This window comes from Acomys minous (assembly GCF_964271855.1).
Source record: "Acomys minous genome assembly, chromosome: 8".
Taxonomy (NCBI): domain Eukaryota; kingdom Metazoa; phylum Chordata; class Mammalia; order Rodentia; family Muridae; genus Acomys; species Acomys minous.
In genome coordinates, this window is record NC_140489.1 from 7,136,626 (window position 1) to 7,274,560 (window position 137,935).

Here is a 137,935-nt window from a genome sequence, read left to right on the forward strand (position 1 = left end):
CCCCCCGCCCCCGTTTGGAACCCTCTGCAGCCACCGCATTGTGGTTCCAGGAGCGTGCTAAAGATCCTCACACACTCCTGCTGTTGGGTGCGTATGGTGCCGGCCAATCAGGAGCAGGCTTATGTCACCTAGTCTTCAGTGTCCTGTTGCTGTGCTCATGAGCACAGCTCAGAGCTCCAGATCTGGTCTTGCTGAGGGTACCCAGGGTGGCCTCTAGGTTTTGTGAGGGTGGGTACATACCTGCCCCCACCCACCCACCCCCACCCCCACCCCGAGCTCGCCTTATTCCTAACCGGGATATTTCTGAGTTGTCAGCTGGCTGCTGAAGTTTTCCTACTCAGGGCCACATGGCGTTGTGCAGTGGGCGGCCCCTACCCGTCACCCTTGTCTGCTGGGCTCTGTCGGGGGCATCATGCACAGACTCCTGTACCCCATACCATATCAAAGCTCTGGCTCATTGTAGAAAGAGCCCTTCCTTACCCAGAGCCTCATGCTCCATTGTCTATAAGTGACCTCCTGACACACCTGGCCCAAGTTTACAGGTTTTTGGTTTTTTGGCAGTTCTTTAAGTTTATTTGACATTCAGCAGTTTATTTTCATCCGCATTGACCATCTGTAGATTTTTTTTTTTCCTTTTAGAGACAGGGTTTCTCTGTGTACAGCCCTGGCTGTCCTGGACTCACTTTGTAGACCAGGCTGGCCTTGAACTCACATCGATCTGTCTGCCTCTGCCTCCCCAGTGCTAGGACTAAAGGCGTGCGCCACCACGCCTGGCTCCATCTGTAGATTCTTGAATGTGGTAACAGGCACATAAATTACCAGTGTGTAGAGCTTGTGTGGTGAATCCTCATCTTCATTGCGCTTTCTGGACAAATGTACACGGATGTTTATTCCTTGGACCAGACAGCTCTATTGAGCCTGGTATCTATGCACACATCTGAAGTCCCCGTCTCCTTTACAGCAAATTTCCGAATTTCTTTCAGTGCCCGAGGAGCATGCTTCCTGAAGCCCACGCCATGGAGGAGCTTGTGAATGTTGACGGTGTGTTCTCGGGTCACCACCTCGTGGATGGCGGAACGGCCTTTCTTCTCGCCACCCTACTTTGCGGGAACCAGTCTGCTAGGCTAAAACTGGAAAGGACGGCGGGAGGGACTGTGGGCCGTTCACAGTTCTTAAGGCTGGGTGGGCAACATGAACAGCCACTTTGTGGTGGTCAGTACTCAGCTGCAGGCATTCTCCACAGAATCCTCTCTCTCACCGCGATACCAGACATCAACAGAGGGAAATCACTTGATATTGTCTCTGTTACTTAATATCCATGAAGCTGGAAAGAGGCGGGGGATGGAACATTAAAAAAAAAAAAAAAGTAAAGAAAAAGAAAAAAGAAAAAAAAAACTGGGCAGGGGCTGGGTACAGTGACCCATGCTTTAATCCCAGAATTTAGGAGGAAAAAGCCGGTATCTCCATGAGTTTGAGGTCAGCCTGGTTTACATAGTGAACTCCAGGATAGCCAGGACTGCACAGAGACTTCTGTATCAAATAAACAAACAAAAAAAGTAGGGGGGAAATGCACCCTATTTGTAGAAGATCCAATTGTGCAATCATAGCCACGCATGATAGTGCACGCCTTTAATCCCAGAGCTCAGGGAGGCAGAGGCAGGTGGATCTCTCTGTTCAAGGCCAGCCTGGTGTACAAAGTGAGTCTAGGACATCCAGGGCTACACAGAGAAACTCTGTCTGGGGTGGGTGGGTGTCAACAATTATGCAATCACTCTTTGCAGAAGATCCAGTTAAATCCCTGCAAAGTGCAAGAAAAATTGAGATTCTATTACAAATAGGATCTCAGTTCTGTGCCCGGACAAGAGCAACATAATCATTAATACACACACACACACACACACACACACACACAAGGATTCAGCAGCAAGAACAACAATACAAAAATGACCCTGCTTATCACAGCAAAAAGGGAAAAAAAATCCCAAGTTCAGGTCCCTAGCACCTACATAAAAAAAGGCAGCTGCAGTTACACACTTTTCTAGCCCTACAACAGTGTGTTGTGAGTGGATAGGTACCAAAGTTTGCTGGCCAGTTGGTGAATGCCAGGTACACTTGGTGTTGACCTTTCTCCCTCTCTCTCTCTCTCTCTCTCTCTCTCTCTCTCTCTCTCTCTCTCTCTCTCTCACACACACACACACACACACACACACACACAGAGAGAGAGAGAGAGAGGGTGGGGACTATGAAAAAGAAAAAGAAAAAATAAAGACATAAATTGAGGAGGAAAAAAGATAAAAAGAGAAATAATGCACCGATCAAGATCCTAAAAGCTTATTGAAGTCTCAGGAGAAATAAATGGCAGCATGCAAGGCACAGAGGAAACAAACAGCTGAGACCGTGAACTGTAGGTGCCACTTTAGAAACAAGTACACACAGACAAGTTTGAAGACCTGGGCGAAATATGCAGAGTCACAGAAAACTAAAAGCACTGAGCTTGGAGCCAGGCATGGTGGTACACACCTATAACACTGGCACTTGCGAAACTGAGGCGAGAAGATTGCCTTGAGTTTAAGGCCAGCTTTGGCTACGCAGTGACTGACTTCAAGGCTACATTATAAAACCCCATCTTAAATTCTGGGTAAAAAATTATGCCAAATTTAGGATAAGAAGTCTAAATATACAGACTTTTTTTTTTTTTTTTTGACAAGGTTTCTCTGTGTAACAGTTCTGGCTGACCTGGACTCACTTTTTGTAGACCAGGCTGGCCTCGAACTCACAGCAATCCACCTGCCTCTGCCTCCCGAGTGCTGGGATTAAAGGCGTGCACCACCAGGCCCAGCTTTAAATACACAGACTTTAACAATCGTTTAAGAAGTGAGCTCCAGCTGGGTGGTGGAGGCACAAGCCTTTAATCCTAGCACTCAGGAGGCAGAGGCAGGCTGATCTCTGTGAGTTCAAGGCCAACCTGGTCTACAGATTGAGTTCTAAGACAGCTGGGCTACACAGAGAAACCTTTTCTTGGAAAAAAAAAAAAAGAAGTAAAATAAGTAAATAAATCCCAAAATTGGGCTGGAGAGATAGCTCAGCTGTTAAGAACGCTGGGTTGGTTTCCGAGCACTCATGTCAGGTGCTTCACAGCTGTCTGTAGCTCCATGTCCAGAGGCCAAGACAACTCTGGTCTCCACCAGTCCCTGAGCCCATGTGCACATCCCCCACTCAGATGCATACACATAATTTGAAAAATATATAAAAGCAAATGCTAAATGCCAACATAACAGGTTCAAGAAGAAAAGTAACAAAAATATTACATCAATGCAGAATAAAGTGTGTGATGACACACAGTCCATATGCAAGACTTTGAAAGGGGCTTTAGAGAGGAAGAAATGGAGAGAATGCTCCCGGGGGACAAACTTGGGCCAGCATCACAGGGTGTAGATGGATGCTTGTACTTAGTGTTTAGGATCATCCTGGACGGCCTGGCCAATGCAACAAGACAAGAAAAAGAAATCAGGGGTTTAGGAATCAGAGGAAGGAAAACAAAGGTGTACTCTGTTTTTAATGACCTGTTAGTTGATGCATTAGCTCCAACAGGAAGCCCCTAGCAACCAAGAGCTTGTTAGTCCACGATAGTCAGCAAGGTTGTCCAACTAAACAAAAGTCAATAACACTTCAATGCACTAAAATACACATGCCACTAAAACACACACAAGTGATACTATTTTCAGAAAGAACAAATTGTGCAAAACATTAAAGAATTAAAGTTAAAACCCAGACCACCTTACTGTCAAACCAAAACAGACAACCAAAAATCTCTGTCTAGGCCCACAGCAGAGGCTGGGACAGACAGCACCTTTCTGCCTCCTGGGTAGATGGGGCCAGGTTGCCGGGTGCACTCCAGGCTATGACTGCCTTAGCCAAGTGTGCTGGCTTCTCTGCCCAAATTCCTGTGGCTTTGGAGTCCTGGAAGAAGCACTGAGCAGCAGGCTTGGGGACAAGAAAACCACTGGCCCGGTGGGTCGGCCTTTGACCCAAGATTCCTCATTAGAGAGCTCTGTCCTAGTGCCTGGTGCTTCTGTGGGCTGGGCTCAGTCCCTTTCCACCTGAGGTGCTTGGACCTGACCACTCCCAGGTTGTTCCCAGGCTGCCCCAGCCATGTGGCCTTGCGACCAATCCAACAACATGCCCTGGCCCCTTCTGTGAGCACTAGGTCACAGGCCAATGGGCTATGCTGGAGCCTCTGTCCAACCCTCTGTGACCTGAGTTCCTGAGCCATCAGGTGGTGAGCAGGCCTACCCGAGTTCTTCCCAGCCCAGCAGGCAGGAATTCAAGGCATGCTGGAGCATGCCATTTGCTTGGTTCAGACAAGGTGCTCAGCTTTGTGCGCATGTATGCGTGTGTGTGTGTGTGTGTGTGTGTGTGTGTGTGTGTGTGTGTGTGTGTGTGTAGGGGAGACAGTCAGTAAGAGCCAGCTCTTTTCTGAGCAGGAAAGGAGTGGCCTGTCTTAGCTTCCAGAGGATTCCTTCTTTTCATTGAGCCATTTGGCCCTGTGTGATATGCTGTGTGACACCATGCTGTGGGACACCTCTCTGGGTGTGCTGCGTCCCAGTCACAGGCCACAGATCTCATTCTGTAGGCTTTCAGCTAGGGGCCCTCCTGCCGTATTTCGGGGACATAGAGGATTTTTATTGAGCTTGAAGACGGAATGCAGAGATGGAATGTAAAGATGGTGATGAGTCAGAGAGCCAGGGGAAGACAAAGAGGAAGGGCTGCTTTAACCCACCTGGGCAGGATGTGGAGCCGGAGCATGGGGTTTGCAGGCACATGGGGGCACTTGGAGGACGGTGAATGTCACACAGGGTGCAGAGTCTTATGTCTGAATTCCAGGGTGAGTCAGAACCAGGGTGAGCAGTGTGGTGTGGGATGGAGCCAATGCTCCAGTGAGGCTGAGCACTCACAGCCAGGTGCAGGCGTAAGTGGGAGCCTAGAGTCTATAGGGGAGGTGGTGGTGGGGGGTGTGACGGGTAGGATGTGTGCTCAGTGCACAAATGTCTAGGAGGCTGAGGTGATGGGAGAGAGAGGACAGGCAACTCTTGCCTGGGGTCTGGGAGGGGTGCCTCAGATGGGGAGCACTGGAGGGATGTGGGGGTGAGAGGCATCCAGGGAGAGTCTGAGGCCAACTGGAAAAATCACCAGTGGCAGGGCTGGTGATAAAGGTGTGAGCGCTGTTAGCACCAAGGTAGGGACCAGCCCCGAGACCTAGCAGGGTGGCTAGGGGAGGTGGCTCAGGAGAGAAGCTGAAGAAAAGGATGGTCTGGGAGCGGAAGGTAAGGAAGACTCCATGGAGTCCAGCAGGTCACAGAGACACGGATGAGGACTGTGCCCACGGAGGGCCAGCTGGGTGGAGAGGGGCCCAATGTAGGTGCAGTGGGCAGAGAGACAGCTCTGGTGTCCCCAAAACTCTCTAAGCAGCTAGCTCCCTTGCCCCAAATGCTACCACAGACCCGGCACAGCCAGTGAAGGCCAGAGCCAGGCCACACCTGTCCTGCCTTCCACTTTGATTACAGGGTCCACATCTGTTTAAATCCATGCTGGCGACTGGACACGGGAGGAAGATTAGGCAAGAGTCAGGCGGAAAGACACGTGAGAACTCAGCTCCCTGTGTTCACAGGAGAGCCTAACATGGACCAGAGCCACTGAGGCCCAGGGCGACTGTCCGAACACTGAACACCAGCTGGAATACACACAGCAAATATGTCTGTGGGCAGATGCGGTAAAGGGTAGCCTGTTTGCCGGAGGGTTGCAACAACTGCCACGTCTACTATGCGGTACTGACAACACAGGCTTTCCGGGGCCATGGAAGGTCCCAGAGCCATGTTCAGGAGAAAGCAGCTCCAACTGCAGAGGTCTGAGGCCCTGGGCCCTTCCTTCCTGAATTGTCACCCACACAGTGTCCACAGAGGAGACAGCAGTCCTCTGCTTCCTCAGGGTCTGGGCTCTGAGCTGTTGCTCTTCTTGTAGGTGAGACCCTATACAGCTGCTGCCTGCATGGGTGCACACAGCTGACCAGTGTCACACTCAGTACTCAGCAGGGCAGCTTGCTTGTCAGAACAGAAGCAAAGTCACAGAGAAGCACAGAGGGCGGGGGGGGGGGTGCTCATTGTTTTTCCAGTAAATTCAAGTTTAAAAAAAATAAAAGCATAATTATAAAAGTCAGACAGCCAACCAAGAGGGTATCTGTAATGGCTGTGTGTGTGTATGCACTCGCACGCGCGTGCACGTGCATGAATGTGTGTGCATGAATGCGTATGTGTGTGTTTGTATGAATGTGTGCACGCGTGTGTATGTGTATGAGTGTGTGTGTGTGTGTGCATGCATGAGTGTGTGAATGTGTGTGAAAGTTCACCTTCCACCAGCATCAGCAGATGCCCTGCAAGAGACTGTACAGCTGGGAACAGTGCTGCAGGCCCATAGTCCCAGCACTCAGGAGATGGAAGCCAGGGGCCAGGAGCCCACAGTCGGTCCTGAAATCATGATGAGTTTGAAGCCAGCCTGGGCTGCCTTGGAAGCAAACAACCCTTATTCTCGAGCCTAGCGTCCGAGGCTTGGTGTGCAGTGAACAGTGAGCCTTACGCCAGAGCATTGTAGAGATCTGGAAACATCTACCATGCAGTAGTAGAGGGCCACTCTCGTAGACAGGGATCCACCCTGAAGCCCATGCGCGAGTGCCGGTCAGGGCGGTCATTCCAAACCTAAGATCTGACCTCGCTCCTCTGTTCAGGCATTACCCAAGGCTCCCTACTGCCTGCGGATGATGCTGGAGCCCAGGCCCCACCCTGCACCCCACTTTCCACCTGAGGATTCCATACATTTTTTTCCTGGCCCACCCTTGTTCCTCTCTATTCTCTGCCTTGGATCCCAGCCTTTTAACTCCACACAGAGGCCACACCCTATCTGTACTTCCTGCCTCTCCCTCCCCTGTACCCTACTATACCCAAGCTGCCACCCATTCTTCCTGTTAAAGGGTCCCTCTGAGGAGTATTGATCTGTCCAGTGCTAACAGTGCAGGCAGATGGGTGGTCATGCAGCAGTCAGCTTGTGGGAAAGAGAGGACAGCTGTGAGCCCGGCCATCGGCTTGCCTACAGCTGAGCCCTCAAGCCCATTGAAGCAGGAAGGGTCTGTTTACCACAGGTCACAGCAGGGTCAGTACAACTGAGTGGACGATGGAGCCTCCAGAAGGGTTTGTGATCACATGAGGGATGAAACCAGACTCCCGAAATACGCTTCCCCAACCACCAAGCTTCCTAGGTGCTCCCAACACCTGCTCTTCTGGCTTCTCTCCCCGCAGCCTGTGCCCCCCCCCCCCAGCAGGAACCCTCTGGGCTGCCTACAGCTCCTCTTCCAGCCCGAAGGCAGAGAAGCTCCGCTAAATTCTCTTTACTCAGCAGTGACCTCAGTTGGCCAATTGGTTGCCTTCTACAGCCACAAGCTGCAGTGGCCATCTGGCTCTAGACACCTCATGCGTTTAGGGACCAATCCCCCGAAGCCTTGTCCATAAACTAGCCTGGCCACTTTTCTGAGGGCTTGTCAATCCATTGCATCATGATAGGTAGCTATTCCTGTGTTAGCCAGGAACTGAAGCACGAATTCGGCCGTCGGAGTGATTCCTGGCAGGATCCAGTCCTTGCTGAAGGGATCCTCTACTTCTCTAACCTGCAAGGGCGCACGCAGCACAGGCCTGAGACAGCCCACGAACCCCGCCCAACAGCACCCCAGCCTCGCCAGGTATGCACTGGGCCGGGGGCGGACTCTGGAGCGCGGTCGGCTGGGCCCGCCAGAACAAGCTCAAAAACCGCGCGCACAAAGGCGCATTCCGCCGCACCCCTCCTCCCTGCTCCACGCCGTCCGTCCGTGTCCCGCCTGTCTCCTTGGGTCCCTCCCCGTCTTCATCGGGGGCGTGTCGCGATCAGGGTCCTCTCCTCCCCGCCCTGCCTCCAACTCGGGCGCCCTACCGAGCGGGCGGCGCGCAGGCGCGGGCTTGTCTGACCCCTGCTCTGGAATCTGCCTGCGGCCCTGTCCCACCGCCACCCCCCACCCCCCACTCCATCCTGTCCCGAGGGAGTCAGCGGCCATGCGGGACCTGGATGGTTCAGATGTCCCACCACACCGTCTTTCCATTCCTGCATCCAGTAGACCCTTTTAAGCCCCCTTCTCCCTGACTATAACCTTCTTGTGCCCTTAACACCCTCAACTTGGGAGCAGAAGGACCCTGCAGAGTTCCTGTCCTGAGTTTTCACCAAAGACTCTCTGTTGTGAACGGATATCGCAAGATTCTAGCACTTAGTGGCCAGGCAAAAATTGGCAGTAATGACGACCAGGAGCGACAGGCACCCACCCGCGGCAGGTAGCCCACAGAAGAAGCAAGGCCCTCCAAGGCTCTAGGCAATGCCGGGTGGCTTTGTGGCTTGGCTGGAAAAGCGGAGTCAGGTCTCTCGGAAGGATGGAGCAAGTGCTAGGTCCACTCCAAGCACAAGAGCGGAAATAAGATGTTCATGGCCCTCATTCTATCCAGCAAGTGGGAAAACTGAGGCAAATGAGCGCTCCAGATGGTCGCGCATCTCAGGAGCTCCCATAACCTCAGGAGATACCCTATGTGGATTCCGAAACTAGGCCCATCCACTAGGGCCCTGAGACATTATCCTTGCCTTCCTGGGCTTAGAGGGTGTCTTTCCTTCCGGCTAGTCGACCCCCAGGATTGGTTGTTGAGAGGGAACAGAGCGAACTGGCAAACTGCCAGCTCACTGGGGCCACGCAAGGCACCTGGCTAGAAGAGTCTCAAATCCATTTATCCAGCTGCAGCTCTGCCTGGCACCAGGCTGCACACTCAGCATTAAGGGTTCGCTCACTGCTGGTGATAGAACCCTTGGGTAGAACCAGAACCTGCACCATTGGAGTTCAAGAGCCCGGGGAGTGGAGTCTAGCCCCGCCCCCTGCGCCTGGGCGGGGCTGGCAGGGTTTGGGCGTGGCTGAAGTTGGCTGGGATCAAAGGGCGGAAAGCGGGCCTCCGCCCTCGCCCACTGAGACAGGAATCCGTGGCCCCGGGCGACAGAATCTTCAGCCACATTCCGGGTGCCCCAGGCCCAGCAAGGCAAGGGTGGGGCGGAGCTGGAGTGCCAAGATTGGCATCACGGAGCGTGGGAACGACCGTGCTACCAGTGCTCAGCCACAGCTGCCGGGGAGGCAGGCGGCAGCCTTTTGCCAGGCCTAGGCAGTGGCCTTGTCCCCTCTGGCTGCCCTTGATGGCATTAGGCAGGAGGGCTAAAGGGGTCCACACTGCCAGGCCACTGTAGGAGAGCTTGGCCCTCTGCAGCTTAAAGAGACAGGCATTCCTGATTGCTGTACAGGGCTGGCAGGGCCACAGTAGGGAGAGGACGTTGTTGGGTGGGCATTCTACAGCTGCATAGGACACAAGATCCTGGCACAATAGGGCCTGCTTAGAAGCGCATTGTTGCCGCACTGAGGCAACTTCATGAAGCAGCTTCCTTACAGCTCCCCAGAGCACCTCAGAGGGTCTTCAAGTTTTGCAACCTGCCCCCCCCCCCATAGGCACCTCCCTGAAGGCAACAGCCTTGAAGCCCCTGTGCTGGCTGGGGATGGCTCCCTGGTCCCAGGGCCCAATTGTGGTTTCTTACCACCACGCTGAGGTCAAGTGACATTCCTAGAGTCACATAGCAAACTGAAGAAAACAGCAGGTGGACTTGGAAAAATTCTTAGAGGCTCCAGATTTTCACTCCCAAGTGTCAGGGCAGTCATGTCCCTTTCTCTGGCACGTGTCCTCAGTGGGAGACCGGAGTCACTACCTCCCTGAGCTGTCATGTGGGGAGCCTTCTCTGGCACCAGGGACACGGTCTCCAGCCTTGACTCTGGAGGTGGGCTCCCCCTTGTGGCCACAGTGTTGACTTAGGTTTTTAGGCTAGCTTTCCCAGGCTATACCTATGTAGCAGAGGAGCTCATGGGGGCTCAACTAGGGGAATGGGGTCAGTTTCACCTTCCATGACCACGCTCAGGGAGGTGTGGGTCGCCCTTGCGGTCTTTGGTCCTAGAGACTTCACTGGCCATGCCACAGATGTTGGGAAACCCGGGCTGACCTGGCACAGGGCTTCTGAGATGGGACATCTTTAGCTGTGGTTTGCGACATGAGTCAATGGGTAAGGCTATGTTGAATGAATGCATGAGTGTGTGCATGCATGCCCACGTGGGCTCAGTTTTTCTTAACAATTATACTTTATTATGAACTCACCAACGGAGCGCACCTCACTTACAACCTGACTAACCCAAACAAAAGCAAAAGCAGATTAAAGAACACAATAATGAAACCTTAAGGATATCAGTTCCGAGGAACGATTCTCCTGGCATAGTCAGCAGGATCTCAGCAAACCTGCAATTCAACCAAGGTTGCTGCTGGAACCTGGAACAGCAGCTGAGGCCCAGAGCCTCAGCCGGAGCTCAAAGCCTTGAAGCCTTCCCTGGAGCAGTTCTCTCTAGGAGGGTCTCTCAAAGTGCAGGAATGAACAGCCAAAACAATCCCAAGTCCTCTCTCTAGTCTCTTCTTTTGGGATATATATATATCTCCCCTCTCAGAGTCTCTATAGAGGTTTTCAGCTGGCAACATGCAAGCTCCCCCACAAAGTGGTTAGACTTCTAAGTGGATAAACATCCTGCTCTCTCACTAGTCTGTTCCCCATCCCACACTTGGGATCAACACAAAAACATGTTTGTCTTTCCCACATGCCCAGGTCTGTCCACACTCTCAGCTGGACAGTCTCCTGCTCTCAGAGCCCAGAGAGCGTCATGATGAAGCAACCGTGCAGGTGCTGAGAGGGTGAAGAAAGGTGACTTCGGTGGCCCCTGTGGGCTTTAGGTTTGCTCCCAGAACCTGTGACTGTGACTCATTATCAGGCACTGTTCCGGGTACCGGAACCACCCTGACGTGCACAGATAGGTAGACACAAACCTTTTGGTAAAGTGTTCAAGGTGGCTGTGATCCAAGCCCCAGGCTTTGAGGTAGGAGCTGGGCTGAACCTGCTCCCATGGCTTGCTTGCTTGCTTTCTTTTCTTTTCTTCTCTTTTCTTTCTCGAGACAGGGTTTCTCTGTGTAGACCTGGCTGTCCTGGATTCGCTTTGTAGACCATGCTGGCCTCGAACTCATAGAGATCCACCTGCCTCTGCATTCCCCAGTGCTCTGGCGCCTTGGCTCTGGACTTCCCAGGGCTTTCTGTGGAGTGAGGTTTAGTAACCTCCTCTCTGTGGCTGGCCCAGGAGAAAGGAAGAGGTTTATGCGCATGTCCTCAGGAGAGCCCATCTCTTCCTAATTTTACCCTCCCTAGGCCAGTAGGCCCAGGGCAGGAGTTGCAGAGGCCACAACTGGGCACCCTAAGAATTCAAGAGGCCCCTGCTCAACGTGCCCCAAGCCTTCCTATGAGCGAGCTTCACAGGAAGAGCTGGGTTCCCGGCAGAGAAGGAGATGGGCCTGCTCCCTGCGCCTAGGAAGTGGTTAGGCATAGGGGACTCAGGCGTATTCTTCACTCCCCCAGAGCCCCTTATGAGGCTCTCCTTTCCCAGGGAGGGAGCGGGCAGTAGTCAATCTGGGATCTCCCTTCTTCTTGGTCTTGCCCCGCCCTCCCCTTGCCACAGACGGTGCGACTGGCCTCACAAAGTCTCCAGGGTCACGAATAACTCTTTTGTGCAAAACTCTATGCTGGGGTGAGAACGTGCCACACCTGGATTTCCAAATCTGCAAAGTGGGAACAATAGCAGTCCGTACTTCACCAAACGGGTGCAAATAACAGCACAGGCGAAGGCTTTATGCGCTGGCTCGTGGCAATACCAGGCTGTGGTCAGCCAGACGCGAGCGCGTGCGGGGAGCCGCAGGAAGCCAGAGCAGGTCACGCAGGTTCGCTCCAGACAGTGAAGGCGGAGACGAAGCTCTGCCTCTACCTGCTGAGGCTCGCTCCAAGGTTGCGGACTCCCCCGCTGCCGCCCCGGCAGGCCCGGGCTCGCTCCACTCCCCGCAGGGTGTGGGTGGGAGCGAGCCCTGGCCCCAGGCTGCCCGACCGCCAAGAGCTTACCCAGGAGGCGGGGAAATAACAAGCCCAAGGACCAGATGCTTGTGGAGCAGGGAGAGTCGTGGAGTGGACTGTGACATTCCCAGTGAGAGGGGACTGGATTGTAAACTACAGCTCAGAGGGCCGCGTAGGGGTGAGGGTTAAGGGTTAAAGACACTCTGGATCCGGGTCTTCTAAGGGACAGCGAGTTTCAGGATCCCACATGGGAAGGAAAGTCTCCCGGACCGCGAAGGCTGGAGAAGTCATTTTATCTGCAGGAAAAATCGCTATCCATATCTGCGAATGGGGGCGCAGTGCTGTGTGGACTTTCAGATGTTGAGATACCACCGAAGAGTTGGTAGGGGAGGGCTGACAGGACTGGGAATAGAAGCAAGCCTTGGAAGCTGGCTGAGCAGGTCCGGGCGGGGGCACAAGGCTGCTTCCAGCCAGCACTAAGAGCTCCTAACCGCTCATCCTTGAACGCGGATACAGGCTTGGGAAACTAGTTTGGAGCGGGGTAGTCTGTGGGCAAGTGTAAGGATTATCATAGCCACTAGGTGGCAGGCTGGCAGGTCACTGTTGGAAACCTAAACAGATCACGTCTTAGATGCGTTGTTTCTTTTGCACTGCACCACCCCTTCCGGGTAGCAGCCTCGGGGCATTACAATTGAGGACATCCGAGGGTCCTCTGGCGAATGAGCTTTCCGGAGTTGATAAGGCCATGTGGCTGGCTAGGAGAGCAGCTAAATGTTGTGGTCGTGAGTCTGGACTGGGCTGGAAAGACCTTCCTCTTTCAGTGCCCCGAGTTCAGAGTTTATTCAGAGTGTTTCCATCCGTGGCTTCAACGCTGAGCTCAGAGTGCCGTCGTTGGCGGGGGTGGGGGTGGGGGGTGTCTCTTGGAATCACCTTGCAAGTGTGTGATGTCGGGGCGGGGTGGGGGTGGGGGCAAGAGAAGCTGAGACCCCTGTGGCAGTCCTACACCCACCAGACAAACTCGTGTTGATGATGGTCGACTCAAAGACAGAGCGGCTCAAGGAGGCTGAGGTGAAGAAGCTACACGGAATCAGCAGAGCTTCCAGGAGTGCTGGCGCTGGCCATCACGCAGGCCCTGGTGAAGAAGCAGCTGTGAGTCCAGGAGCTGGTCACTGCCATGCTCACTCGTGTACAGGGCTGCGGCGGAGCTGTGGATGCCTGGAACTTCAGCCTGACCCCAGCCCCTGTGAGGCATGAGCCTCCAGAGGGTGAAGGCGAGAAGAGTTGGTGACCCCGGGCTGCCCCTCCGTACCTACACACACGGAGAGGCTGGCAGGGTCTGTGGCCTCTCAGGCAGCACAAGAGCTGGACCTGCCGCCTAAAAGAACCAAGGACTGTGGTTTTCTGTTTGGGTGTCACACCAGGGACAGGAGAGGTGTCTTCATGGCGTGTTATCGCCCCCTCTAGGGAAGTGGGAGCCACTGGACAGGAGATGTAAATTCAAGTGCTCGCTCTTCTTTCACCCTAATCTTCCTTGTCCTTCTCTGGTGTTTTATTTGGATTATCCCACCCCCCTCACACACACAAGACTTGGTGAAGGAGTTGCTCAGAAGCCAGGCATGGTGGCTCACAGGCAGAGGCAAGAGGATCTCTGTGAGTTCGAGGCCAGCCTGGTGTACGAAGCAAGTCCAGGACAGCCAGGGCTACACAATGAGACCCTGTCTTGAAGAAGAAGGAGGGGGAGGAGGAGGAGGAGGAGGAGGAGGAGGAGGAGGAGGAGGAGAATTAAGAGGAGGAGGAGGAGGAGAAGCAGGAGAAGCAGCTGTTGTTATTCACAGGATCCATTTGGGGTAAATGGGAAACATCTCTTTCTCCACTGTGTGTGTGTGTGTGTGTGTGTGTGTGTGTGTGTGTGTGTAGACGTTTTCCTGTAAGTTATTAGAGTTGGACGATTCTAGCTCTTAAAACAACACTTGAAGGCCGGGCGTGGTGGCGCATGCCTTTAATCCCAGCACTCGGGAGGCAGAGGTAGGCGGATCGCTGTGAGTTTGAGGCCAGCCTGGTCTACAAAGTGAGTCCAGGATGGCCAAGGCTACACAGAGAAACCCTGTCTCGAAAAACCAAAAAAACCAACCAACCAAACAAACAAAAAAAAAAAAACCCAACACTTAAGCATATGAGCAGGGTGGTGAGTGTTCCCAGGTTGCCTGCCTCCTTGTTCCCACAATAAGGTGGCATCTGAAGAAGCTGGCAGGCCTAGACCAAAGAAGAGCTGGCCCATGGTTGGCTCCAGGAGGAGGTGGCATGGGAACAGAGCTCCTGATCTGAGTAGACCTTCTGGGTACCTCAGCCAGTCAAGGGTCTTGGGGGATTAAGGAGATGAGGCTAGTAGCTGGCAGCCCCTGCTGGTGGGGGACGCCTACTCTGGATGCAGGCGTCTTTGGCCGGTGCCTGTTGCTGAACCTTGGAGACCAGCGTAAAGGAGGAGGCAGTGGGTACATTGGTTTGCCTTCTTCTCCCCAGTAAGCAGCAAATAGCCTGGGGCAGGTCTGAGGAGGGAGCATCTGTTTGCTTTCTTGTTTGAGAGAGCGCCTTGCTATGCAGCCCAGGCTGGCTTTGAACCCACAATTTTTCTGCTTCCCCTTCCTAGATGCTGGCATTAAAGACATATGCTGCCATGTAAGGCTAGGATAGTTTCTTGATACAGACACCAGAGACCTCAGCCAGAAAAAAATCTCTCAGGCCACAGTGACAAAAATTCTTCCAAACCCAAGCTGGGGTGTTCTAGGCCCCTGGGGCTTGTCAGGGCTCCTCGCTTGTGTGTCCCACAAGGACAGGAAGACAGGTAGACATGACTGAATATACCTGTTCAAACCTTTGTTTCACTAGTACAGGAATTTAGTCACTGTGTCCTAGGCCTCCTGCTCCATCCATCCACTCCCCTGCTAAGCCCTAGTGTCTGAACAAGGAGGAACAGCCCATCCATGGGCGCGACCATCTGGTGTGGTTGTTGGAGCATGCTCAGTGGGATCTTGAAGCTACCAAGTCCTGCTGGGGCACGTGTACCCAGTGCCTCTTCCTTCACGCTGGGCTCCAAGGTTTAGCAGCAAGCAGGCACTAGCCAAAGCGGCCTGCATCCAGAGTGGACTTCTCCCACCCATAGGTGCTGCCAGCTACTTGCCTCACTTTCTTCAACCTGGCAGCACCCTTTAAACCTAACCCACTGTTTGCTCAGAAGCACAAAGTCCCCCACAGATGAATGCACTCAGCCTTTCGGGCCCTGGGCACAGCCAGTGCACAGCAGTGTGATCCTGCTGTTGTTCTGGGGGGGGGGGGGGTAGTTCGGGGCAAAGTGTGTGGGAAACAAGACTCAGAGTCTGGAAGATTGAGCAGCTGTGGAGATTTGGGGGAAGGTCAAGGCTGTGTCCTTAGGAAACCTCCAGCTTCCTCCTGACCCAGCCCTGCTTGCTAGAGGAAAGGCAGAGTGAGAAAAGAGGCCTCGTGTGGCTCCAGAATCTGGGGTTGCCCTAGGGTTTAATAACAATAGATGGCCAGGTGTAGGTCGGTGGATGGCGTGAAGGAATGGTGGCTGGACAGGTGGACAGGTGGACAGAGGGATGGATGGGCAGCTGAAGACTGGCTGAAGGGCAGCAATGGTAAATGGGTAAGTTCAGAACACCAGAGGCAGGAGCATACGGCCACACTGTACGATCCTTTTAACATTGTTTCATGTTTGAAGACACAGAGCACACGACTGAACACCTCATGAGCTAAAGCAGAGGTCATAATAAATGTAAAGAACACACACACACACACACATACACACACACACACACACACACACACACACACACACACGAACTGCTACAAATATACTGCACGTCCAGACGTGCGGCCTCGGCAAGGCGAGAAGGAGCATTGGGAAACAGCTCCAAACTAATGATCCGTAAGTGTGAGGTCCCTGTCACTAGGGATGACGCAGGGGTAGGGGTGGCAAGTGAACGCATGCCTGAGCGCATTTATTCGCCACTGGATGCCTGAAAGAGCTGAACTGCACTGTTTAAGTTTATACTTCAATTTTTTAAAAAAATCACATATAGGGCAAAGAAGTAGAGTAAGTCCCAAGAACATTGAAAAACAAAGATAAAAATCAACAGTTTAAAAAAACAACTCCATGAAATAGGATATAGTAGAGATTGGTACTGTGATCAAAGATCTGAAAGATAAAAAGCCACAGACTGACAGAGAAGGAACCATTTATCAGTGTTATTCTGAATACATAAAGACCTCTCAGAACTCAACAGCAAAGGAATAAATAACCCAATTTTAAAATAGGCTAAAGATCTGAAGAAGCACGGCGCCAAAGAGGGTGCATGGGTGACAAGTGACAGGAAGCCACACATCATTGCTTACTGTCAGGCCAAAGTAGATGGAAACCCCAGGCATTACAAGCGCACACTGTAATCAGGATGGCGATGCTATTGCCGAACAAGCAGACATCACATACAGACAAAAGCTCATCAAGAAGAGTGCTCAGATATTGCTGGGGAGACTATAGGGGGGTCTGTCCATCTCTGTGAAAGAGCACGTGATACTTGTCACCCCTTGACTGCCCAGAGACTGTGCTGAAAACGTTCAGCAGTTAATTGATTCAAACTGGAAACTGCCTTTTCAACTGGCCAGTAGCTGTAGGCCCATAGTCCATCCAGAAAATAAAGTACCGCTTAGTGGGGGTTGCGGGGGTATGCTAGGAATTGTCACCCATGGGCAGATCTCCAGTGCAACTCTCTTACACAAGAAGCCAGAACCAACAGGCTTCTGGGAAGGCAAAACCAGAGAGGAGAAGAAAATCACTGGGTCTAGGAAGGGACCGAGAACATGAAACAATTTGGGGGCTCTGTGGAGCTCTCATGACTGTGGTAAGGGATGCACAGCCTTGGCACTGTCAAATCTATAGACAAATGAGCCTTGGAGGGTGAGTTTTCTCTAAGCGAACTAAATAATGCAGAATAAGTGGCCAGTGAGGTGGCTTAGTGCACTACGGCATTGGATGCCAAACCTGAGCATGTGATTGGGAGAAGACAGCCGACCCCTGCAAGCTGTCCTCCGTGGCATGGGTACACTCTCATTAAAATACACAAACAAACAAAATGCATTCTTCAAAACAAAAAGAAATCCCAAAGAAAGACATGCTAGCGTATACATCTGTGTTGTCCACATTGTGGGAAGCAGGTGAAACGGACCAAGCACTAGGGACGTAGGGCCCGCAGAAGACCAGAAAGCCTTAGCAGCAGTTCTCTAGCAAACAGACTGAAGTGATAGTTCCGAGATTCCGAGGGCCCAGTCTGGGGGCTGGAAGGACCTGTTCTGCAAGCGGAAGGTTTAGCAGACAGTAACCCACAACTTCACAGTATGCTGGCCTCAGGACCCACTGCAGCCCTCCCTCCGGCAAGGTGGTGGTTCGGTTCGGCTGGAGAGACGGTACCTGGGGTTGTAGATGGGAGCAGCACCCGCAACCTGCTCAGCTGAGCACCCACTCATTCTGTCCCCAGGGAGCCAGCCCAGGGAAACAAGACAGTCTGATGTCACTGGGCAGTAAGGGCAGCTCAGGCTGTGTCCTGAGCACTGGACACACTCGTGGCTGGCCTGGAGACACGTGAGGCTCCTGCAGCTGTGTGTGCTGTGAGTGTGAGCAAACAGGTGGCCATCTGGTTATACTCATTGTGAATTCCTCACCATCTTGATCTTGTGGGCAAGTGAGGAAGCCGCTGAGAACCTAACAGGAGTCAGGGAGGAAGGTGTGCCTCTGGGGTGTGCCTCTGGGGTGCGTGACTTACCCACCACTCCGGAAGATGGGGGGTGGGGTGGGGTGGGGTGGGGGGATGGGGAAGCAGGAAGTAGAGCTGGCTCGCCTGATCAGATTCTGTCTTTGATGGGAGGTGTGCCCTTTGCTGCCTGTGTGTTCCCATGGTAGGGACTGCTTCATAAGCATATGGTGCAAGGGGCTTAGGGGGAGGTCTGCCCGTGCGACTAGGAGGGTGCCTGTTGGGCAGAGAGCCCATCAGCTCCAGAAGCTGCAGTGTTTGGGGTACTTGGTGACTTCAGCCCAAACCTTTCTTGCTAGTTTCAGATGAGGGGAGTCCCCCCCCAGAAGACAGCAGTCAGCAACATGGTGGGATCCCCAGTTTTTGGGAACTGCCGTGGCTACAGCCCCAACAGTCTGTTCCTGAAGGGTACAGAGTGCTGACATCAGCGAGGTGCTTTCCTCTGTGGGTTCCCAGTATCATGCATGTCCGCGCTGGAGGCGTGCGTGGGTGGGTGGGTGGGTGAGTGGGTGCGTGCATGTGTGTGTGTGTGTGTTATGGAGAAGAGACCAAACCACAGTACTACAGTGGGGTAACCCTGGCCTTTAGTTCCCCCACCAGTCCCTTCTGCTTTCAGTTGCAAGGGGAGAGGGAAGAAAGCCGCCCCGCGCACTCTGTGTGCTCCTATGGCTGTTCTGGCCTGGTTTTGTGGATTCCCCTGGCTGGGTGTGGCAAGGGGGCAGGGAATGATGCAAGAACCTCCCCGGCCTCATTATCCTACCTGGGGCCATCACTGGAGTCTGCTCAGAAGCTGGTCAGCTTTGCATCCAGTGCGGTGGACTTCTGGGGTGCTCGAGGGGCTTCCCATGTGTATCCTGGGCGAAGGGCTGGGTGGCTTTGGTTCAGGGGAGAGGAAGGGAAGTTCCCTGGGCATGGAGAGAGACCAGCCGAGGAAGGCCTGGCCACCCGTGCCTTCAGTTTATTTCTAGTCTGCCCTCAGGCCTCTGACATCCAGATGTCACGGAAATGCAATCTGCAAGTCTGGAGTGTAGCCAGATCACTCCCTGACAGAAGAATGATGGAAACTCTCTCGCTGTGTGTGTGCTTATCTCCAGGCAGCTTGGGATTGGGTGGACAAGACGGGTTGATGCTCCGGTGTGCACTTCTGCATTTCTGCACAGGCTCCAGGCTGACTCATGGGAAAGACCCTTAGAACAGATAGTCCCAACCTCTCGGGGTGGCCTTTCTTGCTGGGGTTCTTCCTGCCTCAGGAGACCTTTAAAGCAAAAATTACCAGTTCCTGGAAGCTGCTGAGAATGGATCTGGGGGCTGAGAGCATCCAGAAGGGCTGTGGGGCTAGAGCACAGTGACCAGAGAGATGGGCTGTGGTGGAGAGGGCAGTGGTCTTTCCTGTGTCTTGCTTGGCCTGGCACATAGTAGGGGGCTGGTCATTAACAAGATATCTGCCTCACTCCTCCTTGAGTCCTGGGGGCTGGTCTTGCAAGGTACCCACTAGCTGCAAATAGCTCTCAGTCTCAGGCCAGGTTGCCGCAGGAGAGCCACGGGGGGGGGGGTCATGGAGGTCACAGGGTGCTGCAGAGTGTCACAGGGGGCCATAGGGTGCTGTGGAGGGCCACAGGGTGCCGTAGAGGGCCACAGGGTGACACAGAGGGCCACAGAGTGCTGTAGGGTGCCACAGGGTGCCACAGGGGAGCCACAGGGTGCCATGGGGGGACCACAGGGTGCTGCAGGAGGCCACAGGGTGCCATGGGGGGGCACATGGTGCTACAGGGGACCACAGAATACTGCAGAGGGCCACAGGTGCTGCAGGGGGCCACAGGGGGCTATGGGGGTCACAGGGGCCACAAGGACTGTCTACAGGAGCACCCCTGCTGCTGTTGCCTCAGAGAGCATCAAGGATGACCAGGGGTACTCAAGAGATGGAATTAGGGACAGAAAAGATGCCTGGAGAAAATGGAGAGGACCCAATGGAGGTGGGCACAGCCTGCGCTCTCCTCCTAAAGGAGACTTAGGTTTCTCACACCATCCCTATTGCCTCTAGGGACTTGTATCTAACGGATGGGGCTCTGAGATCCAGAGCTATGGGCTCTGGGGCATACCTGCCTATTCCTCCTGTTCTCAGGGATAGGATGACACCATTACAAAGCAGAAGACAAGAACAGAGCCCAAGAGAGGCACAGACATGGGGTTTCCTCAGGTGAGGTGACCAGCAGATGCCCGAGGTCAAGTCTGATGGGAATGCACAGAGAGGAAGAGAAGGTGCCACGGAGAGCCAGAGCTGTCCTTCCTGTCCCAGCTAAGGGCCCCGCTGTATCCCAGCCTCCAGGGTTGCTCATAGCCAGCACTGCTAGCTTGGCAGGTGTGTGGGTAGGCTCTGGACCCTAACTGAGCCAGCACGGACTCTTCCTAGGTTATTTCCAGAGGTAGCGATGGAATGTTCCATGTTTCCACACTAAGGAGGGCAGCTGGTCAAGACACTGCCCCTAAGGTTCCTCAAGGCAGGTTCCCACACCAGCCCCGGCTGCCCTGAATCCTTCTGAGTGCCCCAGGCTCTCCGGCCTGCCCCACTCAGACTGCCACCCTGGGAGACTGTGCTTGGACACAGGCAGCAGGCTTCCTGTAGCTCTCTGGCTTTGCAGTAGTGACTCCATGCCCTATCCGCTGATGCTCTCAACTACTCAGCTGAGGAGGCAGCAGAGGAGCTGCTCCGGGAGATTCTGGTAACTCCAGGCAGAGGGGCCTCACCCATCCTCCCCTCCCTCCATCCCTCCCTCCCTGACACGTGGAAAAACAAACTTCAAGGCCAAACTCAAGCAGCTGCCTTTGATCGTGAGATAAAGATCTAGGACTGGTTTCTGAAAGTTTGAAGCTACCAGGTCAGCTAACCCCATGGGTTAGGTGTGGTTGCCACCTTTTCTAGGGTTAGAGCAGCCTGGGCCCAGCTGGGACGCAAAGAAATGCTGTTGAAAGTAGTGACTCGTGATCCATACTTGGACTGCACCCCTGTCAAAGGAACCAGGGTTCTGAGAATTAGCAAGCCCTTGGGTTGACATATCTCAAAAGCTGATTTCCTTCTCCTTCCTCTTCTGTTGTGGGCGGGGCCTGTTGACACTTCCTTTGCTAGGAAGCCTCTTGCCCTTTTGTGTATGACAGGGCCCACTCCATAGAAACCTCCATTTCCCTTCTCCCCTCGACACCGGTAAGGCCCAAAGGTGGGAAAAGCAAGAACAGAACCCTTCTCTGAGGGACAGATGATGCCGAGAGGAAGGCGCAGTGCCTGATGGGCCCCTGATAGCCCCCATCTCTGCTGTGGGATCAGGTATCCTGCTAACCCACAGTGAACCCACTAGACAGGCAGCTAGGTGTTTGGAAACAGATGAACATCACGACAGACCGTGCGATCATCAGCACAGAGGCAGCTTGTCAAATGTGGGGCAACTTCACTGTCACCAAGAACAATGACTCCTGGGCCCGGAGTGATGGCTCAGCAGTTAACAGCACCAGCTGCTCTTGCAGAGGTCCTGGGTTCAATTCCCAGCATCCACACTGTGGCTCACAGCCTTCTGAATGCCAGTTCCAGGGGGATCCAATGCCCTCTTCTGGCTCCTGTGGGTACCATGACAGACGTACATAAAAGCAAACACCCACACACATTAGAAGAGGAAGAAGAGGAAGAGGAAGGAGGAGGAGGACTGGTTGACAAGCATATATCAAAGACGTAGAAATCCATAAATCTTACACTCCTGTTAACAGGCTGTCCTGGCTAGTTCTGTGTCAACTTGACACAGACTAGAGTCATCTGAAAGGAGAGAACTTTAATTGAGTAAATGTCTCCATAAGATGCAGCTGTTAGGTATTTTTCTTAATTAGTGAAGGCCCAGCCCATGGTGAGTGGTACCATCCCCGGGGCTGGCAGTCCTGGCTCTATAAGAAAGCAAACTGAAGCTGGGCATGGTGGCGCAGGCCTTTAATTCCAGCACTTGGGAGGTAGAGGCAGGCGGATCACTGTGAGTTCTTGTAGCCTGGTCTACAAGAGTCCAGAACAGCCAAGGCTACACAGAGAAACTGTGTCTCGAAAAACCAAAAAAAAAAAAAAAAAAAAGAGAGAGAGAGAGAGAGAAAAGAAAGAAAGAAAAAAACAGCCTGAATAAGCTATGAGAGCAAGCCAGTAAGCAGCACCCCTCCATGGCCTCTGCATCAGCTCCTGCCTCCAGGTTCCTGTCCTCCTTGAGGTCCTGTCCCGACTTTCTTCAATGATGGACTATGATGTAGAAGTGTAAGCCCAACAAATCTCCTCTACCTGCTTTTTTGTCATGGTGTTTTGTCACAGCATAGTAGCCCCTAAGACAGAGGTCTGGGGGCGGGGGTGGGCGAAGCGGTCCACGTGTCCATCCATGGAGGACATGTGTCTATCTACAGACAATAGATACGCAGCGTCCGTTCATCTTACAGAGGAATGCTATCCAGACGTGAGGAAGAACCATTCAGATGCCCCGGCTGAATCCAGAGGACACTGTGCTGAACAGTGTGAGCAAGCCATGCAGGACAAACAGTGTTTGATGCTACTGACACTGAGGCTGGCCGCCTTTGTAGAGTCAGAAGGTTGGATAATGGCGGCGGCAGCTGCATGGGGTGGTGTTACTGAAGGCCGACTTTTAGCTTGACAAGGTGAGAAGGCTCTGGAGACAACAGTGGATACTGTTATTGAAAGGAAGTACTTTTGAAAGAGTGTGGCCTGGCTGGTGAGACCTACGTGGTTTGCCATGCTGTGGCCTCCGGGGCAGGCACACAAGAAGAACTAATAAACCTGAGAAGGACTCTAACCATCACCTATATGTTGGGGGATGGTCTGATGTATTTTGATGCTAATTACTGCTTGCTGTCTGTGTGACCCACCCTTTTGCTTAATAAAAGGGCCATCCCACCTGGGCAGGGCAAAGGAGATAGCTGGGGCTAGGAGAGAGAGGAATTCTGGGAAAAAGAAAGACCACCAGGAGGAGAAAGGAGAGAGACCTGAAGTGAAGAAAGGAAGGCTGCCATGGGTTAGATGGAGGAGAAGCACATGGCCGGCATGGATGGAGATTCAGCCCAGAGAAAAAACATGAGCAAGTATATGGTCTTGTGGATGAGAGGTAACTTAATAGAAGCTATTAGAGGGCTGGAGAGATGGCTCAGAGGTTAAGAGCACTGACTGCTATTCCAGAGGTCCTGAGTTCAATTCCCAGCAACCACATGGTGGCTCATAACCATCTATAATGTGAGCTGGTGCCCTCTTCTGGCCTGCAGGTGTATGTGCAGCCAGAGCACTGTATACACAATTAAAAATAAATAAATCTTTTTTTAAAAAAGAAATTATTATAAACAGATGGCATGAGATTGAGACAGGGATCCCATGCCTGCCCCATTATGGGAGGTAGTTTAGAGGATTGATATCTGCCCTGCCCCAGGTTAACTAAGGCTATTTTAAAATATAAAAAGTGTCTGTGTCTTGATTGATCGCTAGCCGGGCCTACAGGTAATACAGATGAATTAAAAAAAACAATACCTACAGATTCAAAAGACAGCTGCTTCTCCTTGTGGTAAGTAGAAGGTGGAGCTCCCGAGGAGGCTGATCAGGTTGTAGGAGGCTTTGTCCTCTTGTCCCGTGTGGGAGGCACAGTGGCATCGTGGTGGACCAGGGGGGAGGACCTTGCTTGTGCCCTAGATCCCTTGAAGGCACGGCCCATGAACAGCTGCTTTCAGAAAGTTAAGATGAATTCTGTCTTCAGGCCCACGTGTCAGCTGCCTGCCACACCCTGAGGGCCAGGTTTCTAGGGACTGTGCTGCCACCCATATAAATATGTAAATGTCTGTTAGGGGTGGTATGAGAGAGAAAGAGGCCTCCAGCTCCGCAGCCTTGAAGTCTGGCATGGCTCTCAGTGAGGGGAAGTAAAAAAAAGGACTCCTGTCCTTGGACTTACCCAGGGATGTTCTGCCTGGGTCATGACCTTTCAAGCGGCCCTGTGAAGCTCTGCTTCTCCAGAGAGCTCTTCTGAAGGTGCCCCTGGACTTTCTTCCAGAGCCTTCACTACTAGAAGAGCCAAGACTGAGCTGGAGGCAGAGGGGGATGACGGGGATGGAGCCAGTCGCCCCAAAGCCTGAGCCAGCCTTGGGGCTGAGGGTGGTTGTTAGTGGTAGGAACAGCAGTACCCATTTGGCATTTTCCAGAGAAAATGGGCTCCGTTTGCATGTAAGGCGTATGAGCCCAGAGCCACAGGAGGCCCTCAGTGTGGGAGGCTGCTCCAGCAATGCCGCCTGCTTTCTCTCTAGGGTTCATGGGCGTCTTCACGAGGAAAAGCGTTTGCACCCATTGGGTGAGGGCTTTGTTCTGAAATAAAGGGTGGTTTCTCAAACAGAGCCGGGGTGGAGGTGTACCCCTGCAGGGCTCTGCCCCCCAGAAAGGATCAGCTGGGATGGTAGGATGCATGCAAGGCACCAGGTAGGTGTTCCAACCAGGAGCAGTGTGCCCCACCTGTGCCCTCCTGACTCAGGAGCTTCCCATGCCAAGGCCAAGGTGAAAAGAGCTGGATGTGTGACCTGCCCATCTGCCTGGGAGCAGGTGGGGACCAGTCCGTATGGAACTGCCGGGCAGGGCCACACCGGCCACCATCTCTCAGCTCTCAGTTCCTGAACAAAGGCGAAGCCTTGGCCATGGATAGCATCAGAGCAATGTCAAGCATGTCTGGAGCTGTTTCCTGTCATTCCGACCCATTGTCATCACAGTGATGTAACCCTTACGCTCAGCCTGCATGCAGGGTTGTGGTTAGGGGAGTTTCAGAGTGAGCATGCTCAGATCCCCGCCACTTCCTGAGAGGTCGCAGTTGTGCCTGCAGAGGGGTGCTCACTCAGTGCTGCCTCAGGACGGACAGGCTTGGGTAAGTCAGTGGATCCTAGATCTGGGAGTGGGCCTCGGGGGCAGGGGACAGACCCTCCACAGTGGTGTCTGAGATAAATGTGATTTGGTGGTACAATAGTGGGGCTTGACACTAAGTGTTTAACCAAGGCCTGTCCCTAAGAGGAAACCCAGGGAGACAATGGCATACATGATACTGCCGATGCGCCAACCTACCTGGACTCTTCTGGAAGAGCCTTCCCCCAATTGTAGGTATAGCTGAGGGATCGGACTTCCTCTTACAGGGAACAGGGGGGCCACAGAGGCCTTAGGGAAATCCTGGACGCCATGGTTGGTGGGGTGAGGGCTCCTTTTTTCTTATTTCTTTTCTTTTCTTTTTCTTTTTTCTTTTTGGTTTGTGTGTGTGTGTGTGGTTTTTCAAGGCAGGGTTTCTCTGTGTAGCCTTGGCTGTTTTAGACTCCCTTTGTAGACCAGGCTGGCCTTGAACTCACAGTGGTCTGCCTGCCTCTGCCTCCCCGAGTGCTGGGATTAAAGGCGTGCACCACCACGCCCAGCGAGGGCTCCTCTTTCTAAGAATTGCCTAGGGGCAGAGGCAGGTTTCTGAGGAGGGATGAATGGGACAGTGGAGGCTGTCTGGCCAGGAGGCCAGATCCTGAGGCTGGCCACTAACTAACTTCTGAGTCCAGGCATTTGGAGTGCTGGGCGAGGAGATTGTGTAACGTCTGCCGGATTGGTGAGGCTAGCCGGACAGGCACATGCAGTGTGCAGGTTAGCCACGGCGAACTGCAGAGTGAGGTGAGCAGTTGGTATGGTCTTTCTGATGAGGGCACAGGGCACGATGTCTTAGGGGATTAACACAAAGAGGATGAGGACAGAGATGCCTGGGGGAGGATGTGACCTGCAAGAGCGGCTGGCACAAAGGCTCAGCTTAGACATCAGTCAAACTGAAATATGCATTAAAACTCAGCCTTGAGAGCGTGGTGTGGGGGTGGGGGGTGGGCCTCAGATCCACATGATTCATGTATGGTTGACATTAGTAACATAATAGTTCCTGTGCAAAGGGCTCTCTGAATCTGAGAATGGAAATGAGGTTGAAGACACATTTTTGCCTTTTCTTTGCATGTGCGTGCGTGCGTGCATGAGTGTGTGTGTGTGTTTCCACGTGTGTGGACATATATATGTGTACACACGTGTGAATGGAGGCCTGAGACTAATGTCCCAATCATCCTCAATTGCCCTCCTCCCTCTTCCCTGAGGCAGGGTCTGCAGACAGAGCTGGTCTTCTGCCACCTCCACCAGGCATTTCTGTGCATTCTGGGGATTCAAATATAGGTCTTCATATTTGTGTGATAAGCACTGAGCTGTCTCCCCAGCTCTCCACCCCTCAGGAGTCTTGTGGGAGGGTGGAAAAGTGAAAGACCCAAACAACCAGAGATTCCTGTGGTGTAGCGATGGGGCCCAGCATGCTGGTGACTTGACTGGACAGTCTAGCCACCCAGGGCTACAATCTACCTCTCCAGGCCCAAGGGAAACGAGCAGGTAGATCCAGCAAGTGGCAGAGACACCAGCAAGTGGCGGAGGCAAGCTATGTCCTTCCTGTACTTTCCTGAGGAAAGCTCCACAGTCAAAAGGTGGCAAACAGTTCAGAAGACTGGCAGTGCAGTCGTCAGTGTAAGCAGAGAACAGGGCTCCGGTGTCGCAGGTGTCGCAGGTGGCCTCGGGGATTCCAAGCGCCTTTCTCCTCAGAAGCTGGGTCCACTGTGTGGCGTGGGGATGGCTCCAGAGGAGCCTGGAGACAGCAAAGTGGAAGTGGGAAGGTTGGTGAGAGCTGGGTGACCAGGAGGAAGGTGTGGTTTGAAGGCAGGCTGGGTAACAACAACATGACAGTGACGGCTGATGGACAAGGGGAAGTAGGGGTGTGGCCGGAACTCAGGGCAGGTAGAGGCGACATCTGGGTGACAAAAGCCAGTTCGCCTCATAACTTGGAGGCTACAGCAATACAAGTGGCGTGCCAAGGCCATGTGCCATGATGCCAGTGGTGTCACCCTTTGTCCAAGAGATCCCTTGCTGGGGTTGATGGCGTTCAGATGAGATGCAACCCTAAAAATGGCTCAGGACGCCAAGGGGGAAAAAAATCACTGCTTGACAGCCGGGCGCGACCCCCACAGCAAGCAGAGAGGGCAGGGCCTCCCTGGTGAAGAGGACAGACACTGATCCTTCCCTTCTCTCTGCCCTTTCTACCTCAGCACTTAGCTTAGGCATTCATTAAGACGGCCTAGTCCAGTTACACTCTCTGAGAAAAGCCAAGCCCCTTCCTACGCAAGAAATGGCTCAGTTGTCGCAAGAGGTCTACAACAACTGATCTGGCCGGGTTAGGGACCCTCGGAGCTTAGACAGGAAAAGGGCCCTGAGTGTACTGAGCAAGACCCTTTAGAACAGAGAAGACTGACACCAGAGAGGGAAGGGGCAGGTAACCTGGCAGGCTGGGAAAGGGACAAGCCTAAGGCATGTCGTGTTCTGAGAGCAAAAGGCAACGTTTAGAATACAAGATCAATAGCTGTGTCAGGGCTGGGGGCCACCCAAGACCAGCCACGGTGAGGGGCCACATCGTAGTGTGGGGATTCAAGGGAACCCCGCTGGTGTCCCAGAGCAGGCTGTTCCTGCCTGAGCCTCATGGCTGACCTCCTTTGATGTGGGGGTTGATGCCCTGAGGTTTTGAGACAAGACCCAGATATGGCTATCACAGTCTTGTGTTGCCCTATCTAGGCTGAGCAGTCAGCCCTAACCGCCCACTCTGCCCCCGTGGCCAAGCTGTGTCCACGGGTGACAGGCGCTTCATCTGCGGCCGGGGTGGTTTCCACTAGTACGCTCTCGTCACAGAAGGGAAGTGCGCATCATGTTTTCTGTTGAGTCCTTGCTTCCTCTGACTTCTGCAGAGTGGCTGAACACTAGGCACCCTGCCCCATCCCCCTCATACTCAGGGCTGCCTGGTGCTCAGGATGAACATGGTGCAGTCCCTGCTGGCTGGCTCTGAGGGTTCTCCGGAACGTTAACTCTGGTTGCAGGAAGGTAGGCGCAGGCCTCTCACTGCTCTGACTGTGGCTCCAGGCCCCGTCCATGCGGTCCTCTGCTTGGCTCATTAGCTAGAAGGAGGGTCAAGGTTAGTAGTATTTTGAATTTGGAAGGAGAGGAAGCTTTCTCGGATGTAGAGCAGAGAGTGGCCAGGAAGCCTTTAAGGCCCACAGCCCGCTCAGGCCTGAGACCCAGAGGGACAGACAGACACCTGTCCCGGTGTTCAGCCGGTCGATGCGTGATGGGGTGACGGAAGGAGCCTGATGAAGGATGATGCCTGGCAACGGCTCTTCTTGATCTTCCTGGCTTTGCTTCTTGCGTGTACCGAGGTATTACTTTAAATGTCTCCAGAGGTCAGTGAACTTCTGTAACCACAGGTGAATGGTTTGGCTTCCTGTTATTTCTGGCTTTCAGAAACACTTGAGAAGGAAGCCAGGAAGCCTGGTATTGATGTCTGTGTGCTCAACTCTGATTGGACTAGCTTCCATGGAATTCCACTGGCCACCCCCCAAGGCTGAAGCACTTTGGACAGGTTCTACAGCTATCTGCCTGGCTGAGCGACAGCCCTGCGTGTGGGGAGCAGGGGGTCTGGATCCAGTGAGGAGCCCCCTGAGGCCCAGTGCCGGCCTTCGTCTGCAGGCCTGGGAAACACATGGGTCCTTGGGCTTTGGGGACTGTGACTGAGGGTCCTCCAACACTGAGGACGCACTGACCTCTTCACCTAGGTGACATGAAGCCTCCCGTCACACAGAGGGGAGGGATCCTCCGGTTTCTGCAGTCCACAGCTCCATGTGCCGATGGCACCTTCCTCAGAGGGCCCTTGTCCCCTTCACATTGCTGATGTACTAACATATTGCTTTTGGGTCACACACACTTAACTTTTTAGGTCATTGTTTAATCAGGAAAAAAAATTTAGGAGGAATTTTAGCAAGCTGAAAGTTAAACTTTCTTAACGTTGTTGGAAGCTGTCTGGAGAATTGAGCTCTGAGATATTTGCATCTACTAACTGTCATGTAGCTTCAGGGTACCATGTCTTCAGTCTCTAACACGCTCCCCTGGTGGCTTTTACCAACTTGATAGGCAGAAAAACAAAACAAACAACAACAAAGCCAAGAACCTGTTCTTCAGGCTTATTTTGCGTTTCCTGGCCTTGGGAGCTTTTCTTCTGTGGAAGCTCCTGCACCGGCAGCTTTGCCAACTCTAACTGACAAGCAGCCGCTTTAACTATGGTACCCAGGGGATTCTCAGAAGCTCTTTGGCTCCCCCGGTGCCTGGTTCTCTCAACCGGGTTACCTCTTACTGACTGGGGGAAGCTCTAGGATCTTTGTTGAATGAGTCAATCCGTGTGATTTAATCTGAAATGCTGGGATTGCAGGCATGCGACACCACACTCCACACTTGCCTGGCTGGCTGGCTGACTGGTTGGTTTATTCTTATTGGGTTTTTGTTGTTGTGGTTGGGTTTTTGTTTTATTATTATTATTATTATTATTATTTTTTTTTTTTTTTTTTTTTTTTTTTTTTTTGCGTTTTCACCTAAATCCATTTCAACTTGTTCTCTCTCCAGGTCATTTTAAGCTGTCAGTTCCACCTTTACAGGGCGTTCACACATCTCATATTGGAGCCACCATGAGATCGGAACCCACCAACGCACCAGGTGAGAGTCTCATTCGACTTAGACACTCAGGAGGGCCCACAAGAATCCCTATATGGTAAACTTTGTCTCATCACTTAAAAACTAACATGTAGATTCCTCTGACTCAGAGATGCTCTATCAAGAGCTCAAGATGCAATGGTCTGGGGATGTGGCCCAGCTGATTAGAGCTCTTCTTGAGCACAAAGTCATGGGTTCAATTCCCACCGTTACCCAAAACCATGTCTAGTAAGTGGCACATGTTAATTGGTGCATCTGAAACCCTCCTGGCCCAGAGACTGTCTTAATCAACCAACCAACCAACCAACCAATCAATCAATAGAACTCAAGACATACTCACTTCATAATTGTTTTGACAAGTGCTTGAGAAAACCAGGCACAGAAGTGAGGAGATATTTAGCATTCCGGATGTACACTTCCTGTGAAAGTGACAAGTGGTGAGTCACGAGCCACTGGTATCCCAAGAGGGCCGTCAGGAGGTCCCAAGACCAGTTGGCCGGGAGTTTCCCATGGCTTTCCCTGGGCCACCCCTCACTCTTCTTTTCACCTCAGAGGCTCCTCTTTATGCCAAGAAGGAGCTTCCCAGGTGCTCTGAGGGGCTGTGGGGCTGTGAGGGCTACACTCATCCTCAGATAGTGTGTGTGGCAGAACCTAGGGTCCTCAGTGAAGACCCAAAGGCTTATGTGGGCCTGAGCACATGACAAGGGACAGAGCCACACCAGGAAATCTGTGTCTGGATAGTGTAGTGTTGGGAAAGGCCAGGCCCCAGCTTGGTCCCAGATCGTGTTTCTTGCAGTGTTCAGTAAAACTTCATAGTGTATAGGTGGGGTGGGGTGGGGGACAGAAGTGGAGTGTCTGAACAGGGATCCAGTGGTGAAATGGAGACAGGACAGAAGGACAGGGCTTGTCTGCACCAGGTGGTGGGGACAGGCTCCCATGCCCACCTGAAGGTGCTTTCACAATGGGAAGATAGCCACCCAGGTAAGGAGAGGTCTAAAGGCCTGTAGCTGCCTATGGCTCACCCTTCACTGCCTGCTGGCTTCACACATACCCAAGACATACTCACTTCATAATTGTTTTGACGAGTGCTTGAGAAAACCAGGCACAGAAGTGAGGAGACATTTAGCACTCTGGATGTACACTTCCTGTGACGCTGACGCTAATGGTCTCCAAGGCAGCTCACCACTTCAGGAACCTCAATTTCACTATCTCTAGATATGCTAACAGCATTGACTCTGAGTGGTGAGCAAGGGTACCCAGATTGTGGGAGGGTGGCACTCCACACCAACTGCCAAAAAGGTAGAAAAAAGCCAAGCAGAAGCTGGCTAGCCCTGAGTACCGTGGGAAGGGTTGCAAAGCAGAGCAGGCACTGTGGAAAGTAGCACAGGCATCCTCAAGAGTAAACACAGTAGCCACATGACCCAGCAAGCTCGCTTTTGGGTGTACTCAAAACGGAGACAGCAGGGACAGAAGTCAGAGTCCACCAATGCTCACAGAAGCATTGTCCATAATAGTCCAATGGTGGCGAGCGGCCTAGAGTCCGTGCACACACGACACATAGTAAAGTGTATGTATGTTCACTGTGGAATGTCTCCCTGCATGCAGTGTCCTGACGGGATGCTATTCTGTCTTAAAAAGACAAGATATGGGTGCTGGAGAGATGGCTCCAAGGTTAAGAGCACTGACTGCTCTTCCAAAGGACCTGGGTTCAATTCCCAGCACCCACACGGCAGCTCACAACTGTCTATAACTCCAAGATCTGACACCCTCACACAGACATACATGCAGGCAAAACACCAATGCACATAAAATAAAAATAAATAAATAATTTAAAAAAAAAAGACGAGACATTCTGGCACATCCTTCAATGTGGATGAACCTTGAGGACACTACGCTCAAGAGAATAAATCTGCGATGATGATGTGTCCATTTGTGTGAGGTCCCGCTACAGAGGCAGGGAGAATGGGAGGGAGGGAAGCTGGGAGGTCAGCATTTCTAGAAGAGCCTTGGTCTGCAGAAGAAGAAGCTGGAGACTGGTAGTGGTTGGGCTCAGTGCAGAGGATGTACTTAGAGAGACAGTCAACTGCATGCTGGGTAATGACTCGGATGAAACATTTCGTGTCATGGTTTTCATCAGAATCTTAAAAACAGAGGCCTGGAAAATCTATCAGTTGCATAAGAAGGTTTCAGGCTCTGTGGCTGGGGACAGGCCATCTTCCTGACAAGAAGCCCTCACCTGGGGAGCAGCGGGGTTCTCACCCGAAATCCCGTCACCTACTCACATGGCCGGAGTCATCCTGATGGAACCCATCCAGGCTAAGGATGATGACATGGGCAGCTGAGTCCCAGGGAGTCTGGGAAAACTGGCTGGGACACCCAGAGCCACGCCAGCTTGGGGGACACATTGTTTTTCTGGACAGTTGGGATGTCTGTGTAGATAGGTCAAGAAATCCTCAGGCCCTGGAGTCCTGAGGGAGACCAAGGACCAGACACTAACCTGGGACCCCAAAATCTGATCCATCAGATGGCCACTGTGGCCAGAGAAAGAGGGCGTGGGGAAGAACTTAACGTTCCCCCCCTCACACACACACACCAGCATCAAGGCCTGGGGTTGATGTCGGCCACAACAAGTCTCTGGTCCCACTGGTGTCCTCAATCTGGAGTCTTTTGAACTGATGTATTTAGCCTGGCATCTGTGAGGCTTCTCTCTTATTTAAAACTTTTATTTATTGCCGGGCGGTGGTGGCTCATGCCTTTAATCCCAGCAGGCAGAGGCAGGTGGATGCCTGTGAGTTTGAGGCTAGCCTGGTCTACAATGGGAGTCCAGGACAGCCAAGGCTACATAGAGAAACCCTGTCTCGAAAATCAAAACAAAACAAAAAAAGTATTTATTAATTGTGTGTGTGTGTGTGTGTGTTGCATTTGCCACAGTGCACATGGGAAAATCAGAGAGTACCTTTCAGGAGTTGGCTCTTTCCTTCTGCTGTGGGATCCTGGGATCAAACTCATGGATCAGGCTTTGCAGCAAGTAGATTTTACCTGCTGAGCCGTCTCTCCGCCTCACCACCATCCAGCTCCCTACCTTTTCTTGGTTACCGGAACTCTCCCTGGGTTCCCTGGAGGGGGGGGGGAGGCTTTCCCATAAACACCTACTCACCCTGTTGTTTCTGTCCCACAGGAAACACCACCTGTCCTGAGACATACCCCCCACTCTATGAGGAGAGCAGAGTACTCCTGGTGGTGGTATACAGTGCAGTGTGCATGCTGGGCCTCCCGGCCAACTGCCTGACTGCATGGTTGACACTGCTGCAGGTGCTGCAGAGAAACGTGCTGGCCGTCTACCTGTTCTGCCTGTCGCTCTGTGAGCTGCTCTACATCGGCACGCTGCCACTGTGGATCATCTACATCCAGAACCAGCACAGATGGACCCTGGGTTCACAGGCCTGCAGAGTGACGGCTTACGTCTTCTTCTGCAACATCTACATCAGCATCCTTTTGCTGTGCTGCATTTCCTGCGACCGCTACCTGGCAGTGGTCTACGCACTGGAGAGCCGAGGCCACCGCCACCAGAAGACCGCCATCAGCGTCTCCGCATGCGTGTTTATTCTGGTCGGACTTGTTAACTATCCGGTGTTTGAGATGAAGGTGGAGGAAAGCTCCTGCTTTGAGCCCCTGGTGATGGATGCGAGAATAGCCAGCTACCATTACCTCCGTTTCACCTTTGGTTTTGCTGTCCCTCTCGGCATCCTCGCGTTCACCAATCACCAGGTTTTCAGGAGCATCAAACAGAGCCTGAGCCTGAGTGCTGCACAGAAAGACAAGGTGAAACACTCAGCCATCGCAGTTGTCACCATCTTCCTGGTCTGCTTCGCTCCCTATCATGTGGTGCTCCTCATCAAAGCGGCCAGCTTTTCCTTCTACCGAGGTGCTGTGTGTGACTTTGAAGGCCGACTGTACACAGTCTCGGTGGTGTTTCTGTGCCTGTCCACCGTCAACAGCGTGGCTGACCCCATCATCTACGTGCTAGCTACAGACCACTCTCGGCAGGAAGTGTCCAGAATCCACACAGGGTGGAAAAAGTGGTCCACAAAGACAGATGTTACATACTTAAAGGACTCTGATGAGGTGCACTCACCCACAGCACTTAGAAGCTCATACACCTTCCCCAAACCTGTGCACCTTCAAGGAGCGCAGCCAACTGAGCTCGGCCTATTGTGCTCACCCGAGAGACTGCCTGAGGAATTCTGCTGAGCCCACTCTTTCTTAGGGGAGGATGTTCAGCCTCAAAACCAGCACGAGTCATATATTCCTGGTCCTTTGAGCCATCATCTGGGGTGTCCACAGCACGGGAGAGGCCTTTCTGGAAAATACGCTGCTGTTTTTCCCTTCCTAAGGCCGCTGACACTGTAAACATCTGTTCCTTGGATGCCCAGGACCTCCAGGCTCCCCTGAGGAGAAAGTGACAATATGCTAGGTGGCATATCCCTAGCCTGCCAGGGACTCAGTATGCTAGGGGGCATCTCCCTAGCCTGCCAGGGACTCAGGGAGCACATGGCTGGCAGGAGAGCACCTCAGCAGCAGCTTGCTCAGCAGGGCCCCCAGCAGCCATCAGCAGGATACTCAGCAGAGCGCGTGGCATATGACCTGATAGGCTACGCTTTCCAGCATTGTCCAGTGGCTGTCCCAGTGCATCTTGGGGCCTTCCACAGAGGTGGACATGAACTGCATTCAAGGTCACCATCATGGTACCTAGGGGCTATACACAGCCAAAGAGCCATGGGGGACAGGAGTCCAGCCGTGAGGGTACCCACTGGGGCCTGGTTCTGAGTAGACACAGTTGTCTTCTAGGGGAGCCATGGGGCATGGTGACCAGTTGCTCCAGATCCTAGTAGCCCCATACAGCCTCCCCAGGACCCCCTCAACCATTTATATTAGAAAGTGCCAGTGGTCACCCCAAGAAGAGATTGGTATAGCTGCTACCAGATAAGGGGATCTGGCATGTGTTGATGCTTGTTTTTAAACTCTATTTATTTGGGGTGTTGAAGTCTCTACCTCTCTTCCACCAGCACCCTAAAACTGGGTAAGAGAGAAAGAAGGTTAATGGAGGGGGGTGCAGACCCCTTTACTTCTCCCAGCTGCTTAGGGTCAATTGGGTTCACGTGCAACAATACCAGTCTCTGTCAACAGCAAATGCAGCAAGCAGTCTCCTCCGAGCCTCTGAGTTGAAACGTTTCTCTCCATCTCTGGTCTCTCCAAACTGCTACAGGCCTCAAGCCACCACCGGATGCCACCTCTCTCTGGGCTCTTGGACTTATCTTCCTTAGAGACCTAGCCCACGCCCTCTCCGTGCCTGGGGCAGGCAGTTACTGGCTGGCAAAGACCACGACCTGAAGGAGGCAATTATCAGCTGTGGACAAAGTAAAGGCCAAAGTAAAATCCCACACTTGGGATTAAAAACAAAAACATATTTACACAACATAACTGAGTTTACAAAGAACCCAGAAATTCCATTACAGGCATGCCTTTCTTTGCCTTGCAATTTCTGGCCTTGGCATCACAGTGGAAGTAGGCTGGGGTTCCTGAAAGGGCAAGTCAAGAGCAAGTCCCACTCTGCCCCATCTTCTCCAGTGTTGAGTTAAATCCCAGCTCTGCCATAAAAGCTTTGTCTAGGCAGAGTCATAGCCATGCTTTTGTTAGCTACCTCACTGGGTCACTCACTGCAGAGACTGACTGAGCGCGCGCGCGTGCGCGCGCGCACACACACACACACACACACACACACACACACACTCATTCACACACACATACTCATACACATACACACACACACACACTCATTCACACACACATACTCATACACATACACACACACACACACACACACACACACACACACACGAGATTCCCAACAGAGCCAGGTGTGGTGGCAAAACCTCTAATCCCAGCACTCAGGAGACAGAGGCAGGCGGATCAGTGTGAGTTCAAGGCCAGCCTGGTCTACGAAGTAAGTCCAGGACAGCCAGGGCTACACAGAGAAACCCTGTCTGGAAAAAACTAAAAGAGAGAGAGAGAGAGAGAGAGAGAGAGAGAGAGAGAGAGAGAGAGAGATTCCCAGTACACTTGGAGAGCAAGGGCCTCGGAGCTGACTCCCCTGAAGCTCACACATCACAGAAGCTGCACAGAGGCTGAGATAAACAACATCCGAGGTTCACATTTGTTCTTCCTTGCAAGAAGTATTAAGAATAAAAACACAAACATAGAAATTGATCCTAACTTCTCTTTGCTATTGTTGCTTAATTTTTTATTTCTTTGAGACAAGGTTTCCTGGAGCTCAGACTGCTCTTAAACGCACTAAGTAACAGAGGGTGCCCTGCTGTCTCACGATTCTCTTGTCTCCACCTCCCAAGGGTGGGATTACAAGCTTGTACCACCAGCTCCTGAGTGGCTCTCTGGTGGGTTTTGTTTGTTTGACTGACTGGTTTTGGTTTTTTTATGTGTGTGTGTGTGTGTGTGTGTGTGTGTGCAAATACTCTCTCACTCAAGAGTGTGTGGGTGTGAACCACATGTATGAAGACCAAAAGTTAACTCCTGATATCTTCCTTGATTGCGTTCCACTTTGTTTTCTGAGGTGGGGCTCACATTGAACCCAGACCTCTCCAATTTGGCTAGATTAGGTGGCCTGCTTACAGAAAGGCATTCTTACCCTCATGCCTCAGCTTTTTTGCTTTTTGTTGTTGTTGTTGTTGTTGTTGTTTTTGGAGACAGGGTTTCTCTGTGGAGCTTTGGCTGTCCTGGACTCACTTTGCAGATCAGGCTGGCCTCGAACTCACAGCAATCTGCCTGTGCCTGCCTTTAATCCCAGGCGGAGGCAGAGGCAGAGGCAGAGGCAGAGGCAGAGACAGGCAGATCTCTGTGAGTTTAAGGCCAGCCTGGTTTACAAAGTGAGTCCAGGACAGCCAGGAATACAAAAGAAATCTTGACTTGAAAAACCATACACACACACACACACACACTCATACACACTCATGCGTGTGTCACCATGCCTGGCCTCAGCCTTTTGTTTAGTTTTGTTCGAGGCAGGGTTTTTCTGTGTAGCCCTGGCTGCGTAGACTGACCTGGAACTCACCGACCTCCTGCTGCTCTGTCTCTCACACACAGGGATTAAAGGCATGCGCTGCCACTCCCAGGCCTGGGCCTCAGATTTTATGTGGGTGTTGGGATCCAAACTCTGGTCCTCATCTGTGCAGCAAACACTTGATGAACTGACCCATCTTTGCAGCCTCTCTGGTTCCTTTTTTTGGTTTGGTTTGGTTTGGTTTGGTTTTTCCAGACGGGGTTTCTCTGTATAGCCTTGGCTGTCTTGGACTTGCTTTGTACACAGCCTGGCTTCAAACTCACAGCGATCTGCCTGCCTCTGCCTCCCAAGTGCTGGAATTAAAGGTGGATGTCACCACACCCAGCTCTAGTTCCTTCTTAAAATAAGACATTTTTTAGCTCCACAAGTACACGTTCTTTCCTCTTGGAGGGCCAAACGTAAAGACAAGAAGGTGAGCCCTTGGAACATGGGGACCAGGACTGATGTAATGTGGCATTGGTGAAGGGCAGGCAGGTGGAGCAAGCTGTGGGTCCTCCAGGGATTGCATTGCCCTTGGCATTCCCATACCCAAACACCAAGTGCAGCACTGAGGGGTGGATGGCCTGTTTTCTCTGAAGCACTGATCTGCCCCCACTCGAGGGCCTCTATCCTTCCTCCACAGGCCCCAGATGCCCTCTCCAGCAGCTTCTACCTGCCTTAGCCTCTCTCCTCCCTTCAGCCTTAGGCTCTGACATCACTCCTGGGCCAGCACCCCAGAAACACAGAATCACTGGAATCCTGTGTGGACCATGTGGGCTGGCCTGACAGTCTCTGTGGGGACCGCAGGGACCAGGAAGGGGAATCCTGTTGATTCTGGAGCGGCTCCAACCCTTGTGGGTCCTCCTCATGATAAACCCAAGGTCAGGAAAATTACACATGGTGGAAAGGGGCTAAGTGAAGGAAACGCGATGGAGTTTATTTTACTTATAACAAAAGCACGCATTCTTGAACAACTAAGGAAGACAAAAGATCCCAGAAAATGTTCTAATTGGTGACACCACAGCTACCAACTACGTAGGTAATTGCCCCTGTACGCCACCATAGGGATTTCCAACCAGGCTGGAATTCCCCACTTTTGCATGTATGAGCACATGTGTGTGCGTGTGTGTATGTGTGTGTGTGTGTGTGTGTGTGTGTGTGTGTGTGCATGCGCGCACGACCAAACACAGACATTTCTATTTTTTACCACTGAGCTAACTCCCCACCTGGGAATCCCCACTTTGATGCGCTGTCTATCCAGGAAACAACTGAAATCCACAGTCAGGGAGGCTGGAGACAGATCTGAAGGGGCCGGCGTGGGTGTGTCTCTGAAGGTTCCTGGAAGCAATGCATGGGGCAGGTAGGTGAGGCTAGAAAATGTGTGCTTAAGGCGACTCATCGGACCCTGGAGCTCCATGACAAAGCATGGCCTTTAGCAGGAAGAGTGGAACTCACCCAAGGGCGCAGCAGCCTACACAACCTCCCACCTTCTGTGGGCCAGGTCCGCACAGGAATGCACCAGGCTGCTAGCCAGGTGCCTGCGGCATGCTAAGCTGTGGAGTGCCTGGCCTGTCTTCTCAACAGCAGAGAGGCCTGTCCCTGCTGGGTGAGGAGTGGATAGCTGATGAGGTGATGGGAGGGGTTGGGGGGGAGGTAAGAGCTCAGCCCCATCCACCTGCCTTTAGGCTACTGTTAATTTCTCTCGAATTAGCAAAGGTCACGTCAGGGTTTTGTCATCACTGACCACAACCCTTCAAACACCGGTCCACTGTGGAAACTTCCTGGATTAGCCTAGGGTTAATAAGAGCCTGGTGAGCGGGCCAGACACTCACTTCCTCCACCCCTGCAGCGGCGTTCATTCCTCACTCACTCGGTCACTCAGGCACTTCCTCACCCATTCACGCCTCGCTCCCCCACAAACACGTTCATTTGCTCACTGGTTGGTTCACTTACTTCCTCTTAGCGTACTCTCTCCCCAGTCCTCCCTTTTTGCCCACTCTCTCTCTTGTCCATCACTCCCGCCATCTCTGGAACACTTCTACTTTCTCTCCTCCCCTTTCTCCCTTCCTCTTGAGCCTATCCGCCCCACAAAGTGCTCCCGCAATCCAGCAGTGAGGGAGGTTGTTCTGGGGTTCCTGGAGGAGCAGTGGAGAATGGCGAGTATCTTAGGGCTGCTGTAATAACACCACCATGGCCACAAGCAGGTTGGGGAGGAAAGGGCTTATTTCAGCTGACATGTCCCAGTCACAGCCCATCATGGAGGAGAGTCAGGGCGGGAACTCAAGGCAGGAGCCTAGAAGTAGAGCCAGCAGTAAGCTGTTTATTGGCCTGCTCTATGTGACTTGTTCAGCCTCCTTCTCTCTCTCTCTCTCTCTCTCTCTCTCTCTCTCTCTCTCTGTCTCTCTCTTTCACCCTCCCCTCCCTCCCTTCACCCATCCACCCACCCATCCATCCATCCATCCATCCATCCATCTATCCATCTGTCTGTCTGTCCGTCCATCTATCTATCCATCTATCCACCCATCCATCTATCTATCTGCCCGTCTATCTATCTATCTATCTATCTATCTATCATCTATCTGTCTGTCTATATATCTATCTATCTATCGGTTTTTCAAAAACAGGGTTTCTCTGGGTAGCCTTGGCTGTCCTGAAACTTGCTTTCTAACCTGCCTGCCTCTCTCTGCCTCCCAAGTGCTGAGATTAAAGGCGTGCGCCACCATACCCAGCTACTCAGCCTGCTTTCTAATAGCATCCAAGACTGCTAGTTCAGTGTGACAAGCCTATGTCAGGATAGGCCCTCCCACATCAATCACTAACTAAGAAAATGCACTGCAGACACCTACAGCCCAATCCTGTGAACACGTCTTCTTGACCGAGGTCCCTCTTCCCGAATGGGTCTAGTTTGTGTCACGTTGACATAAAACTAGCCAGCACAAGGAGGACACTGACAGTTCTCTGAGGCCACTCCAGTGCCTTGAGCCCCTTACAGACTCTTCTCACAGGGCTATGTCACACCAGCACCTGAGAGAGGGGACACCCTCAGCATCTGCCACTCTGTGTCCTCAGTGCCTGCTCAGGGTCCTCACTGAGGCACTCAGCAGCCACGTGTGCATGGCTTCCCACTCTCACAAGTGCTTCGCACACCTTCCACCCGTCTGGGCCCATCGGGCTTCCTGATGTTTTCATCACCTGCACGTGCCCAGATATTCAGAAGCTGTCAGCCAGGCTCCGGTGAAGCTCAGCGCGAGTGCGTGTTTAGTGGGTACAAAGCCTGCCTCACTGACACTGAAAAGAATGCACCTGGCCTTGGTGACGGGCAGGGTTAGAAAACAGAACAGGGGGCTGGAACGTGCCAGGCTGAAGAGGCCTGCGCAGGCTCTCCTGTCCTGTCCTGTCCTGTCCTGGACGTTATCGCTCCACCTCTCACTGTGGCCGCATCTGGCTACACCAAGGGGGTCCTTAGTGGACAACCCAGGGAGAAGCTGCATAGGCCTGGGCAGGAATTCTGGACTTTGTTCCTAGCCCAGAGGCCCGCTGAGGCTGGAGAACAGATTGTAGGGGTCAGCCCCAAAGGCCTGGCTCCAGAGTGCTAAACACACGAGGAAGAGCTCACTGACAGAAGGCCAAAGCCACAGTGGGGAGATAGTCACCTCCCTGGACATAGTCCTGAGAGCCCAGGAAGTCTCCCAGACTCCTGAGGGGCAGCTCACTCTGAAAAGGTTATCTCTACTCTCTCTGCCTCAGTTTCCTCGCCATAGTTTGACAGTGGTGTCCATTACTGTCCTTAGGTTCCTGGGGCTTTGGTTGAGATATGTATATCCCACAGGTAAGCTGAACCTCGTGTAGAGCAGGGATATTTGCGCCAGCTTCCTCACCCCAAAATGAAGGCTGCTGGCGGGGGTTGGGGGGGAACAGAATTCATGTAGGAGAAGGTGGCCTGTCTCCAGTAATGGGCCTCTCCACCAGTGGCCGGCGTTCCATGGAAACCGAGCGCGTAGATTTCTCATGACTCCACCTGTGTTGGCTAGTTTTATGTTATACAAGCTAGACTCATCCTGGAAGACGGGATCTCAGCTGAGACAATGTCTCCATCTAGTTGGCCAGCTGGCAAACTGTGGGCAGGGCCACCCCTGGGCTGGAGGGCCTGGGTGCCATAAGAAAGCCAGCTGAGCCAGCCCCGAGGAGCAAACCAGTAAGCACTGCTCCTCTGTGGCCTCTGCTTCAAGTGTGCACTCCAGGCTTCTTCCTTGATTTCCTGCCCTGACTTTTCTGAATGATAAACTACAACGTGCAAATTAAAATAAACCCCCTTCTCCCCCAAACTGCTTTTCCTTTTTTTTTTTTCACGGAGTTTTTCTCAATGCAATAGAAACCTCAACCAAGACAGAAATTGGTACCAGGTTGTGAGGTATTACTTGATGGCCCTGCAGTCATTTTAACCTTGAGCTGGAAAAGCCACTGAGGAGTCAGAACTCAGGCCTGTTGTGTGCGGTCTTAGAAGTCAGGGACGTTGAGAGCCACTCATACGACGGCGGCCTGGCTCTCAACCAGGAGGAAGTTTGATGTCTTTCCAAGACTGGCAGGGTCATGTCTATGACAATTTTGAGTTAAGAACAACTAAAGTGAAACCTTTGTTTTTCTGGGACATTTGGTGCTGGTCATCTGGGACTGAAGAATCAGCTGTGATTAAGAAAAGATAAGCCAGGTGTGGTGGCACACGTCTTTAATCCCAGCACTCAGGAGGCAGAGGCAGGTGAATCCCTGTGAGTTCGAGGCCAGCCTGGTCTACAATGCAAGTCTAGGCTACACAGAGAGATCCTGTCTCAGAAAAACAAAACAAACAAACAACAATGAAAGAAAGAAAGAAAGGAAGGAAGGAAGAAAGAAAGAAAGAAAAGAAAAGAAAAGACAAAGTGAGAAAAAAATTCTTCTGGGTGTGTTTCTGTCATCTCACAGAAGCTGGCCCAAGGCTGTGCCTTGTCATGTGGAAATCCCCAAGGCGGCACTGACTTTGAAGACAGAAAAAACGTCATGGAGAGCAAGTGAGGCTGGGGTCTCTGAAGAGAGGCCTGGAGAGGCTATTGGTGAAGATGCAGGCCAGGTGCAGAAGAAACCCCAACACTTTGGAGATGTCAGTCCCATGGGATGACCCCCAAGGACAGCAGCAGATGTGGACTGAGCCTGGATTTGTGACCTGTGGCAAGCCCTTTGGATCACAGAAGATTGTGAGTCCCAGAAGTTTCATGCTGACCTTTATATGTTGGACTTTGGTTTTGTTTTTATTTGACTGTAACTGTGTCCTGGTTTTTCCTTCTTTGAGAAAGAATTTCTTCTTCATCTTCTTCTCCTCCTCCTCTTCCTCCTCCTCCTCCTTCTCTCCTTTCCCCTTCCTCTCATTACCACCACCATCATCATCATCACCACCACCACCACTGTCATTTTGAGGCAGGGTTTCTCTGTGTAGCCCTGGCTGTCCTGAAAGTCTCTCTGTAAGCCAGGCTGGCCTTGAACTCAGAGACCCACCTGCCTCCGCCCTGCAGTTTTGGGATTACAGGTGTGCATCACCAGGTCCAGCTACTTAACTTTTTATTTTCAGGAGCCCACAGTTGAGAGACTTTGAACTTTTAAAGAGACTTTAGAATTTTACAGAAACCTTGGAGTTTTAGAACAACTGGATATTTTAGAGAGGCTTAAACTTTGAGGTAGATTTAAAATTTTTTTAATTTATGTGCATTGGTGTGAGGGTGTCAGATCTTGGAGTTACAGACAGTTGTAAGCTGCCATGTAGGTGCTGGGAATTGAACCCGGGTCCTTTGGAAGAGCAGGCAGTGCTCTTAACCACTGAACCATCTCTCCAGCCCCTTGAGATAGATTTTGGCTGTTTAAAGAGATTGAACTTTTTTTTTTCAAGACAGAGTTTCTCTGTGTAGCCTTGGCTATTCTGGACTTGCTTTGTAGACCAGGCTGGCCTCGAACTCACATTGATCCACCTACCTCTGCTTCCCAAGTGCTGGGATTAAAGGCGTGCGCTACTACCGCCTGGCTCAAACTAGAATGACTTTGAAGAGGAAACCTCAAATGGGAAAATTCCCCTTTAATTTGGTTGTGGAGAAGCCTGAGGTGCATTTTCTTGATTGATGACTGATGTAGAAGCCCAGCTCATGGTGGGCAGTGTCATTCCCAGGCTGGTGGTCCTGGATGCTACTAAGAAAGCAAGCTGGGGGCTGGAGAGATGGCTCAGCGGTTAAGAGCACTGATTGTTCTTCCAGAGGACCCGGGTTCAATTCCCAGCACCCACATGGCAGCTCACAACTGTCTGTAATTCCAGTTCCAGGAGATCCAACTTCCTCACACCTGTGTACCTAAATAATAAATAACTAATTTGGGCTGGAGAGATGGCTCAGCGGTTAAGAGCACTGATTGTTGTTCCAGAGGTCATGAGTTCAGTTCCCAGCAACCACATGGTGGCTCACAGCCATCTATAATGTGATCTTATGCCCCTTTCAATATTGTATGCATAATAATAAATAAATATTTTAAATAAATAAATAAATAAATAAATTTAAAAAGCAAGCTGATTTGATATGAGGGTGTGCCTAGTCTTATTGTAACTTGTCACGCCATGTTTGACTAATATCCCTGGGAGGCCTGCTCTTTTCTGAAGGGAAACGGAGGAAGTGGATCTTGGGAAGATGGTGGGGAGGGACTGGGAGGAGAGGAGGGAAGGGAAACTGTGCTTGGGATGTAATGTATGAGAGAAGAATAAATAGAAAAGGAAAAAGAAAAGAAAGAAAGCTGAGCAGGCCAGTAAACAGTGTTCCTCCTTGGCCTTCGTTTCAGATCCTGTCTCCAGGTTCCTGCCCTAATTTTCCTGGATGGTGGACTACAAGCTGTAAGGAAAATAAACCGTTTCCTTCCCAAGTTGCTTTTGGTCACGTGGCTTTTTCAAGGCAATAGAAACCCTAAGACACCAGTCTTGCCATGGCCACTAGGGGGCAGCATCACCAAGACAGAGCAAGAGCTGTTAGTGCCAAGGGTACCTGACCTACCCCAAAAGCCGACTTCTCTCATTCTTTAAGACATTTTCTTTTTCTTTTCTTTTTTAAATCTTTCTTTCTTTCTTCCTTCCTCCCTTCCTTCCTTCCTTCCTTTCTTTCTTTCCTTTTTTTTGTTTTTTTAAAAATATTTTTATTTAATTTAGTTTTAATTTATCTGCATTGGTGTGAGGGTGTCAGATCTTGGAGTTACAGACAGTTGTGAGCTGCCATGTGGGTGCTGGGAATTGAACCTGGGACCTTTGGAAGAGCAGACAGTGCTCTTAACCACTGAGCCAACTCTCCAGCCCTCTTTCTTTCCTTTTTTACTTCTTGGTTTTTTGAGACAAGGTTTCTCTGTGTAGCCTTGCCTGTCTTGGACTAACTCTGTAGACCAGGCTAGCCTCGAACTTACAGCGATCCACCTGCCTCTGCTTCCCAAGTGCTGGGATTAAAGGCCTGCGCCACCACCTCCCTGCTCAGATATTTTCTAAACAGCTATCTGCCTATAGGCACTGTGGAATCATGGAGTCTTGTTTTACATGTGTTTATTTGATTTCCTTTGATTATTCTTTTTCCCTCCTTTTTTTATTTTTCCTTTTCTTTTCTTTCCCTTCAGCATAGCATGGAACTTCTGGTCTCTGAGTTCAAGGCCAGCCAGGTCTACATAGCAAATTCCAGGACAGCCAGAGCTACACTGAGAAAGCCTGTCTCAGAAAGGAGAGGGAGGGAAAAGGAGGGGAAGAGGGGGGAGGAAAAGGGGGAAATAGAGGGAGGGGGAGAGGGAGAGGGGGAGGGAGAGGGAGAGGAGGAGAGAAATTAGAAAGTCAACTGATGCTCAAAAGCTGCTGCAGTCAACCTTATTATTCAGGAAGCAAGGATTTTGCCAAGCCCACACAGTCCTTAGAGCTCTTGCCAGTGTCTCCAACCAGGGCGCCCCCTACGAGCTATAGGCTTCCATACATGTCTACTCCATGTCTGTACCTAACCTGACTTGCTTGGGGTTCTGGCTTCTGTGCTTTCAGCTGGGGGCTGTGTTTCTCTACTGGTCTAATGTGAGCACCCGCTCCTTACTGCATACAGTGTTTTCTCAGCTGTAACCTGGGTGCTTAGTTCTTCTCAGAAGCACGGGCCTTTAAATAAGTGGAGACCTAGATCTGGGTTTACTGAGGAGTTTGATTTCTTTAAAAATTCAGTTATGTAACCAGGCAACGGTGCTGCACGCCTTTAATCCCAGCACTCGGGAGGCAGAAGCAGGCAGATCTCTGTGAGTTCAAGACCAGCCTGGTCTACATAGCAGGAATATGTTTTAGTTTTAATCATAGCTGTGGAACACTGGGCTGTTTCAGATTGACTACAGCAGCTAACGATGATTTTTCTTGTGTTCTAGCTGGGGTGCGATTTTGCCAGATGAAGATATTGGAATTCTGGGGTCTCTTCAGAGAGTATAAATGCCACACAGCCCCAGAGGAGCTCTGGCTGCGGCTGTTCGTCTCTGCTGCTGCTTTTGCTAGCCGCCGGATGGCTGGCTGCTGGATGAAGGTGTCTTGATGACAAAGACTGGACTTGACCCAAGGAACTGGATGTCTCCAATCAGTAGGAAGTAGTCTAAAAAGATCTCTACTCCTTTTCCCTAGTGTTGTGGGGTTGGAAGGGATTGGGTGGAGAAGGATGGTAGGTAAGAGAACCCAACAAAATACACACACACACACACACACACACACACACACACACACACACACACACACACAATCCAGCCACATCTGGGCTCTAGGCTGCTCCTTCTCCCAAGGGAGTGCCATTTCCATAGCAGGAATATACTTACGTACATGTCTACATCTTTCCTTTTGTTTTGTTTTGAGATAGGGTTTCTCTGGTTAGTCCTGGCTGTTCTGGAACTTGCTCTGTAGACCAGGCTGGCCTCAAACTCAGAGATCTGCCCACCTCTGCCTCCTGAGTGCTGGGATTAAGGTGTGTACCATCACACTGCCCGGCTTCTATATTTTGCTATATCCAAACTGAGACTTTGTTCTGGTATCTCCAACCTCAGTGTAACAACGCAAACAGGAGTCAACCTATTCCGTTTCCTGGTCTTTGACTATGTGGTGGTTTGAATGGGAATGGGTCTCCATAGGCTCCTGTGTTTAAATGCTTAGTGACCGGGGAGTGGCATTATTTGCAAGGATTAGGAGGTGTGGCTTTGTTAGAGGAAGTGCATCTATCACTGGGAGCCAGTTTTAAGGTTTCGAAAGCTGACACCAAGCCCAGTGTCTCAGCCTGTAGACCCAGATGTGACTCTCAGCTACTATTCCAACACTATGAGTGTGGTCATGCACCTGATGTGACAGTGGGCTAAGCCTCTGAAAGTGTAAGCAAGCCCCAATTAAATGCTTTCTTTATAAGAGTTGCCTTGGTCATGGTGTCTCTTTACAGTGATGGAACAGTAGCCAAGGGAGAAGCTGGCACCAGGAGTGGGGTCTTGCCCTGAGGCCAGTGCTCCCTTTATTCCTCTTACCATCAGGCTTTCCTTTAAACTTCTTTGTCTCCTTAAGCACTAGACTTAGCTCCATTACAATTCCTCGTCATCCTTTTTTTCCTCAAACTGTGTATGTTGTATTTCCTTTTGTCCAGTGAGCTCTTTTTCATCATAGAGCTGCATAAGAGTGGTTGCTAGCAGCCACTGTGTTTGTACAGATTTGTGTTCTCTTTCCTCAGTCCCTTTATTTTGTGATGTGATATCAATTAGGAGAACATCAGTTCTTATATCTAAGTTTGAGATACTGAAAGACTATCCCTCAAGGGACATTACCATCTATTCTAAATTTATAATGCGTGTACTATTGTGTTGGGGACGGCTATATCATGTTAGGCATAATTATTACCTGTTTGTTGTTTTCACTTGGAAATTAAGCCTAACATGGATTTATGATTGCAATGGTCCTTGTGATGGCTATTTTTGGTTAGCAACTTGACTACATCTGGGATTAACTAAAACTCAAATGTCTGGGCTCATCTATGAGTGATACTTTTCCTTAACGCAATAATTTAAAAATGAGAAGACCCAATTCTAATCCAGTATTTGAGGGGAAGAGACATGCCTTTAACCCAAATCTTCGAGGTGGAAAGACCCACCTTTAATCTGGGCCACATTGTCTTCTGGCAGCCTGTAGAAGGACATGGGAGAAGGAGCTGGCTCTCTTTGCCTGCTTGCTCTTGTTCCCTCTGGAAAGTCAACTCCTCCACTGGCCTTAGAGCCCATTTCAGGATTCCACTATGGACTGAAGATCAGCTGAGCATCCAGCCTTGTGGACTATTGGATTCCTGGACCTTCCATTCATGGTTGGATCAGCTGGACCACAACCTGTAAGCCATTCTAATACATTCTAAGTATATGTTCTGTAAGTCCTGTTCCTCAACCTTCCTAATGCTGCAACCCTTTGATACGGCTCCCCATGTTGTGGTGACCCCCAACCATAAAATTACTTTAGTTGCTACTTCATAAACCTCCATAAAGGGTCATGACCTGTTATTTTTTTAGTTATCAGTATGGGCCTAATAATGCTTATTATCAGGCCTATAGCTATTATTATTTCAGTATAACCCACTAGTGGTTTTTAATTATCTATATTATCAGTAGGCCCGGGTAGCAATCAACCAAGACACAGACACTTGTTATATTTTAAAATAGCCTTAGTAATGGGATCCCTGCCCCAATCCCATGACATCTGTTTCTAATAATGTCTATCAAGCTACCTCCCACCCATAATCCCAAATACTTGCTAATGTTCTTCATCTGGGCCAAATCTCCATCCATGCTGGTCACGGGCTTCTCTTCCATCTAACCCGTGGTGGCCTTCTTCTCTTCCTCTCGGGGCCCTGTCCTTTGGTTTCTCTTCTCCTTCCCAGGATTCTCCTGTTTCTCTCTAAGCCCTGGAACCTTAGCCACACCTCTATCTCCTTTCTCCTTCCTAGATGGGATGGCTTTTTATCAATTAGCATCAAAATACATCAGACCAACCTCCAACAATGACCCACAGGTTGAGAACCACTGCTCTAGACTGCCCTAGTCCAGACTCCCTGCTTTAACAGTGCGGGTACTCAGACACCTCTCCCATGACGTATGTTTATCTGCCCAACAAGTCCCGCCTCCCCCAAACTCCCATCTGTATCTGGGCTGACAGCTGGTCCTTGTGACGTTTATTGAGCTCATAGTTAGGAAGTTCAAGGGCATGGTTCTGGCATTGGCTTGGCTGTGGTGAGGGTCTCTGAACAGATGGCATCACAGTAAGATGGTCACATGTCAAAACAGGAAGCTAGAATGTACGGAGGGCTCATTTTGCTTCTTCTCAACTTTCTTTCTTTTTTTTTCTTTTTTTTCTTTTTTTTAAAGATTTATTTATTTTATTTATTGCATATGAGTACTTTATCTGCAGAAGAGGGTATCAGATTACATTATAGATGGTTGTGAGCCACCATGTGGTTGCTAGGAATTGAACTCAGGACCTCTGGAAGAGCAGGTGGCGCTCTTAACCACTGAGCCATCTCTCCAGCCCTCAACTTTCTTTCTTTCTTCCTTCCTTTCTTTCTTTCTTTCTTTTTTTTTTTTTTTGGTTTTTCAAGACAGGGTCTCTCTATATTATCTTGGCTGTCCTGGACTCAAGCTGTAGACCAGGCTGGCCTCGAACTCACAGCGATCTGCCTGCCTCTGCCTCCCGAGTGTTGGAAATAAGTATGTGCCGCTATGCTAAGGGGCTCCATCTGGTGCAGGCATGGTGAGTTGGCAATGCAAGTGCCAAGGCAGCTCTGAAGAGCCAGAGGCCACTGCGGAGGCAACATCAGAGGAGACGCCAGAAGCGGGAAAGGAAAGAGGAGTTGTGCAAGACTGATAATCTTTCTTTTTAAAAGAATTTATTGATTATTTATTTTATGAGTGCTCTGTGTTTATGCACACCAGAAGAAGGAATCAGATTCATTTATAGATGGTTGTGAGCCACTATGTGGTTGCTGGGAATTGAACTCAGGACCTCTGGAAGAGCAGCCAGTGCTCCTAATCGCTGAGCCATCTCTCCAAGTTGCCTTTTTAATTTTTGAATGTTTTATAAAAACAACAAGAAAAAAAACCAAGAGAGTTGGCATACAGAATATTGGTTTTCATTTTATATATATGTATATATATTAATTATTATTATTATTATTTTTACATTTATTTGTTTGGGAATTGGCTAGTGCATTTCATAGCATGCCTGTGGAGGTCAGAGGACAGCCCGTGAGAATTACTTCTGTCCTTTCAGCATATGGTTCCAGGTCTCAAACTCGGTTCATCCAGTGCAGGGAACCACGGAGCGGCCTGGCGTAGCTGCCGTGAGAGGCATACATCATAGGCTTTTCAGATGCCTTCCGGTTCCTGAGCAGCCAGGGCACCTCCCGGGCAGTGAAGCATTCGGGCCGCTTTGTGTTTCTCCCTTGCAAGTCAAGGAAGCATGGAACCCTGTCGGGACAGTTCATCTCAGACGTTAATCTTGGGTGCCCTGTATAACTTTTGCAAATGTCATTGTGTCCTGGCAATGGCCATTATATTCTGTTTCTGATAAGGGTATAAAAAGTCTGGTGCTCTCAATAAATTGTCATGACCTTGGTCTTGCTCTGACCCCTCCAAGAGGTTTAATTTCTCACCGGCCATATCAGGTCACCTTTGGGCACTTAAAATGAAGCTTGGTGGCCAGCACTTCTAGCAGCTGAGCTGCCCTCACCAGCCCTCACTATGACATTGCCACGTGTGAATATGATTATACTTTGCTTTTATTCACTCCTCTCTCATTAACCTTAAGCCTCCTACTGGCCCCTCCCTCCCCAAAATGCTCCTTTTCTACTTTCATGTAATTACATAGAATACTTTATTTATTTGTTTGTTATTTATTTATTTATGGTTTTTTGAGACAGGGTTTCTCTGTGTAACATCCCTGGCTGTCCTGGATTTGCTTTGTTGACCAGGCTGGCCTAGAACTCACAAAGATCCGTCTGTCTCTGCCTCCCTGAGTGCTGGGGCTAAAGGCATGTGTGCCACCACACCCAGCATAAAATATTTTAAAACTCAGTGTTTAAATCTAGATCCTGCGAGACAGAAAACATGCCTCTTCTCAGGCTGGCTTCCTCCGCAAATGACACAGTTTCACTCTTCCTCGCACCTGAGCCTGACTACGGTTCCAATCTGTGATCGATTGCATCTTCCTAGTTTCTCTGCCAGCTCGGTGGGTAGGAAGGAGCGTCTGTCACGGGCCTGTTTGCCTTGCCTATTCTCACAAGGTAAGCGTCTCCCGGGCCTGCTGCTTTGGCGTGTTTCTGTTTCGCCACCCCATCCATCTGTACAGGACAACTGTGACTTAAGAACTCGATCTTGAGCTGGGCGTGGTGGCGCACGCCTTTAATCCCAGCACTAGGGAGGCAGAGGCAGGTGGATCGCTGTGAGTTCGAGGCCAGCCTGGTCTACAAAGTGAGTCCAGGACAGCCAAGGCTACACAGAGAAACCCAAAAAGAACTCGATCTTCCATGTACTGCCACTGATTTGGTATTTTACATGCCCGGGTGTAGATTTTCACGTAGTCATCTTCAGCAAGCCTCTTGTGGTTTTCGCCTACTCTGTTGGCGCTGTCAACTCTGCTGTCTCCAAGTGGATTCTGGTTCTCTCCAGGAATGAAGTGGGAAGACAGAAAAGGATGAACAAATGAGGATTTATTTATATGTGAGTAACAACACAAACAGGATAGAGGGGCACCAAGGAGGAGCAACAAGCCAAAGAGGGCAAATAGAAGGTCAGTCTTCTTGGTGAGGGTGGACACCGACTGAGGAGTTGCCGGCAAGAGATACAACTCCAGGCTCTCGGGCAGGCTCAGAACGGCAGCGGTTCTTCCTGGACCGAGTCCATGAAGAGAGCAGATCTCAGAATCAGTGGGCCTTCAAGGGCAGAGCACAGGAGGTCAGTCCCCAGAGTAAGAATGAGCTTCCATCTGCGGCTGGATCATAATCTTGGAGCGGCCTGTCTTGGTTCTTAAAAGCAAGAGCAGTCCTTATCCTTATTTTCTCTGAGAAGCAGTCCAGTGACTCTACAGAGAGGCTGTGTTCCGGGTTATACAGACCCAGGTGGGTCCCGACTGGCTGAGCATATACATGCAAATGACGTGTAGAGTGAGGACAAATTAAGAGACAGCTGTCAAACGCGGAGGAGAGGGAGAGCGTCAGGCCCAGCAGAAGCGTCCATTCCGGTGTGGGCTCTATTTTGTCTTCTTGCCACAGCAGGGACAGGGAGGCGGACAGGCTATGAGAAGAGCAGCAACACCTTGTGCCTGGGTGCTTGGACCAGTTTCCGGCTGCTGCTACGTTCTTCAGATTGCTGCTGTACTGGGGGCTTGTGGGGGCCCGCTCTGGAAACCCTGGGTATTTCATGCCGCCTCTGTGAGACCAAAACAGACAAACAAAAGTAACTTTCTGCTCAAGGGTTCTACCTGCAGTTACGACAGTTAAGAGGAACTGTTTGTCCTGTGTTGGCTTGACCCATCTGTACCCGATGTGCTTTATCACCTGTGGGCAGGAAATGTGCCAGGATGTATGCTTGCCCCTGATTGGATGTGGATGACAGGTACACAGGCTCAGGATGTATGCTTGCCCCTGATTGGCAGGGAATGAGCCAACCCCTGGAAAAGCCCCAGGGGAACCCCAGGTATTGTTTTCCTTCTTTGAACTTGGTTTTGCCTTGTGCACATTATGGCTTTGCTTTGTATCTTCCCCTTTGAAATAAAAAGGTACTTTTTTGGTTGTTTTGTTTTGTTTAAGTAAAAAGGTACTTTATTTTTTATATTTCAGGAACACAAAATTAAGAAATTTTTAAACTTTTTAAGGAAACATTTCAGAAAATTTATATGAAAAAAATGGATTATATTTTGTTTTGTTTTTTCGAGACAGGGTCTCCCTGTGTAGCCCTGTCTGTCCTGGACTCGCTTTGCAGACCAGGCTAGCCTCAAACTCACAGAGAACTGCCTGCCTCTGCCTCCCATGTGCAAAATTGGATATTTTTAAAGGAACAGCTTTCTAAAAAATATTTAAGGTAATAAAGCTATGGCACATTTTAAATTTATGTTATTTTACTATGATGTCTGTAATCTTAATAAGTAGATAAATTAAAAGTTCAAAATTAGGGCCACAGCCATGAGCACCAAACATTAAATACCAGAAACTGGGGTTTTCCTATCTTGTAATGCAGCAAGAAAATGACCCAAGCAAAGAGCCCCTCCTTATCTAAAGTCTAGTCATGCTAACAGAGACTGGTTTAAGAATTTAAGTCTAAGCCGGGCGTGGTGGCACCCGCCTTTAATCCCAGCACTCCGGAGGCAGAGGCAGGCGGATCGCTGTGAGTTCGAGGCCAGCCTGATCTACAAAGCAAGTCCAGGACAGCTAAGGCTACACAGAGGAACCCTGTCTTTAAAAACCAGAAGAAGGAGGAGGAGGAGGAGGAGGAGGAGGAGGAGGAGGAGGAGGAGGAGGAGGATCACTGTGAGTTTGAGGCTAGCCTTGGCTACAAGTGGAGTCCAGGACAGCCAAGGCTGTTACACACAGAAACTCTGTCTTGAATCCTCCCAAAATGGGGGAGTAGGGGGACCTAAGATGAAATAAATGGCTGGTGCGCCATCCATTTCCAGGCTTCTCCTAGACAGCAGCCCTGATGTCAGCCATCACAGGGCTGTTGACCTGTTTCCTGTCGTCTGGGCACCAGTAAACTGATGACAACTAGATCCCAATGTAAACAGGGACCTATCACAGAGTCAACGATTTAACTCAGGATACATGTCAAGGCGGGGAACGTGAGACCAAAACAGGGAAAGCACCCCCTGCAGGTTAAGGGTTCTGTCTGCAGTTAGGAAGGTTCGGTTTGTCTTGTTTCTTTAACTCATCAACACCGGATGTGCTTGACCACATGTGTGACAGAGGTGAGCAGGAACTACATCAGGACACACAGTTACTCCCTGACATGGGCGGCGGGGGTGACTGGGCAGGAAATAGTTCAGGATGTTTGCTTGCCCCTAACTTGGCATGACGGGAAAAGCAATGAATTACAGGTTTTGCCTCTTTAAGCCCCTGCAAAACTCAATTTGTGGCCATTTTCTGGGAACCTAGAGATGGACCTGGCCAGAGCTCATCCACCTGGCCAGTAATTAAAGCTTGCTTCAAAACTGGCTCTAAATTGTGGTATTGGTTTTTCACTCTCCTGATTTTTTGTTTTGTTTTTTGTTTTTGTTTTTTCCAAGTCAGAATTTCTCTGTGTAGTCCTGGCTGTCCTGGAACTTGCTCTGTAGACCAGGCTGGCCTCGAACTCACAGAAATCCACTTGCTGGGATTAAAGGCATGCGCCGCCATCGCCACCCACCTGGTTCCTCCCCCCCCCCCCCCCACCACACACCTCAACTAAGGATTAACAGTTCCCATCCAAAATGGTGGGGGGATGGGCATGTTCTGTAGTTCCTACCTGGCTCTGGTCTGTGAGGCTTGAGCTCCCGGCTGCCACCACTCCACTGGAGACCAGTCTACCCCGTCAGGGTGACAGTAACCTAACTGGGCTTGATCCTTTCCCCCACTCAGGTCAATAATGATCCCCTTTTTAAATGTAAAATTATTATTACTATTATTTTATTTTATGTGTATGGGTGCTTTGCCTTGAGGTAGCTGTTCTTGGTTGTCAACTTGACTACATCTGGAATTAACTAAAATCCAAGTCACTGGGCTCAGCTGTGAGGGGTGTTTAGTTAGTGGATCATTTGAAGTAGGAAAATCTACCTTAAACACAATCATTTGATGTTGGAAATCTGGGGGACACCTTCTTGTGGCAGCCTATGTAAAGGACAAGGTAGGAAAAAGCTTTGATCACTTACCTTCACTCTCATTCACTGGAAACCGGAGCCTACTTTTCTGGGAATTCTGGAATATGCTGAAGACCAGTAGGGACAGACAGCCTCGTGGACTGAACAACTGCTGGACTCTTGGACCTTCTTTGGGAGGCAGCTACTGTTGGGCTAGCTGGACTACAGCCTATAAGCCTCTCTAAAAACCCTTGCCGACTGGCAAGGCACAGGATATATATATATCCTCCCAGAGTCTGTCCAAAGATGTTTTTCAGCTGGCAACGACCAAGCTCCCCCACGAAGTGGTTCAACTTCTAAGTGGATAGACATCATCTGTTCTCTCACAAGTCTGTTCCCCATCCCACAGTTGGGATAACAACAAAAACAGGTTTATCTCCCATTCAGAACCCCTTGTTGATGTGCTCAGGGTTTGTGGTTGGTCTCCCATCTGGGCCCAGAACCAATTTCCAGCCTCGGCCAGGATCCTCGCTCTCCCCTCAGTGGTGAAGAGGGACCTGAAGCAGCTGATGACAATGGGTCAGCCACTTCACAAAATGGCGGCCCTGAATGGAGCTCACAGGCTCCCTTTAAAGCCAGAAAGGGGAATTCCAGTGAGGGTTAGGTAACCTTTAACATGGTTGGAGGGCAGCAGGGCAGTTACATGGGTTGCTCTTTGATTGGCTCAGGCCCAGGTGGCCACCAGGCCTCATTCTGGTGTCATGAAAGTTTAACCACAAGATGAAATAAGGGCGTCAAGCACAGATGGCCAGTCTTAAGACTTCTCCACATTCTGTGGTTATCTCGTCTTTGCCCTTTTCCCTAATTGCCTGTCTCTCAGGTGGCAGATTTGTATGGTCTGCTCCTGGAACTGATGACTCTTCCAAGTCAGGCCTGGTCCTTTAATGGAGACCAAGCTGAAAATGGAGTTTTAAAAAAAAAAAAATCTCCTTTGATTACCATCTGTGAGTTCAAATAATCCAACACTCTCTTCTGCTCTCTGAGAGCACCTGGCACAAACCTAGTGCACTTACACACATAGAAGATAAGCACTCATACACAAAATAAAATGATTCTAAAATTAAAAAGAAGATCTTTAGGATGAATGTGATGGCGCACTTTAATCCCAGCACTTGGGAAACCGAGGCAGGTATAGCTCTGTAAATTTGAAGCCAGCCTGGTCTACATAGCAAGTCCCAGGTCAGCCAAGCACCACGTAGTGAGATCCTGTCTCACAAACAACCGCACCAACCACCAACCAAAATAAAACTTGACAATATAAGCATAGCAAAAATATTCTTTTCAAATTTTTATTTGTATAGGGTTTTTACCTGCACGCATGTCTGAGTACCAGTTTCCTGCCTGGTTGTAAGCCACGATGTGGGTGCTGGGAGTGAAATCCTGAGCCTTCAGAAGAACACTCAGCGCTCTTAACTACTGAACCATCATACTAGAGCCTGCAAAACCACTGTTGTTGTTGAGACAGGGTCTCACAGTGTATTTCTCACTGGCCTGAAACTCTCTATTTAGACCAGGATGGCTTCAAACTCAGAGATCTGCCTGCCTCTGCCTCCTGAGTGCTAGGATTAAAGACACTTCAGGCTATATTTGTTAGGAGACAGTTTCCCGGGGCCATCTTGCTGTCAGGGTCAAAGCTGAGTTCATACTCCCAGGCGTAGAACCCAGCTCCTGTCCCGCGGCTTCAGGCTTCTTCATATTTGTCTGCTAACCACTGAAGGGGGTAAAGAGGGACGTTACCACTGTCCACAGGTCTGTGTTGTCGCCTGCCTTCACTTAAACCTTGCCCACTCCTTTGCTCCCCTATCATTCTAAATTCCAGGCCAAAGTCCAAGAGAGGACATGAGGGTCCCGAAACCAGGTGACCAGGAAAGGCCCATTCCTTGCTCAACCCCTAGTGTTAAAATATGGTTGGTCCATACAACACCTTGCCCCACTCCTGTTCCCATCCTTTAAAAATGTGCAATCTTCCTTCCGGGACTCGGCTCAGATCCCGAACTGGCCGCCTCCATGAGCACACAGAAAACAAAGCTTGCATTTTGAGCCTGTGTCTCTGGAGTTTTCTTGGCTTCTACCTGGAACCCAATACATTATTAATCTTTTAGATTATATCCTTTGAGCAATGTAACTTAAAAACCCACCAGAAGTATGTGCAGCTGTAAAGAAGGGCTCTCTTGAGCAGCACACACGCACAGCCCTTCGGATGTGCACTCCTTCCCCAGGTGTGGTGGCGCATGCCTTTAATCCCAGCACTGGTGAGGCAGAGGCAGGCCAGTCACTGTGAGTTTGAGTCCAGCCTGGTCAACAAAGCGAGTCCAGGACAGCCAAGGCTACACAAAGAAACCCTGTCTCAAAAAACAAAAACAAACAAAACAAACAAACAAACAAACAAAAAAGGAAAAGGAAAAGGGAACCAAGGCAGCTCAGCAGGAGTTTATATACAACCTAAGATTCCCAAGACCCAAGTGGTAGGAAAAGAGGGACTCCTGCAAGTAGTCATCTGACCCCCACATAACTAAATAAAACTGATTTTTAAAAGTTAAAACAGGGGGGCTGGAGAGATGGCTCAGTGGTTAAGAGCACTGACTGCTCTTCCAAAGGACTGGGGTTCAATTCCCAGCACCCACACAGATGCTCACAACTGTCTGTAACTCTAAGATCTGACACGCTCACACAGACAGACATGCAGGCAAAACATCAATGGACATAAAATGAAAATAAATCAATCATTTTAAGCCGGGAGTGGTGGCGCATGCCTTTAATCCCAGCACTCGGGAGGCAGAGGCAGGCGGATCTCTGTGAGTTCGAGGCCAGCCTGGTCTACAAAGCAGTCCAGGACAGCCAAGGCTACACAGAGAAACACTGTCTCAAAAAATAAAAAATAAATAAATACTGCTGGGCGTGGTGGCGCACGCCTTTAATCCCAGCACTCAGGAGGCAGAAGCAGGTAGATCACTGTGAGTTCGAGGCCAGCCTGGACTACAAAGTGAGTCCAGGACAGTCAAGGCTACACAGAGAAACCCTGTCTCAAAAAACCAATAAATAAATAAATAAACAAACAATTTTTTAAAAAGTTAAAGCAGAGGCAGAAGAGAATGCTCAGTGTAATGTGCATAGTAGGAATTGCCTTTTAGACATGTAAAAGTAGCTTTGTTAGGAACGCTACTACATCCAAGGCTGCAGCTAATAACCAGGACTCAGTGACGTCACTCACTCAAGATAACCAGACAGTCCTAGAACCCCATGACCCCCACTGGACAGTATATAAGCAGTGACCAAGAGCAATGCTCTCTGTTTTGCACATCTGGAGAGATGCCACCTAGTTCTGCCCTCCCCTGGACAGTCTCTGCCAGGAGCCTGAACCTCAAATCAAAGATGCAGAGCACTTTTAATTCAGAACATGGCAGCTCTGGAAATATATCACATCCAAAGACCTTCTAGGTCTGTGGGATCCAGCTGGAATACAGAGGTGCCTTTGATCCCGGGAGACAGAAGCACGCAGATCTCTGAGTTCCAGTCAGTGCTGTTTGGTTGAGTCAGCGAGTTGAGATACACTAACTACATGCATCTACCTTCATTTTTAGATTTATTTATTTATCATGTATATACTGCTCTGCCTGCACACCAGAAGAGGGCATCAGATCTCATGTTAGATGGTTGTGAGCCACCATGTGGTTGCTGGGAATTGAACTCGGGACCTCTGCAAGAGCAGTCAGTGCTCTTAACTTCTGAGCCATCTCTCCAACCCACCCCCACCCTCCCCCCATCTACCTTCTTGTTCAAGGCATTCAGGGATTAGGAGCACGCTGGCGAAGGAACCGGTATGGCTTTTTTTTTTTTTTGAGACAAGGTTTCTCTGTGTAGCCTTGGCTGTCCTAGACTCGCTTTGTAGACCTGGCTGGCCTCGAACTCACAGCGATCCGCCTGCCTCTGCCTCCCAAGTGCTGGGATTAAAGGCGTGCGCCACCACGCCCGGCTACCGGTATGGTTCTTAACCCATACAGTAGCCCACAATCATTTGTAGGCTCCCACATGATGAACACTCATGCGAAACAATGACACACATAAAACAAGCAAATCCCCAAATAATAGTAACTAAAAAGGGAAAGGAAAAACACGCTCAATGCTAGTGCTCAGGTCTAAGTTCGGAGGACATTCCTTTCCAACAAATAATGGGAATGGGGCCACGACGTCCATAGCCATTGATAAAACGTCCGGAATATTCCCGAACGGCACCGGCTTTCCTCTACAACGCTGCTCATTATTAGCCCAGGTGGGGAGGGGCTTCCAGTCTTTCCCTACACAGAGGCTAGCTTCGTGTGTTACTGTGGCACCCCCACTTAGGCCAACCACCGGGACATTCAACATCCACTCAACTTCCTCTCATCAATGGCGTCGAGACCTGGTGTCCCGACATTATACTTTTATTTTTCTGAGTTGGTGCTGGAACCAGGGCCACCACCGAGCCTCGTTCAACCCCTCTATACCCGGCTGAGAGGGGCTGTGCCCTGCGCCGCCACGATCGGCCACCGTAGGATCGAAGGTTACAGGAAACCTGAACGATAAGAGAGCCCGGACGACAGAAGAGACCAGGGAACAGGGACCGAGCGGCTTGCGCACGGAACTTAGGTGCTGTGGGCGGGGCCAGGCGCGCGGAGACCTGGGAACTGGGGCGGTGGCCAGGCGCGCGGAGTCCTGGGAGCCGAGCGCGCGGAGACCTGGGAACTGCGGTCGAGCCCGGGAGAGACAAGGGCCGGGGCGCGGGGCGGGGAGGCGGGGAGGCGGAGCGAGGCGCGGGGAGACACGGGAACGGGGGCGGGGCGGCCCAGCGCGCGAGCCTAACGGCTGAAGGCGCTGCGCGGGAGTCCGCACCGGCGAGGCTCCGCCTTGCGTGGGTTTGAACGGAGCTCCGCCCCGGCACTCCGCCAATCGGCGCTCGCGCGGCGGCGCCATGGCGACTCTTTGTGGGCGCTGACTGGTCCCGGCGCCCGATGGAGTGGCGGGCCTGCCTTGCGGCGCAGGTAAGCGGGTAGGTGGTTTGTCCCTTGGAGCCGCGCAGAGCACCTCCGGGGCGGCAGGGTGCCCGGGCCTCCTCCTGCGCCCGCCGCCCTGCGGCGCTCACGACGCTGCGGCGTGTTGAGTGACACATACCGAGAGCCGGAGCGGCTGGTGTGAGCCGGCCCGCCCGCCTTCCGCCCACGCTCCCTTGCTTCCGCCATCTCATCCTCCTGTGGCCTCTTCTCTCTGTGTCTTCTCTCCTGTCCTTTCTCCCCCGTCCCTCCTCTGGTTCAGCCCGCGTCGGCCCTCCACCGCACGGTTCGTGGCTCGGCTGGCCGCCGCCGCCGCCGCTGCTGTGCGTTTCCCTTCAGGGCTGCGCTCGGCCCCCGGTTTGGGGACGCTGGACTTTGCCTGGCTCCTAGCAGCGGGGAGCCCCGAGCATCTGCTTGCTGGCCAGGGACCGATTCCAAGAGGGCTGGGTGGGCTCCCTGCAGCCGCCTGCCTGGTGAGTGTTGGCCTTGCGTTCTCTTCCTTTGTTTCTTGCCTTTTGTTTCCCTTGAGAAGGTTATCGGGTGCCTTGGGCTGTCTGCCCTTCCCCTACTACAGTGGACCCCACTTCCCTCTAAACTGATCGTTTGTGGCCTGGTGGAACGCGACTGGAAGGCGTCTCGGTCTTCACCAGCCTGTCCTGAGATTAATTGGAACTTGAAAAAAGTGTCACGGACCTTTTCTAAAGTTTCTCTCCCCCGTATAGGACCAACCAAGGAAGGGGCTGCTCCCAGAACCTGGGACGGAGTACTGGTCCAGACAGCACCCGTATGTTTTTTCCTGGTGGCCTCTGTATCTGATGGACCAGGACTGAGCTAGCCGTTGACTTAAATGATCACAGAAAACAGTGCGTGCAAAATTAAGTTTGATGTCTCAAAAACCTGCGTGCAGCCGCGACACGATTTTAGAGATGAAATTAAGCATGCAGTCCCCATTTTAGAGATGCTAATCTCAAGAGGAAGGATGGCAGGCAGGTTCTCTCAGGCTGTCACCGTGGCCTACCTCTACTAGGCATAATCCCCACCCTCCCACCCCATCCTTCCAAGGATAACTTGAATAAGGGCTTTTTAGTAACTTTATACAAACTCTCAAGCAGACATAATGGGACAATAAACTCCATCAAATAGCCACGAAGTTCACTGGCCCAGCAATCTCCCAACTTGTTTCCTCCTCCCAGTTGCTTTTTGAAGAAATATTTTAATGCAGTTGTGATTTTTGTTTGTTTTGTTTTGAGACAGGGGTTCCTGGAGCCCTGGATGGCCTCAGACAAACACTGTTATCAGAAATAACCTTGAACTCTTACTCTTCCTTGTCTCTGTTTCCTAAGTATTGGGATTACACGTATGCCACTGTGATCAGCTCTGAAATCACTGAATTATGATTCACCATCCAGAGGAGGGCTTGAGTGTGGTCCAGTCTGAGGCCTGGTGGGGTGGGCCTGCTCAGGTAGACGCTCCACGACCGATGACAGTCAGAGCCCAGGAAGCTGCATTTCCACCCAGGCTCCAGGGTATGGTGCTTGTGGAGTCCTAGGCTGTCTCCTTCTCACTCCCGCCTCTGCTGCCCTCAGCGCTGTGAGTTCCAGGTCTGCCTGGCTCCTGTCATCAGCCAGTGCCTGCTGGAGAAAACCTGAGGACAGGACTGTGGGTTGACTAAGGGGTGTTAGACATTTAACAAGACGGGGAAAGAGTGTGAGATGTCAGAACTCAGCAGGGAACCTGCTGTCAGCCTTCAGAAGGGTTAAGCAACCTCAGGTCAGCACACGGGTGGCCGCAGGGAATGGCACCCAGGCCAGCCCAGGAGAGCCAGGCACCATGCAGGGCGAGCGGGAGCCTGTGCTGGTGGTGCAGGCCTTGTCAAGCCTCCCCTTTCTCTTGCTGTCGTGCTAGTTACTCTATCACCATCCTGTTCTCTTATGGCTTCGGCTCTAGAGGGACAGGTAAGCAAACAAATGTATATTCCATTCCAGGACCTGCTTGCGTATTTATTTATTGGGTGCGTGTGGGCGTGTGCTTGTGTGTATGTATAGTACATGTACACATATGTATACATGTGGCCTCTGAGGCCAGAAGAGGACGGTGGATCCAAGGAACAGGAGTCCTAAGCAGTCATGAGCCATCGTGTGAGTTCTGGGTACCTAGCCTTTCGCATCTGTAAGAGCCATCTCTCCAGCTTCTCCTTGTTTAAAAGTCATTCAATCTGAGGATGGTGAACAAGGCTGAAGACATGTCTGGCCCTAACAAGGGACGGGGCTTGGTTAAAGCTTTGCTGTGGAAGAGTTATGTGTACCTTGAGGAAAAGGGACAGAGAGGAGAGTGTTTAACTTGCAGAGTTAGTAAATCAGGAGAGGTGGTTTGGGTGCAAATGCACAAAAATTAGTGCAGAAATTGGTGTGGGCTTATGCTTCCTAGAGAACAGTTTGATGCAGTTATTAAGGGCCTTCAAGATGTTTCTGCTCTGAACCCTAGTAATAACCCAGGAGTTAAGGTACAGGAATTGAGTACCAGGAATAAGAAAACATATGCTGCTGGAAACATCTCACGATGGCTGCAGGCTGCCTGCTGTGCGTGTGCATATATGTGCAAGGAGGCGCTCCTCAGCGATGCTGGCCGATCACCTCTTAGAGATCATGAGCAGCTTGCAGTGAAAGCTAGGGCTTAGAAAAGGGTTGGGAGAAGGAATCGGGCCATTTGTCTGCTTAGACGTTTGTGGAGGTTTGTTTGTTTTGGTTTTTTAAAACAGGGTTTCCCTGTTTGACCGCCCTAGCTGTTCTAGAACTCACTTTGTAGACCAGGCTGGCTTTGACCTCACAAAGATCTGCGTGCCTCTGGCTCCTAGTGCTGGGACTAAAGGTGTGTGCCAGCACACTCAGCTTCGTGGGACATTTTTGTTTTGTGATTTTTGATTCTCTTCCAGATTGTTCACTGAGCTGTGGAAATAACCGGGAGTTGGTCTTACCGCTATTGAGCAGACTTGAGGAAGGCTCTGCCGTGGGGTGACTAGGGATGGACTGCCTAGGTGATGCACATTTCCTGTGTCAGAAGCAAGAGATATGCAGAAACAAAACGGCCTTAATTTTATGATTCTGCAGAAATGATGTCAGGCGACAAAAATAGCTTCCCAGTTTGGCACAAAAAGTGGTTTTTAAAGTCCCTGAATTTTGGTTTTCTGAGACAGTCTCGTGTTTCCATGGCAGGCCCAGAACTTGTATGTTGACCAGGCTTGCAGTGGACAGATCACCTGCCTGTAGTGCTGGCATTTAAAGCTTCAGCCGCCGCACCTCACAGCCTGTCCTCTTCTCCCCTGGGCTGCTTAGAATCTTCACTCTTGTCTAGCAGCGCCTCCTTGCTGTCTTCCCCATCCTCCTGGGTCAGAGTGCAGAGCCCCATGTGGTGGAGATTCCGGGGCTCCAGGTTCCCTCCTCCTACTGTGGACTCAGTCACGTAGCAGACTGCAAATCTTCAACCCTAGGGTGAGCTGAGGGAGCCTAGACAAGCAGGGCGGACAAGGGCCTAGTGCCTCCTGCTGTCTACTGTTCTTCAGCATTCTCAGATTAGCCCACAGTTCATTTCCTGCCTCCCGTGCCAGGCTGTGGTAGTGGGCATTTGCTTCTGTGCTCAGTCCTGAGATGGCACCAGACATGCTGCTAGCTTTTTATATCCTTGCTTATGGAGCATGTGCTGGGCAGTTACTGATTAGAGCCTGCTGCCTTCCAGGCTGGTCTTGTAAGCCCTTCTGGGCTGGTCGTTGCAGACTATGGGTCAGAATTATTTCCTGTCTGCTCCAGCCAGAAGCATCTGTATTTTATCTCTTGTAAGACCATGTGCTCATGGGGGGTTTCTGGGCTTTCCTTTTTATCACTAGTATGTTCTTAACACTGCCAACTGCTGATGAGTCTGGCATTGAGTCAACTTTCCATCCCAAAAGTGGCACTGGAGCCCCGGCTGGATTTCAGAATTGGGTGTTCTTCATTGGTTCACAAATCCACCCAGGAATTTGTGGCTTGAGGTACCAAGGGAATTCATGCTCAATATTAACTTTGTGTGCGTGGGGTGGGCGCTGGGTGTTGGTGTTAGCCCAGGCTGGCCTTTAAGGCCTGTGATTTTCCTGCCTCTTGAATAAGAGTTCATAAGCATGTGTTGCTGGTTTCAGTGTACTGTAAACTGTCTCCAAATGTGAAGTGTGAGTCTCTGAAGCCTGCTTATCTTTTCCCCCCTCTTTGATTTTTGTTTTATAACCCCTAGTTTCATGAACATTTGTAGGCAATATTTACTGGTGCATGGGCAACTTATCCTTTGGTGACTACACTACCAAAGAAAATGACTCCCTCCCCCAGCCACCTTTTGTGTGCACCCACCTCATTCATGAAGGCATTATAATGGGGTCCCAGCATGTACACATAAGCACAGCTGCTGTGATTTCATGTGTGTTATGACATGTCCTATTGGTCTTGTGCACTGTATTGATTCCTGTGCCCAGAGATCTGGATGTGATTCTGACACTGGCATTGCCGTTTCTGTGAAGGATCTCCTGTCTGAATGTTGTGTACAAAGTGTTCTGCAACATCTCTGATTGGTTTCCAAACTGAAAGCAGTTGGTTATCCCTTGTAATAGTTGCACCCCCCCCCCCCATCTCTCCAGCGAGCATCTTTTGTCTTGCAGATTGGTATTTCGGTTTGCAACATTTACAAAAGACCACCGATGACTTTTCTCTCTTCAGCTTGTACTCCACCTGCTGGTACTGTGAAAGCTAGCCAGCCGGAATCAGCCCGCTCAGGAGCCCATGTATTCTTACTCTCTGACCTTTTGTGAGTTCTCCCCACTGCAGCCTCTGATTGGCCATACTGCCCTCAAACAAGGGTTTAACTCATGTTCTATGAGCTGGTTTGGTTTGAATTCTATGTTAAATCATGAAGAGTTGGACTTGGAGAGATAACTCTGGAACAAAGAGGTGGAAGGACTCCCCAAAAAAGAACTTTTGGGACTTCCCACCCCCTAACCCAGGGTTTCTTGTTATAGTGTGACATGTTAATTTTCAATAAACCTAGTTGTTTTACCCCAGTGGATTTAAACATGTAACTTTTAAATGGGAAAAAAAACCCCTAATTTTCTTTTTTTTAAAAAATATATTTTAACTTTGATTTATGTGCATTGGTGTGAGGGTGTCAGATCTTGGAGTTACAGACAGTTGTGAGTTGCCATGTGGGTGTAGGCAGTGCTCTTAACCACTGAGTCATCTCTCCAGCTTCCCCCCTTCCCCCCCCAAGTCTAATTTTTATTATACTTGGAGTGAGGCTTGCATGACAGAGAAGTTAGAGTAGTGGAAGGGTGAGTCCAGCCTGTAGTCAGGAAGCAGGGTGGTCACATGGCATGGAACACAGGAATCAGAGAGAATACAAAGTAGAGCCGAGGTATGAAACTTCAAAGTCTGCCTCCAGTTTTACATTTCTTTCAGCAAGGCCTCACGTCTTAAAGGTGCCATAACCTAGACAGCACCATCAGCTGGGGACAAGTGTTCACATGAGCCTGTGAGGGACATTCTCATTCAAGTACAACATAGGCCTATTTATTTTTAAATATTGTATGTATGTATGTACTTGGCCTGTGTGTATGTCTGCACCACATGCATACAGTTCCTGCTGAAGCCAGAAGAGCATGTCAGATACCATGGAAATGAAGTTACAGGTGGTTGTACGCCCTCATGTAGGTGCTAGGAGTAGACTTTGGGTCCTTTGGGAGAGTAGCTGTGTTCTTAACCACAGAGCCATCTCCAGCTCCAAATCCAGAAGAAGTTACAAAAGAATTTGCTGGCATGGTGTCACATGCCTAGAGACTGGCCTGCTTTACACAGCAAGTTCCGGGACAGTTAGGGTTAGGGTGACTACCTACTGAGACCCTGGTTCAAAAAAACAAAACATAATCTTGAATATTCTTTTTGGTTTTTTGAGACAGGGTTTCTCTGTGTAGCCTTAGCTGTCGTGGACTCACTTTGTAGACCAGGCTGGCCTTGAACTCACAGTGATCTGCCTGCCTCTGCCTCCCAAGGGCTGGGCGTTTTTAAAAGACTGGCTTATTTTGTTTTTTTCAAGACAGTGTTTTTGTGTGTAGTCTTGGTTGTCCTGGAACTCGCAAAGATCTGCCTACCTCTGCCTCCTGAATGCTGCATGAGCCTGTACGAGAAGCAATTTAGGTGTTTTGTGTGTGTGTGCGCGCGCACAGGAGGGCAGCAATTTTGATATCTTCCTCATTTGCTCTCCACTTTAATTACTGAGGCAGGGTCTCTCCTGAGTTCAGAGCTAGCCTGCTCCAGGGATCCCTATCGTTACCTCCCAAGCTCTGGAGTTAGAGCTGGGCCACCATGCCTGCCTGGCCTTCACATAGGCACTAAAGGTGTGAACTCTGATCCTGTCTGTGCCTCTCGTTAGATTTGGTTTATGTTCTCTTGTGTATTGCAGCATATAGTCTGCGCATTCCTGGTGCTCTTGGGGGATCAGAATAGGCCACTGGATTTCCTGGAGCTTGAGTTACAGATGGTTTTGAGCCACCATGTAGTACTGGGAATTAAGCCTGGATCCTCCAGAAGAAGAGCCAGTGTTCTTACTCACTGAGCCGTTTCTCTGGTCCCTGTAATATTTATACATGGGTCGTAAGCTCCTTTCCTTCAGTACAAGGTAGGTGATAAAACTTGAGGGGGCAGCATGGGCAGTACCACCCGCTTGCTCCGCTGGGGATAGTCCTATAGGGAACAGTGAGCCGTCAGCACTAGGTCTCAACACTGAGCCATAAATTTTCATATGAAGTTGCAGAACTTGACACTGCATTGTTCTCCACTCCTTCTCGTAGATTGACGTAGATGTGTTGGGAGGCAGGCACTGTGCGGCCAGCACACTTGTCCAGGCAGGCTCTCGCCTCAGATCTGCACCCAGCCCCTATGGCCAGCTGGTGCCTTGTCTTGCCGTTGCATGAGTGTAAGAACAGTGTTGCCTGGGGTGTGGCGTCTGGAAGTGCTTTCCTCTGGCCCATAGTTGCAGTGGGTTGTTTCAACTGGATTATTTCCAAGTTTGGGGCAGCTGTGAATAGAGGACTGTGGTCATTCTTGTACAAGTTTTTACATGAACCTTAGCTTTCATTTCATTAGACTACTCAAGAGGTCACATAATATGTGAAGATCTGTGACTTTGAAAGAAGAAAAGGTAGCATTTTTTTGTGTGTCTATAAAAAAAATTCAAAAGTATTATTTGAAATTTAAATGTCCAGGGATTGGAGAGATGGCTTAGCAGCTAAAAGATCTTGTCACACAAGCTTAGAGACCAGAGCTTTTGTCCCAGTGCCTACATTTTTACTCTCTGTGAACTGCATTTCTGTAGCAGGGTGTACTGACATGTTTTTAACCTCAGGTCTAGGGAGACTGAGGCAAGGGGATCACAAGTTAAGCCTGAGATACTATCTCAAGGCAAGAGCAACACCTTGAGCGAACAACACATTTCTCCTATTTATGTTCATTTATCCATTCGTGAAAATTGTGCTACAACTTGCTTTGTTGTTTGTAATGGATCCTGTGCCTTAGGCAGCCTCCTAGATGGTGTCTCTGGCACTTCTGTGTTGTCACCTTTCTCTAGCTGTCAGAAACTGTCCTGGGTACTGTCAGCCAGGAGGGCGAGGTTTGCTAAATGGTGTCTTCCTTGGTTCCCACAGGACAGGATGTTTGCTAGAGGACTGAAGAGGAAATACGGTGACCAGGAGGAAGGAGTAGAGGGTTTTGGCACCGTCCCTTCCTATAGCCTGCAGCGGCAGTCGCTCCTGGACATGTCCCTGGTCAAGCTCCAGCTCTGCCATATGCTAGTGGAGCCCAACCTCTGCCGCTCGGTCCTCATCGCCAACACAGTCCGGCAGATCCAGGAGGAAATGAGCCGGGATGGCGTGTGGCATGGGATGGCACCCCAGAATGTAGAACGGGCACCAGTTGACCGCCTGGTGTCTACAGAGATCCTGTGTCGAACAGCAAGAGGAGCTGAGGGTGAGCACCCCACTTCTGAACTGGAAGACGGTCCCTTACAGAGCTCGGTTTCCGAGCTTCCCATAATCGGCTCAGTACAGGGGCAAAGGAACCCTCAGAGCAGCCTATGGGAGATGGACAACCCACAAGAAAACCGGGGAACCTTCCAGAAGTCACTGGACCAGATATTTGAGACCCTGGAGAACAAAAGCCCCAGCTCAGTGGAGGAGCTCTTCTCAGATGTGGACAGTTCCTACTATGACCTGGACACGGTGCTAACAGGAATGATGAGTGGCAGCAAGCCCAGCCTCAGTCATGGCCTCGAGAGCTTGACTGCAGCCTCTGCTCCTCCCAGCTCCACTTGCAAGGCTGACCTGGCTGAGCTGGACCATGTGGTAGAGATTTTGGTGGAAACCTGAGAGGAGGCCCTCAGGGGCCAAGGACAGGGCCACACTCCCCATGGAGCTCACTGTACTGGGACCCAGAGACAGACAAGCACTTGTTCCAAAAGGGGCTCTGACTTCTTCAACCAGAAGCCCCACCTCTGTCTGACTGAAAATATTCTGGACAGATTTTCCTCTGCAAGGTTGGCAGCCCTGGAGTTCCCTGAGGAAGACGGAGCAGATGCTATCTCCAGGAACTGAGCTCTCTGAAGCCCTGGGCTTAATTTTCCAGTTGGTGTGAGGCTGTGATCACTGCGGAGGGTGGTGTGCCACAGCTATATCTAGTCCATTTTATATTAGATAGGCAAACTTTCTAAAATTAAGTTTTAAATGTTTTTGGGCAATATTTTGTCTTAAGATATATTTTTTAAACGTTTTATACTTTAGATTTTTTTCAGCTATTTTCTTAAAAGTATATTTTTTCTACAAACATCTTCTGCTGCTACATTAGAAACATTTATAACCTAAATAATTACAACTGGTGTGTATAATTTTTAAGATTTAAATAGAAAACTTGGGGCGGGGGCTGATGAGTCTCTACACTCCCTAGGCCACTGTAGATGTAGCCAGGTGTTTACAAGAGAGGCGGCGCCATTATGGTCTGCATTGTATCAGAGTGCTTTAGGTGAGAGCCACTGCTCCCTCCCTGGGTCTGCTCTGTGCGAACCGTCTTCCTAGGCTTCAGTACGCAGCATGGTTTTATTTATGCCTATTTATATGTAAATGCCACTGACGGCTAAGGTGTTCCGTGTCTGGAAATAACAGTACCAGTTCTTCAGAGATAGCTGTGTCAGGCAGTGCCTTAAGTAGGACTTGTCTTTGGCTATTACTGTCTGGTTCCTAGCACAGCACTGTGTGTGACAGGAGGACATGGCATCCTGACAACACCCAATACCACATGCTCCACGTGTCGAGTGTATGCATGGAACTGTTGGGTACTAGGCGTGTTTGTACTTGGAAAGGGTGTGTGTCCCCACCCGTGACCTCAGTAGGAAATATTTGTGCTTGCTTGCTTTTAAAATGGTGCTCAAACATTTTTAAGGTTAAAAACAATCTGACTCCATATAATTTTAGGGTCCCTCCATCCTAGGGTGGCCCCTGTGCCGTCTGCTACCTGATCACATGTCAGACTCCTCCCCTCATGCATGACTTCTGTTTCTCATGTGCGTTTTTGGACTTCCCACCTGAGCCTAAGAGGTTTTATTTTATGTGTGTATATGACTATTCTTTAATATCAACAATGTAAACCTCACTTTATTAAAAGTATCCAGCAAATGGAATGTGTTGTGACCTTTTTCCCAGCTTCATCCTTCAAGCGAGCCTGCTTTCTCCTAGGTATTTCAGTATTTGATAGGCTGTGTGATGTAGGTGAGGAGCATTGTGCTTTGTGCTGAACAGGCAATAGGTTCATTTTCCTGCTCTCATGGCTCCCAAGGCAAACTTCTCCCTTACCTTTTAGCCCCTGCTACCTTCTCTGGGCCTGAGGGCTCTAGGAAGTCTGTAGGAATGGATGGGCAGAGCCCAGGTCTGCCAATCCTAAGGATTTCTCCTTATAAAAGCTAGTTTAAAAGGGTGCACTTTACAACTAAGCCTAAAGTCAGAATTTTCTTTTACATTTTAGTTATGGAGGGGTGTTATTTGTCACAGTGCTTGTGTGGAGGTCAGAGGACAACTTTCTCAGAGTCAGCTTTCCCTCTGGGCCCAGGAATGGAACTCAGGTCCACAGACCGCTGAACAGTCCCGCCAGCCCCTGAAAGGGATTTGCTTCTTTGAGCATTACTGCTTCCTCTAGCAGCTACAGTGTGTGCTTGGAGAATGATGTCCCCTTTAAGATGCTGCTTTTTAGGAAGTTGCTGTGAGTTTGAGTGACCAGCTTGGCCAGGGCTTTTGCACCCTGCTGCATTCCACATTTCTGCCTGGATAATAACCCTGGACTTGAGCGGGCAGTGCGCCCCAGAATGTAGCTGCCTGCTGATGTCCTGGGCACCTCTCGCCAAGTTTAATCATGCATATGACATTTTTAGAATAGATAACAAATTTGATGATTGCTTGGGGAGCAGATTTTCCATGTGCTTGCTAGTATTGTTTACAAATACTTAACTAGGAACGCAGTGCTAAAGTCCCAGTACTTGAGAAGCAAGAGGATTGGCAGGAACTCGAGTCTAATCTAGGTGACACCAAGCAGGGCCTGCGGAGGAGTAGCTGGCCAGTGTGCCCCTTGAATAACCTAGTCAGTAGCAGGCAAGAACACAGGTGCTCCTGGCCGCCTGCCCTAACAGCTGCTTTCTTGCAGACTGGCCTCAGCCGCTCATGCTCAGGACCACATGTACCTCATCTTCTGTAAAGTACTCCAAATGTGTACAAGTCCGGACCCAACATTTCACCAGGGACAGGGCTGCATCCTACCCCTCTCTAAGGATCTAAGTTAAGGGTTAGGGGGCGGGGAGTACCATTTTCTTGAGTGGTGTAGCCACTGAAAGGGTTCTCATTCTTCAAGAAATAACATTCTACCCACACCTCTGTGTGCAGCCTAATTAAACTAGGTCACATTTAAAAAAATAAGATGGACCCAGCGTTGGGGAGGCAGAGGCAGGTGGATCGCTGTGAGTTCAAGGCCAGCCTCGTCTACAAAGTGAGTCCAGGACAGTCAAGGCTACACAGAGAAATGCTGTCTCAAAAACCAAAAATAAATAAATAAGATTTGGGAAAAAGGGTTCAGAGGGAAAAGGGATGAAATGACTAAAATAAATGTATAAAATGGACATTAAAATTTTTTTCAGGGGCTGGAGAGATGGCTTAGCGGTTAAGAGCACTGACTGCTCTTCCAGAGGTCCTGAGTTCAATTCCCAGCAACCACATGGTGGCTCACAACCATCTATAATGTGATTTAATGTGTGCTGTATACATAATAAATAAATCTTTAAAAAAATTTTTTTAAATAATTGTTTTTCAGGACAGGGTTTCTCTATGTAGCCTTGGCTATCTTGAGCTTGCTTTATAGACCAGGCTGGCCTTAAACTCAGAGATCCTCCTGACTGCTGGGATTACAGGCGTGTGCCACCATGCCCAGTTTAAAATGAACATTTTTAAAGCCCTAAATAATTGAACTGCATCTATTCCCACCTGCGTCCCTCTAAATAATTAGTTAACTTTGATGTGTTTCCTTGGAGGCAGAAAGTTTGTAAAGAGGGGTCTCATAACTCCTGGGTACCTATGTTGAGGTGAGCTGAAGGCTGCCCAGCTAGATTAGCAACACTTGACTTGCTGGTCTACAGAGTGAGTTCCAGGACAACCAGGGCTACACAGAGAGGCCCTGTTGAGGGGGCTTTAGCTACTTTGTGGGTTCTTCAACCTTTCTCCACCCCCTTTATTATTCCCTTTGAACCCCAACACTAGGTATGAGAGAAAAAAAGAGAGGAAAAAATTCCTGAATAAAGTGAGGGGCTAGAAAGGGGGTGATGGTATCCTTAGACCACTTCCTGCTGAGTAGCAGTGTCAAGCTCCTTGGGGCAAGTTTCATCTTTGTTGTTGGATATCTAAATTTCTTGCTGTTTTGTGCATGACAACAAAGAGCAACCAACAACTCCCCTGAATGACCAGCAACCACCCACCTATTGGGGCTCTGGCATTTTTTGTTGTTTTGCTTATTGCTTTTTGAGACGGTTTCTCTGTGTAGCTTGGCTGTCCTGGACTGACTTTGTAGACCAGGCTGGCCTCGAACTCACAGAGATCCACCTGCCTCTGCCTCCTTGAGTGCTAGGATTACAGGAGTGTACCACCACGCCTGGCCTGGGGCTCTAGCATTTATTTACCCTTTGAAAAGTCTCCAGAATTCCAAACTTCACACAAATCTGCAGCTGGCAAAATCATGCCTCTGCTAGAGCATGAGGCCAATCATGGTCAGCTGCCGCATAGTAGCCTCGTATCCCCATACCTGGGATTAAAATGGAAACACTTTATAGTATTTCTGTGTTTAAAGAAACCAAAAATCTCACTACACCTGTCTTGGAAAAACAAAACAAAAAAGCCCAACAAAATTGACTCTGAGACATACCAGTGTTGTGCTGATTCCTGCTCGGCTACATGCTGGTGCTCTAAGTGTGCTGCCTCACTGCTGACCCCACTAGCTGTGCTACCTAGAAGCCAGCCCCCAGGAAGCTCAGGTCCCAGTGCCCTTTCAGTTTTGTGCAAGACATGAAACAGGACAAGTCACCATGTTGAGGAGGGCAGAAGGACAGAACAGGGCACACAGTGATGCACCCAATGCTCCTCAGATTTAAGCCTCTGCCTGTATGCATCAAATCCCAGTTTCTGAGGGGCGGGGGGAATGTGTTTTCCCTGGCCAGCCCTGCTGTTGGAGGGTGAGGACCACAAAGGTTCTCTCTGAGGATTCTTCGCTTTGTGCTCTTTGGGTGATGTACTCAGTTCAGGCTTGGCTGTCCCAGGCAGCTGGACCCCTGGGTGTCATCATTGTGTTCCTCTATGGTGCCCCTGGGCAGCCTCACCTCACGGGCAGCTCTTAGGAGCCCAAGAGCAGAGTGTACTTCAAAACTTATATTGTTCGTTCATTCCAGCATTAGCCAACAGAAATTGCATACACTTATGGCATGTATGTTTTCAGATGTCTAAAATGGTTAAATGGAGCTGATGACCAAAGAGACTACCTTTAATCCCAGCACTTGGGAGGCAGAGACAGGTGGATCACTGTGAGTTCAAGGCCAGCCTGGTCTACAAAGTGAGTCTAGGTCAGTTAAGGCTACACAGAGAAACCCTGTCTCAAAAAACAAAACAATCATGTCTCTGCACTTGCTCATTCCACTCAACATAATGTCTTCCAGGCTCATCCATGGCTGCTGCAATTTTAGGGTTTCACATCACCGTGGACAGACAGCATTCTTCCTTTATCACCCATGGCAGGACAGCCCAGATGACGCCATCTTGGACACTGTGAACCAGGCTGCAGTGAACGTGGTACAGGCCCTTCTGTAGACAGACTGCATTTCCTTTGGATAAACCCCTAGCAGCAGGATTGCTGGGTCACATGGTAGTTGTTCTTAATTTGGGCAGAGAATCTTTATACTATCTCCCATAATAGTTCTAATTTACATGGCTCTGTGTCTTTGTCAGCTCATCTTCATCCTAACAGGAGTGTGGATACCTGACCGTGCCGACGGCCTTTCTCTGTGGTTGATGATGGCAGCCGTGTTTTTCATAAGCCTATTGGCCATTTACATGCTCTGAAGAGCATTGCCTACTCCAGTTTTCTTCTTTCTACTGGGTAGCCTGAGTAACTCGTATACTGCCTCCTTTGCACACAGCAGTACCTCTGCATTTGCAGCCACGGGGACGCTGCAGCTTGCTCTTGCCATGTGCTAGTCAGTGCTGCTTTCTGAAAATGAGAAGTTAAGGTAGCTTTTCCTAAACCTCTGGCACCCCAAAACTCAAACCACAACAAACACCCCCTGCTCCAAAGTAAAAGAAAAACAGCAGTTTATCCTTTTGTTACAAACCTCAAGCCATGTGCCACCTGCTGGTGGCTGTGTGCAAGGGCACTTCCTTCTCCCCTCCTGTCCCGACTGTGGGTCAGTTCAGTCAACAGTGTCCCTTGAGCAAGTCAGCCCCAGGAGCTAAGGAGTCAATAAAAACACAGGCTTATATAGTCCTTTCTTTTTAATAAAAGTTTACAAAACTCAGTGCTGCCTGCTTGTGTATGCTCCTAGAAGAAAACAGTCGTCTGAGCGATGACCAAGGAAGCTCCTCCTGCTGTCCTGGACGACATGTGTGGTGTCCTGCCCATCCTTCTACTTATAGTAAAGCTTGTCCTGAGGAAACAGCATGAGGGAGCCAGGGCCAGTTCCTGCAAGTGATCAGTAGCTGTCTCCCGACTTCTGAATCTATGGATCCAACTGTGAGCCAGAGAAGGGGCACTGGGTGCCAGCCTCCAGTGTCCCCAGAAAGTCCACGGAGACTGGCTCTGCCCCCAGACATTCCCTCTGCACCCATCAGATCTGAGTGTACGAGGTATGGAGTAGGTTGGCAGAGGCCCTAGGAAAAGAACATGGGTCTGGGAAGCAGTGCCACAGAATCCTCAGATCCTAGTACCAAAACAAACCAGTAAGAAAATGTAAAATATCTCATAAAGGTACAAAGGGCCTGCTTTTAGCAAACATCGTTATTGAAGAATGCCATTTTTAGGTTGCGTGGAGTAAAGATCCTCTTTTGTGGGATGGTGATGTAGTGCCCCTTCCCTTGGAGTGGTGTCTTCAGGAACAGGCTGTAGGTGATCAGGCTGCCTTGTCTGCTGCCAGGTGTCCCTGAGAGCTGAGAGGAGAGTGGCCATCAGGTACAAGTGTTTGGTGCTAGAGAAACCTGGATAGGTGCCCTGCACGCCCTGGAGCGTAACCTGTTAGGTGCCCTGCACGCCCTGGAGCGTAACCTGGTTAGGTGCCCTGTACACCCTGGAGTAACCTGTTAGGTGCCCTGTACACTCTGGAGAGTAACCTGTTAGGTGCCCTGTACACTCTGGAGAGTAACCTGTTAGGTGCCCTGTACACTCTGGAGCGTAACCTGTTAGGTGCCCTGTACACCCTGGAGCGTAACCTGGTTAGGTGCCCTGTACACCCTGGAGAGTAACCTGGTTAGGTGCCCTGTGCACCCTGGAGCGTAACCTGTTAGGTGCCCTGCACGCCCTGGAGCCCCTTGGCAGGCTCTCCTTGGTCTCAATGTGCAGTTCAACCAGAGAATCATGCAAGCAGAGAGGGATACTGACAGAGGCCACTGCGTCACCCACTCTGTGCCTGGTGGATTCGACAAGGTTCCACCCTCAGAGCAGCTGCTGGGCATTGCTCTGCATCCTATGGTGAAGGACAGACGTTCTAAATGTCTTGTTGCTCAAAGGCAGCTGCAGCTCTCCTTCAGAGGTTTCTGCCCTTCCAAAGAGCTGAGGGCCATCTTCTGGGGCTTCCAGCATCATGCCCTGTTAATTCATGATGCCCTTTCTGGAGGCCACAGAGCCCTCATCTGCCCACACATGCCTATCAAAGCTGCAGCCCACCTCAGCTGGGTGGCACCACACAGTCCTGATGCTTGGCTCCCACAGTGATCCACAGGGCTGTACCCCCTCCCTCCCCTCGCCTCGCCTCCTCAACACTACAAAGCAGATCTTAGTGGCACATACTCCAGCCACTGCCTCACCTGTTGTCTCCTGCCACACACACAGAGCCCTTCCTGAAATTCCTCCTAGTACCTAGTACCATATCCGAGTACAGGCAGGCCTACTCGCCTCCCCCCGCCCCCACAGAAGGACCCTCAGCCTGAGAGAGGAGCTACCCCTCAGATCCTGCAGGGCCTGCCAGCTTCTGACCCAACAGTGACAGGCACCCTGGCCTCCTGACATCCATCCCTCTGTCCTCAGGTGCTCCTAGTTAACAGTTCCTGATCCTTGATGCGCTGAGGAATGGGGCTTCCGACTGCGCTCACCTTGGTCTGGATCAGGGCTTTGCAATGGTGCAGGCGGAAACTGCTGACTGCCAACAGCTCTTCAGGCTTTCTGAGGTCAGAACCTTCCAGAACTTGACCCTGGCTTCCAGAAAGGCTCTAAGAAAAGAAACCTGTTACAGTACCAGCACTTTCATTCTAAAACAGCAGAAATCTTAATTCTGGCCCCCCGTGGCCCCTCAGGGGGTCAGGCCCAAGGCCTCCCTCCGTGCCTTGCCTGCCACCTGCTGAGCATCACCTGGTTCTTGAGCCTCCAGAGCTGGAGAGCTTCCAGCTGTGGCCTGAACATGTCTCTAAAAGTTTAAGTGTTGTAAACTGAATTCCTAAGTCCATCTTTAATTACATTTAGAGGAAAATTTTGGGAAGTGACTAGGATTAGAAGATGTTGTCTATCCAATAACCTCCCAAATGGTGGCATTAGTGTCCTTATGAGCAGAGAGACAGACTGGAGCGGGCACGCTTGCTGAGTCTCGCTCATGATGCTGAGCCATGCTGTAATAGACAAGAAGCTGAGGCAGCTATCAGCGCTGCGGTTTTTGACTTCCACCCTCCTAGAACTCTGACCCACATGACTGCATAAATGTATACACTACCTGATCTCAAGTATTTTGTTATAGCACCAGAAGCAGGACTAAGGCACTGCTCAACAGAATGTCCTCCTCAACACCACACCTCCAGGCAGACTCTGTGCCCTGCAATCGTCTGGAGCTGTTGCCCTGAAGTCAGCCACTCAGGAACCTCGTTTCCCAGCCTTCAGGTCCAGAATTTTCCTGAGCCACAGGGCCACACTGGCCTCCTAGGCAAGGTGGTGGTGGGGAGGGTAGAGTCTTTGGGGTGCTCTTTTCTTCTCATATATCCTTACTGCTGTCCAGGCTGGCAGCCTTGGGCACCAGGGCCGAGCTGCCTTCCTTCATGGCCTCTTTAAGTTTCTCTATTTAAAGCTCTGCATAATATTTAAGAATGAAAAGACCTTTGCCACCTGACCAGGGGCCTCCCTCTGAGGTGTAACATCTCTGGACGCTCAGGAGCTTGACCTGTGCACGTTGATGCCTCACTGGGCGCTGTCCACTGCTGTCCTCCTGTCACGTCCCGAGCCGTTCTCTCCTGCTACTCTGCCCTGGACTTGGCTGGCACTGCCCCTGTTGGTAGGCACCTGGCTCCTGCCCACCCGCTTCTCCCTCTGCTTCTGTTCCCTTTAGTGTCTCCATCCATGGGGTGGCACGTCACCGCATCCTGCTGCGACACAGCATCTCTTCCTTCTACTAACCCCTGATCCACATGCACCTGGGTCCTCAAGCCTGCTGGGGCTTTCTCCTGGAGTCCTGCACATGTGTCTGAGGACAGCGTGCTGCCCAAGATACACAGGACACCCCACTACCCTCACGCAATGCTCCAGTCTCATCCTGAGGAATAACACTAAGACCCTGTGAAAGCCGGCCTTGCCAGGCTGGTGGCAGGAGGTATCCCTACCACAGAGTCCCTGGTCAGTGGCCTCCCAAGTGTGTCATGCCAGTGTGGCTGGCCACAATGCAGTCCCCACCGGCTCCCGTTCAGGTGCGATGGGATCCTGAGGGCTCTAACTTCCTGCATGTGTTAATCCACCAGTGAGCTCATAATCCAACAGCTTTACTGAGAAGTGATGGAAACCTAGGGGTGCGGCTTGGTTGAAGGACATGGGGCATGGGAGAGGTGTCCCCGAGGGTGCTATCTGGCCTTGGCCCCTCCCTCTTACTGCTCCTCTCTGCTTTCTGTCCACCATGACAGTCTTCTTCTATCACCACCTTCATCGCACCACAGGCCCAGAAATATGGAGCCAGCCCACCCCAGGCTGAAGTTGCTAAAATGTGCAAAATAAATCTCTTTTCTCCTTGTTATTTTTTTTTTTTTAATTTTTATTTTTTTTGGTTTTTCGAGACAGGGTTTCTCTGTGTAGCCTTGACTGTCCTGGACTCGCTTTGTAGTCTAGGCTGGCCTCGAACTCACAGCGATCTGCCTGCCTCTGCCTCCCGAGTGCTGGGATTAAAGGCGTGTGCCACCACACCCGGCCAGTTATTATTTTTTTTTCGAGACAGGGTTTCGAAGTGTAGCCTTGGCTGTCCTGCACTTGCTTTGTAGACCAGGCTGGCCTCGAACTCACAGGGATCCATGTGCCACTGCCTCCCAAGTGCTGGGATTAAAGGTGTGCGCCACCATGCCCAGCTTTTTAAAAAAATATTTATTTATTTATTTATTTAATATGCATACAGTGTTTTTGCCTGCATGTAACTCCTGCACACCAGAAGAGGGCACCAGATCTCACTATAGATGGTTATGAGCCACCATGTGGTTGCTGGGAATTGAACTCAGGACCTTCCTGGGCATGTCACCACAAAGAGCAAGGCCTCACTGCCACCCACCCCAAGCCTCCTTACCTTCTGAGCAGCATCTATGCCAAGGACAGGAAAGAGGTTTTCCGAACAGTGAGATTCACTCCAGACACACTGTGAAGCCGACACAATGTCGGGGTTCTGAAGGGCTCTCCAGAGGCTCCTAGACGCAGACCTGGGAGAAAGATGCCATCAGGACAAGGGAGTGGAAAGTCTTCCGGGTGGATCACTGAAGCCTCGCCCCACAGCAGAGGGCTCAGAACAGGCCTCTTTAGGAGACCTACCGCCACAGCTTCCCTCACATCTGTCCACGGGTGCCCTGCCTATGCATCTTCTCAGAGAAGCCCTGAGGCCAGATTTTCTGTGTTACTCAAGTGCCAACACCTGTACTGCTCACAGAATGCATACATACAGACTGGGGTGCAACTTCAGGACAATCAGTGAAAAAAATACAGACACGTGGATTGTGGCCACGTGGTACTGTGTGCCACATGCACTGTGTTCATAGGAAGTGAAATGGCACCCCACAGCTTCAAGGCTGTACAGGATGAACCAACCGCTGGGTCAACTTCTTCCAAATACTCAAGTGTTTCTGAACATAACAAGGGCAGTCCAGCCTCCAGCAACGCCCATCCTCCTAGCCCAGGGTGTCTAACCTTGCCAAGCCTGACACTTGGGCCACTGAAGAACTTAACAGTGGCACAGCCACCACTAGCCTGCTGGGGCTGCCCTAGGGCAGGCTCTCTGGATAAGCTATGCTTTAAAGGAGCAGCAGGGAGCACTGCTGGTCACAGCCTTCTAGGCTCCAGGCCTAATCGCCAAGTCCCTATGGAGGGACCTCTGGGCAGGTTCTAGGTTGGTCCCACATGGTGGCCATAATGGATAAGACAAGAGCCCCGAACTACAAAGTTCTGAAAATGCCCAGGCCTGCTCAGGCCTGCAGAAACCCCGAAGCACACTGGCCAGCTTTCCCTGGGCTTGGGTGACAGAAAGCCTGCTCAGCCTACCTTTTCTTCACTCAGCACTTCAAGGCCCTTAACTTAGCTGTTACTGTGAGCTGACAGCACTCCCTACCACGGCTGGCCAGACACAACTATGTGTGGCTTTCTCTGAGAAGCCCACACAAGGTCAGCGGCTGCTCCTGGGGTGTTTCCTATAACTGTGGCTGAGGGTCATAAGGTGTGATACTGAGCTAGCCTAGCCGCAGCCCTGAGAGGCCACACCAGGGGCACCACAGGAGTATTCCTATGTCCCTCTGGTGGCTACGGGCACAGGTTGCTGTACCCTCTGGGAACAACCAAAACGCTTTGTGAAACCACTTTAGCAAACAAAAATGAAGTCGCCGTGACATTGTTTGGTTCCGATCTAAATTCATTACCACAGTCCAGGCACAGATGCAAGGCCGGCGCTTTCTTCGCTGCTCATTTCTAAGAGGCGTTCTAAGGAGCAGACGTCTTCAGCTGCCTGTTTCACCGGGACCTCTTGAAATGCAAACCTAAAAACCTTCTCATAGCTGAGCACGGCCTGGAGGGGAAGAACACGCCAACGTCAGGAACAGCCTTATTCCAAACACCTCACCTAAGTGCTTCCTGTCGCTGCTGCCATCACTGGTGACACCGCTCCTTAGAACCTCAGGCTACGTGAAAACACACCGACAGCCATGGGCGAGCAGAAAAGGAGGTTGTGTCAGGGCCGTGCGGGGAAGGTCCCTGCTTGCCAGGTCAAGGGGGTGAGAGGCCCCCTTGAATGATGTGGAGACACACTTCACCCTGCAAAGGCTGAGTCAGGTGAGGTGGTGGCAGTTGTTTGAGGTTCTGGGTGCTGCTGCTCGGCTGGGTGCTTTCCTGCATTCGCCCTGTGTTTTCTGTAAAACTCCCATTATGCACACATTTCCTACACCTCAGCCATGGTGGACAAACGCTAAGGTGGCTGACTACAGTACGAGCAGTCCTCATTGGAAATCCAGGCAAGCAGGCCTCAACAGCAGAGTCGGCCCGGCAGCGCCTTTCCCCTCTTTCTTCCTACTTTTCTTTATCTTTGTTTCTCTGTGTTTGGGGCAAGCCCCCAGGGAGGAGAGCACGGCTCAAAGGCAGGGCGCTCAAGCAGTCAAGGGAGCTCTGAGGGCTATGTGGGGCCCTGCACTAGCATGGCTTGTCCAGGACTCAGAACCGACCCTGTGGTAACTGATTTTCAGGTCTCAGGATTCCCCATGAGCCCTGAACAGGACCTTACAAGTGCAGCCTCAGGCCCTGGAGCAGAGCTCAGGGAGAGCAGCTCAACTTGTTCAGATCCGTTTCTGCGGAGCCCCCTGGCCAAGTCCCCCCGCCCCACACCCCAACTCCTTGTCCTCTTTTTGTTTTTCAAGATGGAATTCCTCTATGTAGCCCTGGCTGTCCTGGAACTCCTCTGTAGACCAGGCTGGCCTCGAACTCGGAGACCCACCTGCCTCTGCCTCCTAAATGCTGGGATTAAAGGCAGGCGGTGCTCGGCTTCCTCATCCTCTTCTTAAGCAGAGGACAACCACACAGCAAAACACAACTAGGAGAGGGGACTCTAAAGCTGCCAGGACCCCCACACCCCCAGCACACACAGGCAAAGTCTAATGGCTACATAAAATACTTCCCACTCAACCACAGAAATACCTCTGATGATGAGCCAGCAGCTGTTCCTGTCACCCAGGGTCCACCCTGAGGTTGCACCTGGCAAGAAGCATGCTCTTTGGGGATGGAAGGGGTTTTCGGCGGCTGGTGGTCCGCGGCTCTCCCTAGGGACTCAAAGGACTGGGAAAACTGCTCAGGCTTAGCTGAAGACTCCTGGAAAGCTTCGAACTCTCCCCACCCGCCGCCGAGCTCCCCAGGGTGTGGACAGCTGAGTGCGCAGGTGGGAAGACCCTCCTCCAGCCTGGAGCTGCCAGCCTTCGCGTCAGGCAGGATCAGGGGACCGTCGCAGCAGATCCTCCTCCGTTCCAAACCGTCACCCCTCTGTCCTCCAGCTGTCTGGTGGAGGGACCCCTCTCCAGGTTCCTCTGCGAGGTCACTCACTGACTCCCTCCCCACCTCCTGCCTGCCTTGCATCTTGGTGTGCCCAGGCCAGCCGACCCGAAGGAAAGCTGCTCAGAAGACATGCAGCTGCTGAGCTGGAGTTGCCCAGGGCTTCCTGGGAGTGTTCACGTGCCTCCGTTGTGCCGACCCCTCCTGGCACGCGCGGATGACCAGTCCGGCACGGGGGCGTGTCTTAGGGCCAAACTAGGGAGGCGAAGAAAGGCCTGTGGGTAGATGTACGTCCTGGTGGATGGGCCGCAGAACCGGGTCTCCGTGGCCGCCGGCTGAAGGCAGGGAGCGCGGGGATCGCGTCCCAGGCGGGAGTCTCGCGGGCTCCGGGACCAGGTCCGAGGCGCACACAGCGGGGATCCTGGGTTCCCAGAGGCCCGCAAGGTGCGCACCCACCTTCGCCGCCGCGACGCGCCTCCCGGCACCTGGTCCGGAGATACCTAAATCCAGCTTAGCCAGCGCCGTGCGTTGCCCGGCAACGCTGCGCGCCCGCAGGCTTCCGGCGTGCTTCGCTTGGCGTCAGCACGCCACCGAGAGGCGTGGCCCGCCAGGACCCGCCCACGCCCCGCCCTCTCCGGCTCCTATCCGCTTACGTCCTACGGAGAGGAGGATGCTCACTTCTCTGCTTTTGGGATCCATCCTGCAAGCCGAGCTGGGTGTGATGGCGCACACCTGTAACCCCTACACCGTGGGGGCAGAGGCAGGAGGATCTATGTGAGTTCGATGTCAACTCGGTCTACAAAGGAGTCCAGGACAGCATGGACAGAGAAACCCTGTCTCGAACCCCTTCCCCCCAAAAGCAAAACAAACAAGCAAACAAACAAAACCCCAGCCTGCTACCGGTGCTGGCCCCTCAGCCCACACTCTCCCATCCTGCCTGGCCCTGGTTCCTTGCTCCTCTCTTGTTGAATGCTTTCTCAAGGCTGGAGGCCATGGGGAAAAGTCAGTCTCGCCGATTTAGCCCTGTCCTAGATCACCCTCCCTTAGGCGAGGATTAGACTATACCGCCCCGCAGAGCAGGAGAGCCACTGTCTTCCCTCACATACTCACAGTCTGGGCTTGGTCACCAGCCAGTCCCAAGGCAGAGCAGCACCAGTCCTGGTCATGGACAGGCAGCCCCCTCTTCTGTACTCAGATTTCCCCTGTCCTGGACTTCCCTAAGGCCTGCCCCTTGTGCGAATTACTCAGTCCCACGTCCCCTGCCTCCTCAGAAGAACTATTGGAAAATTTGATTTAAAAGTGACAAGATGAGGTCATTCTCTGCATCTTGGAGCACAGCCTTCCCTGTTCCCCTGGGCAGACCGGCCTGGCAACTGTTCACTAAGCCCTGCAGGCAGAGAGCTCAGGACTAGGTCTTGCCTCAGCCATTCCAACTCTCACCGGTGGCCCAGTAGGATGGTGTCAGACCCGGGCTGTGTTTACCGACGCTGGCTTCTGTTTGCTTCATTATGACCCAGCAGGTCCTGCTCTCTATCCATGCCCACTGCTCCAGTTCCCCTCTCTGGTGCCCTTGCTGTCCTTGAGGTCTCGGGAGCTGGAAGGAGACAGGGAGACTGAAGTCTGGGCTCAAAGTGAGACTGATAGAATAAGGCGGGGGGGGGGGGGCTGGAGCGGTTCTTCCCACCCTCAGTACCTCCTCAAGTCTGTCTAGGTCTCAACGCTGCCCTGTAGGAGGAGAGATTTCAGAACACAGAAGGTTCTGGTTCTTGGTTCACAGGCCCAGGTTGAGGGTGATCTGTGTGACCAGTGAGTCAGACAAACGATGGTCCCCAAAGATGCCCACATACTAATCCCCTGCAGCCACAACCATGGAACCTTATAGAAAGGATGGGTGTTCTGTATGAGGCTAAAATGGGGGATCTGGAGATGTGGAGAGAGTCCTGGGTCATGCAGCTGGGCCCAGGGGAAGCAGGTCCTTATAAAGAGGCAAGAAAGCTGGGTGCAGTGGCCCAGGCCTATCACAGTAGCACCGAGACAGCTGAGGCAGGAAAGTTAGAAGCCAGCCTAAGCTACATAGTGAGTTGAGACTAGCCTGGGCTACACGGTGAGACCCTATGTAGGGCAAGGGAGGTGGGTGTGTGAAAGCACGTTTTCCTTCCTGGCTCCTGTTCTCTGTGATCTCAGGACTAGGTTTAGGCCTCTGAATACTACCTGTGATGGAAGGGTCTATGGTGGGGGGAAGGGCAAAGCCTGACTTGTGGCGTGTCCGCACATATAAGCAGCTGACCTTTGCAACAAGATCTTCCAAAGGCGTAGTGAGTGAGGCCCCTGGAGACCCCACTAAGGAGGTACTGCCATGAGGAAGAGGCAGAGGTGGCCCTAACATTGGTGCCTAGTGTTGACTGAAGGAGGAGGTCAGACAGCTCAGGCAGGTGGGCAAAGGGAGGAATGGCTCTGTTTGGTTCTGTTAGGCAGAGTGGGCTGGAGGGTAGACGGGCCCCTAAAGTCAAGATGGGAGAGCAGGGGCTGTGAGTCCTGAGTGACCATGGAAGGGCAGAGCCAGTGTACCGGGGGACCGATCCCTAACAGGCCTCCATTCCTCTCTGACCCCTAGTTCTTCTGCCAGGGTGGTGCCGCTTTGCCCAAAGCGTACCTGGTGCCTCCCAGGGTCACCTGAAAGGAAGGACAGGCTGTTCCAGAAAACACTGGGCTCTTCCAGAGAGGTGGCAGGGTCATACACCTGCCTCTGTGCCTATGGTTTCTGGTCCAGAGCTGCCCTAAGTTCCAGGCTGGCCTGCTTAGTCCACTGCTACAGGGACGCAGGACACCCCAATATGCCTCACCATCTCCCTACTTCATAACCCCAGCTGTGTGCTGAGCTGCATGGACACAGGGGCCAGAGAGGACCTAGGGGACCATGGCCAGAGCTGACAAGAGCTCATCACTGAGGAGACGAAGCGGTGAGAGGCAGGGCCTCTGGTCAGGGAAGAAGAGGACTCTGGGCAAGGGCCTCCCACCTACTTATGACAGCCCTCAGCCCATGGAACTGCAGGCCTGGAACCTTCCCCATTGTCTGAGCAAAGGACTGAGGTAAGCGGTGTGGCTATGGGGAGAGTGGTCACGGACGCCACCACTTTCTGCTCGCCTGGGGGTGGGGGTGGGGCAGGGCCATGATGCTAGCAAAACTATTTTTTGCCATGTTGCTGCAGCTGCTGCAGGATACATCAATCATTGATGCTCTGGGCATCATGGCCAGCCTTCCCGGAGAGGCAAGTAGGTAGGGGCAGAGAGTGAGATAGCCATGGCCATATCAGGCCTGACCCGTTCTGTCCCTCCACTGCCTGGGACCTAGCTTGGGGGTGGGGGTGGGGTGGGGATCACGGAGTGTTACAAGGCTGCATAGCACCCCTGAGTTGATGTGAAGGGAGGTGGAAAGCTTTTGTGTGCTGGGTGTGGCTGTGAGCGGGATCACCTCCCCACATGCTGGGGAGCTAGACCCTGCTGCAGGAGGAGCTTTCCCCAGCAGGGCCTCTGTCCTCAGAGGGGAACACGGGGAGGAGGCTGGGCTGGAGTGACGGGAACTCCTGGCAGCACACTGCTCTGCAGCAGGAGACAGCCAGGCTTCAGCCTGGGGGAGGGAGAGCGGATGGATGGAGCACAGCAGGTCCCACACCACACACGGTTTCCTCCCTGGCTCGCGTTCACTGTGATGCCAGGACTAGGTTTAGGCTTGTGACTACAACTCATGATGGGAGGGCTAGGTGGACCCTGGGGGGCGGGGCAGAACCTGACTTGGGGCGTGTCCACCCATATAAGCAGCAGCTGCTCTTTGCAACAAGATCTTCCAAAGGTGAAGTGAGTGAGGCCCCACCCATGAGTCCCAGGAACACTACTCAGGGGTGAGCAGGTTGCCCCCCCCCTGTATTCTATTGGACATATCAATGCACGTGAGCCTGCACGTATGCTCAAGTGTGTGTGTGTGTGTGTGTGTGTGTGTGTGTGTGTGTGTGTGTGCATGCGTGTGTGTACTGGGACAAATCCAAGGCGGCCCGTGGCATGTGTCGGTGTGAGTGTATGGCCTTGTTTTTCTGTTTGTGCCTCTTCCCTGAAGTGGAAAGCTTCTAGACAGATAACCCAAGGTGTCTGTCGCTCATACTGTCTGTAGTCTGACCTCTGGTCTAAGGGGGATCTTCCGGGAGTATGTCAGCTGGCACCCTCATGTTAGTGCAGCTGCAGCTGCAGTACTGGACTCCCCGCGCACATGGATCTGCCTATCAGACCTGAGTCTGAGGGTAGGGAAGGGACAGGGAGGCCTTGGGTTCCTACCCCGCACCCTGGGTCTGGGGCCTAAGCCAACCCTGAAGCAACTCTCAGGACTGCGAGTGGGTAGGGTGGTGAGCAGCCTTGCCCACTTTTCAAGCCCTATCAGAGCAGACACAGACACTGTGGCCACGTTGGGGGGGGGGAGGTTCTGGTACCTTCTCACTGGGTTAAGGGTATACAGGCCCGGTGGAGGTAGCCTGGGATACATCCACTTCTCCACAAAGCTAATGGGAACCACAACCATCCCAGGTAGATCAAGCTAGACAATCCAAATATGTCACAGAGTCTGAGCCCTGAGACCATGAGACAAGGGGCACAGCTAGGTCTGCACCCGGAGGTCTTTGCTTATACAAAACTATACCTTGCTCCTTGGCCCTCACTCTAAACCCTGAAGCTGGATTCAGATACACTGGACTGACAGGTGGAGACCTTCCAGCCGACCTAGCAGACACAGAGAGCTATGTGTATGTATTCCCAAGGACAAGGCAGTGGTCTTCATCCAGGGCTCTTCCCCAGGGAGAGGGTGAGACTCCTGTCCCACCAAGGCACGGCTGTTGTAGGAGAAGGCTGCCAGGGCTCCTTCCCAACAGTGACTCGTGTCTGTCTGAGACCTGTGTGTTGTTGGCAGGCTGCCCAGCACTGCAGCCCAGCTAACGGGAACTGCCGAGAGTGAGTCATCCTGACGCTGAGGTGAGCCCCGACTTCTGAGGGCAGTTCCTGCTTGTGCCTAAGACATGTGGACCTGTGTGCATGCACCTGTGTGCTGTTACGCTTACCTGTGTATGCAAGTGTGTGTCGTGTGTGTTCACATGTCTAAGTATATTGGAACAAATACAGGGTGGCCTGTGGTGTGTGTGCGCCTGTGTCCAGTTGTGATTTTGTTCTTGTGTCTGTGGGTGGCTCTCCTGCTGAGTGGCTCCTGGCTCCCATCCCATCTTCCCAACCCTAGGAAAAGGTGTGCATACCTCCCTGTCCACCTGGCACGGGCAGCACATTGCCAGGTCTCCCTCAGGTCTGCACCAGGCTGGGCTCAGCGAACTCTGCTTGTGTGGAAACAGAGCTCTTGGGCCTCCCCCTCCCCCACATGTGTTCCCTCTGCATGGTGGGTGCCCAAGTGAGATCCTGCCCTCCCCTGTCAAGGCTTCACCCAGTTATCTTGGCACCCAGAATGCTGCGGGATCAGTGAAATCCCACCCAGCGCCCCCCCCCGCCCTTGTCCAGCTCTCTCCATTTACAGAATGCCCCCCTCCCACAAGCTTCGACCTAGTGTCCCTTATCTCTAGTCCCTCTTTCAGGCCCTGCTCTCCTGACCATCCTGAGGACCCACAGCATCCCTCCAGTGACGGTGTGCTCACAGTTCACCCTAGGCTGCCAGGAGCCTTTCAGGGACCCTCCTACAGAGGCCCTTATCTGTCCCTTCACTGTCCTGCAGCCCAGGGGGCAAGCGAGTAGAGCCCGGCCATGGCCCGGTCCCAGCTGTGAGCGCTCTCTCTCTCTCTCTCTCTCTCTCTCTCTCTCTCTCTCTCTCTCTCTCTCTCTCTCTTTCTCTCTCTCTCTCTCTCCCTCCCTCCCTTCATACACACACACACACACACACACACACACACACACACACACACACACACACACACATACACATATATACCTAACATTGAAAGGACAAATCCTGGCTTGGGGCTACAGGATGGCTCCAGCTCTGGTCCTATTCTCTTGCCTAGGGCCCCCTGCCCAAACAAGGGCCCCCTGCTTCTAATTCATCCTTCCCCCTCTCTCCTCTTTTGCTCCTGAACCCCACCTTTTCCTAAGGAGATCTGATGGCAAGCAGTCATTTCCCTGGTCTCCCGTGCTCTACTGTCACTTCCTAAAGCTGGAGGTAAAGAAGCCCTGGATTTCGGGTGCAGGGATGGCGACCCCTGGAGGAACTTAATCTCCGCTCCAGAAATGTAATCTGGAGGAGGACTGGGATGGGGTCAGCTGATGTGTCTGTGGGGGACTAGAGGGGCCAGGGTCCGACGGGGAGGGACAGTCGTGGGGCGGGGCCGAGGCTGCAGCAACCAATGGGCTGAATGAGACCGGCGGCGCCGCCCGCGTCGTCCCTGCAGAGTGGTCAGCGCGGGCTGGGCGGGCCAGGGCGGGGCCGGAGCCAAAGTCTGTAGGTACCCCAAGTGTTAGCCGCAGTCACAGCCCGGCTGCCTGCGGCAGCACAGGGCAGCGAGGCTGTGGGCACCGCCCTTCTCCGGGCGCATCGACTCTCGGGACCGCGACTGGACACGCAGGGCCACCGCCGGCCCGCAACCACCAGCAGCCGAGATGTGCGACTGCTTCCACGTGGTGCTGCCTACCTGGCCCGGAGCCCCCGGCAGCGGTGCGCCTCACCCCCCGCCTGCAGCCCGCTTCCCTCGGGCGGGTGGGCTCTGCGGGCGCGCCGGGGTGTGACGGGGGCGCGCAGTGCGGGACAGGCTACGCGCGGGAGGAGGGGCAGGAGAGATGGTCGGGGCTGATTGGCGGGCGGGTCCCGAGTGCTTTTGGTCCTTCGCTGGCTCTGTGGGTCTCTGCATCTCGCTTGTACTTGTGCCTGCCTGTGTTTTTCACCCCACCCCACCCCACCCCTGCCTCCAAATCTCTTTAGCTCACTTTGTTTCTCGGGTTTCACGCCGGACTCTCTCGCTGTCCCTGTCTGTCTTACCCTTTCTCATCACGACCCTCAGAGACTCTGCTCTACGGAGACTCTGAGACTCTGGCTATGGAGGCAGGTGTGCTAATGGATGGAACAGGCCCAGGGTGGGCAGGAGTCAGTGCTGGGCTTGGGGGACCTGCTGCTAGATCTAGCCTCTGACCTGCTTTTTGCGGGGTACCATCCTGACTAGACCAGGACTTAGGTTGGAGTTACCAGGCTATGCGCTGTGCTGGATCCACCTGGTGGCTGCTATGTATATGGGTGACCAACTAGGTGTGGCTGGGGCAGAGGTAGGCTGAGGTCTGCAGCTTCTTAAGGGGCCTGAGTAGGATCCCATTGCACCAATCAAGGGGAATTGACCTCCCAGGATGTTCATACCCCTCTCGCTCAGCATCTGGGGCAGAGTGGGTATCTGGTGCTTTTTATCTGATGGTTCTTGCCCTGGCCTGGGCCTACCTCTGGTGTCTTGGAGGGTGGGGTAGGTAGGGCAGCAAGAAACTGTCCTTCAGACTCTGGGTCAGTAATGCAGCAGCGTGGCCACACCCAGGGCACCTGGCCAGGCATTGGCCCGGAGTTGGGATGGAGGAGCTGCACTGGTGCAGGCTGGACCCCCTCCCACCCCCACTGCACTGGTACAGGCTGGACTCTTCTCTTTGGGGAAAACAGTTGAGGCCGTTCAAGGTGCAGAATGGCACCCTGTCCGCCTAGAGCTGAGCTCCTGCAGGCCTGCCTGTGGCCCCCTGGTGTGGACTGAGGCCTGGGGTTCTTCCCGAACTGGCTGTTGCTCTCCCAGGGTCCTCCTGCTGGGACTCTCCCACACACAGCCCAAGGGTCCTGACTAGTCCCACTAGCAGTGGAGAATGTTGGCCTCTACCTCCCCTTCCTTCCCTATTGCTGGCCCCGAACCACATTGCTGTGGATTGACCTGTCCAGAAGGAGAAAGCCCAGGGACATAGTGCTCTGTCTCCAGTTTGCTTTGTTTTTTGTTTTTGTTTTTGTTTGTTTTTTGAGACAAGGTTTCTCTTTGTAGCCTTGGCTGTCCTGGACTCGCTTTGTAGACCAGGCTAGCCTCGAACTCACAGCAATCTGCCTAGCTCTGCCTTCCTAGTGCTGGGATTAAAGGCATGCACCACCACGCCCAGCTCTGTCTGGCTTCCTTATCCTTAGGTTCAGGTTGAGGGACCGCCTTACCCACGCTCTGCCCCCTGCCCCCTGGGGTCTCGCTTCTCCCACTCAAGGGTGGTACTTCCACTGTTAACCGGTGGTCCCCTCACTTGTCTGCGGCAGTTTTTCCTTGTGTCCACCTGCTCTTGGGAAGTGAGAGCAGTGACCCCTAGTGCAGCTTTGGAAGGCTCTTCTCAACCCTGCCTAGGAATATACGTGCTTCATACCGGGGAGGACTGGGTAACCCACTCTCAACAGGCCAGCGTCGCCCTCCTGTGCCAGGTATACCTAGTCTCAGAAGCCCCTGGCGTCCACCCATGGCAGCCTGCCAACTCCTACAGCCCAGGGCAGAGCCACCGATATCCCAGATAACTTGCCTAGAGGCTGCCCCCTGGTGGCTGTCCTAAGAATGCCTCTACACAAGATTGGGTGAGGTTGGTGTGGGGTGGAGCCGTATAGGGATAAACCCAACCTAGGAATGGCCAAGTACCTTCACCCACTGTGAGGCGAACCTTACATAAGCCTCCTGACCAACATCACAGAGCTTATCCTCATAGACGCTGGGTGTCATACCCCTCAGGCCATGTCGGCGTCTTCCCAGAAGCACAGCTGAATCCAATCCCAGATAGTTAGAGTGACAGGGGGCCATGTACTCCAAGTTGTTGCCCGTGTGCTGCACCTGCATGAGCCTGGCCCAGCCTAGGCGCTATCTGGGAGTCCCCAGGTGCTGGGACACCATGAGGGGCTGGATCTGAGGAGTCCCCAGGTGCTGGGACATCATGGGGGGCAGCTGGATGCTCTGTTGTGGGGGAGGGTTGGGAGCCATGATCTGACTATGTCCTTTTTCAAAGAGTATAGGGCCAGGCCACCTGATTAGGTGCCTAGCCTTGGTTCAGACCTGACATTTGTGTCTAGGAGTGTCTGGGCTGCTGTGCTGGGGGGTGGGGGGCTGTGCCCCAGTGAGACCACATGCTGGCTCTGCTCTGTCATCTCCTGAGCAGGGTTGGTCACACTGTTAGGAATCTGTGTTCCTGTTGTGAAGGTGGGACCCTGAAGCAGGGATCAGGGATGCTAAGCCAGGCATCCTGGCGGAGTGGGGCATGCACGGTGCATACCAGCCGGACTCCATGAGCGGTAATAGGTGGTTCTGAAAGGTACTAGCTCTGTCCTGCCCTACCAGGCAGGGCACAAAAGAGGCTGGACCCTGGTGGCCCCTCCTCAGCTTCGATTTATCCACAGTGGGTCAGGCACTGAGGAGGAAGCAGGTTATGCCAGATCACTTCCCTGTGGGAATGAAGTAAGATTAGAAGCCGCTGGTGGGGGCTGTATCAATGGCTGACAATACACCAGGCTCATTCTTCCTTCCTTCTTCTCTTCTCTTTTTCTTATCTGTCATTTATCTATCTATCTATCATCTATCTATCATCTGCCCATCTGTCTGTCAGGGTTTTTCTGCATAGCTCTGGCTGTTCTGGAATTCCATCTGCAGACCAGGTTGGCCTTGAACTCAGAGATCTCCTGCCTCTGCCTCCCGAGTGCTGGAATTAAAGGTGTATGCCGCGACCGCCTAGCAAGGGCCTCCTGCTCTCCCCAAGCTTCAGGCTGTATCTACTTTTTTTTTTTTTAAGGTTTTTCTTTTTCTTTTCTTTCTTTTTTTTTTTTTTTTTTGGTTTTTCGAGACAGGGTTTCTCTGTGTAGCCTTGACTGTCCTGGACTCGCTTTGTAGACTAGGCTGGCCTCGAACTCACAGTGATCCGCCTGCCTCTGCCTCCCGAGTGCTGGGATTAAAGGCGTGTGCCACCACGCCCGGCATTTTTAAGGTTTCTCAAGACAGGGTTTCTCTGTGTAGCCTCAGCTGTCCTGGACTCACTTTGTAGACCCGGCTGGCCTCAAACTCACAGCAATGCACCTGCCTCCGCCTCCCTGAGTGCTGGGATTACAGGCGTGCGCCACCACGCCCTGCTGCTGTATCTACTTTTATCAGCCAAGAAAGGGGTAGTCTGGAAGAGTAGACAGGAGGATGGAGCTGGCAGATCCTATAGCCTCCCATGTGCCCACCTCTACCTGGCGGGGGCCTGTGGCGGGACTGCCTTCATTCTCCTCGCTCTGCCTGGAGGGGCTCTTCTGACCTGGGCTGCTGGAAACAGTTCACTCTAACTGCGTGTCCTTCCTTCTGTGACCCCCTCCACACCTTTTACTGCAGATGCAGGAGCAGCAGCGTGGGCTGGCTTGGTTGGGAGGAGCTGTGGTGGAAAGAGTGGGACTCTTATCTGCTTGGGCATCGCTGCCACCCAGGAGCAAAATGCCAAGATCTCACCAGCGTTGTCCCTTGCCCAGGAGGGGGATCTTGTGCTCGGGGGATGGTGTCACGTATGAGACACTCATCTGGCACCACTGTGCCCTAGAGGTTCTGAGACCAAGAGGGAGGGCCGGGATTCACCTATTGTTTGTCAGTACGTGGGAAGTGGCCTGGACACACAGAGCAGTCACCGAGGGCTCGGAATCCACGAGGAGGATGATCACCAGGCTGGGTCTGGGTAGGGGACAGGGGCTGGGGAAATGGCATGTGACAGAGGGAAGGGTGTATCTGTGAGCTCAGGGTGGCTTAGTTTGGACCAGAGTCACAGGTGGAAACACTGAACCCCCTGTCTTCCTCCCTGCTCTAAGGGAAACTGTTGTCCTGTGAAGGGCACTCTCCAGGGACTCTATCTTCCTATTCTCTGCCTCTGCTTCCGGGTTTCCCTTTATTTTTTCTTTTTTTAGAAGTCACAGGCCAAGGGAGCCGAGGCCTGCCTTGCCGGGATAAATATTTAATAGTCAGAAGCACTTTCTCAGATGGAAAATTGGATCTGGGCCCAGGAGGCCTTGGGTGGGAGGCTGAGCTCCCCACTCCCCACTCCTCACACCCCACACAGGGCAGAAACACTCCCAGCCACTCCTGCCACTGGCTGCTGAGCTCCTCCCCGCCGCCCAGCACGCTGCAGTACACACCTGGCCCCCACGTGTACAGTGGGGCTAGAGGGCGCTGTTGAGGTCCCTCTGGGGGGGGGGGGGGCCTGGCTGTGGACCTGGTCCTTGCATCCCTATGGTGGAGGAAGAATAGGTGGGCAGCAGACTTGCTGGGTGCCGTGAGGCAGACCAGGGACCTCAAGTCACTTTGCTGCGTGGATGCAGTGCTGGCAGCAAGGGCACAAACAGCTCAGCACCTCAGCTGGACCTAAGCCTCCTTGTCCACAGGCTGGCTACCTGCCCTTAGGAATTGCTCAGCACTAGGGTTTACATGTCCAGGTGACTCAGTCCCTCCCATTGGAGTCGGGGGTGGGGGGGGCACTGCTTGCTGCAGAGTGGAAGGCACAGCAGGAAGGAGCCAGCTTGCAGGCGTTGAGCTCCAGTTGCCCTGTCCCTCCCCATGCCTTCTCTGATCCCCCTCGGTGGTCCTTGTTTTCTGAGAGCTGGGCCCTCTGTAGGAGGAAAGAAAGGCAGCCAATCACAGATGCCTGGCTGCCAGCCTACTGTTGGGTGGCTCCTTCCCTGGCAGGCCTTGCTAGAGGGTGGGAGGGTGGCAGCAGCACCCAGGCCATGCTGTGACACATCCCCTGGGAATGCCCTCGGCTGAGTCACTATCAGCTGCCCCCAGCCCCACCCAATCCTTTCCCTGCCAAGTTCCCATGGCTGGGGTCCCGGCAGCTTCAAGCAGACTTGCCTGTGCAGTGGGCATCACTTGACACATCCAGACACCCAGGGCTTCGGGTCTGTGATATGTGACTCAGCAGACGCCCACTGCCCTCCACGACTCACACCTGACCCACTGTGCTCTGCTGCACGGAATCAAGGGCTGATGAGGGTGTGTGGGGGCAAAGCCAGCTAGGAATCAAGTGAGCCCCCTGGGCTGGATATGGGCGAGGGGCAGCTCCTGCGGTCCTTTAGGGTCACAGTGGTCCTGATTTTTCCTTCCTACTGTCACCTGCCCCAAACTTATCATCTCGGAGCCATTGGTGCACCTTAGCCAAGCGTGTGGCAGTGGAGACAGGAGATGGCAGTGCTTTTGTGTGTGTGTGGCGGAACCTGTGCTGAGGGATCATGACCCCCTCAGGTAGAGATGACTCAGCCACTCAGCAGCAGGTCCCTTTGCAGGGACCCTTCCTCTGGCTACAGTGAGGTGGGACCCAGACTAAGGCTGTTGCCATGGTGATCTCAGATCCTCAAGTGGGTGGGGCCAGGGGCAGAAAAAGCAAGGGGAATCAGAAGGCGCAGTGTGCCTCATGGGTAGAGGGGTCTGACTGGGTTGATCACCAGGCTCAGGAGAACACAGTGGCAGCAGGGGACCCGCTCCACGCCGGCAGCCTTCCCACCACTGCCCCAGCTTGCAGCTCCTGGCTGACTCATCCAGCCTTGCCCCACCTAGAGTTGACAGTTTGGTTTAGTGTCAGGCAGTAAACAGTTCCCAGGTGAGAGCTGCCTGGGAGTGGGGCCCTGGAGCGGGAGGTGGGGAACAGACCTGGCCAGCTTTCTTGTGCAGTGTAAATAGAGTTGTTTTCTACTTGCATGACCCGTTAGGTTTCTAGGCCAAGGTTGGGGGAAGGAAGCCTGCCGGTTCTTCTCCTTCCAGGGCTGAGGGTTTCCCTGAAACCTCTTTGCTCATTTGCCCACCGGTGACCCCTGCCTTCTCCCTTCCTCCGACCTCACAGAGGTGGTCTCCACCGGGGGCTGCTGTTGACTTCTGTATCCCAGTAGACCCCCTCAGGTAGAGATGACTCAGCCACTCAGCCTTGCTGTTCTACTGCTTGCAGTGGCTCTCATTTCTGGGCCCATGTGCTGATCTGGGCCCCTGGTGTGTTTTGCAGGACCAACCTTATTGATCCTTCCCTGTCCTGGAACCCTAGGCTGGACCCCTTAGCTAACTGTGTGAGTCTCCTGCAGCCTGTCCTTAGGTGCAGGTGCCCATAGGCAGCCCTGGGGTCCCACTAGCTACAGCTAGTACATCTGGTGGCTCCTGCTTGGCCCGCTGGCCACCTAGAGCAAGGAGGGTGGAAACCAAGAGCTGAGGGTGCAGACAGTAAAAAAGGTGTGTGTGAGAGAAGGAACAACTCCGGGCAGTGGATGACTTGGGACCCAAAGCCCAAGGATGCAGGGTTCTCAGCTGCTACTAATCTCCAAACAATAAGGGTAGGAGTGAAGTACAAATGTCACTTTTGAGGTCCAGCTACACCTGTTTTATGCAGCATCCTTTACCCCAGTTCCAGGTGCAGGAGATGTCATTTGCCAGGAGGCTAGAAAGGTGCTGTGTTGGGGTGCTGGGGGGTCAAGCTAGTCTTTCCAGGCTTCCTTTTTTTTTTTCCTAAAAAAAAAAAAAAAAAAAAGACAGGGTCTCACTATGTAGCTCTGCCTGTTCTAAAACTTGCTATGTACACCAGACTAGGCTCAAACTCACTGAGGTCTGCCTGTCTCTGTCTGCCAAGCATGAACCACCACATCCAGCCCCCTTTCCGTTCTAGAACCACCCCCAGCCACCACAGGGAAACTGAGGCTCAAGGCTTGGGAATGGGAGAACCTGCTTCACATCTGTTTACCCACACAACAGGCGGCTGCTTACACAGTTAGTAACTGGCTGGGGTAGTGGTTGTGAGTCAGACAACAGGCGTTTCCTCTCCAGGTCAGCTGCCTGGGCTGGAGGTGGGGGGGCACTGGCTGGGGTGGGGTGCCTGGCTCCCAGAGACCTAGCCTGGAAGAGGAACTGCCCACTCCCTCTGGTAGGGTGTGTGTGTGTGTGTGTGTGTGTGTGTGTGTGTGTGTGTGTGTGTGTGTGTTGAGGAGGGGGTTGGCAGGGCTCTGGGCCTGGCTGAAGACCCGGGAGGAGGGACAGTGAGGGGAGGGGCTGTGGAAGGGAGGAACCTGGGGAAGGCAGCCAGCCCGGGATCTCTTCTAGACAAGTTTGGGAAGTCGTCCTCTTCGGAGAAGTAGCTGCGCCCCTTCTGCGCTCTGTCCCATTCTGGTCTCAGCCCTGCAACACCTGCCCCTCTCACCATTCAACAGGTCAGAGGGGGCTGGATGGACAGCCAGCAAGGGAGGCTGGAGGGGCAGAGCTGGGCTGGGCATCGTCCTCCTGTTCTGCTTCCTGCAGATGTTGAAGAATACGGGTGTCAGTTCTTTGTGACTCCAACTGCTGTGCCAGGGCCAGCCAGCCTGGGTTGGGAAAATGCCAGCAAGAAGCTGTCTGGACCCCGGGTGGCTTTGGCACCAAGAAGTCCCAGGGGCAGCTCCTCCCGGTTTGCACTGCAGGCTGTGGGCTGCCACGGAACTCCCAGCTGCCCCTGCCCCTGCCCCTATCTGGTGTAGGTACTGGTTTTTGTTTGGAGAGAGCCTAAGTTGTGAGGGACATTGGTGCCAAAGGTACCAAATAGCTATTTTAGTAGCAGGACCCAGAGCTGCAAGGTTGGGGGTTGTGGCCTAGGGAGGGGTTTCCAGATTTCGGCACTCGTGTGGTTTGGTGTACAGAAGCTGGGTTGGCTGTAGCAGGTTGCTCAGACAAGGGCTGACTTGCTTATTAGGGGCAGCCAAGATGGGACTTTGCCCTTCTACTCAAAGGGTCAGGTTGGCTGGTCTATTCTTGAGGGTGTGGTGACCATTTCTGTTGGCTTCTGAGTCTTCTGAGGTTGGTGGTCTAGTACACTTTTTCATGACTCAGTTTCTCCAGCTACAGGAGCTGGCCTGGGGCCCCTGCTGCTCCTCCGCAGATCTTTCTAATTCTGGGCAGGGCTGCTCACTGCCATCTTAGGTTGGTTTCTGAGGCAGGTTCTTTCTCTGTGGCCCACACTGGCTTGGGACTCTCATGCAGGTGGCCTCAAGGTTCTTGTCGTCCTGTCGGGCTGACGGCCAGCTCGTTCTCTTTCCTTTCTTAGCCATTTCTTGCACTAGAGTTTATCCTGTACCAAGTTCCGTCCACGTGCTTGGAGGATGCAGCGTGCCTGTGAGTTTGGGGAGCGGAGCAGCCCATGGAAAGTCCAGCACTGGAGAGAGCCTGGGCATGGGGGTAGGGTGGGAGGGTGGGGAGGTGGAGGGGGTGGTGGGGAGGGGTGAACTGAGGCAGGCAGAGAGGCTTTATGTAGGTGACTGCAGGGAACTTGTTTTGGGAGAGGGAAATGTGACCACCCTCCTGGGCCTGGCTGGCCTATGTGGGGAAGAGCTCTGAGCTGGACTGGGTGGCTCAGCCCTTCAGAGCTGGCTCTGCTCCCTAGTCCTCAGACGCAGCTATAGAAGCACTGGGGGACAGAGTGGGCAGGCCTGCCGCTGCCTCGGGTGTTGCTCCACGAGGTCTCAAGGTCTCATGACAGTCATCCCAGCTCAGCACTTGCTTTGTGAAGTTCCAGGATGGGGCGAGGCCTGAGTCCATGCTAGGCGGGGTGGGGATGGGTGCATGTGCGCCCATGAGGGCACTGGAATCCCAATCTGAGAGCCCTCCCAGTGTGAGCCTGCCCTGGGCCCCTACTGGCGATGCTTCACATTGGGCTGTCCTAGGGGAAGGGACAGTGGCACTGACCAGACACTCTCAGGCTCCTGGAGGGCAGTGTGATTCTCAGCCAGTTTCGTAAGGACTCCACTGCCCTGGTAACATGCAAAAGTGCCCACCACAGCAGGCCCCACCTGGAAGTCAAAGCAGCTTGAATGCAAACTCTAGTTTTGTTTAAGTGAACGCCCCACCCTGCCTCCATGGCCACACTCTGATGGCCGTGGACCATGGGGACAACATGCCCCTCTATGTAGGTAGCCCTGCCTGCCTCTCTCCCTCTCTCTCAGGCTGACCTCTTCAGCCTTACCACAAAATAGCCCAGTTCCTGGAACTCCAGCTTCTCCAAGCCAGGGGGTTCCGCCATGGTACCCCCACCTTGTCCCTGCCCAGCCCTACCATGCCCTGGAGCGGGAGTGACTGCCCTAGGGTCCTGTGGTCACTCCCTGAGTGTAGGAGTCGGATGCTAATGACAGGGTTTGGGACTGCACAGAGGGTCAGAAAGGGCCAAGGAATTTGAGGCAATGTCAGGCGACAGTGGCCAGACCTGCTAGGCTTGGCCCAGGTGTGTCCCCACTTCCTCCTCTATAAAACGGGGCTTCGGTGACTATCAACAGCCTGTGTCATTGTTTAGGTGGCACTGTTCAAGGCTGGGTTGTTTACAGAGCTGCCTTTGAGAGAGATATGTGGGCAGGCAGGCAGGGTGCTTCCTGTCCCCCAGGCCTGGGCGTCCTGTTCTATGTGGATGAGACTTTACTCTGAGACTTCCCTCCTCCCCTCAGCTGGTAGAGGCAGGCAGCCTCCACCCTTTGCACATTGCGACTGGGGGGCTCCTGCCAGCCGCTAGAGTGCGGCCCTGTGGCAGAGTTCATGCTTCTCTCCGGCCCATCGTACAAGGAAAGGAGGGCTGTGTGGGTGGGGTCAGCTATACCGAAGCTTGCTAAGCCTGAGAAGGGGCTTAAACCCAGGCCCCAGGGCCAGGGCTGCCTCCCGCTTCCCTCCCTCCCCCCCCTCCCTGAACTCACAGCACAGAGTGTGCCCCACTTTCCAGCCGTCAACACCTTTCCTCATGGGCTTTTGACACCCTCAAGACTCCCCGAAACATTCGGAATTACAGTTCCTACAGACCTCAGGGTAGGTCACTGCCCGGCTATGGGGAGGGGTCTTTCATTCTGGGGCCCCATCCCAGCCCCAGCCTGACCCAATACTGGGCCTGGGGCCTGGCCAAAGCTCCAGCCTCAGGCAGGGGAACAGGAAGACACAGATTCACCTACCCTTGCCTGGCCTCCAGGAAAGGGAAGTGACCCAGGATCCCTCCTAAAGCTGTCCCCTTTCCACATGCCCTGCCCTGCCCCTGCCTCTCCCCATCCCCCAAGTCAGTGTGTGGCTAGGGCAAAGTGTGGGTTCTTTGTGCAATCTTGGGATCCCTAACAACAGTGGGGCGCATGGACAAGGACTGGGGGGATGGTGATGGAGACAGATGGTTGGTACACTTCCCTTCCAGCACCAGGTTATGGGTTGGTCGCCTGCAGGACGGGCACATGGGGGTTCCAGGACATTATCTTGCCTAAGGTCAGTTTTATAAATGGGGAGGTTGAGGGCTGTGGCATTCCCAATGCCCTGGACGTCAGCCCATGGTTTAGACCACAGAGTAGTGGGAAGGAGGAGGTGGGATCTGATGCCTCTTCCCTGAGCCTCCCCGCCTCCCTTGGAGGACAAATCCCCACAGCTCCATCCCCTGCCCACTCAGAGCCACTTTGCAGGAGAAGCAAGAGAGGCAAGCGCTGTTGGGCTCAACCCCTGGGTGCCTCTGGAGACAGGTGCGGCCTCTGTGCACACAGTGGGAAATCCAAGCCGAAGCAGGTTTGTTCATGGGCAGATGGTAGCTACATCCAGAATCCTGCTAGTCCCGGAACCGCCTGTCCCTATGGGGATGTCATCAAGGCCAGTGCCCAGGTCCCGGTTACTGACAGAGATAATGTCTGTGTAAGAGGGGCTCCACCCCTCAGGACAGGCCTGGAGCAGGGATGGAGTGTTTCTTTCCAGCCTGGCTTCCCTTGTGTAGGTAGTCCTTGGAGCCTAGGCCCAGCCAGAACCCATATCCCACTAAAGCTGTTCATTCTCTGAGTGTTTAGCAGAACTTAGGAACTTTACACTGGAATTCTATGTGGAGGAAAGTTTTGTTTCTTCTGTGTCCCAATAAAACTTTATTTACAAAGGCAGGCAGTGGGCAAGATGGAGCCACTCACTCACTGCTTTTCTATTTTCTGACTAATAGGTACCTTACCGGGCATGGAGAAGGTACCTTGACTAAAACCATTAGAAAGTTCGTAGGGTGCTCCCAGCCCTCAGGAGGCAGAGGCAAGTGGATCTCTGTGAGCTCCAGGACAGCCAGGCATAAGTAATGAAATCCTGTCTTAAAACAAACAAACAAGCAAACAAACCAAAAAGAACAAAAATTTGTAGGGCAGTGATGAGCACAGTGTTACTGGGACAGCAGGGCACGCAGCCCCATGCCGACATGCCGGGGTCTCTTAGCTGTGACGCTGCGGGGCCACTGGGTAGGCAGCCATGGCTTGGATAGAAACCAGCAGACTGCTTTCCAAAGCAATTGTTCTAGTTCACCTCAAGCTCAGGATGTGACAGCAGTTCCAGCTGCCCACACCTGCCTCTCCTTCACTTCAGCCGCTCTCCTGGGGAGAACATGCGTCCTCACTGTGGACTTGGCAGGCGCTGTGCTAATCGTGACTTGCTAGTTGTGTGTCCTAGGTGCATGCCCTCCTAGCCTGATTTTCTCCCTCTCCCTGTTTTTTTTTTTAAACTTTTTAAATTTTATTTTTAAATTTCATGTGCATTGGTGTTTCGGCTGCATTTGTGTCTGCGTGAGGATGTTGTATTCCCTGGAACTAAATTTACAGATGGTTGTGAGCTGTTGAACGGGGTTCTCTGGAGGAGCAGCCAGTGCTGAGCCACCTCTCCAGCCCCCCCCCCCACTCCTCCCCTGCCTCTTTCCTTGCTCCTCTCTTCCTATTGGACATTAAACTTATGGCTTCTCACATGCTGGGCAGATGCTCTACTCCTGAGCTGTGTTCCCAGCCCTTTGCCCAGTTTTCTACTGGGGCATTAACCTTTATTTTGGTTTGTGCTTTCTGGTGGTGGGGGCCACTATTTGATAAATGTCTTGCAAATATGTTCGCCCAGGCGTACCTGGGCTAGGTCATTTTTTTCTTGTATTAATTGACTATTTTCACACCATCCTTTGTAAAGTATGCAAAATTTGAGCACGCGCATGTGTGTGTGTGTGTGTGTGTGTGTGTGTGTGTGTGTGTGTGTGTGTAGGCCAATGGCCACCTCAGATGTTATTTCCTGGGTACCATCCACACTGGTTTTTGAAGCAGGGTCTCTCATTAGCCGGGGGTTCGACAACTTATTTCTACCTCCCCAGTGTTAGGACTGCAAGTGCAAGCCGCCTCCTCCACCATAAAAAAAAATGAGTTTGGGGCAACCTATCCAGCATGGGCTGGTCCTGGAAACCGGGAATGAAGCAAGGACAGACACACAGATGCATATACTGAAAAGTTGGGGCTGAAGAGGCCAGGCTCACTCTGGTGGAACAGCACCACCGGTGCATAACCTGGAACCTCAGTGCATTCTCTGAGCCACTAGAGGGCTCAGCGAGTCTGGAGGGAGTCTCTAGGAGAGAGGCCTCCAGTTCCTGTCATCTGGGAGGAGGGGCAGCTGTCATGGTTCCTACACTGTCAGCATCAGCACATGGACCATAGGAAGGCTTTACCAGCTCAGGTGAGTTGGAGGCATTGGTCCCTGCCAGTGATACACACTCACTCAAGAATTCATCTGTGGCTTACACACTCATTCAGGACTTCATCTGGGCCTTACACACTCACTCAGGACTTCATCTGGGCCTTATACACTCACTCAGGACTTCATCTGGGCCTTACACAGTCACTCAAGACTTCATCTGGGCCTTACACACTCACTCTGGACTTTATCTGGGCCTTACACAGTCACTCAGGACTTCATCTGGGCCTTATACACTCACTCTGGACTTCATCTGGGCCTTACACACTCACTCAGGACTTCATCTGGGCCTTACACACTCACTCTGGACTTCATCTGGGCCTTACACACTCACTCAGGACTTCATCTGGGCCTTACACACTCACTCAGGACTTCATCTGGGCCTTACACACTCACTCAGGACTTCATCTGGGCCTTACACACTCACTCAGGACTTCATCTGGGCCTTATACACTTACTCTGGACTTCATCTGGGCCTTACACACTCACTCAGGACTTCATCTGGGCCTTACACAGTCACTCAGGACTTCATCTGGGCCTTACACACTCACTCAGGACTTCATATGTGCTTTACACACTCAGGATACCACCTGTGCATTACACACTCACTCAGGACTTCATTTGGGCCTTGCACACTCACTCTGGGTTTCTTAGGCTTCCCACACTGGGGAGTGGATTCAGGCACTCATGCTCGGAAGGCGAGTGTTTTACCAACTGACACTTTCTCTCTCTCCCTATCTTTCTCTCAATGTGTATGGGTGTAATGGTCACTGTTGTAGGAGAGCGTATTTAATTTTTTTGCCAGTATTTGAAAGACTGATCACCAGGTATCAAGTTCTTGACTGACACCTTTTTTTTCTCTTAGTCTTTGCAAATATTGACGCATTTCCATACTTCTCTATTTAATTTGTTTTTGAGACAGGGTTTCTCTGTATAGTCCTGTCTTGGAATTCACTCTGTACATCAGGCTGGCCTTGAACTCATAGAGACACACCTGCCTCTGCCTCCTGAGTGCTGGGATTAAAGGCGTGCGCCACCACTGCATGGATTCTCTATTTAATTTTTTTTTTGGGGGGGGCGCGGTTTCAAGACAGTGTTTCCCTGTGTTAGCCTTGGTCCAGAGTGAGTGTGTAAGGCCCAGGCTGGCCTCTAAATCACAGTGATCGCCCGTCTCTGCCTCCCGAGTGCTGGGATTAAAGGCGTGCGCCACCACTGCCCGGCTATCCCTACCCTCTTAAGTCCTCTTTCTTATGAGAGCCTGGCGTCACTCGTGGCCTCCATGCATGGGTTCCTTTAGTGTTCTGAGTGATCTGTTAGTGGTCGCTGCTTTGGAGTCTGTGTTAAAGGTGCCATCCATGGATTATTGGCAACACTGTCCATCACTTGCTCGTCAGTGAGGATACCACCTTCTTGTTTCTTTTTACTGCCTGTGGGGACGGGTGCTGGATACTTAGGAAAACATATTGCAGCAACTCTGGATGTTAATTTCAGGCTCAGGGTAGTTACTGTTTGTGTTTCTTTCTTGGACTAAATCTGCAAATCGATAGCCCCCAAATCCCACCCTACTGCTGCCCTACTGCTGCCCCACGTCTCCCACCCAGGGTTTTTCTTCGTTCACACTTGTCTCCCCGGGTCCACATTACGGCCTCCTGCCTTTGTGCCCACTCATGGCTCTTCTCTCTGCAGTATCTGGCCGGCAGCTGCAGCAGCAGGACACAGAGCCTGTGACCGAAGAGGACAGCTCTGTGAGTGTTACCGGAAGAGGAAGCCCCTCCTCCTTAGCCACCCCCCACAGCCCCCCAGGCTGGAGAGCCTGCTGGTTGGAGGTAACTTTATTCTCTTCTGCCAGGTGACTGAAGGGCCTGTGGGTGAGATCATTCGGCCAAGGCCACAGGGGTCCTCGCCTGTTTATGAATACACAGCTGAAGGTGCTGGCTTTGGAGGCCAGGTAAGCCACGGGGCAGAACGACTGGCAAAGAAAGGCTCAGGGGTGGCCACAGATACCGTTATCCCCTGTTCACTAGGGTCTGTGCATCCCACCTGCCCTTCCTATTGGTGCATTTGGTCTTACCCTCTCCTCCAGTGTCTTTCCCTTTATCTGGATGAGCCACTGAGGAGGTGGGGACACTTGTAGTCTCTCTCTGTGTGTGTGTGTGTGTGTGTGTGTGTGAGAGAGAGAGAGAGAGAGAGAGAGAGAGAGAGAGAGAGAGAGAGAGAGAGAGAAGAAGTGGGGGCAGAGGGAGACTCTGAGAAGTCGTGTGTGGGACATGGCAGGGCCATACACCTTCACCGCACTTACTCGTATCATCATGGAGAGGGGACTGTCGACTTCCTTGTGGGAGGAGCCTTGGCAGGGATCAGAGGAGACCTGTCTACTCATTTTACAATTTGAAAATCTTCCCCTGCTCTGAGGTACCTCCAGCAGCTGCAGGGTTGGGGTGTGCCCGGTCCTCCATAAGGAAACAGAAGGTTTAGAGTCGCCTTTCCCAGTGAGGTCCCTGTGTGCTCCACACCCCACCAGAGTTCCTGGGCTCCTGCATCCTGGGCTCTTCTGCCCAGAGCCTCCCTGGCACCCCTGACTCTTTAGCAGAGTGGTGACTCCCACCTCCCTTGACTGCAGGACAACAGCCGGGGCAGGCACAGCTCCTCTGGCAGGCGGAGATCCTGGTGGAAACGGGATTCAGGGGAGTCCACAGCCTTCTCCAGCATGAGTCATCCAGAGGTGGGTGCCACCGAGGTGAGGGGTCAGGGGGTAGGCCTTCCTTATGGGCTTCAGCTTCAGGAGACGGGGGGGGGGGGTGGTGGTGGAGGTGGACATACCCACATGACCTGTGGCTAGTGCCCTGTGCCTCAGGCCTCAGGGATGGGCAGAGGCAGAGGCTGGCTTCGATGGAAAGAGTCTGACTTCTGATGAGCATGTGTGCATCCACGCCCTGGTGTACAGTGAACACAACACTGGAAAACATTACGCAGGCTGTGGTGAGGAAGGGTCTTGGCCAAGGGAGATGTGAGGGCCTCAGTGGATGCCTACCATGGAGAACCTTCCTCTGTGCCTTCTTGCATAGCCTCACTTTGATGGACATAGGGGTGGCCATCATTTGCAGGATCAGGTGGACTAGAGCTCCCTGTGTATTCCCAGTGTTGGTCCTTCCTGGTCCTACACAGGATGCAACAGACCAACAAGGGCCCAGCAGAAGGAATGTTAGCTAGAGCCTCTCCCCTGGGGACTTGGCAGCATAGACAGGATGTCCCCTGTGAGGACAAGGTGAGATGACTCCACCTGAGGCTTCCCGTAGCTGGCCTTTCTCCAAACCCCAGACACAGTCGCCTAGCCCACCCGCTTGGTGCCTGAACCTCTACCCAAGCAGCACAGAGCACCATCCTCAGGAGACATTGGCCCCAGCAGTAAATGCCCATACTTCTGCCCCACTCTGTGCAGGAGGCAAGAGAGGTGACACTGAAGACTGAGGTGGACTCTGGAGCCAGTGGCTACAGTGTCACAGGTGGTGAGGACCAGGGGATCTTTGTCAAGCAAGTGCTGAAGGACTCCTCCGCTGCAAAGCTGTTCAACCTTAGAGAAGGTACCACAGCCATCCCATCCCTGGGGCTCCCATTGTCAACACTAGGACTGGAGGGGGAAATAAAGAAACCTGGAGGGGGTGGGCCTCCCCTATGGCTCAGGGTGGCCCTATGGTCTTGGCTCAGACCCTTCAGGCTGGGGCTGTGCGTTGTGCCTTATTTTCTGCCTGCTGTTGGAGGTGCTGTTGGAGAGCTGGAGCTGGGCACATGCTATAGGCCTTCCTGTTGCTGACATGCAGCCCCAGGCCACTGCTTCTATTCTGGTGGGGCATGGGGCACTGAGCCTGGTTGCTTCTTCTTCCTTCAGGAGACCAGCTTCTCAGTGCAACCATATTCTTTGACCATATGAAATACGAAGATGCCCTTAAAATCCTTCAGTACTCAGAACCATACAGAGTTCAGTTCAGAGTCAAACGGAGGCTCTCGGCCAGCAAGGAAGAGGACTCGGTCAATCAGCGTTCTCAGCAAGGTCTGCATGGTCAGGAAAAGCAGGTAAGGCTCTGCCCAGTGACATTCAAGGTGTCCCCATTTGCATTAGAGACGCCTTTCCTGTGAGGTGTCTCTGGTACAGGTGTTGTATCCAAGTCTCCTGTTTCAGGACAAAGATATTGCTGACGGGTGCATGGAGACCCCTACAAAGACGCTACAGTCAGACGGAGACCGAGAGAGGCTTATTTCTAAGTCCACAGATGGTCGCCACAGGCGCCCACAGGACAGACTCTCCTGGCCAAAATTTCAAGCCTTAAGGAGCAAGCGGGGAGCAGGCCCCCGACGCTCACACAGTTCCTCAGAAGCATCAGAGCACAGGGGCGCACGGGATGTGTCCCCCACAAGCACAGACACGGAGGTCCAGCTGTCAGCGGCCGACCAGGAGCAGAAGTCAGGGTCAGGTAGACGAAGAAAGAGATTCCTGAACCTGACATTTGGATTGAGCTCAGGGCAGGGCCCAGTCACTACTGAGCAAGCAGGCAGAGAGCCCCAGGCCAGGAAAGCGCGTGCAGGGGTCCTAGAAGAGTCACGACAACGGGAGGATGACATAAAAGATACAGTGGTGGCTGTTGAGGACAAAAAGGACAAGACACAAAGAGCCAGGACCATATCTGCTCTAACTATGCAGACACCCATTGGGACCAGTCATTCCACTGTGGACAAAGACGCCTCTGAAGAAATGGTGATAAAGACAGACAGGCATCCTAGGAAGAAAAAGCCAGCGGCTAAACGTGACAAGGAGAAGACGATGAGCCTGCGGAGAGCTGAGCCGGCCCCAGGAATGAGTTGGGAGGATGAATGGGAGGAGGTCCAGAGTCTGGAAATGGGTCTTGCAAAATTGTCTCTGAAAGACACGTCCGACCAAGGGAGCATAGAGATCTCCTCATATGGCATGAAAACACCACAAGATGTATCTGCCAAAACCAAGATGGAAGAACCAATAAAATACACAAAAGAGGATGGATTAGGGATGAAGGTACAGAGAGACTCTGGGGACAGAGAAAGAATGAAGATACAAGAAAAAGTTCACTCACAAGGCCAGATAGAAGACCATAAAGGAAAAGAAGAAAATGAGGAGACAGAAAAGGGGCAGAAAGAAAAAAAGACAAAAGAAAATGTAGAAAATGTAACACCGACAAGACAAATAAAAATGAAGATGACAAAATTCAAGATGCCAACATTTGGATGGTCTCCCACAAAAGACCTGAGTAGAGTGAAAAGTGAGGAAAAAGGAAAAATAGGGACAGAAGAAATGAAAGAGAATATAGAAGAAAAGAAAGTAGAAGATGGCAATAAGGAGGAAAAATTGGGAAAAGATGATGTGAGACTGGAAGAAATGATTGTGGGAGAGGGAGAAAAAACAACTGAGGACCAGGAGTGTGTTAAAAGAGAAATAACTCTGAGGATGCCAAAGTTCAAGATGCCCTCGTTCGGCTTGTCCATGCCAGGCAAGCCGACCGTGGAGGCCTCGATGGAGGTGGCGGCCCCCAAGGTGGAGGCAGACGTGGCCCTGCCCTCTGTCCAGGGTGACCTGAAGACCCCTGACCTGAGCGTCCAGCTGCCATCCGCCGACATGGAGGCCAAGGCAAGCCAGGTGGGCGTGAAGCAGCCGGAGGGCCAGCTGCCCGAAGGAAAGCTGGCGGGGCAGGAGACTGATGGCCCCGGCCTGAAGGGCCACCTGCCCAAGGTGCAGATGCCCAGCCTCAAGATGCCCAAGGTGGACCTCAAAGGCCCCCAAGTGGACCTCAAGGGCCCCAAGGTGGACGTGAAGGGCGCCAAGGGCGAGCTGACCGCCCCTGAGCTGGAGGTGAACATGCCCGGAGTGGAGGTGGACATCCCGAGGCCTGCTGCCAAGCTGGAGGGTGACCTGTCCCTAGGCGACAAGGACGTGGCCGCCAAAGACAGCAAGTTCAAGATGCCCAAGTTCAAGATGCCCTCGTTCGGCATGCCCGGATCTGGGAAGCCCACCATGGAGCCCTCGATGGAGGTGACGGCCCTCAAGGTGGAGGCAGACGTGGCCCTGCCCTCCATCCAGGGTGACCTGAAGACCCCTGACCTGAGCGTACAGCTGCCGTCCGCCGACCTGGAGGCAAAGACCGGCCAGGTGGGCATGAAGCTGCCTGAGGGCCAGCTGCCGGAGGGAGAGCTGGCGGGGCAGGCGGCTGCTGGCGCCAGCCTGAAGGGCCACCTGCCCAAGGTGCAGATGCCCAGCCTCAAGATGCCCAAGGTGGACCTCAAGGGCCCCCAAGTGGACCTCAAGGACCCCAAGGTGGACATGAAGGGCGCCAAGGGCGAGCTGAGCGCCCCCGAGCTGGAGGTGACCATGCCCGGAGTAAAGGTGGACATCGCGGGGCCCGCCGCCAAGCTGGAGGGCCACTTGACCCTGGGCGACAAGGACGTGGCCGCCAAAGACAGCAAGTTCAAGATGCCCAAGTTCAAGATGCCCTCGTTCGGCATGTCCGGGCCTGGCAAGCCCACCGTGGAGGCCTCGATGGAGGTGGCAGCCCCCAAGGTGGAGGCAGATGTGGCCCTGCCCTCCATCCAGGGAGACCTGGAGACCCCTGACCTGAGCCTTCAGCTGCCTGAGGGCAAGCTGCCTGAGGCAGAGATGGCAGAGCAGGCGGCTGCTGGCGCTAGCCTGAAGGGCCACCTGCCCAAGGTGCAGATGCCCAGCCTCAAGATGCCAAAGGTGGACATCAAAGGCCCCAAAGTGGACCTCAAGGGCCCCCAAGTGGACCTCAAGGGCCCCAAGGTGGACGTGAAGGGGGCCAAGGGTGAGCTGACCGCCCCTGAGCTGGAGGTGACCGTGCCCGGAGTGGAGGTGGACATCCCGGGCCCCGCTGCCAAGCTGGAGGGGGAGCTGGCCCTGGGCGACAAGGACGTGGCCGCCAAAGACAGCAAGTTCAAGATGCCCAAGTTCAAGATGCCCTCGTTCGGCGTATCAATGCCTGGCATGCCCACCGTGGAGGCCTCACTGGAGGTGGCGGCCCCCAAGGTGGAGGCAGAGGTGGCCCTGCCCTCTGTCCAGGGCGACCTGAAGACCCCTGACCTGAGCGTCCAGCTGCCGTCCGCCGACCTGGAGGCCAAGGCCGGCCAGGTGGGTGTGAAGCTGCCCGAAGGAGAGCTGGCAGAGCAGGCGGCTGCTGGCGCCAGCATGAAGGGCCACCTGCCCAAGGTGCAGATGCCCAGCCTTAAGATGCCCAAGATGGACCTCAAGGGCCCCCAAGTGGGCCTCAAGGACCCCAAGGTGGGCGTGAAGGGTGCCAAGGGCGAGCTGAGCGCCCCCGAGCTGGAGGTGACCGTGCCCGGAGTGGAGGTGGACATCCCGGGGCCTGCTGCCAAGCTGGAGGGCCACCTGGCCCTGGACAACAAGGACGTGGCCACAAAAGACAGCAAGTTCAAGAGGCCCAAGTTCAAGATGCCCTCTTTCGGCATGTCCGGGCCTGGCAAGCCCACTGTGGAGGCCTCGCTGGAGGTGGCAGCCCCCAAGGTGGAGGCAGATGTGGCCCTGCCCTCCATCCAGGGAGACCTGGAGACCCCTGACCTGAGCCTTCAGCTGCCTGAGGGCAAGCTGCCTGAGGGAGAGCTGGCAGAGCAGGCGGCTGCTGGCGCCAGCCTGAAGGGCCACCTGCCCAAGGTGCAGATGGCCAGCCTCAAGATGCCAAAGGTGGACTTCAAAGGCCCCAAAGTGGACCTCAAGGGCCCCCAAGTGGACCTCAAGGGCCCCAAGGTGGACGTGAAGGGGGCCAAGGGCGAGCTGACCACCCCTGAGCTGGAGGTGACCATGCCCGGAGTGGAGGTGGACATCCCGGGGCCCGCTGCCAAGCTGGAGGGCGAGCTGGCCCTGGGCGACAAGGACGTGGCCGCCAAAGACAGCAAGTTCAAGATGCCCAAGTTCAAGATGCCCTCGTTCGGCGTATCAATGCCTGGCATGCCCACCGTGGAGGCCTCACTGGAGGTGGCGGCCCCCACGGTAGAGGCAGAGGTGGCCCTGCCCTCCATCCAGGGCGACCTGGAGACCCCTGAGCTGAGCCTTCAGCTGCCTGAGGGCAAGCCGCCTGAGGGAGAGCTGGCAGAGCAGGCGGCTGCTGGCGCCAGCCTGAAGGGGCACCTGCCCAAGGTGCAGATGCCCAGCCTCAAGATGCCCAAGGTGGACCTCAAGGGCCCCCAAGTGGACCTCAAGGGCCCCAAGGTGGACTTGAAGGGCGCCAAGGGCCAGCTGAGCAGTCCCGAGCAGGAGGTGACCGTGCCCGGAGTGGAGGTGGACATCCCGGGGCCCCCTGCCAAGGTGGAGGGCCACCTGGCCCTGGACGACAAGGACATTGCTGCCAAAGATAGCAAGTTCAAGATGCCCAAGTTCAAGATGCCCTCTTTCGGCGTATCCGCCCCTGGCATGCCCACCGTGGAGGCCTCACTGGAGGTGGCGGCTCCCAAGGTGGAGGCAGAGGTGGCCCTGCCCTCCATCCAGGGCGACCTGAAGACCCCTGACCTGAGCGTCCAGCTGCCGTCCGCCAACCTGGAGGCCAAGGCCGGCCAGGTGGGTGTGAAGCTGCCCAAAGGAGAGCTGGCAGAGCAGGCGGCTGCTGGCGCCAGCCTGAAGGGCCACCTGCCCAAGGTGCAGATGCCCAGCCTCAAGATGCCAAAGGTGGACTTCAAAGGCCCCAAAGTGGACCTCAAGGGCCCCCAAGTGGACCTTAAGGGCCCCAAGGTGGACGTGAAGGGGGCCAAGGGCGAGCTGACCACCCCTGAGCTGGAGGTGACCATGCCTGGAGTGGAGGTGGACATCCCGGGGCCCGCTGCCAAGCTGGAGGGCGAGCTGGCCCTGGTTGACAAGGACGTGGCCGCCAAAGACAGCAAGTTCAAGATGCCCAAGTTCAAGATGCCCTCGTTCGGCGTATCAATGCCTGGCATGCCCACCGTGGAGGCCTCACTGGAGGTGGCGGCCCCCACAGTAGAGGCAGAGGTGGCCGTGCCCTCCATCCAGGGCGACCTGGAGACCCCTGACCTGAGCCTTCAGCTGCCTGAGGGCAAGCTGCCTGAGGGAGAGCTGGCAGAGCAGGCGGCTGCTGGCGCCAGCCTGAAGGGCCACCTTCCCAAGGTGCAGGTGCCCAGCCTCAAGATGCCCAAGGTGGACTTTAAGGGCCCCCAAGTGGACCTCAAGGGCCCCCAAGTGGACCTCAAGGGCCCCAAGGTGGACGAGAAGGGCGCCAAGGGCCAGCTGAGCAGTCCCGAGCTGGAGGTGACCATGCCCGGAGTGGAGGTGGACATCCGGGGGCCCGCCGCCAAGCTGGAGGGCCACTTGACCCTGGGCGACAAGGACGTGGCCGCCAAAGACAGCAAGTTCAAGATGCCCTCGTTCGGCATGTCCGGGCCTGGCAAGCCCACCGTGGAGGCCTCGCTGGAGGTGGCAGCCCCCAAGGTGGAGGCAGATGTGGCCCTGCCCTCCATCCAGGGAGACCTGGAGACCCCTGACCTGAGCCTTCAGCTGCCTGAGGGCAAGCTGCCTGAGGGAGAGCTGGCAGAGCAGGCGGCTGCTGGCGCCAGCCTGAAGGGCCACCTGCCCAAGGTGCAGATGCCCAGCCTCAAGATGCCAAAGGTGGACTTCAAAGGCCCCAAAGTGGACCTCAAGGGCCCCCAAGTGGACCTCAAGGGCCCCAAGGTGGACGTGAAGGGGGCCAAGGGCGAGCTGACCACCCCTGAGCTGGAGGTGACCGTGCCCGGAGTGGAGGTGGACATCCCGGCGTCCGCTGCCAAGCTGGAGGGCGAGCTGGCCCTGGGCGACAAGGACATGGCTGCCAAAGACAGCAAGTTCAAGATGCCCAAGTTCAAGATGCCCTCGTTCGGCGTATCAATGCCTGGCATGCCCACCGTGGAGGCCTCACTGGAGGTGGCGGCCCCCACGGTAGAGGCAGATGTGGCCCTGCCCTCCATCCAGGGCGACCTGGAGACCCCTGACCTGAGCCTTCAGCTGCCTGAGGGAGAGCTGGCAGAGCAGGCGGCTGCTGGCGCCAGCATGAAGGGGCACCTGCCCAAGGTGCAGATGCCCAGCCTCAAGATGCCCAAGGTGGACCTCAAGGGCCCCCAAGTGGACCTCAAGGGCCCCCAAGTGGACCTCAAGGGCCCCAAGGTGGACGTGAAGGGCGCCAAGGGCCAGCTGAGCAGTCCCGAGCTGGAGGTGACCATGCCCGGAGTGGAGGTGGACATCCCGGGGCCCCCTGCCAAGGTGGAGGGCCACCTGGCCCTGGGTGACAAGGACGTTGCTGCCAAAGACAGCAAGTTCAAGATGCCCAAGTTCAAGATGCCCTCGTTCGGCGTATCCGCCCCTGGCAAGCCCACCATGGAGGCCTCACTGGAGGTGGCGGCCCCCAAGGTGGAGGCAGACGTGGACCTGCCCTCCATCCAGGGCGACCTGAAGACCCCTGACCTGAGCGTCCAGCTGCCGTCCGCCGACATGGAGGCCAAGGCCGGCCAGGTGGGCATGAAGCTGCCCGAGGGCCAGCTGCCTGAGGGAGAGCTGGAGGAGCAGGTGGCTGCTGGCGCCAGCCTGAAGGGCCACCTGCCCAAGGTGCAGATGCCCAGCCTCAAGATGCCCAAGGTGGACCTCAAAGGCCCCCAAGTGGACCTCAAGGGCCCCAAGGTGGACGTGAAGGGGGCCAAGGGCGAGCTGACCACCCCTGAGCTGGAGGTGACCGTGCCCAGAGTGGAGGTGGACATCCCGGGGCCCGCTGCCAAGCTGGAGGGTGAGCTGGCCCTGGTCGACAAGGATGTGGCCGCCAAAGACAGCAAGTTCAAGATGCCCAAGTTCAAGATGCCCTCATTTGGCTGGTCCGGGCCTGGCAAGCCCACTGTGGAGGCCTCGCTGGAGGTGGCGGCCCCCAAGGTGGAGGCAGATGTGGCCCTGCCCTCCATCCAGGGCGACCTGGAGACCCCTGACCTGAGCCTTCAGCTGCCTGAGGGCAAGCCGCCTGAGGGAGAGCTGGCAGAGCAGGCGGCTGCTGGCGCCAGCATGAAGGGCCACCTGCCCAAGGTGCAGATGCCCAGCCTTAAGATGCCCAAGATGGACCTCAAGGGCCCCCAAGTGGGCCTCAAGGACCCCAAGGTGGGCGTGAAGGGCGCCAAGGGCGAGCTGAGCGCCCCCGAGCTGGAGGTGACCGTGCCCGGAGTGGAGGTGGACATCCCGGGGCCTGCTGCCAAGCTGGAGGGCCACCTGGCCCTGGACAACAAGGACGTGGCCACAAAAGACAGCAAGTTCAAGATGCCCTCTTTCGGCATGTCCGGGCCTGGCAAGCCCACCGTGGAGGCCTCGCTGGAGGTGGCAGCCCCCAAGGTGGAGGCAGATGTGGCCCTGCCCTCCATCCAGGGAGACCTGGAGACCCCTGACCTGAGCCTTCAGCTGCCTGAGGGCAAGCTGCCTGAGGGAGAGCTGGCAGAGCAGGCGGCTGCTGGCGCCAGCCTGAAGGGCCACCTGCCCAAGGTGCAGATGCCCAGCCTCAAGATGCCAAAGGTGGACTTCAAAGGCCCCAAAGTGGACCTCAAGGGCCCCCAAGTGGACCTCAAGGGCCCCAAGGTGGACGTGAAGGGGGCCAAGGGCGAGCTGACCACCCCTGAGCTGGAGGTGACCGTGCCCGGAGTGGAGGTGGACATCCCGGCGTCCGCTGCCAAGCTGGAGGGCGAGCTGGCCCTGGGCGACAAGGACATGGCTGCCAAAGACAGCAAGTTCAAGATGCCCAAGTTCAAGATGCCCTCGTTCGGCGTATCAATGCCTGGCATGCCCACCGTGGAGGCCTCACTGGAGGTGGCGGCCCCCACGGTAGAGGCAGATGTGGCCCTGCCCTCCATCCAGGGCGACCTGGAGACCCCTGACCTGAGCCTTCAGCTGCCTGAGGGAGAGCTGGCAGAGCAGGCGGCTGCTGGCGCCAGCCTGAAGGGGCACCTGCCCAAGGTGCAGATGCCCAGCCTCAAGATGCCCAAGGTGGACCTCAAGGGCCCCCAAGTGGACCTCAAGGGCCCCCAAGTGGACCTCAAGGGCCCCAAGGTGGACGTGAAGGGCGCCAAGGGCCAGCTGAGCAGTCCCGAGCTGGAGGTGACCATGCCCGGAGTGGAGGTGGACATCCCGGGGCCCCCTGCCAAGGTGGAGGGCCACCTGGCCCTGGGTGACAAGGACGTTGCTGCCAAAGACAGCAAGTTCAAGATGCCCAAGTTCAAGATGCCCTCGTTCGGCGTATCCGCCCCTGGCAAGCCCACCATGGAGGCCTCACTGGAGGTGGCGGCCCCCAAGGTGGAGGCAGACGTGGACCTGCCCTCCATCCAGGGCAACCTGAAGACCCCTGACCTGAGCGTCCAGCTGCCGTCCGCCGACATGGAGGCCAAGGCCGGCCAGGTGGGCATGAAGCTGCCCGAGGGCCAGCTGCCTGAGGGAGAGCTGGAGGAGCAGGTGGCTGCTGGCGCCAGCCTGAAGGGCCACCTGCCCAAGGTGCAGATGCCCAGCCTCAAGATGCCCAAGGTGGACCTCAAAGGCCCCCAAGTGGACCTCAAGGGCCCCAAGGTGGACGTGAAGGGGGCCAAGGGCGAGCTGACCACCCCTGAGCTGGAGGTGACCGTGCCCACAGTGGAGGTGGACATCCCGGGGCCCGCTGCCAAGCTGGAGGGTGAGCTGGCCCTGGTCGACAAGGATGTGGCCGCCAAAGACAGCAAGTTCAAGATGCCCAAGTTCAAGATGCCCTCATTTGGCTGGTCCGGGCCTGGCAAGCCCACTGTGGAGGCCTCGCTGGAGGTGGCGGCCCCCAAGGTGGAGGCAGATGTGGCCCTGCCCTCCATCCAGGGCGACCTGGAGACCCCTGACCTGAGCCTTCAGCTGCCTGAGGGCAAGCCGCCTGAGGGAGAGCTGGCAGAGCAGGCGGCTGCTGGCGCCAGCATGAAGGGGCACCTGCCCAAGGTGCAGATGCCCAGCCTCAAGATGCCCAAGGTGGACCTCAAGGGCCCCCAAGTGGACCTCAAGGGCCCCAAGGTGGATGTGAAGGGCGCCAAGGGCCAGCTGAGCAGTCCCGAGCTGGAGGTGACCGTGCCCGGAGTGGAGGTGGACATCCCGGGGCCCCCTGCCAAGGTGGAGGGCCACCTGGCCCTGGACGACAAGGACATTGCTGCCAAAGATAGCAAGTTCAAGATGCCCAAGTTCAAGATGCCCTCTTTCGGCGTATCCGCCCCTGGCATGCCCACCGTGGAGGCCTCACTGGAGGTGGCGGCTCCCAAGGTGGAGGCAGAGGTGGCCCTGCCCTCCATCCAGGGCGACCTGAAGACCCCTGACCTGAGCGTCCAGCTGCCGTCCGCCAACCTGGAGGCCAAGGCCGGCCAGGTGGGTGTGAAGCTGCCCAAAGGAGAGCTGGCAGAGCAGGCGGCTGCTGGCGCCAGCCTGAAGGGCCACCTGCCCAAGGTGCAGATGCCCAGCCTCAAGATGCCAAAGGTGGACTTCAAAGGCCCCAAAGTGGACCTCAAGGGCCCCCAAGTGGACCTTAAGGGCTCCAAGGTGGACGTGAAGGGGGCCAAGGGCGAGCTGACCACCCCTGAGCTGGAGGTGACCGTGCCTGGAGTGGAGGTGGACATCCCGGGGCCCCCTGCCAAGGTGGAGGGCCACCTGGCCCTGGGCGACAAGGACGTTGCTGCCAAAGACAGCAAGTTCAAGATGCCCAAGTTCAAGATGCCCTCGTTCGGCGTATCCGCCCCTGGCAAGCCCACCATGGAGGCCTCACTGGAGGTGGCGGCCCCCAAGGTGGAGGCAGACGTGGACCTGCCCTCCATCCAGGGCGACCTGAAGACCCCTGACCTGAGCGTCCAGCTGCCGTCCGCCGACATGGAGGCCAAGGCCGGCCAGGTGGGCATGAAGCTGCCCGAGGGCCAGCTGCCTGAGGGAGAGCTGGAGGAGCAGGTGGCTGCTGGCGCCAGCCTGAAGGGCCACCTGCCCAAGGTGCAGATGCCCAGCCTCAAGATGCCCAAGGTGGACCTCAAAGGCCCCCAAGTGGACCTCAAGGGCCCCAAGGTGGACGTGAAGGGGGCCAAGGGCGAGCTGACCACCCCTGAGCTGGAGGTGACCGTGCCCGGAGTGGAGGTGGACATCCCGGCGTCCGCTGCCAAGCTGGAGGGCGAGCTGGCCCTGGGCGACAAGGATGTGGCCGCCAAAGACAGCAAGTTCAAGATGCCCAAGTTCAAGATGCCCTCGTTCGGCATATCAGCGCCTGGCAAGCCCACCGTGGAGGCCTCACTGGAGGTAGCGGCCCCCAAGGTGGAGGCAGAGGTGGCTCTGCCCTCCGTCCAGGGCGACCTGAAGACTTCTGACCTGAGCGTCCAGCTGCCGTCCGCCGACCTGGAGGCCAAGGCCGGCCAGGTGGGTGTGAAGCTGCCCGAAGGAAAGCATGCGGGGCAGGCGGCTGATGGCACCAGCCTGAAGGGCCACCTGCCCAAGGTGCAGATGCCCAGCCTCAAGATGCCCAAGGTGGACCTCAAAGGCCCCCAAATGGACCTCAAGGGCCCCAAGGTGGGCGTGAATGGGGCCAAGGGCGAGCTGAGCGCCCCCGAGCTGGAGGTGACCGTGCCCGGAGTGGAGGTGGACATCCCGGGGCCTGCTGCCAAGCTGGAGGGCCACCTGGCCCTGGACAACAAGGACGTGGCCACAAAAGACAGCAAGTTCAAGATGCCCTCTTTCGGCATGTCCGGGCCTGGCAAGCCCACCGTGGAGGCCTCGCTGGAGGTGGCAGCCCCCAAGGTGGAGGCAGATGTGGCCCTGCCCTCCATCCAGGGAGACCTGGAGACCCCTGACCTGAGCCTTCAGCTGCCTGAGGGCAAGCTGCCTGAGGGAGAGCTGGCAGAGCAGGCGGCTGCTGGCGCCAGCCTGAAGGGCCACCTGCCCAAGGTGCAGATGCCCAGCCTCAAGATGCCAAAGGTGGACTTCAAAGGCCCCAAAGTGGACCTCAAGGGCCCCCAAGTGGACCTCAAGGGCCCCAAGGTGGACGTGAAGGGGGCCAAGGGCGAGCTGACCACCCCTGAGCTGGAGGTGACCGTGCCCGGAGTGGAGGTGGACATCCCGGCGTCCGCTGCCAAGCTGGAGGGCGAGCTGGCCCTGGGCGACAAGGACATGGCTGCCAAAGACAGCAAGTTCAAGATGCCCAAGTTCAAGATGCCCTCGTTCGGCGTATCAATGCCTGGCATGCCCACCGTGGAGGCCTCACTGGAGGTGGCGGCCCCCACGGTAGAGGCAGATGTGGCCCTGCCCTCCATCCAGGGCGACCTGGAGACCCCTGACCTGAGCCTTCAGCTGCCTGAGGGAGAGCTGGCAGAGCAGGCGGCTGCTGGCGCCAGCCTGAAGGGGCACCTGCCCAAGGTGCAGATGCCCAGCCTCAAGATGCCCAAGGTGGACCTCAAGGGCCCCCAAGTGGACCTCAAGGGCCCCCAAGTGGACCTCAAGGGCCCCAAGGTGGACGTGAAGGGCGCCAAGGGCCAGCTGAGCAGTCCCGAGCTGGAGGTGACCATGCCCGGAGTGGAGGTGGACATCCCGGGGCCCCCTGCCAAGGTGGAGGGCCACCTGGCCCTGGGTGACAAGGACGTTGCTGCCAAAGACAGCAAGTTCAAGATGCCCAAGTTCAAGATGCCCTCGTTCGGCGTATCCGCCCCTGGCAAGCCCACCATGGAGGCCTCACTGGAGGTGGCGGCCCCCAAGGTGGAGGCAGACGTGGACCTGCCCTCCATCCAGGGCAACCTGAAGACCCCTGACCTGAGCGTCCAGCTGCCGTCCGCCGACATGGAGGCCAAGGCCGGCCAGGTGGGCATGAAGCTGCCCGAGGGCCAGCTGCCTGAGGGAGAGCTGGAGGAGCAGGTGGCTGCTGGCGCCAGCCTGAAGGGCCACCTGCCCAAGGTGCAGATGCCCAGCCTCAAGATGCCCAAGGTGGACCTCAAAGGCCCCCAAGTGGACCTCAAGGGCCCCAAGGTGGACGTGAAGGGGGCCAAGGGCGAGCTGACCACCCCTGAGCTGGAGGTGACCGTGCCCACAGTGGAGGTGGACATCCCGGGGCCCGCTGCCAAGCTGGAGGGTGAGCTGGCCCTGGTCGACAAGGATGTGGCCGCCAAAGACAGCAAGTTCAAGATGCCCAAGTTCAAGATGCCCTCATTTGGCTGGTCCGGGCCTGGCAAGCCCACTGTGGAGGCCTCGCTGGAGGTGGCGGCCCCCAAGGTGGAGGCAGATGTGGCCCTGCCCTCCATCCAGGGCGACCTGGAGACCCCTGACCTGAGCCTTCAGCTGCCTGAGGGCAAGCCGCCTGAGGGAGAGCTGGCAGAGCAGGCGGCTGCTGGCGCCAGCATGAAGGGGCACCTGCCCAAGGTGCAGATGCCCAGCCTCAAGATGCCCAAGGTGGACCTCAAGGGCCCCCAAGTGGACCTCAAGGGCCCCAAGGTGGACGTGAAGGGCGCCAAGGGCCAGCTGAGCAGTCCCGAGCTGGAGGTGACCGTGCCCGGAGTGGAGGTGGACATCCCGGGGCCCCCTGCCAAGGTGGAGGGCCACCTGGCCCTGGACGACAAGGACATTGCTGCCAAAGATAGCAAGTTCAAGATGCCCAAGTTCAAGATGCCCTCTTTCGGCGTATCCGCCCCTGGCATGCCCACCGTGGAGGCCTCACTGGAGGTGGCGGCTCCCAAGGTGGAGGCAGAGGTGGCCCTGCCCTCCATCCAGGGCGACCTGAAGACCCCTGACCTGAGCGTCCAGCTGCCGTCCGCCAACCTGGAGGCCAAGGCCGGCCAGGTGGGTGTGAAGCTGCCCAAAGGAGAGCTGGCAGAGCAGGCGGCTGCTGGCGCCAGCCTGAAGGGCCACCTGCCCAAGGTGCAGATGCCCAGCCTCAAGATGCCAAAGGTGGACTTCAAAGGCCCCAAAGTGGACCTCAAGGGCCCCCAAGTGGACCTTAAGGGCCCCAAGGTGGACGTGAAGGGGGCCAAGGGCGAGCTGACCACCCCTGAGCTGGAGGTGACCGTGCCTGGAGTGGAGGTGGACATCCCGGGGCCCCCTGCCAAGGTGGAGGGCCACCTGGCCCTGGGCGACAAGGACGTTGCTGCCAAAGACAGCAAGTTCAAGATGCCCAAGTTCAAGATGCCCTCGTTCGGCGTATCCGCCCATGGCAAGCCCACCGTGGAGGCCTCACTGGAGGTGGCGGCCCCCAAGGTGGAGGCAGACGTGGACCTGCCCTCCATCCAGGGCGACCTGAAGACCCCTGACCTGAGCGTCCAGCTGCCGTCCGCCGACCTGGAGGCCAAGGCCGGCCAGGTGGGTGTGAAGCTGCCCGAAGGAAAGCATGCGGGGCAGGCGGCTGATGGCACCAGCCTGAAGGGCCACCTGCCCAAGGTGCAGATGCCCAGCCTCAAGATGCCCAAGGTGGACCTCAAAGGCCCCCAAATGGACCTCAAGGGCCCCAAGGTGGGCGTGAATGGGGCCAAGGGCGAGCTGAGCGCCCCCGAGCTGGAGGTGACCGTGCCCGGAGTGGAGGTGGACATCCCGGGGCCCGCTGCCGAGCTGGAGGGTGAGCTGGCCCTGGGCGACAAGGACGTGGCCGCCAAAGACAGCAAGTTCAAGATGCCCAAGTTCAAGATGCCCTCGTTCGGCGTGTCCGGGCCTGGCAAGCCCACTGTGGAGGCCTCGCTGGAGGTGGCAGTCCCCAAGGTGGAGGCAGACGTGGCCCTGCCCTCTGTCCAGGGCGACCTGAAGACCCCTGACCTGAGCGTCCAGCTGCCGTCCGCCGACCTGGAGGCCAAGGCCAGCCAGGTTTGCATGAAGATGCCCGAGGGAGAGCTGTCGGGGCAGGCGGCTGCTGGCGCCGGCCTGAAGGGCCACCTGCCGAAGGTGCAGATGCCCAGCCTCAAGATGCCCAAGGTGGACCTCAAGGGCCCCCACGTGGATCTTAAGGGTCCTAAGGTGGACGTGAAGGGCGCCAAGGGCGGGCTGCATGCTCCCCAGCCTGAGCTGACCGTTCCTCTGCTGGAGGGGGATACACAGTCCGTGTATATGGGTGTTGAACTTAGTAACTCATGTCTAACAGATGTTTTCAGCAGGTCCAGTAATGTGTTCCACCAGCCTTCTTCTTCCCTGTTCACTGAGGCAGCTCAGCTTCCCGCTCCTGCTCCTTGCCCTGTGTTTACCAGTTCGGATTCTCCTCAATGCTCCATTGATCCTATACCCACCTCATTTCATGCTCGCATCATGTTTCCTAAATTTCACAAACCTAAATTTGCCTGTTCTGCTCCTCTGTCATCCTCTGAGATTGAGGGTGCCGTGTCTGAGGGTGTCCCACTGTCTCCCTCTGATCCTGAGGCCCTCTCAGGTTTCTTAGGCTCTCATGTTCCGTCTTCTGATGCTTTCGTTTCCCAGGTTTTAGATGAATCCTCCATTCAGCCTGTAAGACAGCTGCCCCCTGAAGGCCATAGTCAGGATGGAAAGGGGACTTCTTTTAACTTACCCAGGATCAAGCTCCCCCCGTTTCATTGGTCTCCAAAGAGGGACGTGGAGCCTATAGGTGATTCTGAGTCCCAACATGAGGACCCCTTGCCTGCTGTAGGTTCCTCTACAATTGAAATGGACACACAAAGTGAAAGTTGTGTTTCCTCCGTGGAGTCACACAAGCCTGGCTCTCTGGAGAAGGATACAGAGAAGGGACGAAGCCGGAAGCTGAGCTTTTCCATGCCAAGGCTTGCACTACCCAAGATAAAGGCTTCTAAGGTTCGGGCTGGCAAGCCACAGCCAGATGGGAAGCTTTCACCTGCTGGTACCACATCTGGTGGTGATTTGGTCGTCATAGAAACTCCTGTCAGTGACCCCCACGTCCAGGGCAGTCATTCGAAAGATGTCACCATAGAACCCTGTATCAGATCCTCCTCCACCACAGCTGAGGAGGCTAGGCCCAAAGCTGAGCTTCTTGCTCCCAAAGGTGACCGGGATGTCAGAGGTGACAGTGAGGATCCTATGTTTGTGGGTGTCTCTGCAAGTCAGCCCTTTGGGGAACAGACAGTACCCACAATGGAAGACCCCCTGCAGTCATTAGATAGACAAAGAGACAATGCCCCCACCATGAAAAGCCCTGAGAGGGATGCCACAGCAAAAGAAGTGTCAACAGATGCCAATGAGGGATGGTTCAAAATGCCCAAGTTCCGAGTTCCTGGTTTCAGGCGCTCCTCATCCAAGGAGCGAGATCAGGCTGGAGAACAGGAAGCCACTCAAAAGACACAGACCCCAGTCGCCAGCATAGCCTTGGAGGCAGAAGTAACAGCAGCCAGCAGGGAGCTGGCCCATTTGCCTGAGTCAAAGGTCGAGGCACATGTCTCTCTGGGGTCCCCAGAGGGAAGGGCCGGTGTGAAGACCTCAGAGAGCCCAACATATGCAGATGTTGTAAAACGCGATCTCCACGGAGCAGTCTCTAGGATGCCCAGCTGCAGTGCTGGGACTTCCCAGACACATGTGTCCAGCCCTGAGCTTGATGCCCATCCATCTATAGGCTCCCTCTCCCTTGAGATGCCTGGTGTGAGAGTCTCAGAACCCCGGCTTCCTCCAGAAGGGACAGGTGAACAGGGGCGTCCTGGGCCAGGAGGAAACATTCTTGCTGAGGTGGAGGCTAGAACAGGAAGCTGGCCTTCTCAGCCCCAAGGGCCTCTGAGGCTGAAGGCCTCCCTCACGGAGTTGCCATCCCAGGTATCTGTGGTGAGCACGAGTCAACTCTGGGAGGATTCTGTGTTGACTGTCACATTCCCCAAACTAAAGGTGCCCAGGTTCTCCATGCATGCCCACAGCTCTGAGGCTGATGTATTCTTCCCTGTGGTGAGGGAGGTACAGTGTGCAGAGGCCAGCACCAGCGGCACCATGCATAAGGATATCCCTGGGCTATGGGAAGCCAGCATCCTAAGGACAGGTACTAAGGACACCAGAGGGCCACCAGCAAGCCTTGAGCAATCCTTGGAAGCACCCCCAATTTCTAAGGCCAGAGTACACATTCAGGGGTCTCATGGTGAGAGTCAAGAAGTCGTTATTTGCAGCAATGTGGAGCAAGAGCCCACTGATCCCTCAGCACCGGGAGCCTTTTCTACTCAGATTGTGCGGGAATCAGAGATTCCTGCTTCCACAATTCAGACTCCCTCTTACGGATTTTCTTTGCTGAAAGTGAAAATCCCAGAGCCCTCTGTGCAGGCCAGTGTGTGTGCAGTAGCTCCCGACTCCCAGACGCAGGAGGGCTTGGGTGGAGACCCCCTGCCAGCTGCTGCAGGGGGACACTTCATTTCTGGTGACGTCGGCGGCGAACCATTTGAGATGATCTCTTCCAGTGTTGGCATGCCACCCCTGTCATTCATGCCTGAGGCACATGCCGGGCCCCAGCTTGCGCACGGCATCTCTGATGACGAACCAGCAGAGATTCTTGAGTTTCCTGAGGACAGTCAAGAGGAAAAGCCCCCTGGCACAGCTACGAAACAGAAACCAGAAGGTAAAAAGGCAAGCCTCTTGTGGTCCTGGCTTCCAAGTATTGGGTTCTCCTCTGTGGAAGAGATGGCTGCTGATTCCAGAGATGGCACTCAAGTATCTACTCCTGTCCACGTGCAGCCTGCAGCGCGGCTGGACCCTGAACTGCCCAGAAAACAGGAGAAGGCAGGCTGGTTCCGGTTTCCCAAGCTAGGATTTTCCTCTTCACCTACCAAGAAGACCAGAAACCCCGAAGATGAGGAAGGCCAGGCAGAACCCAAGCTCCAGGAGGAAACTGTCACCTTTTTTGATGCTCAAGAAAGCTTCCCTCCAGAGGAGGAGGAGGAGGAAGCTCAGCCAGAGGTGACAAGTTCAAAAGCAATGGTCGCATCCTCTGCGAGAACAGAGCTAGTACTGTTGGAACAGTCTAGAGACACGGGTGACAAATCTACACCTAAGCCTGGGGTCAAGTGAGAGCCAGAGGTCAGAGTCCATGGGAGAGACAAAGAACCTAAGCTGAAAGTTTGTGGCTGAGCACCGAAAGCACCTCACTCTAGAACGCATGCTTGTAAAGTCACAGGCTTGAAACCAAAGCAGAAGTGAATAGCACTTCTGTGTCACACCACACAGCCCTCCTATACGGAACCAAAAAAAAAAAAAAAAAGTTAGTTTCTTCCAGGGTTTGGAAGAAATGAAGGCTGCAATGTTGTCAAGTTCTGCTAGTCGCTGCTGGAGAACGCTATTGGAGAACTCCGTCCCAAGAGGCCTCCGGGTCCCAGGAGAGCAGCATTGTCTCTGAAGTTCTTGCTCGCGAACTTCCTCCTTTGTTGACTATTTCACTATTGGCAAGCTTTGGGATGTTCACTGTGATGATGATGATGATGAAGATGATGATGATGATGTGTGTGTGTGTGTATGTGGCAGAAAGGTCTGACCAATGGCTGACCGCACTCAGTGGTAACAGCCGGTTACCCCGTAGGGTTCACACACGGGTTTGTATCAGATCTTGTTGTATGTCTATTTGTCTACCTGCCTGTAAGTGTGCAACTATTTCCCCAGATGTGTACAAGTCCCATGTACTGGCTCCTGAGCTTCCTCCTGTACAGATTGCAGCCCATACAGACAGCCCTATGCAGTCACCTCCCATTGGACAATAAAGAAATTGATGCACCCAGTGGTCCAGTTTGCTGATGGCTGTGTTTTCTCTCTTTTGAGACAGGATGTCTCTGTGTAGCCCTGGCTGCCCTGGACTCACATTGTGTACGAGGCCGGCCTCAAACTCACAGAGACCTGCCTTCCTGAGTGCCACGGTGCCCAGCCAGCTGATGTCTTTTGTTCTGGGGTCCTCACTTTATCCCTACTCTCGCTTTCTTCCCATGCACTATGGAGCTCCAGAAACCAGAGCTGAGGTTCGTCTAAAGAGTGGCCGCCATCTCTCACCTGTTTGTCCACATCCACAGCTAGAGGCCTCAGTGGATACTGAGGAAGAAATTGAGGCCCTGAGTCCATGATAGTGCAGGGGACACAAATGCATTCCTGCTAGCGGCTGGACAGCAGTGCTGGGGTGGAGGGTGACACTGAAAGTAGGAACAACAGAGAGCAGTTGACCTGGAGGCTTAGCTGTGGGTGTGGCCCATCATCAGAAGTTGCTTTCACCTGGGGGACCTTCCAGCAGTCCACAGTGAACTCACAGGTTACTAGAGCAAGGGGGGGGGGGGTTCTGCAACCTCCCAACTGCTCTGATGATGCCTTCCTGAGGTTTGCTGTTCCCAGGAGGACACTGGAACTTGGACTCAGCTCCCTCTTGACCCACAAAGGATCTTGGTAATAAGAGTTCTTTGTCTTAAAGACAGGATGGCTTGTGGCTTGGCTGAGCCACCCAAGAAGATTGTGGGGGCAGGGCAGAGTACTGGCCACTCCTGAGGCTGCCCTCAGAGGGCCAGAAGGGTGGCAGCTGACATATAAAGGGGAATGGCAAGGAAAGAGAGATTGGGCTCTTCTCTCCATGTCCCTATAAGCAGCCACACAGACTGGGAAACTCATCCAAGTTGAGGAGACATGGAAAATTCTGGAAAGCTGGTCGGTAGACCTGGGCCCCACAGATAGGATCAGCCATAATACTCCTTGCCCAGGATGCCCAGCCCCTCTCTTGTCTGACTTCCAAGTGCCAGGCAATAGCACTAAAGAGAGTATCTGTCAAGCACACATTCATTAGTCCGTGCTTCCAAGGGTCAGGAGTCCCTGCCTGTCTCAGGTGGGTCCCCTACTTAAGGCTCCACAGGGACGTCATCAGATGTAGGCAGGGGCTGTGTCTCATCTTCAGATGGAAGGAGAGGGGCTACTGAAGCTGCCACGATTGCTGGCTACGTCAGTTGCCTGGGAGCCATCGGGTACTCTTATCACATAGACTTGCCTGCACAGCCATCAAGGGACAGCCTCCCCCACAGACAATGGTGCAGTCTCATGCCCCTCAACTGAGGAGATGACATCTGCTTAGCTTGTACGTTGTATTAGAGACAATGCCCACCCTCAAGGCGGGAGCACATGTAGGTACCAGGAACTGGATACCATGGAGCCCATGAAGACTTTGTTTGCCGCACCAAGATGGGCCGTGCCATAGTGCCATAGCCCCTCCAAACCTATAAAGATGGGTCCGTTTTAGAACAGACCACAAAGTCTGGCACTAACGCCAGTGGGTGAAATAGACCCTTCCTGGCTGAGCCAATAGGGCAGCCTAAACTGGTATCTCCCCTGGAGGGTGTCTGAGAACCTCACAGGGCACAAAGAGCAAACCCACACATGCCCTCTAGGAGGACAGAGCTGGGCAGGGACAGAAAGCAGTCGCAGCCATTGCAGGGTTTGGCCTTGCCCACCCCCAGCACCTTTCGGGTCCTGCAGGGCTGTGTGGGTCCTGAGCTTCATGCAGCCACACTTCCAGATCCTCGAACAGTTGGCAGGGAAGCAGGCTGGGCTTAGGGGACCTTCTGCACAGACAGGGATGCTGATAGTTAAAGTGGACACTGTAGGTGGCGGTGGCTTCAACAGTACGAATGCAATAGTAAGAGCTTAGCCCTGCCTAGTGTAGTCACGTTAGCTCTCCCTGAGCCCAGAAGGAAGGAGGGTGCAGAGAAAGGGCATCCGAGACTACAGGACAGAGGGACGCTGGGCATCCGTTTAACATGCAGTGTTCCTCACACCCTGAACCATCCTTGAGTTCCAGCCCATTGTGACCCTTGGAACAGCAGCAGGGCAGGTGCACCTGAGCCTCAGCCCAGGTGAGAGGTTGGGCGCTGAGACAAGGCTCCCAACTCAGGGTCATAGCCCACAGCATCAAAGGTCAGGACTCCATCGGAAGCAAACACGACCTGGTACCCTGCCTCGACACACAGGACGGTGAACTCTCGCCAGGCTCCATCCAGCCTTTCTGGCTTCATATCAAAAGTGCTAATCCTGGTCCTCAGGACACCATTTACTAGCTCTGGGCAGGTCTTGATCCCACCCCCACCAGTTGCCACACCTCAGCAGCCCTGGTCCCACTCACCAGCCCCCTCCCTATGCCACTGTTACAGCCGTGTCCCCACAGAACAGCGAGCCACAAGTCCAGCTCCTGATGAGGCAGGCTGGAGGTGGCTCCTCGGGGGCTCATGCCCTCCCAGCAACGCCCCCCACCCCCCCACCTCCCCACCCCATCCCCTGTTCTGAGGGCCAGGGCTTAACAAAACTTCCCTTCATGTACACGGGCCTCCTCGGGAGCGACCGTATTCATGCGGTCTTTGGGAGTCCCTGCGCGTGCTAGACATGCGTAGTGGGACACCTTGCTTGTGAGACAGCATTGCTGCTTTAGGGTATCCTGAGGGACCCCTGGAGGAAGTGGGTGGTCATAGGGGCGGAGTCTTCCTGAGGCTGCAAGCTTTTTCAGGCCCAGTCCTTGCCCGGCCAGGAGAAGCTTGCGGGTTCAGCCATGACAAAACATTTCACCCCAGAGGTCGGCAGAAAACCATGGCCCACACACAGTGAGAACATGACACACGGGGAGTGGGAATATAGCTTGTTAGGTGAGGTTCCTGCCGTGGAAGCCTGGTAACCTGAGTTTGGGTCTCTAGCACCCGGGTAAAAGCCAACTGCCTTGTAATTCAAAATGCTGGAGAAGGCAGAAACAGGAGGATTCCTGGGTACATCCTGGGGCCTGATGGACACCTAGTCTAGCCAATCCAGCAAGCCCTGGGTCCTCAGGGAGACCCTGTCTGAAACACTAAGGTGGAGGAAGACACCCAGTGGCAACAGCGACCAGTATACATGCATGGCTTGTGCATCTGCATGAACATGTAGATATGTACACACACACACACACACACACACACACACACACACACACACACAGAGGCGGGGGGAGAACAGAAATGCCTAATTTTCACCTCGGTCAGGTCTGCAAGCTGGTGGCAGGGTTTTATTGGGGGCTGCACGGCACCAGCATTATACCTGGGATGGCCCTAGCGACTTGTCATGGGTGGGCAGAGAGGCACAGCTGGGTTCTGGGGTCACTTAATGTAGTTGCTTTCTTTCTGTGTCACTGCGGCCCTTCCTCTGCTTTAGACTCTTCTTCATGTTAAAAGCCATTTGGAGCTCTACCGGAAGCTGTTTGCCAGATGACTGTTTCAGGCCCCAACAGGCGGCTGTTCTTTTCTCAGTTTCTGAGCTTAGGTGGACGAATGCCTGCCGGGCATCGATGTCTACCTAGAGCAGTCAGCCAGACTGCTCAAGCCTCAGCCCTGCCAGACACACTCCTGGCCTGGGACCTGTTCGTCCAGGTCCATAGCGTAGTGCGAGCTCCAGTCGCGTTCGAAGAGTCGCCTTAGCTGCTCCTGCACGGGGGCCACACCTGACTGGGCATGAGGGGCCTTCTGACTGACAACCAGGCCCACACCACAGGTGCTGCTGAAGTAGTCCTCCGACCAGTTAGAGGTGCCTGGAGGAAGGGGGGGAGGGAGAGACACTGGTCCCTGAGCCTATGTCCTCTGCAGCCCAGCCTGTGCTGTGGCGCTCGCCACAGGTTGAAGGACGGCTCAGAACACTGGCCACTCGGCTGTCACCAGACTCCCGTAATGGTAGCCCTTTCACATAGTGGAACTGGTTCTTTACCAGCATTCTGGGCCTCAGTGCTCAGGACTCAGCCTGCTGAGCTGCGCTGGTTGTCTGGTCCCCAGACCATGCCCTCTGTCCTCCCAGCCATCTCATCCCGGCCACTCACCTATGTAGGCTGCCTTGTCTGTGACCATAAACTTGCTGTGGTTCACACGGCTGAACGGGATGTTGGAGTGATTGCCCACAGGCACAACGAAGACTTTCTTCAGGGGATGGGAGGGAGTCAGAGTGGGCAGGGCCAGGGAAGGCATTTTCTCTCCCCCGAGCCCATAGGGTCAGTTTCTTACCACATCTACCGAGACGCCAGCCGAGGGATTACTGAAAGCCTGTAGGGACCTCAGAAAAGCAAACATGGTGGGGTCTGTGTTGAACCAGCAGCTGACCAGTAAGCGCACTTGCACACCCTTATTGAAGGCTGCTGCCCGTAGCGCATTGTCCAGCAGGGGCCAGTACCTAGGAAGAGGGGGGTCAGGGTTCTGCAGGGGTCTCGGCTGGAGGTAAACCGAGCCCAGGACTTGCCAGTCAGCATGGTGGACGTCACCCAGACCCACTTGGCAGGGTGAATGAAGCGCGTGGTGGGAAAGTACTCCATGACCGAGACGTAGATGAACTCGCGAGCACCCTCCATCACTCTCAGCACTGCGTCGAGATCCCGGGTACGACCTCGGGGGCAGAGTGAGGGTGGCGAGGCCTACAGTGGGAGAAGCATCTCTCAGGACACTGCCACTGACTGCCACTGTTGAGTCAGGCTTTTCCTGACCCAGATGACTCTGCCGGGAACTCCAGGTTCATCTGGTTCGCCTCTGGCTCCAAAGTGCACCACTATGCCAGCCTGTCCCTTCAGTTTCCTAAAAGGGACCTAAGGGGATCTTCACCAAAAACCAAAATAATAACAACAACAACAACAACAAAACACTATCAAACAAACAAAAAATGATTGAGAGGCCTGGTGTGGTAGTGCCTGCTTGAAGTCCCAGCATTTAGGACAGTGGTTCTCAACTTGTGTGTCACAACCCCTTGTGAGGGTGGGGTGGGGTACCAAAGGATACATAGATATCCTGTGTATCAGATGTTTACATTACAATTCATAACAGTAGCAAAATTGCAGTTATGAAGTAAGAATGAAATAATTTTATTGGAGGGTCACCTCAACACGAGAAACTGTATACCAAAGGGTTACAGCATTAGGAAAGCTGAGAACCACCGATTTAGGGGGGTAGGAGTAGTTCTTTGCTTAAGTTGGGGGTCAGCCTGATCTTTGTAACCACTTCCAGGCCAGCCAGCAATACCATCTCAAAACCAGCAACAACAAACAAAAAAGCCGGGTGTGGTGGCACACGCCTTTAATCCCAGCACTCGGGAGGCAGAGGCAGGCAGAACACTGTGAGTTCGAGGCCAGCCTGGTCTACAAAGCAAGTCTAAGACAGCCAAGGCTACACAGGGAAACCTTGTCTCAAAAAAAAAAAAAAAAAAGAAAAGAAAAAAAAGAAAAAAAAAAAAGAATCAGGATTTTCCTGAGCTTATAGCTCCACTGCACACTACCTAGGAAACCCATGTGGTGAGAGAGGCAGTTCCCAATGGCCAGGGGTGCTCCAGAAGCCTGGTTCAGAGCCAGTGATGCAGCTAGGCATCCTGGGATGCCAGGGGGGCCTGCCCTGCCTGGGAGGTAGAGCCACTCACGCCAGGTGGGTGCTGCACATCTAGTGCACTTTGCTCCATCTGCTGCTGTCTCTGCTGTGGACCAGTCTCTGGGCCAACCAAGGGACTTGCCTTGGCGGGAAGGGGGCTGCTGGAATTTCCTTCCTTCCCTCAGAGTAAGGAATATCCAGTGTCCTGGGTCTCCCCTACCCTTCCCAGAGTCCAGCAGCAGCCTCTCAAGCCTGAGAGAGTCTTAGGGCCTCAAGTCTGCCACCTCCTGGCACCTCTCTCTCACTGCTGGTGCTGGCCCAGCATCCTGCCCTAGTGTGGAGCCTGCCTCCTGCAGCATCCCCAGGGCTGTCATGGGCTAGCCATCTTACCGAGAAGTAGGCTGTGGTGGGAACTCCGTCGAAGAGACCTCGAAAGGGGTGGAAGCAGTTGATGTGGGATGAGAGGTTCTGAGGCCAGGGCTTAGGGAGAACAGCTTGGGGCACCCCCAGCACCCAGTAGGTCTGGAATGTTTTCTCAAGGTCTTGAGCCAGGTGGCTGCAGTTGTAGATGATAGCGCCCAGCTCCTTCACCTGTAGGGATCAGGGTCAGTGGATGTGGAGAGCAAAGATCCCCCTGGGGCTGTGTGGAAGCCACTAGGAGTGTAAGTTGGGGTGCAAGTCCTGTTCAGCTGGCAGCAGCTAGGCACCATCAGCTCAGGGTGGGACAGGGCATGAGAATCCATCTTCCTTAACACTATTCCGATGTTCAAAGCCAATAAAATAGGAAATGCATATGGACACAAAGGAGATAAAACCTTTGTTAAACGCAGTCCAGCGGTAACTCTTGATGTTATGGGTTTGCTGTTGTTGTTTGTTTGTTTGTTTTGTTTTTAAAGACAGGGTTTCTCTGTGTAGCCCTGGCTGTCCTGGAGTCACTTTGTAGACCAGGCTGGCCTCGAACTCACAGCGATCTGCCTGCTTCTGCCTCTCGAGTGCTGGGATTAAAGGCATGCGCCACCATGCCTGTCCTGATGTTATGTTTATAGATACTATTTGGACTGGCAGGTGTGTATATGTGTATGTGCATGCACATGTGTGCTTGTGTGTGCATGTGTGTATATGTCTGTGCATGTGTACATGTGTGTGTGTGTGTGTGTGCGCGCGCACGCACGTGTGCATGTGCATGCGCTCCTGTTGTTATAGATTGAACCTAGGGATGTGCAGATGCTAATCGCATATGGCTCTTCTGAGCCACAACTCAGACCTTTGAAATATATCACTTCTAAGATATCTCTGGCTTGATAATCTACCATCTCTATGTGTGCATGGGAGTGAACATGCATGCAAGGGTGTTCATGTGTGTACAGGTGCATGTGCATGTGTGGAAGCCAGAAGACAACCTTGGGTGTCATATCTCAGGAGGTGTCCATCTTGGTTTTTTAAAAACCTGTGTATCCTTGACTGTCCTGGACTCACTTTGTAGACCAGGCTGAACTCGAACTCACAGAGGTCCACTTGTCTTTGCCTCCTGAGTGCTGGGATCAAGGGTGTGTGCCACCACTGCTCGGCTTAGTTTTTATTATTACTATTAATTTATTTTATGTGTATGACTATGTTTTGCCTACATGTATGTCCTTGTGTGCCTGGTACCTACAGAAGTCAGAAGAGGACATCTGATCCCCTAGAACCAGAGCTACAATTTGTTGTGGGTTGCCGTACAGCCATTGAGAACTGAACCTCAGCCCTCTGGAAGAGCAGCCAGTGTGCTTAACTGGTGGGCCATCTCTCCAGCCCCCCTCTTGTCTTTTTGAGGCAGGGTTTCTCACTGGGACGTGGGGCTTGCTGATTAGGAGAGGCTGGCTAGCCAGCAAGCGCCAGGGGTCCACCTATCCCCACTTCCCCAGCACGGGGACTACAAGTGTATGCTACCATGCCCACTGTTTTAGATGGATTCTAAGGATAAAACTCAGGCTCTCTCACCTACAAGGCAAGCACTGCACTTGCAGCTACCTCCCCAGCCATGTAAGCCACGTAAGCCACGTTTCCCCTGTGCCCTGTGGCCTGAACATCTGTCGATGTTCTTAAATACTGTTCCAGGACCTGAGTGCAGGGTTGCGTAAAATCTTATAACTGGTAGAACCAACCCTGATTGGTTCCCTGCTATAGCATGGCAAAAGTGGCATGTGACCCAAGTGTCTGATTGCGATTCTCACAATGTCAGCTTTCTTCTGGTGCCTAAGGACACAAACTGCCCTTGGAGATGGAAAAGGAGAAACTATACCTGGGCTTCCTCCCATCCCTGGGCCTTGGGACCCACCTGAGACAGGGACCGCCAGTCCATGTTGGCACTGCCCACGTACACATGCTGCCCATCTACGACCCAGAATTTGGAGTGTAGGACGCCCCCAGTAAACTGCCTCATGGGAACATGTCGTATCTGGGCACCTGTGATAGATAGATAGATAGATAGATAGATAGATAGATAGATAGATAGATAGATAGATAGATAGAAGAGCTGTAGAGGTGACCTTCACCCACATTGCATCAAGGTCGGTCTTTTTATATTGGATTGTTAATTGCTGAACCCACCAGTGAGTTAAATGTTAACAGATTCTGCTTTTGTCACTGCTTTTGAGGAATCTCCTGTCTCAGTGTTGTGTAAACATTGCTCCTCAATTGTCTCTGATTGGTTAATAAAGAAACTAAAGAGCCAAAACTGGGCAGAGGAGATAGTCCGCAGGACTTCCTTTCCCAGTCTGGGTGGGAGGGCCCCAGGTAGAGGGGGGAAAGGGAAGGGAGGGGAGGGGAGGAGAGGAGAGGAGAGGATGTAGCCATGAGGCCAGACCAGGAGAAGAAGGTGGCCACTCCAGGAGGAGTCGCCATGGAAACAAGGATGTCACAAGAGCGGCAAGGGGGACCAGGGCACATGGCTGGGAAGTAGACCAGGCTAACAAAGTCGAGTTGGAATAGATGGATCTACCTAGGTACGGTGCTTGAAACTTACTGATAAACACAGCAGGTCTCCACCTTGTTGTGGGGGAACTAGGCGGGGCACAGAAAACCCCTCCTTTCCAGCCTAGAGCTGGCTCTTTACGCTTCAGGACAGCCTAGGAGGTCTGCCCCTGAGTTCACTGTTTTGCCCTCAGAATGTCCTTACTGATCAAGGCTGTTGCAGGTGAGGGAACAAAGGCACTAGCTGACCTGAGACCCCTCTGGACAGTCCAGCTCCAGAGCCTTGAGGTTTTCTCTGTAGCCTCCAGCCCACGCAGCACAGAAGAACCCCAGTACGCAGACACCTACCGTGGGCAGCCAAGACCTGGAGGTCCGTGGATGTCCTGGCCAACGTTGGGCTGTGGGTGGCTACCACCACAGACACGTTCCTGACCAGGAGCTGTTGGAACTTCTGTAGAAGGGCCTCTCCCTGCAAGGCCAGGCTAGCATGAGAAGCCACCTCAGGCTGGCCCTCTGCCCACAGCCCAGAGTATGCCACGTCTTGGCTCATGACTAGAGGCCAAATAAATGACATCATGCACACACTAGCCCCAGTCCCTCTGCCCCTGCCCCAAGAGCCACCCAGGGGGCCTGGACTTGCTCTACTGCAGCCCCAGCCCAGAGCTGAGCCCTGTACAGACAGCAGTGTGACTTGCTGCATACTCGGCACCTGGGAAGAGCTGAGTCAGCCTGTGCCTCATGGTCAGAAAAACATCCAGGACCAACCTGCTGGGAAGATGAGTCATTGACGCCGATGTCAAGTCCAGTGAGGGACCAGTAGTACGAGGCAATATGGACACTCTCCTGAGCAGTGTCAAGAAGCTGCAGCCAAGCCTGGGCCAGGGGCAGGGCCGTGGGGCTGCCGGCTGCAAATGGCAAGTCCTGGGGGATACTTTCCACGAGGATCAGCCTAGGGACAGAACCAAAAGGGGACCCAGGAGTGACTGTAGGAGCCACTGGCCAGCTATTTGCTCCAGTCTGGCTGCCCAGTCAGAGAGAGCGACTGACCCCAGTGTGGCACCAGGACCTGAACCCAGGCCAAAGGGACAGAGAGAGAATAGTGACGTGAAAAGGTTTAGCCTGAGCTCCACAAACCCTAAGTGTGGTGATATTCAGGAGACTGTACAGCGAGGGTCCTGGGGGATGGGGCATGCTCAGCCTAGAGAGGACCACAGGGAATTAATTCTTTTAGGGGAATCTGGGTTCCACCTCTGGGATAATGACCACCTCACCATGACCCATATCACCTATTGAGGGACCCAGTGAGGCAGAACCCAGCGAAGACACATTCCCCCCCCAACCCCATGAGAGCCCCTGGAGCTCACTCACTGACAAGAGTTTCTCAGCTGCCCAGCATCTCCTCTCAGGCCCTCCCAGGACCAGGAGGGCACATCCTCAGGGCACATCTGATGACTGGTGAAAGAAGTGGGCACTTGCTCCAGGAACAAGGTGAGAGCCACAGAGCCGAGCCCCAGTACAGCCAGAATCCCCAGGCCCTGCAGGAGACATGCAGCGGCTTTGCTAGCCGTCAAGACAGCCCTCCCTGTACTCTAACAAATACCGTCAGATTCTTGGGGATGGATTGGGGTGAGCAAGGGGGGATAAGGGATACAGAGCAAGGCCTTGGGGGGGGGGCAGGTGATCTACAGTCCTCTCTTTGGTCCACTTTGCAGTGATGAGACATGGACAAGATATGCAGCAGTCCAGGTGACCTCAGCCTGGCATGTATGCACGGGTGTGCGCGTGCCCGCGCACACAAACACACACACAGGCATGCAAACACACACACATGCACACACACACACAGACACACACATGCAAACACAGAGAGGCATGCACACATCCACACATGCACACACACACATGGACACATCCACACATGCTCACACACACACACACACACACACACACACACACACACACACACAGAGGCATGCACACATGCACACCACCAGATTGGGTTTTGTATTCGCTACTCAAGCCCCAGGATGTAATATTTAGGAAATTAAAAAAAAAATTGAACACGGATCTGATTAGAAATTGGGTTCGAATTTGATTTTAGAGTGCCGAGTCCCCAGCCAGCCCCCCTTTAGGTTCTCCTGTCCTACCATGATGACTCCGCTGTGTGGACCATGGGGCGAAGAGGAGCAGGGCTGCTTGGAGACCTCCGCGGCTATCTGGAGAGGTATCAGCATCTGTACAGAACAGTCTGTGTCACCAGCAAACCCATCTCCACGGTGCCGCCTCCCTTGGCGGTCCCTATAGATGCACACTCCAACCCTCAGGCACCAGTCTCAGCTCACACATGGGGCCAGCCCAGACTGCATACCTTTCCCAGGGCTGTGTGCTGCCTACACCCGCCAGCTGCTGGCTGCCTACACCGGCTGGCTGCTGGCTGCTTACACCCGCTGGCTGCCGGCTGTGTCTCATATGCAAGTCTCGGTTCCTTGTTCCAACCGCAAGTGAAACCAGGTCTGAAAGTGCCATTTCTGCTTTGGCTGCCTCACCCAGTCTTCTGTACTGGCCACGAATAGCTGCTTCCCTTCCCCAGCTGGCCCCCTATTTTGGCCCCAGGGTGGGCAGCTGGCTGGAAAGTGGGGCATGACAGAAGGGCCACCAAGAGCTGAGCCTGGCCCCCTGCACTGCTGTCCGTGGCTGGAGCCTGCAAGGGCAGCTCCAGCTAGTTGGGATGGAGAACTGGCTGTGTGCTCCCAGGGTGCTCACTCTACAAAGAGCCTGGCCAACCTCTCAGGATGGGTCACCCACCCCCTGGCAGGGATGCTCACAAGGACAGGAGCTGACCTCACTCCTAGCCTGGATGATTTGGAGCCTAAGGCTAGGTATGGAAACGGGAGGGAGGGGAAGGGAGAGAGTGTTCTTCAGCTTTGTGGGTCAGGCTATCATTCCAAGATCAGTGAGCACAGTCCCACTGTCCTCTAGGGCTCATGCTGGGCAGCAGCCTGCAGAGCATGTGGGCTAGCCTCAGCACAGGGAGTGGGCTACAGGAGCCTGGCCGAGGGCTGTGTCTGCCCTTGGGGCCCAACGTTACAGGGAAGTGGAGCCTCCAGTGGAGCATGGAGTGGGGGACGGCCTGAGTCAGAGTCACCCACAAGAGCCCAGCACCCTCTTACCAGAGTTCCCTGAAGAAGGGGGTCAGGAGGTCACTTCACCCCAAAGTAGAGCTTGGGGTGTATTCTCTCCCTAACCCATGGGGGGTGGGGGGCAGAGCTCAGGTGACCAGGGCAGCTCTGGGAGCCTAGCTTCCGGCCTTGACCCTTCCTTATAACTTCCAGGGGAGGGATAGGCATGATGCTCTGGGCCAAGGTCACCAGGGCTGCCCCTCAAAGAGCTGCGGTCCCATCTCTCCTGGCTCCTCTGGACTGACAGAAAGCTAAGAGCACAACAGCCATTATCAGGACCTCCAAGGGACTCTGATCTCTGACCTTCTGGCCGCTGGGGACTCCTCTGAGGTCAGGGGAGGACACCCAATGAAGGGTAGCTAAGCAGCTGCAGATCTGCCCCATCTTTGGGCCCTGTGGATCTTTCGAATCCTTGGGGTGGGACAGTCTGTCTAGGGAGAGTCACTCCTTGGTACAGCATCTCAGCAGCTGGCTGAACTGGGGGCTGGGTCTTTGAGCCTCCCAAGCCTCAAGGTGTCGGGGTTCCTGCCCTGTGGGCTATGCTGTGGGCCTCAGACTAGGACAGGACTTGGCTGTCCAGTGGCCAGAGACCTTGATGTCCAGTGATCATAGATCAAGCAAGGAGTGGCCGTCTGCAGGCCAATCATGTGGGATCTAGGGGTGCTGGGAGGCTGGTGCTGTGGGAGGTAAATAGACACCCCTTCCGAGGTTGTCTCCTGGCTAACACTTACCTCTGGGTGCCCTGGCTTGCGGTCCATCCTGCCTCCAGCCACAGTCTGCAGGCTTTGCTTGTGCAGGCATCTGCACAATGCTCCTCTCTGGCTTGCTGCTTCCCCTTCCATCCACTTCCTCTTTGTTCTGAGCTTCCCACCCACACCTCAGGACTGAGTGGGCCCCTAGAAGGTGGAGCTGAAAACTTTCCCCCAAGAGAAAAATCTGCCCTGCCTGCTCCTAGAGAGGGTCCCTCGGTCATATGTTGAGTGTCAGAAGTGAGTTTGGCTGTAAGCACCAGAGGCTCAGGCAAGTGTGCCTCAAACAGTGGCTTAATTGTCCTCCAGGGGCTCAGGTATTGTAGGCTGGTGGCATTGTTGAAAGGTGGTTGCATTATGAGCTAATTGACAAGTCAGCCCATTGATACATTCATGATGGGTAACTAGTGGGAGGTGGGGCCTGACTCGGGGAAGTTGGTTCCTGGGGCAGGACTTTGCTGGCCATATGTACCACGGTTATTCCTCCTCTCTCTCTCTCTCTCTCTCTCTCTCTCTCTCTCTCTCTCTCTGTCTCTCTCTCTTTCTCTGTGTGTGTGTGTGTGTCTGTGTGTGTATGTGTCTGTGTGTGTGTGTCTGTGTGTGTGTGTCTGTGTGTGTCTGTCAGTCTGTTTGTCTCTCTCTCTCTCTCTCTCTCTCTCTCTCTCTCTCTCCTTCCTGACGGGCACAGGGCAAGCTGCTTCCCTCGGCCTTGTGGCTGCCATATGCCTTGCCTCCTCACGACAGGTCCACAGCAATGGCCATTATGCCTTGCCTCACGACAGGTCCACAGCAACGCCAACAGCTGAATATGGCTTGAAACCTCTGAAGCTGTATGCCCAACTAAGTCCTTTATACTTAAATGGCTTATTAGTCTGTTCCACAGTGAAGAAAAACTGATTGACCCACCAACCATACCTAGAGACCAGTGTCTGGAGAAGTTATTAATGCCACAGACACAGGGAGTGTAGCTCTTGGCCTCTAAACCCTGGAATCCGACTTCACCATGCTAAAATGGCTTCTGAAGCGCAGCCATCCCCTTCGTGTCCCTGAGACAGAATGAAGCACCACAGAGAACTTCTGGAGACTGAACAGGGCACTTCCGTTTATCTATAGCTTACAACTCAATCTACACTTGGTCACAGAGCCAGACCTAGCTGCAAGAGAAGCTGCATAGAAGCCATGACCCAGCCTGCTGAGGAATTCAAGTGGGGTTGTCCTCTGGCCTGTGCATAAAAGTAGGCTAGCCAGTGCTTCCTCACAGGGACCCTGCCTCCCCTCATACTCCAAGAAGGATCTACTGAAGACCAAACCTTGTTGCCTTTAGATCAGAAAGTCTTGGGAACAGCCCCTACTTTGAACAGGATATAGGTGGGCCTCCCTCCTCCTTGGCAGGCAGTAGACCTCTGTTCAAGGCTTCAGAGTGTCCTCAGGGGAAGAACAGGGTGCTCACAGGGTGAGGAGCATTCCGAGGACAAGGCCTGACCTCGATGACCTGTGTCCAGCCTGGTGGGCCAGAAACTGAGTAGAAAAGAGTCTTATCCTTCTCTCCCTGCGGGATAATGTCCTAACTTGATTTGAGGTTGAGTTGGGGTATCCACCAGAGAAGATGGCTCAGACATGGGTTTACGCCAATAGAAAGTCTTTATTAGCCAGCCAAGGACTACCCTGGCTGTTCAGAATTCCAGTGTAGCCCCAACCCTTTTTCAGAATGAGCTTTTAAGCACAAAAACCATGTCCTGTGTTGACATCCTTTAGTTAACAGCAACAGTCAGCCAGAAGTGGAATTACAGAAGCCAAAAAGCACGGTTAGTACTTTTAGAGACTTCCCCAGAACTGTGGGCTTTGATGGATTAGGCCTTTGTTTTAGTTTTGGCAGATGGTACTGTCTACGTGCAGTTTACAGCCTGAATGGTGCTTCTATCATGGAGTTTGTTGTGCTAAGGTCTCTGGGCCTACCAAGGACTGGGGCCTTGTCATAGGGTTGGCTGTCCTCTCTGTGATGCAAATGAGGCCTCTTCAGGTTAAGCCACTTCATTCCTGAATACCATTGTGTTCAAGGTACCCACCTGAGGGGCTTTGAATGAGGTGGACCACAGTAACCACGGCAGGAGGGGACTCAGCATCCATCGGTCAGTAGAACAGGGTCCTTCCTTCTGCTGGAAAGCTGGGCAGGCAGGCAAGGTTTGAACTTCCATGAAGCTTTCAACAAATAGTTTTTCAGGTACTATAGGAGGGCCTATAGCCCTATGCCTTCAAGGAAACCCAAGTTCATCTGCCACAACTCCCCTCCCGAGCGACCCCATGGGCCGCAACTGAGAGTGGTGTGCAGCATTGCCTCAGGATAGGCTCAGCTGAGTATGTCTAAGGGGATCTTGGGGCCTATAAGGTCTGGTGGACACCCAGTGCAGGGCTCTTGCCCACACAAAGACTGGAAGTGTGGTGGCACCCTGTGGTGACCAGCTCCTCCCAAGAGACCACACTCTGGGCCCTTGGTGGACTGGGGTAGGGAACATGGACTTTGGAGATCTCACATGAAGCTGAGTATCTTAGTCTTCCATTTCTTTTCTATTTCAAAACTTGTATTTTGGGAGCAAATAAACAAGGACCACCTTAGAGAGCCCCCCAAGGCAATGGTGAGCATGTCGGGCACATCTGAGTCTCCATTGCAGAGCTGCAGCTAAGGCGTGCCCATGTTACCACGCCTCAGATAACCAGACTGGCTGAAGGAGACAAACTTGTCCATGTGAACCAAAGTGAGACCTACGTGACTTACTTCTCCCCTCACCCTGAGGGGCTGGTCTTTCTCCAGGCTCTGTTTCATGGCATGACCTGAGGTTTCCCTCATGATCCTTCCTGGCCACTCGGTGCCTAGCAGATTTCAGCTTCCCCACACAGAATCTAAACCGTTGGGATGCTGGACCATGCACATTGTAGGACAAAGTGGTCACAGAGAAAATGTCAGGACAAAACAGACTCCTTTGGCTTACAGGTGTACACACACACATACACATGCACACTAGCTACTATCCTTCAAGTGCATGAGGCATCAGCTTTGTGTGAACCAGTACTGTTTTGTTTTCTTACAGGTTGAAGGAGAACACTCTAGAAGTGATTTAGTTCTAGAGCACGGTGGCTCCAAAACAGTGACATCACCATCACTGTCACAAGCACAACATGCTGAGCGTAAAGAACAGGCCACACTTTCACAGGATGGGCAACGCTGTAGGCTGGCTTATACCAGGGACACACAGACATGCGAGTCACATGCTGGCCCCTGAGGGAGACTGTGAAATCACTGGGTGAAAGGAAGCTTCCAGCTCCCTTGTCGTCTCAGGACCACGATTGCACGTGTTATCTCCTTGACTCACGCGCCTTTGCTCACTGAGCTCTAACAGAAGGTTAGGGTCTTTGTTTGTTGTTTTTGTTTATGGCAGGGTCTTACATGGCCCAGGCTGACTGCAGAACTAAGTGCAGCTAAACATCGCTTCGAGCCTCCGCCTCCAGAGCGCCACGGCAATAGGCACATTGACAGATGTTCTGCAGATGCTAGGTGAGCAGGCTAGAGACCGAGCCCCAGGCCCAACCTCCTTGATGCCTTTTTTCCTTTTTGTTGTTGAGATTAATGAATTTTAAAAACACTTTCTTTATCTTGTATGTTCAATGGCTTGGGTGTTATGTAGTATTTTCTTTTCAAAATAAGCATTTTTTATTTTTCATACAAGGTTTGGGAGAGTTGTTTTGGTGTTGGATGTTGTAAACGAATCTTTTATTATGAACAAAAGTCTTAAACTCTGGTGTCAGAAAAGAAACACGTGGCTGTATTGCATCAAACAGTTCAATCTGGTATCCTCGTGGTAGCAGTAATAAAGGCCACACCTGGGTTATGACAGGGACTAGCACTGCGGGTGTGAGCCTAGCCTGTCCTCTGCCATCGCCACTGCCACCTCTCTCCTGAGGCAATGTCAGAGTCAGGTGTGCTTCCTCAGGCATGGGCTACCGTGTCTTTTTGAGACAGAGTCTCTTGAAGGCCTGGGCTGCTCTGATTAGTCTAGGCTGCTTAACCTATGGGACCCGAGAATCCTGTCTATGCCACCCAGCCTGGGAAAACAGGGACATGCCACCGCACCAGCTTTTATGCCCTGTGGATTTCAGTCCTCAAGCTTGAGTGATGAGCACTTTGTGGACCAAGCTATTTCCCCAAGCCTCGTGTTAGACACTTTCTGTCACTGTGACAAAATAGCTGAGAAAACAGTTTAGGAGAGGAAAGGCTTTGTTGTGGGTTTAGCTCATGGTCTCCAAGGCTCCAGTCCCCAGTCACTGCCTGGGTCTCTGGGTCTGTGGAGAGGTAGAGAGT

At 53.5% G+C, this 137,935-nt stretch overlaps 5 protein-coding genes and 1 long non-coding RNA gene across 19 annotated transcripts; 3 read left to right on the plus strand and 3 right to left on the minus strand.

Moving 5' to 3' along the window:
• The first annotated feature begins 24,757 nt into the window (after positions 1 to 24,757).
• Positions 24,758 to 35,623, plus strand: GPR132 (G protein-coupled receptor 132). 4 transcript variants are annotated; one of them, XR_014780954.1, is made up of 4 exons: positions 24,758 to 24,814; positions 29,431 to 29,520; positions 32,696 to 33,991; positions 34,031 to 35,623. XR_014780954.1 is itself a non-coding variant. In XM_084791946.1 (3 exons), the coding sequence occupies exons 2-3, from the start codon at positions 29,493 to 29,495 to the stop codon at positions 33,766 to 33,768; spliced, it is 1,101 nt and encodes a 366-aa protein (XP_084648072.1). In that variant the 5' UTR covers positions 24,758 to 24,814; positions 29,431 to 29,492; the 3' UTR covers positions 33,769 to 35,623. The 4 variants fall into 4 exon arrangements, 3 of the variants coding, with proteins under 3 accessions (XP_084648072.1, XP_084648073.1, XP_084648074.1); XM_084791946.1 differs by having other exon boundaries at positions 32,696 to 35,623; XM_084791947.1 differs by lacking the exon at positions 24,758 to 24,814 and adding an exon at positions 27,804 to 27,952 and having other exon boundaries at positions 32,696 to 35,623.
• Positions 35,624 to 50,379: 14,756 nt separating this feature from the next.
• Positions 50,380 to 58,224, minus strand: LOC311603590. The gene is made up of 2 exons (XR_014781144.1): positions 58,058 to 58,224; positions 50,380 to 51,115 (listed from the first exon to the last, which is right to left on the minus strand). It is a non-coding gene; the product is annotated as an uncharacterized lncRNA (long non-coding RNA).
• Positions 58,225 to 58,381: 157 nt separating this feature from the next.
• Positions 58,382 to 68,330, plus strand: CDCA4 (cell division cycle associated 4). Of its 9 annotated transcripts, XM_084792632.1 has the most exons (4): positions 58,600 to 59,073; positions 62,481 to 62,624; positions 63,279 to 63,424; positions 66,312 to 68,330. In XM_084792632.1, the coding sequence occupies exon 4, from the start codon at positions 66,318 to 66,320 to the stop codon at positions 67,029 to 67,031; it is 714 nt and encodes a 237-aa protein (XP_084648758.1). In that variant the 5' UTR covers positions 58,600 to 59,073; positions 62,481 to 62,624; positions 63,279 to 63,424; positions 66,312 to 66,317; the 3' UTR covers positions 67,032 to 68,330. The 9 variants fall into 9 exon arrangements, with proteins under 9 accessions (XP_084648761.1, XP_084648754.1, XP_084648758.1 ...); XM_084792635.1 differs by lacking the exons at positions 58,600 to 59,073; positions 62,481 to 62,624 and adding an exon at positions 58,382 to 58,591; XM_084792636.1 differs by lacking the exon at positions 63,279 to 63,424.
• A 4,063-nt stretch (positions 68,331 to 72,393) lies between these two features.
• On the minus strand, positions 72,394 to 80,496 carry CLBA1 (clathrin binding box of aftiphilin containing 1). 2 transcript variants are annotated; one of them, XM_084793321.1, is made up of 5 exons: positions 79,561 to 80,496; positions 78,297 to 78,442; positions 76,964 to 77,093; positions 74,535 to 74,651; positions 72,394 to 72,682 (listed from the first exon to the last, which is right to left on the minus strand). In XM_084793321.1, exons 1-5 carry the CDS (start codon positions 79,990 to 79,992, stop codon positions 72,644 to 72,646), a joined length of 864 nt encoding a protein of 287 aa, XP_084649447.1. In that variant the 5' UTR covers positions 79,993 to 80,496; the 3' UTR covers positions 72,394 to 72,643. The 2 variants fall into 2 exon arrangements, with proteins under 2 accessions (XP_084649447.1, XP_084649446.1); XM_084793320.1 differs by lacking the exon at positions 72,394 to 72,682 and adding an exon at positions 72,708 to 73,376 and having other exon boundaries at positions 79,561 to 80,491.
• A 13,666-nt stretch (positions 80,497 to 94,162) lies between these two features.
• AHNAK2 (AHNAK nucleoprotein 2) lies at positions 94,163 to 121,108 on the plus strand. Its single transcript, XM_084792414.1, has 10 exons — positions 94,163 to 94,404; positions 101,082 to 101,140; positions 101,245 to 101,343; positions 102,016 to 102,117; positions 102,835 to 102,976; positions 103,282 to 103,466; positions 103,573 to 111,099; positions 112,078 to 112,470; positions 112,987 to 114,996; positions 115,507 to 121,108. The coding sequence occupies exons 1-10, from the start codon at positions 94,269 to 94,271 to the stop codon at positions 120,403 to 120,405; spliced, it is 15,552 nt and encodes a 5,183-aa protein (XP_084648540.1). The 5' UTR covers positions 94,163 to 94,268; the 3' UTR covers positions 120,406 to 121,108.
• A 3,243-nt stretch (positions 121,109 to 124,351) lies between these two features.
• On the minus strand, positions 124,352 to 133,672 carry PLD4 (phospholipase D family member 4). Of its 2 annotated transcripts, none has more exons than XM_084791950.1 (11): positions 133,564 to 133,672; positions 131,801 to 131,887; positions 131,022 to 131,188; positions 130,419 to 130,602; positions 130,002 to 130,122; positions 129,019 to 129,146; positions 127,092 to 127,292; positions 125,625 to 125,764; positions 125,361 to 125,526; positions 125,180 to 125,276; positions 124,352 to 124,897 (listed from the first exon to the last, which is right to left on the minus strand). In XM_084791950.1, the coding sequence occupies exons 1-11, from the start codon at positions 133,588 to 133,590 to the stop codon at positions 124,695 to 124,697; spliced, it is 1,521 nt and encodes a 506-aa protein (XP_084648076.1). In that variant the 5' UTR covers positions 133,591 to 133,672; the 3' UTR covers positions 124,352 to 124,694. The 2 variants fall into 2 exon arrangements, with proteins under 2 accessions (XP_084648076.1, XP_084648077.1); XM_084791951.1 differs by lacking the exon at positions 133,564 to 133,672 and adding an exon at positions 132,022 to 132,084.
• Positions 133,673 to 137,935: the final 4,263 nt, after the last annotated feature.

Coding starts and splice junctions, on each gene's coding strand:
- PLD4 (XM_084791950.1), bottom strand. CDS start 133,590: ATGGACCGCAAGCCAGGGCACCCAGAG. Junction 131,189..131,800: donor CACACAGCGGAGTCATCATG/GTAGGACAGGAG, acceptor TGTCTCCTGCAG/GGCCTGGGGATTCTGGCTGT. Junction 125,527..125,624: donor CGCTTCATTCACCCTGCCAA/GTGGGTCTGGGT, acceptor CCCTCTTCCTAG/GTACTGGCCCCTGCTGGACA.
- CDCA4 (XM_084792628.1), top strand. CDS start 58,562: ATGGAGTGGCGGGCCTGCCTTGCGGCGCAG. Junction 58,592..66,311: donor GGGCCTGCCTTGCGGCGCAG/GTAAGCGGGTAG, acceptor TGGTTCCCACAG/GACAGGATGTTTGCTAGAGG.
- GPR132 (XM_084791946.1), top strand. CDS start 29,493: ATGAGATCGGAACCCACCAACGCACCAG. Junction 29,521..32,695: donor GGAACCCACCAACGCACCAG/GTGAGAGTCTCA, acceptor TCTGTCCCACAG/GAAACACCACCTGTCCTGAG.
- AHNAK2 (XM_084792414.1), top strand. CDS start 94,269: ATGCCAGCAAGAAGCTGTCTGGACCCCGGGTGGCTTTGGCACCAAGAA. Junction 103,467..103,572: donor TGCATGGTCAGGAAAAGCAG/GTAAGGCTCTGC, acceptor CTCCTGTTTCAG/GACAAAGATATTGCTGACGG. Junction 111,100..112,077: donor TGACCGTGCCCGGAGTGGAG/GTGGACATCCCG, acceptor CCCACAGTGGAG/GTGGACATCCCGGGGCCCGC.
- CLBA1 (XM_084793320.1), bottom strand. CDS start 79,992: ATGCAAGGCAGGCAGGAGGTGGGGAGGGAGTCAGTGAGTGACCTCGCA. Junction 78,443..79,560: donor CTGCTGGCTCATCATCAGAG/GTATTTCTGTGG, acceptor CTTCCCCTCCAG/GCCGTGCTCAGCTATGAGAA. Junction 73,377..74,534: donor AAGCCCTGATCCAGACCAAG/GTGAGCGCAGTC, acceptor CTCTCCTCTCAG/CTCTCAGGGACACCTGGCAG.